Source organism: Engraulis encrasicolus, chromosome 16 (genome assembly GCF_034702125.1).
Source record: "Engraulis encrasicolus isolate BLACKSEA-1 chromosome 16, IST_EnEncr_1.0, whole genome shotgun sequence".
Lineage (NCBI taxonomy): Eukaryota > Metazoa > Chordata > Actinopteri > Clupeiformes > Engraulidae > Engraulis > Engraulis encrasicolus.
In genome coordinates, this window is record NC_085872.1 from 4,163,516 (window position 1) to 4,307,694 (window position 144,179).

A 144,179-nucleotide genomic window follows, 5' to 3' on the forward strand; every position below is an offset into this window, starting at 1 on the left:
CATTTTTATTTTGACAACCAGATTTGACAGAACTGTCGAAGCTTATTTACTGTAAAATGTGATGACAACAATAGTCCAAATCTGGCACACACAGAGATATCCCCAATTACTCTACAGTCATTGGAGCTAGTTTAATTTGCAGAACATTGAGCAGAGTGAGTCCACCCTCCTCACATGCTTGACTGATCAAAACCAAAGACAGCTCCATATTCACTAGACGATGTTGTAGTGAGTGAGGGTTCTCAGGACTGCTTCCCTGGCTAGCAGTTCTCAGTTGACCAGAAACTGCAGAGCCCGGTGCCCAGCACCTTGTAACCTTCTAAGCAGCAGGGCTCAATACTGTGAGGGGGACGAGGCACATCAGCAGGAGGAGGCAAACAATCTGGTTGAATCTGGGTAGGCCATTTAGCCTAAGCAACATTGAAAAGAAGACAACACTGTTGCGGGCAGGTTTACTCACCGTACACTCAGAGTGGTGCGTTGGACTTCACCGTGGCAGGTAGCTCCTGTCTACTGTCATCCCCTTGCTTTTTTAAATGCTATGTGATTAACTGCTAAACCTCTCATATAATTTATATATATACACAGTATATCAAATATCCCACGTGGCAGAGTTGAGGGGCAGGAGCGGCAGGAACAGGTGGCCTAGCCAGAGGGCGCTCTTGTTTCGGGGGTTGTGTCAACTCAACTGGCCTGTCCAGATCAAGGTAAGCTGGTTTGAGATGTCCTACATACACACAATCAAATGTGTCCCATAAGTGCTTGTATCACATCTCTTCAACATGGAAAGGGGCCTCGTCATCCCAGGAGCTGTCCTTCAGGCTTGCTCGCAGGGAGGTTCTCATTAATCTGTGAAAACGTTCACAGAGACCATTACTCTGGGAAAGTAGGCTTTGGTCCTGGTGGCAGTGGGTCGACGTTTGACGTGGTCGTGGTTGAAACGTCGTTTTGACACTTCAAAATGCTCTAGGGGAGCTTTGGTGTGACAGTGTACTTTGGCACGTTGGCACTCCACACAGGTGTTCACCCAGTCCCTCACATGCCACCAGCTATTGTGAGGCCTTGGTCCTTGGGTGTAAGTGACCATGGATGGCATAAAAAACTGGCCCTCTCCACTTTGCAGGCACAACAGGCCTAGGAGAGCTCATAGAGCTCGTAGAGTGGTGCCAGTGTCGCCAAATGTCAGTGGATGAAGGGGAAGCCGCCCCTTCCGAATCTATGGCCTGCTCTCATGCTGCTGTAGGCCAGACGAGGTGGACAGCCCCCCAACAGCACAGGAGAGGCAGTCTGTAACATGGTTGTTCTTTCCAGAGACGTGTGCAATCACGTCTGGAAATCAGTCAACTGCCTCTCTTAATGCCAGACCATGGCTGAGTGACTTTGGATATGGTAAAGTCAGTGGTGAACTGGCGTCCCTCCAGCTGTGAACTAAAGTGTTGGATGGCGAGGTACACACCCAGTAGCTCCCAGTCGAAGGTGCTATACTGACGTTCACTGGGTAACAACTGGCTGCTTAAAAAGGTAAGAAGCTGCCAAGAATTCTCCTACCACTGCTCGTAAACCGTATCCATCGCATAGTCTGAGCTCTGAGGTGTCTGTGGTAAGTGAGATTGGGGCAGAGGGTGGGCCTGCATGGTGATCTTAGCCAGGGCTGCCTTAGCATCTGCAAAGGGCTTGTGTTTCAGTCTGCAGCATGTTTAGGCTTGTCACCTCTCAGGGCCTCGAACAAGGTATGGTTTTGAACGCCCTGGGGAGAAAAAGTTAACCTTGCCAAGAAACTCAAGTAAGGCATTCACTGTGACTGGGCATGAAAAAGTGGTGGCGGCCTCCACCTTTGATGAAAGAGGGACGGCCCTGTCCTTTGTGACTCTGTGCCCCAGAAAGTATATAATGGACAGACCAAACTTGCACTTGGCTGGATTGATGATGAGCCTATGCTCGGTGAGTTGTTTGAAAAGGGTGTGAAGGTTTGACAGGTGTTCTGATGAACTAGCCATAAGGATGTCGTTCAGGTAAACAAAAATGAAAGCTAGATCCTGTCCATGAGCTGCTGGAAAGGGGAGCGTACCTATATTCCCCGGGTCCTATGTTCCCCTGTCTTTGTTAGGGACCGGGGAACTTAGGACCCTTTTTCTAAAAAAGGGTTCTATGTTCCCAGCCTTGTATGTTTTCGAATTGTGCTCTTCCCAAAACTATCCCTAAACCTAACCTGTCAGAGGTGCAACAGCAACCTACGCTTTGCCATGCGGCAGCAGTCTAGGCTTACTTGTAAGCAGCGGGGAACATAGAATACTTTTTTTTTTTTTTTTAAAAGGGGCCTAAGTTCCCCGCATTGTGAGTTTTCAAATTGTGCCCTTCCCAAAACCATCCCTAAACCTAACCTGTCAGTAATGCAATGTTTCTGAGTTTTAAATGTGTGCCCTTACCAAAACTATCCCTAAACCTAACCTCTCAGAGGTGCAACAACAACCTGTGCTTTGCCATGCGGCAGCAGTCTAGGCCTACTTGGAAGCAGTGGGGAACATAGAACCCTTTTTTGAAAAAAGGGTCCTATGTTCCCCGGTAGAGGGGAACTTAGGACCCGGGCAACATAGGACCCGCGGAACATAGGGATGACCCCGCTGGAAAGCAGTATACTTGAGGCTAAACACTGCGCGGGAAATCAAACATCCTACTAAATGGCATGATTACAGCCGTTTGACATCAACCTCATGGTACCTGATGGTATCCTCTAGGTCCACCTAATCAGAAAAAATGACCTTACCAGCCAGGTGTGCTGAATAATCTTCGATATTTGAAATCTTGTAGTGGTTAGGCGTTCCATGGCCTCGAACTCTGCCTTTGCTATGGCAAATTTGGTCTGCTCAGAGCGTTGAGTGTGGGCAATGGCAATGTGGTGCTCTGCACCGTGTTTGGCGGTGGCAGAGGAGAAGGTGGGATGCATGAGTGCTGGAAACTCGGCGAGCAGCTACTGGAAACTGTCCGTGACAGAGAGGTGAACTGCATCAGAGGCGCTGAGCATGCATGCATAAGAACAGAAAGTGACAGCGTTAATCAAGCTGTGATTTACCATCCACCAACAGTCCATATGCACACAAAAAAATCAGTGACTAAGTCCCAGCCAAAGCGTTGGCCCCCAAAACACAGTTCAACATGTCTCATGTCGTAGGTATGAATGGGGCTTCCATTGGTGGTTTCCATAGGGCAGTGCTTTTCAACACTGGGGTCGGGCTCACTGGCTCACGGCCACTAGTGATCCTGATGTTTGTTTACTGGACATATCCAGATCGCAATGACTGCCAAACACACTGTCCAACTTAATTTGTTTAACTTCACAGTGTGATGGGGCATACATGCTAATGTATCCCTTCACTAATAATCTTTCCCTAATCAGTTTTCTGTCAGAATTGGGCCATCAATTGTAAATCAATCACGAGTCAGACAGCCCATTCAAATGCATTGGCCGCGGAAGTGTGGCCCAACTACGAACAACGGGGCTTTATCGTGACGGCACGACCAACGTTATAGATTATAGATCGGCGATTCATGGCCACGTGACGATAGCATGCGATACAGTTGCTCTCAAGCTCCCTGAACTCTGGGAATCATCTGTGCCAGCCTGGTTTGCTCAGACCAAGGCAGTTTGCCTCCAGATCGGGGAGTTTGAGTTCTTAAATGCAAGCTGTCCAGACATAGGTCATTTTACTGCACAAAATCAGAATGGTTATACAGATATCTCTTACCTTACATTTCACATCTCCCTGTGTGTGTGCGTGTGTGTGTGTGTGTGTGTGTGTGTGTGTGTGTGTGTGTGTGTGTGTGTGTGTGTGTGTGTGTGTGTGTGTGTGTGTGTGTGTGTGTGTGTGTGTGTGTGTGTGTTGGGTCCAAATACCCCCACGTAGACAGGAAACCAGGAAAGGGGTAATGGTGGGTGGTCTTTTTATTGTTATTGATGAAACTAAACATTTCTAACAAGTTATAGTAAGGATGGTTTTGTTCTGGGCTAAGATGGCGTGTTATTATGACAGTCAGTGGTCCCTATGAAGTGTCTGTACCTGTAGATGAAAATGTAATTGTAGTCAAGACAAAATCAAGACACCCTGTCCCACTGTTTGAGAATCACTTGATTATATGTGGACAACATGTGCCTCACTTGACGTGAACCAAGTCAAGCAGCCAGAATCTACCTCTGCAAACGTGGCTTAAGTGGCTGCACGTCAAACATTTGACTTCTCTTATGTATTCAGTGAAAAAGTGGATCGCACTCGGGTTCTTCTTTTCTTCTTTTTATTTTATTATTTTTTACATAGCAGCAGAAGTGTAGACAAATGTTTCGGCTGTTGCCTTCGTTGATAAACTTTTTCACCTTCTAAGTTATTCAACTGGAGACGCACCACACAGAGGAACGCGGTGTATCTCAACTACTACTTCTCTTATGTAGTCCAAATAATTACTTACTGTATTTTGGAAGCACACAATTCAGAAATCACAAGTGAAGTTGATAATCACACCATTGGCTATCATTAATTCTGAGGTACAACATATGTGTGATCTGGGGAAAAAGGCAAAGTGGATCGGGAGATAGGTTTGATCTGTCCATTACATCCCAGCCAATTTGATTTTTTCTTTATAGTCCCAATTAACCTTCTGGGGAAAAAAATCTGCCTCCCCTTGGGGGCTGTCGATATGTGGGGGCCCTGCTGACCTGTTGAAGGATAACACAGCTCACATTCATTTCGGCGGTTTGTCGGTAGATTGCTTGCAAGGCAAGTTGTATTTTTGAGAAATCATTGTATTATTGAATGAAAAACATTGCTCTCAAGGAATCCAAAAGGGTAATAAATCTCAAATGTCAATAGTTAAGGAAATAAGATTGGAGTTTTGGCTATCTATTAGTATAGAATAGGACATCTTTGCTACATACCTACAACTCAACATGTACAAACTAATACTTCTGACATATAAAAGCAAATATAGCCACCCTTTTCAATAACTCTCAAAAAACGTTCATACGCTGAGTCTGTTAATTTCTTCATCTGTCGCCAACTAACTTGGTTGTGTGAGAAGGGCCTGCGCAACAAAATCATGGTCTTGAAGGTGCAGACTTTTCCCTCTACATCCGCTTGGAATATTTCCTCTATAGAAATTGGCAGGTTTGGGAGTTCAGTTGTAGCCCATCTTCAACCCGAAATGGTGTAACGACCTCTACAAATGTGCCTTTCCGGGAATGTGTTAAGTTTGTTTTCCTAACCTTACAACCTTACTGTCGCCAAAATTGTAATGGCTATGTTTTAATCTGTTACTTTAGGCTCTCAGTACTGCCATAGCAATGTTGTTATAATGTAGTAGACAGTCATGCTGTGGGGAGAATGAACAGCACAAATTTCTTGGAGTGCACATCAGCGACGACCTCTCCTGGACCACCAACACAACATCACTGGCGTAGAAGGCCCAACAGTGCCTCTACTTCTTGCGCAAACTGAAAAAGGCAAGTGCTACACCCTCCATCATGACAACATTCTACAGAGGAACCATCGGGAGCATCCTGACCAGCTGCATCACAGTGTGGGGAGCTGCACGGGGCAAAACACAGCGAAGTGAACACAGCGAAGAAGATCATTGGAGCGCCAGGTTCTACGACCTGCAGGCCATTTACACCATCCGGAAAGCCCTGATAACCATCAAGGACACAAGCCACCCTGCCACAAACTGTTCAGTGCCTCTGCTCCCGTACCACCAGACTAATAAACAGCTCCATACACCAAGTAATCAGGATGAACACTCTGTGACTGCACATTCTACCTGCACAAACTCAAAACACACACACACACACACAGACACACAGACACACAGACACACACACACACACACACACACACACACACACACACACACACACACACACACACACACACACACACACACACACACACACACACACACACACACACAGACACTGCTTCTGCTTATCATGCCTGTTATGCCTAAACCCAAAGGTAAATATACACACAAGCACACTTTTTTAAAGCGCTGATTCAAATGGTGTTTATCTCTATGCCCCAATACCACTTTTCGATTGTCTATAAGACAATGTAAATATTGCACATTCCAAGCTACTTCCTTATTATTTGTTAATATTTCACAATGCTACTATCTATCACTATGTCAGAAGCAGCATTGCACCGGTACAGTTCATATTTCCTTTCTCTTGCACTTTACTCTTTTGCAATGTGTAGCCTAATTGAAAGTGAAGGATAAGTTATCCCCATTTATCACTGGTCATACAACAGCTCACTGCACTACACAGTGCATACAATAATAAAAATGAAGCTGTCACATGTGTGAAGAGGGGTGACATCCACCACACCACACTGGTAGGATCTGAAATGCTTACCAAACAGAGAAATGGCCCACTCTCACATACTGTAGTCCACCATTTACGGACACCAACAGAGGTCAGTCTTGACTTGAACATGTGAGCACATTAGGACCCTAATGGAACATAAACCTATAATTGTCTTTAGAGGGGGTAGACTAAAAGCCTGTTTTTAATTTAGCACCTAATGACCCATTGCAAGTTGATAAATGGAAAAGTGTGACATATTCTGCCAAATACACTATACGGACACAGACAGCAACAACATCAAGATGAGTTTCATAGTATACAGTAGGCCTATACTGCCGTCTGAAATGCAATGCTTTATGGGGAGGCAAGAGACAGTGGTGCAATCTCCTCTGAATAGACGCCAAGTCATAGACAAATAGTTGCTGTTTGCTGACTACAATCTCTTTTGGGTCCAACTCTTAGCTAGTGAGTGATCAATCTAGCCCATGATGATTTGAGAAGGCGATGAATGGCAGGTTTCCATTTAATTAGAGTCTGCAGTACTTAACTCTGCCATAATGGGTATTTTTTGCTGAGAATAAAAATCCATCCTTCATGAATGACCATGGTGGCTGTTCTAGTTTCGCTTTCCTCCATCCAATGACAATACTTGGGAATAGCAACAAAACAACAAAACAAAACAAGCACGCGCGCGCACACACACACACACACGCACGCACGCACGCGTGCGCGCACACACACAACACACACACACACACACACACACACACACGCACGCGAAACAAAATGAACAAACAAACAAATAAAGAAATGAAATCTAAGGGTTATCTATGCGTATCATAGCATTATAAACCTTTTTGAGGCGGGGGTGTGCATTTGGATAATGAAACATTTAGAGATTGCACTGGACACACTGGAAAGCTCAACCAGTGGAAATGACCAGCAGCCAGATAGTCCGACTAGCCCACTAAATGCACACTGCAGTTGAACATACTTGCACTAAATCTAAACGGGCATTCTGCCCAGTGGGTGACTATCAAAAAAAGGGGGGAAAAACAAGGCCTGTGCGTTGTTGGTCCCTGCTCACAGCACTAATGTAGGGGAGCACGGGGCACAAACTAACGGGGGGCAAGATGTAACACGGACTTTTTTATCAAGACGGACCAATCATTTTCTGCCTACTTCTGTAAACACGATTGTTTCAGTCAACAGAAGCCTTCAGAAAAGTTTCAAATATTTTCGTTGAGATTTCATTGAGTTATTCCACAAAGTGTGTTTTAGCATTCTGAAAGTATTTTTTTTCACGACGCTTGTTTTTTGTTTAGTGAAGCAAGGGTACAAGCTACCAAAACTATTCTGATATTGCCGGATACTGTGTTTTCTTAGTTACAAAATGATACCATAATGAACGTTGTTGCTACTTCGTAGCCAGTGCTAGGTTGACAACAATCATGGGTGAGGCTAAGGGGGCAAATTGTAACATGGTAAATCTCAGTGAAATTCTCATTCTTGTCAATGGTAAAATAAAGGTGAAATAAAATTGGCACACAAATGCAAACCTATCACATTTTATTTGAAGTATGGCTCTATTTACTTAAATATTATTCATAATAAGTGTTTATAAAAGTTATTATTAAGCTATACTGTGAGATTGGATTTTGTGATTTTTAATGACTAATAAAATTAAAGCCTCTAAAGCTTATTTATTTATTTTTTTATTAGTGTCTTTGGTAAGAAAGTATCTTTAAGTATCGTAGATTTATAAACAAACACACTTGTGGTGAAATTATACTGAATTCATTGTTTTAAATACATATTTTCAGCATGTGTTACAACTAATCCTCCCCCTGTTACAACTTACACTACCTGTGGGGTAAAATGTAACATTTTACATCCTCGACAAACAGTAAAAATGTAAAGCAATGGTAGTTTTTTATAACAAACCACCAGTGCTAATATGTAACAGAGATGTGTACGTTTCATGTGTTAAAAAATAAATAATGTAACTGCCTTATATGTGAAGATATCAGCTCAAAAGCAAAAACCGTTACTTTGTGCCCCCCTCTCCCCTAGGCTACAACTAACTGAACCTCTCACAGCTAAGACCCATTTTCTCAGGTGTTATCCTATCATCACACGTTAATTTATAAGAGCTATAAAAAAGTTATCACGTAGGCCTACATTTGTTATTACTTGACCAGTAGGAGGCGCATGTAGACCTGAACAGTGAACCCGTCAGAAGAGAAGGCATCCGCTGCTTGAGCAGCAAGCACTGTGGCACAGTGCTACAGACGGCAGCATAGACGAAGCAGTCCTATAGCGTTATATGAAGTAGCCATACAGGCTATTCATGAGGAACTACCAAGTACCGAACTCTCTCCGGACCATTATGATACAACCTAGGAACTAACAGAGATGGCATCTTTGGGACTTCTCAGCAAACTGCAGGCTGGAGTTATCAGTCGCGCTTTGCCACTACGCTCTCTCTTCAAAGCGACAGCTAACCAAGTCTATTTAACAGAGAGGGTAAGCAAGTTTGCTTTACATAAAATTGTTTTTGTTTTCATCCCTGTTATTATTAGCCTAACTATAAACGGTATGAGCCAATGGGCTAACCTAAATAGTTTAGGCTACTGCATTTCTCATTACAGAGTTAGACTACTGAAAGACTACGACTCAGAGAAAACTTATAAAGTTGTTGATGTATCAATATCAATGACCGCTGAAACGATACATTGTATCATTAGTCTCTTCACTGGGGAAACTAATAGACAATGCAACATGAAGTTACATGCCTTTAAGTAACGAGTGATTTCCTCTGTTAAGCGTATTGCTCCACACCCTTCCTCCACCCACAGGCCCACAATGGAGGAATTTCGTGCTTTAATGTCGCTTAGTTTGTTTCAGTTGCCTTGTAGCCTATGCCTCGTTAGGCCTTGCCCACGGATAGACCGTGTGTAGACTATGGTTTTCATAACAACTGTTAACTGAGATGTCATAACCAACCAACAGTGATTTCATAAGTAAATGTCATTCTTGATATAGATTGGTTAATTTGGTTTTGATCAATCGCTGTGTTTCTCACATCTTAATCACTTGTTATGGGGGCATGCAGTGTTTGTAGCCCAACACTGGCTGCAAAGTTTTAGAGAAGGATGATGTTCTGTTTGGAACAAGCTGGGTTATATTAGTAGGCCTACTACAAACGAGTGTCATCATAGTGTAATGGAATTCTGAATGTAACTTCAGAAATAATTTTATGTCAGCAAGGACCCAAACACTCTCAATTGATTTTTATATGGACTTACAGGACGTTATGTGTACACTGCAGAACATTATGGAATGGTAGTCTTGGAATAGGCCTAGTGGAAGATGCTGAGTAGGCTTATAAATGTAGGCCTGAAGAGTATTGTGGCAGTGGCACCCAAAAACAAGTGCAAACTCTGAACAGAACTCAGAACAGAACTTCAAGTGTCACACCAGATTGAGTTGATTTGTTGCAAAGCTCAGACAACTAACTTGTAGGCTCATAAAATGTATCAACAGTAGGCCTGGGCGATATGGAAAAAAAAACAATTTCACGATATGGATTAGGCCTACTTTATATCACGATAACGATATATATCACGATATAGCACAATTACATACGTTTTCAGTTATTCTCCTTATTTGCGCTTTATTTTTTCATTTCGCAAAACAACCTTTCTTTCAAATGGATCTTTTCATTCTCATTTTTACAGTTACATGAACTTACACTGTGTATTGTGACAACGTGAAATGTAATTAAATGATATTCAATAGTATAAAATCGATAAAATTACTATCACGATATAAACGATATAGGAGAAAGGTCACGATATACACTTTTATATCACGATAACGATATATATCGTCATATTGGCCATCCCTAATCAACAGCAATATTTTGTACAGTGCATCTAGACGTATAGCAAGTCCCTCATCAGCATCCATGGGTGAGCCAAAAGCCACTTTGCTAAATTACCTACTGGGCATGTGCAGTCAGCCAGCAGATAGCCTTGTTTTCAGTGGACTTGACTGACTTGGGAATTGTGTGTGCTTATGGCGCTTGTCTGCCTGCTCTGTCTCTGTTTGGCAGGTGTATGAATTGATATGGTAAGGAATAAAACAACACCATGATAGGACCAAGAAAGTGTATGAATCAACAAGACTGTGTTGACATGTACACCTGACACTAGCTGACTTAGGCAGAGTTGTGGCTCATTAGAATTTATCTGAACTTGAGCCAGATCTGATGCGGTCAGCAGCTGTTTATTCCAGTGTACTCAACAGTTTTGCCCTGAGCATTTTAAACAAGAACTGCATGGATCGCAATGGGTAGTCAACATATTTCATGTCGAAAATGAATCGTTTGTATTGGAGCATGGTCCACTGGGTGTGCTACAGCATCACATAAATATCCCTACAGCAAGAGCAAATAGTCCTACCACCTACCTTCCCCCACTCTCTGGACAATAAAAGACCTGGGCATAATGGCATCATATATTTTACCTCTGCTGGACAGGATCATGAACGCAACGCACCCCTCGTAAATCACTGATGCCATTTCTTGGTTCACAGTACCTTGTCCAGTTGGATTGATAGACATTCATGCATGTGTGTAGCCTAGTTCTCATGCTTACTTTGGCTCATGAAATTTAGAAACATTGCTGTGCGAGGCTAGCCTAAACTAGCCCCACCCGCCAGCATCTAAAATTATTTTTGCCTGCGAGTGGCTCTAGTCTCGGGCAATGCCCCAATGCTCTGAAACTGGCAGAGCAATCACAACGCAGGAGATTTGTTTTGAATTTTTGGATGTAAAGGGATTTTGAGGGCGTGGCGACAAAGCGTTGGCCAATAGGCACAGACAGGGTTTGAAAAACAATGGGTTGTTCCCATCAACAGTCTTCCGATGTCTCATTGATAGGGCCAGACTAAATATTCACATTTAATATCACATTTAGTCTGGTTTGTCAGGCCAATGTGAGGCTTTATGCTGTTGTTACGAAGCAAATCACACCCACTGAGTTCTGTGTTTATTCCACATAGTGTTAGAAAATTGATACTGTAAATAAGATGCAACAGATACACAGCTATTGGTATTGTGCATCATGCATACACTAGCCTACAATATCGGAAATTCCAGTTTACAGCTGGCACCAAAAGGAACACAACAATTACCTTTTCCTTCCTTACAATTTTTTATTTTCCATTCTGAAAAAGGAAGGACCATAACGTATGCTCTATGTCAACATTTTATTTGTCATGGGCGCAGACCACACCACACCCTTCTGGGTCCCAGTTAGGGAATGGGCATTATTGTACAAGTACTGCATGCATAACAATGTGGCTAGCAGTGACTCATGATAGGGATCAGTGGAGAATCTGATATGCATTTCCATGCCGTGGTTGCAGTGTAGTGGATAAAAATAAGCACTGCTTCTCCACTTCTCCCATATTGTTTTGAATGCAGAGGGGGTGAGTCATAGCTGCCTGTCTGAGATGGTATCTGGAGGAGGCCCAATCCTGTGGCGGCCACATTAAGTTCTCATTAAGAGGATGTCACTGTGGTGATCCCTGTAACAGGTGCATCACTGCCTCCCCTGCCTTGTTAACGGGTCCATCAACAGTGATGACATACTTGTGTCTCCAAAAGTGCCACTTAAGTTCACTAGGTATTTGTACTGTAACTAAATTGTAATAAACATTGTCATTCTTTTTTGCCGTGTCTGGATGGTACAGCTGCAGAGCTGCAGATGGTTTAATATTTAATGACAAGGTAAACCAAACAGCAGTTTCTACCAGGAACTCCATGTGTAATTTTATCCAGATGCTTCCTTGGCATATTGCCAACTGTCACAGTGCGCTTTTATTATCCTCAAATAACAGTCATTTCGGTAACACTTTACTTAAAGCCAACATTATAAGCGCATTTATAACAAATTATAACGCACATTATAATTACTTACAACGTAATATGACTACACTCATAATGCTCCATGATGCTTTATATTAACAGTTATGAATAATTATGAATCTAGCCTATAATGCTTTATAAATCCAAGGGTGTCATGAGTGCTCATGACTGGCTATAAACTACAGGCTGCCTGATTGGGCTTATAGTACATTATGAGTACCTATACCCCTCTATGCACAGACCTGGATGATAAACTGTCATAAGGGCTCATACGATGCTATAATGTTTCATGTGAGATCATAAGTCGTCAATGTGTGCTCTAAGTAAAGTGAAGTTCATATGGATGCATCTATAATGCACTGTATAATGCACATCTATAATGCATCATAATGTACTGTAAGCCCCATCAGGCAGCCTGTAGTTTATATCCAGTCATGGGCACTCATAATACCCTTGGATTTGTAAAGTATTATAAACTAGATTCATGGTTATTCATTACTGTTAACATAAAGCATCATGAAACATCATCGGTGTAGTCGTAATGCGTTGTAAGTAATTATAATGTGCATTATAATTTGTTATAAATGTGCTCATAATGCGCTATAGATATGGGCTTCATAGAAAGTGTTACCGTTATGGTAATTTCTGAAGGTGCATGGTCATGACTACAGACTTAATGTGTACACTGAGGGGTGTTTAGTAAAGCTACATATTGACTGGTTGCACCAATCAACTTGATCAATATGGCACAGATGGCTCCAGCAAGACAAATAGATTAAATTCATACAGTATTCACTGTGTCGGCTTTAAACTCTTGCAGCACAGTCAGCATTAATGGCCGTTTTCCTCGTTCAGGGAGCTGCGCAACCTTCATTTGGGGTTAGTTTCTGATACATTTCTGTATAGAACAGAAGATACCACACAGAAAGTCTTGTTTCTAGGCTACAAATTTTAGTAAAGTGTAAAAGCAGAACACATCTTGCATCATCCCAAATGACACTGTGCAGTGCAGTGCAGGGAAAGAAAGCTAACTGGATACAACTCAGCATCTTCAGTCAGCACCACAGGAAGCAGATAAGTTGTCTGTTACAGGACTGTGTGTGTGTGTCTGTATGTGAGGAGGAGACACACAGTCAGAAGTAGTTTTAGAGGCCTCTAGTCTAGACTGGAGTCCAGGGTGTTTTCCCCTATGCACTATATTGTACTGTTGTTTGACAGACAGTTCTTCTGGCTATTACATTCAAACTCCTGGTTTAACAGCAAATTAGACAGGTTTTGCATGACTGCGGATGTCTGTTTTGACAAACCCTTTCCCGGGGTTATTTTCTTGGGCGAGACACTATTGTGGATATTGAGACCTGCTCTTCCACTGGCACACCCTTGTTCTGCGCATTACTTGGGCATGGTTCACCTTACCATGTTATGCAATTCTGACCGCACCCTCTTTGAAGGCCATTGGTTCAATCTAAAACAACAGCAGGATTGGAGAAGGGGACTGTGACAGATGCCCACATGCAAATTGCTTTCCGCAGGGGAGTACAGTCGAGGTGCAGTTACCGTGACGGCCTCTGTAATTTGGCCTCGACATGACATGGCCATATTTCATCCGGTGTGTGGAACCATGCGGTGGCAAGGGTGGCCGTGGGTAGACTTATCACACCGGCTGATTCCCTTCTTAACCCCCCGGGCCGAATCAGCAGGCTGAGGATATATCCTCTTGTCAGGCCTGCCTGCCTGCACCGTGGCGCTGACACTGTGGCATGGAGCCGTAATGAACAGCCAGCCTGCAGCAGGTTGGACTGGAGGCGCATGAGCGGGTCAGCCACGGCTGTATTTCAGTGATGACAGCACCCATAACGGCTCACAAGGCAGGAGGCCACTGGACTCAATAAATGAGTCTCTTTCTCTCTGTGTGTGTGTGTGTGTGTGTGTGTGTGTGTGTGTGTGTGTGTGTGTGTGTGTGTGTGTGTGTGTGTGTGTGTGTGAGAGAGAGAGAGAAAGAGCGAGAGAGAGAGAAAAGTGGAATGAAGGTGTGTGTGATGGCTATCATCGGCTCTATAGACTCTATCACTGTCAGTCTGGTGCGTGTGGCTGGAATACAAAAACAAATTCTGAGAACAAACTAGCATACAAAGTGTGTACTGGAACTAACGTGACACTGACGTTATGATGACAATTATTGCAAAGGGTCCTTTGTCAAAAGACTTGGACCTATTTGTCCATAGTTTTTAGAAGCACAAACTGATTTTATTGAGATTGACTAAAGAGTCTCCACATGATGTGAATGAAATCAGTTACTGTATGTGCGCTCATGTATTTTGCTTATCTTCTGATCATAACTATGCAAATAACACATTCACATGTTTTTTTCAGACCGTTACCTGAAAGGTTTTCCATTATCCCCTAGGAAAGCACACTTAAAGTAGAAATGAACTCAACTGTAGTTTGTTAGGCCTGAGGAGTCTGCTTTTTATTAAGGCCTTAGTGTCAACATCAGCAATATCATTGAACTCCACATGAGGTGTTTTATGGCATATGCCCTTCAGTGAGTTGTGAAATGATATGGCCTTTGGCAAGCAGTGGAATTGCCTGGCATTGCAGTCTCATGGCAACCTGGTCTCCTGCTTCACTCAGTTTGCACGTTCCCCATTACCATCCTGATGGTGTGTGACACGGCACACAAACATAAACAAATGAGCAAACAAATGCACAAACGAATGTGTGCACGCACACAGACACGCACATACAGTAAGGCACACAACCTAATGAGAAAACAACAAACATTATCTCTCTTCCATTCTCCAATTGCTGCACACAAATTGCTTCAGCAAATACTTTCTCAATTTAATCACTGTGTATAAATTCAACTAGCAATGTTAACTACTTCCGTAGAGGATGGCAGAATAGTAAACATCTACGTTTCTTGACGGAATGCATGCAAAGGACAGTACATGCCAGACAGAACAGAATCGCATCTTAAAACATTTAAAAGCATCAGGAATTACCTAATCAACATGCTTAAAGGATAACTCCAGCCAATTTCAACATGCAGTTGTAATGCTCACACTACCCTGGACATGTCAGTACCTGAGATTTTTTGTTTTTTTCTTCAGCCTTTTCCGAGATCCTGGTCATTGTAATGAGGGCAGGTGTTTGTTTACATTTCAAAAAAACATCTTTATTTATTTCCAAAAACTTCCAAAAGGTTATGCAACATCAGCAGACAACTAGCAAACAGTGATACGTTTTGGGGAAATATTTGGAGTTGGCCTATGTTAAGATTTTTTTTAAATGTAAACAAAATCTGCCCGAATTAGAATAGCTGATATGTCGGAAAGGGCTGAGCCATAAAATGCAGCATTACCTAGTACTGACAAGTCAAGGGTAGCGTGGGCAATACAACAACATATTGAAATTGGCAGGAGTGCTCCTTTAAGCATTACTTTCCTCAAGGTTGAGCCAATGAATAGCAGCTCATCCATTGGTCTGAACATAATTCTTGGTGTTTTAAACACCATGACCCTACACAACATCAATATAGTTAGCCTAATGTAAATTCAAGACAAAAAGTTATGTCAATTTCAGTTACACTGAATTTAAATATAAAGTTCAGTTGGAAAGAATTACAAAGAATTGTGGCATGCTATTTACGCTGTATTTAGGTAGAGTGTGGACTTGAATCATTTACCATAGGAAAGATCATCACTAGTACTGTTAAAATTAACTAAACATGAGCTCTCTTTCCACCTCCATGTTGTTGCTAGTAAATACATGTATAGTACACTGTAAACACATTTACCCAGTATCTGCTATGTATCTTGTGTCTAATATGTGGGAAATCCTCTAAGTTCTTGTCTAATGATCACAGACCATTTTGTTTTTGCAAGTAACTTTAGGTAACACAGAAAAGGGGTTAATGTGTCCAACTGGCTGAAATTTATAATCCAAAAGTACCTTAGGTCGTCCCTTTCTGCTCATGCTTAATTACAGTAGATAATTTATCCCTGCCATAAAGATAATGAGCTTCGACTGCAGGTTTCCTCTGGTTAAGGGGTTGTTCAAATCCCCTGCACTCTCAGAACATCAGTCTACATGATGGATAGGCGCTTTGGTCTTTACCACTGTATTGATCAAATGACCTCCTGGGCAAAGGATGAGGAAATAGGATTGGCTCTGTGTCATTGTGACACAGGGGGAGGAGAGCAATCACCTGTCAAATTCGGTTACTACAGTCATTGGATCCAACTTGTAATTTATGGTATGCAGAGACCAAACAAATTGTCCTGTTAGAAAAATTGATCAGTTCTACTATCAGTGACTGCTAAGCTTGAAAACAAATTATACCCAGGCCCAGAAGTCATTGAGCCTCTATTTTTAATCGAACTGCTTATGCATAAAGTAGCACATCACTTTATCAATAGGACTTAAACACATTATAGGAGAACCCTCAGAATCTTCAACACACCAACTTAACACATCTCTTGTTTGATTAGGCTCTATTTTGTTGTTACATTAGTTTGTTAAGATGTGCTAAACGTGTTATTCACTGCAATGAAAATTCAGGGACTGGCTTGTGAAATCAAATGGATACACAAAAGACATATGCCCTGTAATGTTTTTATTGTCATTTACCAATATATGCATCTAGTGAGATTTTCATTGTAGTATTTTTTACAACATCCATCGCCATCTAATTTTAATATTCACATCTTTGACAAATTCATAGTCTTCTCCATGGATAATCTAACAGTTCCGCGCAACATTTCAGATACCTAGCAAAATGTTATATGTCTCCCAAAACTGTTAATTTATGTTTTAAGTCATTAAGCCTTTCCCATATAAGTAGTCAGTACCTAGCAGTCGTAGAGAATATCACTCCAAAACAGTTAGCCCATGTGTCAAAAGTAAATTCCTGTCATATCAGTGCATTGTCACTTTGGCACTGGTGATTCTCAATTGGTGGGCCCTGAAGGTATTCCAAGTGGGCCTTGAAATCATTTTCTAAAAATCAAAATAACATTTCTGTGTATAGAGTAGAGAATCATTTATTAATCTCTAGGGAAATTAAGCTATGAGCCTATAATACAGAATACACAAGACATTACATTACATTACATTACATTGCATTTGGCAGACGCTGTATAACCAAAGCGACTTTCAAAAGAGGACATAATCAAGCCAACATCACAAGCAAATACAAAGTGCACAGGAGATATACAGAACAACAAGTGCAGTTGCAAAGAGGGGTTAGTTGTTTTTTTTTTTTAATATAAGGAGTAAATAACGAGTACACACACACACAAACACACTCACAACTAAACTAGACTAAACTAAACATCATGTCAGGAGTCTGCCCTGGGGCAAGGCCAGTTCAAGCATTAGTCTAGTAGATTCTCTCGAAAGAGGAATGTCTTTAGTTGTTTCTTGAAAGCTGCAAGAGATGTGCTCAGTCTTGCTGCCTCTGGGAGACTGTTCCACCACTTGGGTACCACAACTGAGAACAATCTTGACTGGGAGTACCTAGAGCGACTGGATGGCAGAGCCAGACGGCTTGTGCTGGATGAGCGCAGTTCTCTTCCAGTAACATAAGGCGTTAGTAGGTCCTTCAGATAAGCTGGGGCCGTTCCTGTGATGGTTTTGTAGGCAAGGGTCAATGCCTTGTGCTTGATCCGGGCGGCGATCGGTAACCAGTGCAACTCAATAAATAGAGGAGTAACATGGGTCCTTTTGGGTTGATTGAAAATCAACCGTGCCGCCGCATTCTGGATCATCTGCAGAGGCTTTAGCGCACAAGCAGGTAGACCTGTCATGAGTGAGTTGCAGTAGTCAACGCGGGACAGGACCGTGGCCTGGACCAGTCGTTGGTAGAATATTGTGTCAGCACAGGTCTGATATTCCGTACGTTGGACATCTGGATTCGACAGGTCCGGGTGACTGAGTTGATGTAGTTGGAGCATGACAGCTCATCATCAATCATGACGCCGAGGTTTTTGGCGACTTTGTTTGGGGTCACGATGGTGGAGCCTATCTTGAGGTTGATGTTGTGACTGAGCGACTCTTTAGCTGGGATCACCAGGAGCTCTGTCTTGGCCAGGTTCAGCTGTAGGTGGTGGTCCTTCATCCATGTTGACAAGTCGGACATTACAGACATTACACATATAGTTCACTCTTACATACATTCTGTTGCTTTATATTGCTGACTGTTAACTATTTATTTGAGCAGTATTGTTTAATTAGTCAGAAGAGGGCCCCAGACATTTGTGTGCATTTCCAGTGGGAGCCGAGTTGGAGAGGGCCTTTGGAGGGATATGAGCATGTATGCCTACAGATGATCCATGCAGTTGTGCTGAACTATCCAGGTTATTTTGGCAAAAGCACTAAATGAAAGAAAATGTCAAAGCAATTGAGGGATTTACTTTTGAAACATAAATGATCAGTTTTGGGAGACATATAACATTTTGCCATTTCTCTGAAATGATCAGAACTGTAAGAGTGTTTGGCCAAATGACCTTAAAGGTACACTGTGAGATTTTTTTTTTAATTCTAAGAATTCATTATGACAGGAAAAATTTCACTTTTCTTACATGAAAAGGGGGATCTTCTCCATGGTTCGCCATTTTGAATTCCCAGAAATAGCCATTTTTAGCTGCAAATGACTGTACTTGGGCCACACTAGAAAATATTAGCCTATTACGTAGTAAACTTTAATGAAAGTATGAAATTTGGCAATAGGCAGCCCAGTTTCAATGAGCAGCATAGTTGCAGTACCTTTTTTGACCATTTCCTACACAGTGTCCCTTTAAGCCTATAGTTGAATGAATGTCATGAGAAAGCCATTTCAGTCTCAAGAAATGAACCAAACCAATGGATGGCAAATGATTGTGGGCAGAGTAGGTATCGCAACTATGCTGCTCATTGCAACTATACTGCCCAATCCCAAATGTGATATTTTCATCTCTTACTTTAAAAGGAAGTCATGAGGACGTTCTCTTTTCTCACATGAAAACAATTCTGAGCTGTCAAATAGGGCTTAGCATGCATCCCTGTGAAGTAGAGCCACAGCTTTTCAAACATGGCGTAGGGTATCTTGTTGTGGAATGTACGGAAGAGGAACAGTCATTTTTTTTTCATCTGTTTTTGTTTAAGACCCAGCCCAACGTGCACCAGTGGAGATGGCATCCAGTCGCCTTCTGCAGCTCTCTAGCTCCCTCCAATGGTACAGCTGCCACACAACATCATACTCACACACACTGGGTGCATCCCAATATGTGTCCTTGCCTCCTCCACTTGTGCTTGTCTCCTCGTCCCTCCTCCTGGCCCCTCCTCCGTGGAGAAAACGATAAAGTTTCCCAGCTGTCAGCCTCGCCACAACAACTTTTGAGGGACTGTTTTTCATTCACCATCCCAATTGCAAATGAGAAAAAGACTTTACAATTGAGCTTTTGCAAGATATTGAAATATAATGCTGTTGTCAGTGATGTCATCATGACGAGAAGCAAGTGGAGGAGGCAAGTGGAGGAGGCAAGGTCACATATTGGGATGCACCCACTGCTTAGCTGCAGACCATTTCATTCTGCATGAGATTTTACAGTGCCCCCCAGTGGATTAGTGAAACATAAACTGCAGCCTGAATTTGTTAAATAACTGATCTGCTAAGCCAGTTGGGCTACCATAATGAATCTTTGTTATTCTTAACTGGTCTGTAGATGTGGCTGTGCACTACAAACATGGGCGGCCTTCGTTGGCCTTGCCACTGCCCTCTAGGAGAGAGGAGTGTCTCTTCTTCCTGAGGCCCATGCTCATGACTGTTGGGGACTTCATAGAGGACCTCCAGAGAGAGGACCCTGGCATCACAGCAGCATCTGTGCTTACAGAAGGTAGGCCTATGTGTACACGTGCTGTGCTTTACTAAAAGAAAGAAGGTGGGATGGAAAAAAAATAGCCTAACTGTAGTGCTGTGTACTACATCTGCTCAGTACAAGATTGCAGGGAATGAAGTCTCAACATGCAATCTCGTGTGTGGGGCTATATTGAAAGTAACTGAAATTGCCCTCAATACTCAACCCATGTTGTGTTTTATAGCCATGTAGCCTAAACATTTTACACAGAGTTCCCAGAGATATACAGTATAGGAACAGCTGCTGTAATGCAATGCTGGATGATTGCCTTCTTAACAGAGAACAAATAAGATGTTGGTCTAACAGGCTACAGCAGATGTCTTTTGTAGTAGGGCTTATGAGAGGGCACAAGTTTTGGCTGACATCGATGAAGTACACCTCTGTTGTTCTGCTTACAGAAGGGGAGAAGGTTGCATTCACCACCTCTGTTAGCACACTGCTTAACAACAATTTCAAACTGGTCATCAACGACACCGTCTACAACGTGAGTTCAGCACAAGAAGGTACAGTGGCCTTGTAATAATGCACAGTATGCACTAATGCAGTATTAACATTTCATAGTAAACACACATTTCTATTTTCATCATTTCAGAGCTTGTAGTTGTGGTCTAGTGAAATGTACAAATAGGCTACTAATAAATGCTTCGATATTTAATTTTGGGTGCACAGAATGATCTCTAAAACAAATAACCAGATTTAAGACATGGCTTATGAATATTGTGTAATAATGTCAATGATTTGAAGAGACGGCCAGTCAGGAGCATGCCATGGGCATGGAGGATGTGCAGCAGGTGGTGCACCTGCTGCACACAGCCCTCCACCTCCCTAGTCACCACATCCTGAAAGAACGGGAACTACTGGAGAAACTGGACGGCCTCAAGCAGGAACTTACTCCAATGGAAAAGGTGCTTTTTCAAACTACCTACAGGCATACGTTGTTTGGTGTGACAGTTTCTGTTATGATTAACAGTATTAGTTGGTATTGTGCTGCATTGTATTGCTTTAAAACAGACATACTGTATGTAATTGCAATATAATTCTTCAATATCTTCCTGAATTCCAGCTGAAGGCTCAACTAGTTAAGAGGGCAGAGAATAGCTCCTCCCGGGCGATATGGGGGGGCCTGGCTTTGCTCTCGGTGCAGGGTGGAGCTCTGGCCTGGCTCACCTGGTGGGTCTACTCCTGGGATGTCATGGAACCTGTTACCTACTTCATCACCTATTCTACCAGCATTGGAATTTTTGCCTATTACGTACTCACAAAACAGGTGCTGGGCCATTTATGGACAATACTCTTATAACAGACTTATATCAACTTTAATGATAAAAAAACATGCTCATGATGAATGAGTGAAATGATGGCAATTTAAGGAAGTGAAGTGACACTGTTTTGCTTGACAAGGCTTTTTTGTTTTCTTATGTACTGATTATGATACAAGCCATGAGTCGTTTGCCAACTGTCTTTGGTTTTAATCATATCAAGGCCTGTTTGGAAACCGTGATTTAACAGAACCCTTCTGCACTGATTTTCAGGACTATGTGTATCCAGATGCAAAAGATAGACAGTTCTTAAATTATTTCCACAAAAGTGCCAAGAAAGCCAACTTCAATGTGGAAAGATACAATCAGTTAAAAGATGAACTGGCTGAGGTAAAAAAAAAAAAAAGGCAGTTTGTCTTTGTTTCTATTTTTAATAATACATTATTTTATGGAATGCGTTTAAGGAAATGCTAATTTTCATTAACATGTACTTTCAAAGGTGGAGGAGGACTTGAAACGCCTGAGGAATCCAAATCAACCGCAGCTGCCCCCCTGAACAAATTCAGCCCCAAAACTGAATCAAAATGGATTGCCTCTTTAACCATCATACCGGTGCCTTTTTATATCATCTTAAGCATTTAAACACTCCAACAGAGCAACATTTCCAAGTGCATTTCAAGAATTTGAAATAAAGGTCATGAAGAAGTGTTTTCTAGTGTTACGGGTATCAGTTCACAGACTAGAATGCAAGCTGTATGTCTCAGAAAAAAAGTAATGCAACTTAGTGTTTTTCTCTTTTGTTTTATTGCACACCAAATTCATACAACTGGAGTCAATAATTACACCAACTAGTGCATTACCCAGCTTCTCCTGAACACAAGACAAATTCCCTTAAGGGCAAATGTTTCATTCATACTTAAAAAGGAAAAACAATACAAACCAGACTCCATAACTCATTGATAGTGCAAAGCCCATCACCATAAGCCCATATAGAAAGTACACAGTGGTTGTAAACATCATCTTCAACAGATAACCTTAAATGAAGGAATGATCATGTACCTCTGGGTAGCCCATTTACGGACTACACTACAACTCTTGATCAGAATAATCTTGACCAGCTTTTTATTTCATGACAAAGTCGCTATGGCCAGAGATTTCAGCTTAATGATTGTGTACTTTAACAACATCTGACCCGGTCTTCAACATGCTGGCTTTATTTACTGTTCAGAAATGTCATAGGAATTTGATTAAAAACAATTGACAAAGTATAGTCCTCACATAGTCCTGAGTGATTATTAACATGTGAAAAATGACACACTGTCAGTATGACGTTCATGTGAACGTGTAGTACTACATGTGCAGTCCTGCACATCTTGGAGGGGTTTACAGTACTGCAGGTTCCACTACATGCCTGACAACACCATGGGTTAAAGAAACAAAAATCACCACTGCTGACATTTTCCCCCCATTAAAGCCTCCTGTCCGTGCAGCAGCAATGTTTTTTGTTTCTTTTATCAGGCTTGTGCAGCACAAACATAATGTGAGTGTGTTGACACATTATCATTTGCTACAAAACTCAGTACAACAGCCTTGACAAAGTTGTTCTGGTGAACTCATTTGCAGCAGTCAATGAGACCATGTGTTCTCATAGAGGACACTGCAAAAGTGTGAGTACAGCTCAATCATGTGTTTAAAAACCACCCTCCCCCCAACCATAATGAAGGAATCTGAGATATGCATTTCCCACAGCTCAAGACACCTCTCCCCCTGAGGTACTTTCTGTATTTGAACAAGTGAGATTAGACATAGTAAGACATAAGACACATACGTGGAAATTAATATGGTCATTAATTAATATGGTCAACTCTGTAGCACAATACAAAACTGGAGTGACAATATCTAACAGTAATTCCCTTTTTTGGAAGCACACTGTGGAGGACTGTGTTGCAACAAATGAAAATGCAGGATTAGAAGGTAACAACGCTGGAACATGAACTGGTAATTCAGGTCTCTGTCGCTTCCTTGTGTTCAAGAAATCATGTGTTAACTCCCCTATTTCTTGAGAGATAATGTCACAGAAATGGTCTTCATAATTAAAAAAAACATACATCACCAAAGATTTTCTTCTACTTTTAAAATTGTAGCTCTCTCAATCTGAACAATAATGTGAATGATTCAGCAATGATTTATTTCTGCTTTATGATATCCAGTATGAGGTATGGTATAAATGGATCATGAGGTATTTAGTTTGTATTTAACCCGGTAATCTCCCTGTTAAAATATTTTGATCTGTTGCAATCTGTTGATCCGTTACTACAATTGTGGGACATTAAAAGAACAGTTATCATATAAATCTCATAAAATAGTGTTGTTCTTCAGGCATAAACATAAAAATTGAGTTTAGTTGCTGTTGGAACTTAACTGATTTTATCCATAGCCAAAACACTCAAGGATCATTAAGTTGGATTTTTGACTTGCTTGTCATGATCAGAAAGATGAACATTCACAGACACTTTGGAAGAATCCCCCAACGCATCCTTAGGATGTAGTGACCAACTGTAAACACTAGGTAGTCTTACGCCTAAAGTACAGCTTCTTGGTCAGCATCGAGGCAAAACAAGGCACCTGCTTTTTTCCAATGGCAGAAGGATCTTTGCACATGCCAACACTACGCCGGGACACTTTGCGGTTGACGACCGTCAAGAGCTCTGTGAACTCCAGAGCCTGGCCATGTTCTTTTAGGATCTCACACAGGTCCTGGATGTACCATGAGCCATTCACTGTCTCACGGTGAGAGTAATATCCTTTTCAGAGAGAAAAATGACACCACAAGAAATGAATATTACATGACAGTAGCTAAGCAAAATTATACTGAACATAAACAAGTGATTCCATTAGGTCTAGCTGATCTTTCATCAAGTGTACTCACCGTCTGCCACAGAATAGCACATAAGGAAATCAGCCCCTGATGGCAAAGTGTAGACAACTCCAGCATCAACCTCTACTTCATTGGTCTTTGTGTCCACCACATCCATAGGCGTGACAGGATCGTCATGTTTGTCTCCACGGCATGCCTGTACTTATCATAAACATGAATAGTACTTAATATACTACTACTAAGAGAGAAAAACAAAGTGGCAATATGACAATTGAGATTGACCAAATGTATGACAATGTGGTCACCTGTAAGATGAATATCTTGGGCTTCCCAGCTAGGCTTGGACACTTGTTTCCTTTGAAAAGCGCAGTAATGTCCTGAATGGCGATCTTACCATCATAAGCAAACACATGATCGTTCTCTCCATGACTCAGGAAAACGCAGACAAAGCAGTCAGAGTCCGTATGATCAGCCTCAGCAGCTGTAAAGTGCAATGTCCCCGGTCAAAATGAAAGTGATAGCAAAGTCTGTGCTTACCAAACAGCCCTAAAGGCAAACATGCACAAGTAATCTATTATTTGAAGTCCGTTGACAAGTGAGGTGGTGTGATGAATACTTGCTTTCACTTATTTTGGTCCAAACTTCCTCCAGCTTGAGGTTATCGTAAGCATTCACTTCAAATTGTAGTTCCTCAAATCTAATAGAAAAGAGTAGCAATTAGTTGCACATCCACATTACGGATAGAATTTTGCCAAAAGGTTGACCTACTGGAAGTTATGGGGAAAGTATACCTACAGCCCATCACACATCAATGTTGCATTTAGGGATAGGCCTTAGATATACATGTAAACAACATCAATGATAAAATGTGCCAAACTACATACAAAGGAAATTACTAACCGTTTAACCAAATTGTGACGATCCGCGTTGGTACCACTTCTTGGATGCATGCCCAGGCGCCAAAAGAACTGCTCCTGGTTAAAAATGAGGACACGGCCTCTCTTCTTGTGGTCCATCTTGTACTCCTCATCAGGGTCCAACTGGATAGAACTACCAAAACCATATACACATCTGATTACATCTTGTTAACAGCCTGGAATTCCTTTCACTGAATGTCATAGTATGTAGCCTTACCCTCTGTAAATGGCATCTGTTTCTGTGACATTCTGAGTGACACCTGAGATGAAAATGGTTTCAGTTTGGCAAAAATCATGGTGCAGTTGTTATATGACAGGGCTCCAGTCAGACGTGCTTTCTTTTCACAAACCCATTAAAATGCCAATCTATAGCCTGAAACCCCCAACTACACAACAAGTGTAACGTGAATGGAGGATCGAGCAGTTAGGCTCGGTGAGGTCAAGCCTCTATTGTTCATAACCACCTTTGCCGGAGGGCTTCCATACAACAGTGACAGAGAGCAAGACAGCAGAGATTTTTTAAAAGGCCTGAATTCAAATGTGAACGTGATCTGTCTATTCTCTTTTTACATCTCTATAATGGTTACTTGTGCACACAAGAGCAACCTTTCAGAAAACAAAAAACATTGAAATGAGCAGTCGGAGATTTGATGACACATTTACCTGAAATGGCAGGGCTGCGTCCACCGATTGCGCTGTCCATTTCGACACTTCCTAATAATGTGAAAAGTCATACAATTCCAAAATGTTACACTCTCACGACAAACATTGTACCAACCTATGATGCATCCCTACGAAGATATATCTTCGTATTCTCTACTTTAACACAGGGCAAAGTACCTTCAAGTGAACGAAGATGCAATAACCAACTTGAGCTACCTTGCCATGGGAAAGTTAATTAAACCATGGTGGAACGTCTCTGGCAGTCTCTTGTGCCTTCCAAATTAGATACTGATGATCTCAAGAAGGTTCTATCATTCAACCACTGAAAAAACCTTTGCGACAAATCCGTTGTAAATATTCTGCTGGTCAATACCTGATTCTTTCGAAGGACTTGCCATCTTGACTTCCTAGTTGGATTCACATCGACAACTGTAGTAATCACGCTACAGAAAAGTTGGATGCACCAGGAGAAATATTCCCCCCTCTTGTCATTGGACAAGTGTTAAAATAAGAAACACCCAACTGGCTAAAAGCGATGTCAATTATCTGCTCGTTTCAACTTCCGTGTTCCGCACTGACGCCATGCGAGAGGAAAATGATGCTGCCGACACTGCACCCTGCTGGATTAAAATGGTACAAACAAGTAGCCTCTGGTAGATTCAGGTAAATGGGACACTTAAAATAAAATGCTGTTTTCTATCTAAATTCATCAGAATGCTTCAAATGTCTTATTTACATTAAATGCGGTAGGCTGCTCTGAAATAAATTAGAGAGTAAATGAATGCAGTTAATTAATTAATAAAACCCCTTTTAACCCTTGAACACCGGTTACACCCCTTGAACAAAACCGAATCCTTCAGGTTGAGTGGGACACTTTGTTAGGTAAAGTGGGACATGTTTTGATTAAATCTGGCATATAGGGACAATGGAACGTTTTGCTTTAAACATTTATGAAAACATTTGTTAAAATGTAATGTCACCAAGTAATACAAAAATCACTCACTGGGAGACTCATGGATGGTTAAGTCCTATCCGGCACCGGCACCATACCCACTGTTGCCACATCAAGTCATGTCAGACCAATCGCACTGTTTATTGTCCACCAGACATTCAGCAATAATCCAGTAACAATATCTGTGATTGTCCCACTCAACCTGAATCTACCTTAACGGACGTCATTCACATCTTGTCTCAATAAATAACCTCCATACGCTATTCATGAATCAAAAACGTGTTTAATGGTTCAGGAGCTTTATGCAAAAGTGGCAGAACTGCTTTGACACATAGGAAGCAGACATTGCATTCTTAAGACCCACATGCATGAAACATAAAAAGAACCACATCTGCCTCTGGATCTGCCTCTTTCTCTAGCTCGCGCACACACACACACGCACACACGCACACACACACACACACACAAACACACACACACACACACACACATATAAATTACAACCTGGTTGAGTACAAATTCTAATCCATGTACAGTAGTTTACATGAAATTCCTGAGATCAACACCATAAGTGCCATGAAGATATCGTCAGAAAAGGTAATTTTTCATTCCAAATCGTGCTTTTGCACACGATATTCTGTGAAATCAACTAATAGTATTCTCCTACTTTCTATATTGAAACAGCAGGAGATCTGAGGGTACAGAGCTTCATTCTTGAGGGTAGGACATCACAGATCCATTTTCTCTTCATAGTGACATATGCATGATGCTCTCTGACTGTCCATATAGGGCTTGCAGCCCATATGCATGACAGCATCAAACAGCAGATTCACAGCAGACTCACAGGCTGGAAAGAAGCAGAAACACTGTAATGAGTCTTTGTAAACACTGTAAAGAGTCATAGATATCAAGTCATTGTATGCTTTTATTTGACCAAGCATACTGTAAATAGAAAGGTTGTAAAATAACATTTTGAGATAGGCCTGCGAATCAAATTACACCACAAACATTTTTACAGTAACAGAAGAACAAAATAAAAATACTTTCATGGTTTGACTTTTTTAAATTACATCTGACATTCCATCATCGGTAAAGGATCTTATCACAAATTTTGGCGAAAACACAAGCCTGGGCTTTTACATACTGTGACACACACACACAAAAAAATATTCTGTCCAAGTCAGTCTGTTGAACTAGTTCTAGCTTTTTAAGGGTTTCAAGATTTAAGGGAGCCAAGGAGACAGTCATTATTGATTGTCATGTGGTGACGCGAGTGAGCAGGTCCCAATCTGAGGGGTTTCAGTTTCAATCACTAAACGTTATAAGAAAGAGTGGTGTGGTTGGTTCAACATCCATCATCGGTACATTCCATAATCCAAACTCCCATCACCTAGCCTAGTAAACTAGCGCCACCCTCTGGCGGCAAAAATGTTTTGCCTGCGACTGGTCTAGCCTCGATCCATTGAAGTGGTCTGCCACATTGCCCTGAATCTGGCAAACCAATCACAGCGCAGATATTTGTTTTGAATCAAAGCGGGTGGGGTTTTGAGGGAGTGACGACGAAGCTTGAGACACTGGGGAAAGCACAACAACAAGAATGATTGAACAGCTCTCGTTTGATGTCAGTTTTGGAAGAATTAGACTCAAGGTTTTCATTGATGTGTGTTCAGGAAGATGTTCTACTCTCATTCATTTTTAGGAAGGACTTTTTCGCAGGGCTGTAGTAATCGAGTCCGGACTCGGTCCGCTTTTTTACGGACTTGGACTTGTCTTGGACTCGCTATCAATTGGACTCAGACTTGTCTTGGACTCGGACACTGGCCTTGCCAAATAAAGCTTTTGGACTCGACCGGGTCTGTCTTTATTTTATTTAGAACATTGCCTACCATAAATTCTAGAGTGGAGCTTGAAATCCAACAACATACAAGTTAGCCTTCACATCTACGGCATATGGGGTTACCTTCAAGCGGCCACTTTATTGATATTCATCCTTTTCATTGTTTAACACTGACCGACATGTGACTCGGACTCGACTTGGACTCGAATCTTTTTGGACTCGGTCTTGTCTCGGACTCGAACCTCTTTGAACTCGGACTTGTCTCGGACTTGAATATTTTGGTCTTGGACTTGTCTTGGACTCTACAAAGGTGGACTTGACTACAGCCCTGCTTTTTCGCCATTTTACCAACAGGCTATAAAACGTGGATCCACGTTCTTTGATGGTAGTAATTGTCAGTTGAGCTGATTGGTCAGAGCGTTGACCTGTAGGCACAGATACGGTTTGAAAGAGGGTTGTTCTCATCAACAATCTTGGGACGTATCGTTCATCGGGGCCAGTACATCCAATCTCGCATTTAGTCTGGTTTATCAGGCTACCCATCACCCCTTGTGTTTGTGGCTTGATGACCAAAGAGGACTACATTAACTATAAAAGTTAAAGTCAATATCTTGCACAAGCGCAACTCAATGTCATTTTCTCATTTGCAATTGGGATGTTGAATGGGGAAATGTCCCTTTAAAAAGTTGTTGTGCCTAGGCTGACAGTTGACCCAAAATAAAGTGGCTTTCTGTCTTCTGACAAACTGGTGTATTAATGGTTCAACATAGGACACTTTTGCACTCCTCGATTTCAACAGGTGCACTGGATGTAACCTATGGTTCAAACTTCAAAGTAGAATAAAAGAAAATGTTTATTGCTCATAATGTTTCAGTCGACCAGTAAAGATGCAAGAGTAAAGAACAGTGTGCTTGTCTACTAATACTGCCCTATTGAAAGATGATGGCCCTGGTGTACCTCAATTTTACATGTAATGCAGAAGAAAGGTCACCATGATATCTAGGCTTTCTATACGATAACACAACCAGATGCAGATGCACTTTTTCTTAGAACCTTTACAAGGGTTTACAGAAACGAATCAAACGATGGAAGCCAATTACCTAATTTATGTCTTGCATGTTACTGCACTCAATGGGAAAAAGAAGAACCCCGGTTTTCCTGAAAGAATCTTTAGTTCTGGAATTCTCAGAGAAAACTCCAGCGCAAACCACCACTTGGGGCTCGCACTTATGACCTTACAGTCAAGGCTCCAGTTTGGCATGTGAGGCTGTGCTCAGCACTTTGTGAGGGAGGTTTACTAATGTTAAAAGCTGAAGATTCTTTGAGTAACTTTTAATTTTTACAGAGCATATGTGACGGAGGTCATCTTGCACCTGTTCGTCCCCCTCGGGGATCGAACCTGCAACCTCGTCAACTACAACGGTCCGGCAATGGGAGGCACAGTACGATACCGCTGGACCAAGAGACCAGTCTCCCAGTCCAACGGCATCGACACTGTATCAGACTTTGGGAGGGAGGTTCACCAACGTTCCGCACCAACTCTGCTAGTTAGCCTCCGTTACACAAATCACTGCACTTCCGAAGTTTCTTTGGTTGAAAACATTATTTTGAAATTCCAAAATTGTACTACTATTTCTCTGCACAGACAGGCAAGTTTTCGCAGTGGATTCAACGTTCAGTTAGAAGGGCTTACCTTGTACACTTTGTTGCAGTCCTAAAGTCCTTTGCACATTCCTGCAGATAGACTCTAGGCATTCCTGAAACTGCTCATCACAGACATGTTTCTCCTTTCCACAGGTGTCATAACATCGGTCATGTTGATTACAACATTTTGTCATGGATGGAATCCCAATATCAAACTAGAGAGAAAGAGGATACAAAACATTACATTTTCATTTCATGTTTCATTTTCAAATTACAATTTCACTTTCATGCAGTGCTTTGGATAGTATAATAGTGGCCTAAGTGCATCATCAGTACCTGGAATCCAAACAGAGGTGAACCGCACCCATTCGGAGGAGGAGGCTTGTAGTCAGGACGCGGTGCTGGTATATAGCCTATGGGGAGCAAAGGTAAAGGTGACACATGTTCCCCCACTGTCACAATACGTGTCAACGCGTGCTATCAGATATCCCACTAATTAATCACTCATTTCAGGTATGAGCAAGAATTTCTCCCATCATGAACCTGGCAACTTTTAGAACAGACTGAATCCACCAAAACAAAAGATTACACATGTAGGTTAGTGTAGGACAGTGGTCTCCGATTATATTTCTCCAAGGGCCAAATTAAGTAGGGCAAATGAGGCTGTGGGCCAAACCAACACCCCAACCCCATGAGAAACAAGTTAAATGTCTGGAGAGAGAACAGATTTTTTGCTTTTCCGTTCCCTTCTTGTCACAAGATCTAACTCTCTGTGTGTGAATGCTTTGGTGAGATAAGTTTTCTTAAGTGATAAAAGTGACAAAAAAACACCATAAGGACTGCATATATATGATGTGAGTATATGTGTTCGCCTATATGTGAATGTCTGAAGACGTTTATGTGTCTGTGTGGAAATGGTGTCTATATGTTTAGCAAATGAGATGTGTAGGCTATAAGTTCTAACCTGATGGAACTGAACAGTTTGGTGTGAAACCAAATATCCCTATGGGACAATAAATCTAATCAAATCTACCGTAATCTAATCTAAGACGTACACTTTGTTAAGAGAGAAAGACTTTACATTTCTAAAAACAGGTCACCGTGCTAACTGAACATGGGCTTACCGTCACTGCACGTGTAATGACAGAGTCCATCATCCCCACCAAACAGGTCCAAGGCAGCATTCAAGTAGGTGTCTATTTTATGAATGCCGTTTCGTATGGACTTCAGTGTCATTCGCCAGTCTGGAGTTTCAGGTTCTCGATCATGCCGGGTTGACAACACAACAGTAACACATATTACCATGAATGAAAACGCGCCAACGAAATGCATAGTCGCATACAACTGCGCAAGTAAGAGTTCATTAGGAAAAATCAACTTTCCGTGTAGAAACGCAACTAGACAACTGAATCAAGACTACACTTGGTAGTGTTGTTTCGCACCACTGACGCCTTCTTCCGGTGGACTACTAACTAATCTGGTTTCCCTTCATATCCCATCATCTGTCAAGTCGAGTGGCTCCCTCTACCGGTACATGTTTTTTGTTTTTGTTTACAAACATGTGGTGAGGAGGGGCAAAACACTGGCAGCCAACCACGTGAGCTAATTTGTTGACAGACAGCGGTTTCCAACAATCAGAGAGAGAGAGAGAGCGAGAGAGAGAGAGAGAGAGAGAGAGAGAGAGAGTTGTGCCAGGGTCAGGGGAGAACAAAAAACAAGTCCAGTCACGTGGCGTAGGTTAGAATGACCCCAGTACCCTAATAATTTTAATTGCTACATGGTGCCTATTACAATATAAACAACAAAAAGTGATAAAACATGAGAATTAGGCTAATAGGCCAGATGTTGGGGCTTGTAGATAGAAAAACATGTTCTTCAAAAGGCAGAATAGAAGTTAAGGGATTTTTGATACAACAGGCATATAACAAAACAACTAATAGGCTACACATGTAGCAAAAGTAACAAGAATGGAGAAGAATGGAGTGGTTTATGGTTGCAGAACAGGTCTTCCCCAGCCCAACCTCTACCACCAAAAGCTTATAGGGGGGCAACATTGAGCGTTCCCTAAGAACTCTGCCCATTCTATGCTTGACAGACTGTAGCCAGAAGGGCAATACTAGCTTGTGAATATACAGTAGGCCTACTGTTGAACATTTCTATCAAGGTGAAAGGTGACCTTTTGTGGTGCATGAACATGGGACATCCTGTAGGCCTATTTCAGTTGCAAACATAGTAAGAAACCTGATGGCACCTGCCGTAAAGGTACACTGTGCAGGAAATGGTCAAAAAAGGTACTGCAACTATGCTGCTCATTGAAACTGGGCTGCCTATTGCCAAATTTGATCTTTACATGAAAGTTTACTAGGTAATAAACACACATTTTCTAGTATGGTCCAAGTAGTCATTTTTGCAGCTAAAAATGGCTATTTTTGGAAATTCAAAATGGCGGACCATGGAGAAGATCCCCCTTTTCATGTATTAAAAGTGCAATTTTTCCAGTCATAATGAATACTTAGAATTTGATGCTGGTGCTAAGTATTCATGAAAAAGGTAACATTAGTGAATGGGCAGCATGAATTCTGGAAATAAACAACTAAAAATCTCACAGTGTCCCTTCAAACAAGGTTTTTAAAAATATCTTAACATAAACAAATGCGTTTGTAGAAAATGTAATGCAGTCATCTCCCCAGGCCTACCTTCACCAGACATTCAGCCCCATAGGCTAATATCAATGGACACATGCTCGTTATCAAACTGCACCAGACAAAATTTCCAGCGCCAATTTGCCCAAAGCAGATTCACAATAAATCACTAAATATGACTTCCATCTAGCCATACACAGTCTGATTGCCTTTTCTTAGACCATTGCATTTTTTCAATCTAGGTGTACTGTATGTGTATTTCAGGTATTAATGAATATTTCTAAGCATATTTGCATAGGCGATTATGGAGATGGCAGTTTATACATTTTCAACAAATACTCAGTAGTACTCAATACTTTATATTGACATTTTGGCATATTCATTGACCAAATCAGGATCTTTCAGGGTCAGGAAATGATTGATTGAGATAGTACTCAAATTAAAGGTGTGATGGAGTTTAAGAAAAGTGGTCAATCACAAGGCTCCAACCTGTAAAGCTGATCTGGCACTGTAATCAAAGAAATTTGGAGCAAAAAAAGGTATAATTTTCACTCATTCTTGCTATGCCTCAGATGCTGCAGGTTGCTTTAAAAGCAAGAGGTGGTGCCCTCAGGGAAACGACTGCGTTTCATAAAATGCAGGACTGAGAGACTGCGCAAGAGTTTTTTTTCCCTCAAGCCATCCGCTTTTTAAATTACTAAGACAACTTTTTCTTTTACAATTATTATTCTTGACCTTTTCATATTTCTTTTTAAAATTATTATTAAGCTTATTATTCACCAATCATCCTACACAGCAGAGAGCAGTTGCAATCTTCATTTCACTGCCAATTGTGCCAGCTCAAGAAAGCATGCAACAAATAAAAATCTTGAATCTTGAACAACTTGTGTTTTGTTTGCTTTTCTTGATTCCATATTTTTTCCCTCGGAATTGAGATCACATTCTTTATATATTCCCAATACATGGTCTAAAAACAGTAACCATTACATACTGCTTGTCTCGATTCCTTTTAGTGTTTCTTGAAGCCAAACAATTGCCTTCTGAAAAAAATGACAGCGTCACATCTGTGAACCGCTTATTTTCTGAAAAATTGAAACGACTGAATGACTATCCTCCTAGGCAGGCGATTTCATACTTTTTTTGCCAGAGGTTGTAGTTTTATACGTACAGCATTTAGGTGTGGATGTGTATGGCTGTGATATGTGTGGGTGGGTGTGTGTGATTAATTCACCACTGTAATGAAACATAATGGTTTTAAGTTTACTCATTTGTTACATTTTCACATTAATCTCTGTAAGGGACTAAACTCTCATGTATTAATTGTTTTGTGAAGCAATAAATAATTAAGATAATGAATTAGAAGAGTATTTAAAACCTCAAACACGTTTCCTTGTAGGCCAACCATACACATTAAAATTCTAAAATTTCAACTACAGAAATGCTTCAATATGACCGAACTTGGTGTATACCTGCTGAGAAAGCAAACATACAGGTATAGCCTCACATTTGGTCAAGGAAAACCCGTTCATTAGTAGGTTGGTTTTCCTTTTGAGAGATTAATCTTGAGGAAAAAAAAAATTGTGAACAAATTTTCAGTAAAATGACAACAGCTTAGTGCGGTACTGTATAATAAACGTCATGAACTGCTAGCTGTTTTGTAGCACACCCAACTAGATTTTGTGTTGATTGACTGTAGAAATAATCAGCCAGCAAAATAACTCAGTATCATGATGGGTATAATACTAACAAAAATTTGTATCATGTATAAATCCAAATTATGGCTAATAATTTAGTCTTTATTCAAATGATTAGTCAAGCAATGAAGAAATACAGTGTTTGAAAATCTCAACAATTACTTCATAACTTTAGACATTCAGAAAAAAACAGTTAATGCCATGAATCATATGGTTCAGTAGTCTATTTAGCAAGATGCCAACACCAAGCAGTGACCTCAGGAACAAGTTGAGTTCCAAATCAGTTGCATTACAGTTCCGTCTTCTTCGCAATGAAAATTGTCTTGAACAGTAGGGAAGCATACTACTATGATGAATTATTGAGGATACTAGTTGTCTTCTATGGGTTTCAAAATGGAGTGTCTTTTGATGGTGTGAAATTCACAATTAAGAATAATCTATGTGTGCCTCCATTAGGTTGGCATCAAGGTCAAGGTCTTTAAACAGTTCGCTTCGCAGTCTGTCCATTAGTAATAAAATAAAAAAATCTTCTGACTAGCATCTTCTTCCATGAGCATGAGTAAAAGGATTCAAAGTTCTGTCACTGTGCACTTTCTGGAAGAGGGCACACTTTTCTGTTGGCTCATTGTGATGCACCAAGGTGGTTTCCGTGGGGTAAGTCAGAGTGTTGGTCACAACTGAAGACCATACAGGATGGTACGCATTGGTCTGATTTAGATTGATCTCGTTCCTATCTGCATGGTCTTTCAAAAACACATTTACATATATTATTTACATACATTTTCTCATATATACTCTACAAATTGTCCAGAGACTTGGGCCTCATCCTCCACGGAATAAGCCATTTAGTCTGTCAAGTTCTTGACAGTTATCCATAGTCATCTGTTCCGCTTTCCGCCGTAAACGCTCATCTCTGTAAACCTTGGCAGCATACAACAAGTCTGTTTCTAAGAATAAGGAAAAAAAAAAGATAATTGACAAAAGGCTTTCAATACATAACCTAGTTGCAGGTTGAAGACGGCCAATTCTCAGAGCTGCATCAACTATGAATGTAGGCTGTCCTCTAGTGGTGAAAGGTGAGTGGTACGTCGTATGGGATTAAAATAAATGAGCCATTTCAATGGTTCTACTTCCATTTCAGATATGATTTGTAACTATATCTGTTCATGGGACATGATTAAAGAAATTCATTTTTTTCACCAATAAGAGTCTTCTACAGGCATCATCATGTTTTAAACATTTCTTCAAACAAACTTTGCAGGTTTGAGCTCTAGTTCGGACCTCTACTCTGTCTCATCGATGCACTTTAATTCACCTGGCCCAGTGAGATGGCATGTGCATAAAACTTATTTATGCTAAATTAAATGCGAGAAATGTTGCAAGCCAGTAACTTACTTGTTTGTCTCTCCTTCCAGCAGTTGTTCCGTACGTTTGAAACATAGTCCTCTTCTACGCTCTTTTCAATTTTCTGCAATGCTGTACCCTTGTATTCTGATTTGAAGTCTCTGTTCACAAAGTAATCCACTTGAAGATTCTCTGTCTGCCTCCTGATGGTCTGGCCTGTTGACCTGCAACGAAACAAATTCTCAACCATCAGTTTTATCCCCACCACGTAATTCATAATGAAACCTGCAGCACACCAAAATATATTGTCATCAATACATTATATTGAGAAAGTGGTTAATTCTAAAAACACACCATTAAGGGCATTTCTACACAAGGTACTCACTGTTTAGAGTAGAGACTATATGGAGGAGTGGACACCATCATCTGGCTGAGTATAGACACCAGGAGTAGAACCACGATGGGCATCAGCTGGATGAACATGGAAAATCCACCCTGGAAACACACAGGTTTGAGGAAAAGCACACAAGGCTAGCAACATGAATGGACGAAGGTGGCTCTGGTGCACACAAAAACACAGCAACAATGGCAATAGAATGGGATGGAACTAAGCCAGTGCAGTAGAATTGTGTTAGAATGAGGTGTGTGACACACTACTCACATCACCCCTTTCTTCCGTTTGCTGGCGACGAGTGGGCTCCGGGTGACTGTACCGTGTTCTGCCATTGGTGAATGTGTGTGCGTTTGCTACAGACACAGAAAATCAACAGAGGACATACAATTATCAACTAGGATATTTTATTTTAAACCAGGGCTTTGAACCGTTATTTTTTTCCAAACGTTCCGTTCCGAACAGAAACGGAATTATAACGTTTCCGGTTCTGAGTTCCACCAATAAATTGACGTTCCCGAACCGGTTAGAACCAAAAAATATTGTTCCCGGAACGGTTAATTTCGTTCCTGTCAGCTGATTACTCCCCATAGGCCTAACTGACGTTAACCAAGAAAGACGGAAGTGCAAATGAGTCAGCCTACATTCAAAACTGTTTATTCAAGCGGATGAAAAGAATATCCTCCAGAATTTTGTCATTCAGGGACGACCTAAGCGGAGAAGCAGAGAATAAACCTCAATGATGAAAATGTGCGCTCCACGCTGACTTGGGTCACGGGGAGCACTATGATGGACATTGTGAGTTTGTGCATATTTGAAGCGGCCATGGATGCCCAATGACGCCGAACATTGTCGGTGCGCTTTACACACGCTTTCCTGCAATGTCTTACAATAATGCAATGCAAACTCTGTCCTTTTGTATGACAGTGGTTTCTCTTAATTAAGATGTGGAGTGAAGACTTTGTAATCTACAGCTCTCTCTCCATTCAGTCAGAGAATGTCTGATGTCACACAGGACGTGAACCTCAGCCGTCATGGTAACGTGCGCAGGAAAATAATGACTTTTTTTTTAGTTTGAGGAACGGTATTAACCGGTATTAACCGGTTACCATTATTTTTAAATAAGTGTTCCCGTTCCAGAACATAAAAAATAATAACGTTTCCGGTTTCGTTTCTGTTCCCTGTAAAATACAAAAAGTTCCTGGTTTTCGTTTTCGTTCCTTGAACCGGTTCGAAGCCCTGTTTTAAACATATGGTATATTCATTTAAACTAGGGTCCTTCAAACACCAGTAAACAGTCTATTTGCAGCGTTTGATCTTTCATTCAAATATCTGCAAAGACCATGTGAGAAATTCAAGTCACCCCCACACTTCCATGTGCACAACAAAAGCTACAGTGTATGCTTAGCACATTGTAATGTCTACAGTCAAATGACCAAAAAATTATGATTAAGAGAGAAAGAGGTGTGTGCTAATGACTTACTAATATAGAACAGGATGACATGTTAAATGAGACACTTGTATTCTTAGCCGGGAGGTAAGGAGCAGGGGCCTCGATTCTTAAAATAATTACCATGTCACATAATTCTGTGCATGAGGCAATGACAGCGATAGAGAAGGCCCTGCAGGACCAAGTTGCATAACCGAGTAAAATGGCCCATTAACTATTTTGGCAACACAAACGCCCAGCCCTCTAAAATGACTCACATCTTGTACAGTACATTGTAATACTGAAATTGTTCAAGATCCAAAAATCATCTTATTCTCTTACTGTATAACCCATTCGTTTAGTCATTAAGAATGACATTTTTCTCTAGTATTTTGCAGAGCCGTGGGAACTCGTCTGTGACAGGGGGTGCAGGGGTGCAGGGGGTGCAGGCATTTTTTGCACGGGGGCTTTTGGGGTCCTCCCCCAAGAAAATGTGTGTCTTCGATGCAATTTCCTGCATTTTAATGCATTTTAATGCATTTTAATCAGTGTCCGAATGACGGACGTCTGGCTACCCTATGGGGGCTGAAAATGGTCAGAAAAGTTATTGTGCTTGTAACCCATTGCACCGCTAGTTCCCACAGCAGGGGGTGCGGCCGCACCCCCTGCACCCCTACTTCCCACGGCTATGGTATTTTGAAATGATAGGGTGTTTTCAAGAGGAAGATGAAATCCAGAGTACACAGGCTAGACACCTCAGTTGTCAAGGCCAAGGAATGCAGGAGGTTTGTACTTGAGGTGTAGACTAAGTACCTGTCAAATTTCAGCTACTTTGCCTCTGCAGTATTCATCAGAGGGTGATGTTGGTGTGACGTCTGAGATCCTGCATCCAGGACCCCGTTTCTTGAAAGCATTGTTGCTAACCAGTTAGCAACTTACTAGGTTTCCAATGGGTAATTGCATTGCAACCAAGTATGTTGCAACGATGTTTTTGAGCAACGTACTCCTTCACAGTGAACTGGGGCAGATGAGAGCCTACCAGTTTTCCCTCACCTGGGGGGCAGTGCTTTGCTGAGCCACCCCCCAGCTGCCCAAAAGAGCATCACTCAGGAGAGGGTACACCATCCCAGCCCCAGGCCAGGCTGGGGCACATTGCCATCCCATCACATCAGGTGCGGTGGTAAAAACACACAAACTATCACAGACGATGTCAAACCAACATCACACATAACCTCTGTAAAGGCCAGAGGCAAAGTAGCTCAAATTCGTCAGGTAAAACCTTTACCTTTCTTGGCCTTGAAAACTAACAGTTTATAAAAAAGCTGTAGATCTAGACTACCACATCTTGACATGTGAGGGGGCTAGATTCATGATATAACTCCTTGCTTCAGAGATATCTCTGACATTGACCAAAAATGGATGAATCTCCTCAGTTGAAAAAGAAATTGTCTTCAAAGTGCAAAAAAGTCAGTTTCTTGAATCAAAACTAAAACTTGAATCAAAACTAGAGAACCACAAATTGATCCTGCCTCATTTTCCCCAAAGTGATTCAGAGAGAGACAGAGAGAGAGAGAGTGAGATGTTAACACACAACACTCGAACGAGCCCAACATGTTTGTCGGGATATGGCACCACACAATGCCATTTGCCGTGTGGAAAATACAGAAACTCTTTTGAGGACATGACCTGGAAAATGTGAATTATGAAAATACCATAGGGTTAAGATCAGAGTTGTAAAGTAGAAGTACTCTTACAGCGGAGGGTGCTGTGGCGCAGCGTGATAAGCCCCCCACACTTGGGCTTGCATGCCCATGGGGACCCCGGTTCGAGTCCGGACGGGGTCATTTCCCAACCCTTCCCCATATCTCTCCACGCTCACTTCCTGTCATACCTTCACTGTCCTATCCGAAATAAAGCCCCAAAAAGCCCATAAAAATATCTTTAAAAAAAAAAAAAAAAAAAAAAAAAAAAAAAGAAGTACTCTTACAGATGTACTGTACTTACAGCATTAATAGTATGATATTACGTGGTTTCAACTATGTCAGATCATACTACTAGTATTGAAATTACACCTATAATAGTACTTCTACTTTATACAACTATGGTCAAGAAGGGACTTTGAGAACATTTAGATTTAGTGACAATCACTTACATGTGAAACTTCCACCAAAGAACATATTGAAAAGGTCCTCTGGAGTGATATCTGCTTCAAAGCTGCCATGCTGGAAGTTGAAGTTGCCATGTCCATGCCCTGAGCTGCTAGGCTCCTCCCCTCCAGTGACATCATATTGCTTCCTTTTGTCTGGGTTGCTAAGGATGCCATAGGCATTGCCAATCTCTGGTTATAACAGCAAAGGGGAAATATCATTATAACAAATACACAACTCCAATCAAGGGAAGGACATTTATGTAGCATATTTTATAACAATAATCACACAATTATGGAGCAGTGTTATTACTTTTAAAGGCTTCTGTGGCTCCAGGGGCATGGTTTTTGTCTGGATGAAACTTCAGGGCAAGTTTTCTGTATGATTTCTTCAGGTCTTCATCACTTGCATCCTTGGTGACTCCCAGTACTTCATAGTAGTCTTTGCAAGTTTTTATCCTGAAATGACAGATAAATCAAGGAGGGGGTTAAAATCCCTTAGACCTGTATAAAACCCCCACTATTATCCAAATTTATGAAGGCCATATGCAACAGTTGACCATAACCTTCATATTGTACGAGACTAGAACTGACGAAAACAAAATAATGATACGAGGGTGGTGAATTCTTTGTAGGTAAGTAAAAACTAACACATGAAGTCAGTGCAACCATCAGGAGTGAGAATGTCTCTAAATACACGTAAAATGTACTCCATGACTCCTTTTCTGTCCTCTGGGTGCAATGCACCCACTAGAGAGCAATTTAGAGCTCACTCAAGCTAAGTTGCAACCATGTAGGATCGTTGCACAATACAACACACTCTCCCAAAGGAGTGAAGGCCATGTCTTCAAGGATGGTCTTAAATAGCTGCCTAGCAAGTGCAGTTTTAAGTAGTTACTTATCTTACTTACTTACTTACTTATCTCCCCTTTCTAACTCATCTACTTCTACCAAACAACATCGTCCTTCTGCAAACGCCGTAATGGGCACTTGTTCAAGTATAAACTTTCAATGGCAATGGTGGAAATGCGTAGCGCACAGCAAAGCTTGCAAAGTTTTGTCTGATTACAAAGCAGAACATCCATGTAAAGCAGTTGTACCAACCTAAAGCCAGGCAGTAAGCACAGCTAAAAGGCAGAACGAAACATGTTGTGACAGAGATAAACTCAGCTCTTAACTTGCACAAAGAGCAGCAGCAACCCATATTAAATACAACTTACTTACAGAGTTCACAATCCAAAACATGTTTCTTCATCTAATAAATCTATGAAGCCTACATTGTGAAAATAATGATATTTGACAGACTTCTGTCTGATGACCTTCCACAAGACCAAACCATGAATATTGTTTATGAAAATTAAAAAACACCATTAGTTCCTCATCTATGCATTTCAATCTTCACTGCTTGACTCAGCTTCTCAGAAGTGCTGCATAGGGTCATTTCATTTCAAAGTAGACACTTTCAGGCCTGACTGGCGCAGCTTCTAATGAAACTGGGTATGCCTTGATATGGTATGACTCCTAGAACTGAGAGAAGTGCAAGTCTGAGGAAGGTGGGAGGCACAACACATGCATTAATTTTCAGTCAATGTAGGTCAAATAGAAATGGATTCACTTTCACTCTACAAATTACACGCATAGCATGGAATACAATAATAAATATGGGCTACCCATGTAGGCTGAATAATTATTCTCTTATAGGACAACTGAGTCTTGTAATGTGTTCGCATATGACTCTGTAAAACACCTCTACCCGTGTGAAGAGAACAGTGCACCTCTGGATTCATTTTTAATGTCATGAGCTGAGGGTAGGGTTCCATTACTGATACTGATGTAATAGTGACACATTGAGCGGGTACATGCACTGCAGTAACCCAGATATGACCAGCTTTGGGTTTTAACATGTAAAAACCTATTTCCGACTTCAGTATACCAAATTAGTAGACTGGGAAATCCCATACTGCTTTGCACAATCGTTCCGATCTGAAAGACAACATGGCAGCTGCTCTAAGAGAGGGAGTCAGAGCAAGGGAGTCAATCAGAGAGTGGCGATGACGCATACTACTTGACGAATGTGGAAGCACGCAGTTTGTTAAAACTAACACAATTGGCTATGGGCTACATATACAGTATAGTGCATGGTCCAGACCCCAAAGAATTCGCATATCACCATCACCCGAGGTAGCAAAGTCGATCAATGATTTTGCACATAATAAAATCTGCCAGAAATCTCCTATTATGAGTTTTTTTTATAGATATGTGAAATCTTCCATGTTCTAAAAGTATATGTCAAAGAAATGTATTCAGGTGTGATTGAACAGAGAGATGGGTGAAATATGGGTGGTAGTCCTTCACCTTTGTACCCCTTCCAGCTGCTCCTTGGTGTATGACTTGGCACACTCTGCACCAGTTGCACCCTGACCAGCTCTTTCGTTATGGTTGGCGTTGTTATTTTCAGAGGACTTTCGGTGGTGAGCAGTGCCGTTGCCTGTCGAGCTGCCGTTCCTTGACAGAGCCTCCAGTATCACTGTGAAATAGATAACATGGAAACACATTAACAACCATGTCTGAACTCTGAACACAACATGTCTAAAGACATTTACGTAAGGTTCTAAGTCTATGAGAGAGACAATGGTAAAAGTAATATCTGTATGTAGGTGATTACAAATTGGCTTTAACTGCACTGGTGTTAAAAGAATATTGTGTCAGATAAATAGCAATTTACAACACACTCTTATAAGCAGGCTCTGTGTTGGTTGGGAGATGCATGTTGACAAAAGCATCATTACATAGAATATTTTGAGTTATATAGCACTTTGTAAAGATACATTTTGGTGATCCATGAAGTATAGTGCAGGCACTGGGTCAGTCTTAATGGAATCTCAATGGCTAGCACAGCCTACCTCACCACCTCAAAAAGACATGCTACGGATTGAGCCAACAGCCTGTTAAACTGACTTGGCAGCATGTACGCTTCCAATACAGCCCATGGGCCAAACCAGATATTCGTATCGTACCAAACACAGGGGCCAGAGTTTCTGTGAGATAGTCCAGAATCAAAGATCAAGGATAGTTTATTCCTGCACTTCTGTATGAAGTGTAGTGAAATGTAAAATAAAATGTGCATAAGTAGTAGTAGACGTAGTAGTAGAGGAGTGTGTATGTCTAATTTTATAATTAAAAGGAAAATCTTGAGGAGATGTGTAATGTTGGCCATGCAAGTTCCCCCCTGCGGGACAATTAAGCTTACCATGTGTGCTCAGTAATTTTCAAGATTTAAGCTCATATTTAAATGTGGGGGTTTCAATATGGGTCCACATTGAGCGGGACAATTTGCAACACTCATGCCACTTGAGCTACCTACCTAACAGCACAAACCATCAGCATCAGAAATGTGACATTCCCATAATACATAAATGCTGTTTGATTGCAGGTGCTGGCCAAAGCTCTCCTGCCTTTCAAAAACATGCAGTTGCTTTGAGTTAGCCATCCTCATGACTCATTGCCTGTTATGACTGAAGAACAAAGAGCCCACCGTAAACCTATGATCAAGACATGTTGACTCGCATAGGGGTGGATAAAGAGAGAGAAAGCGAAAGTCCAACTGGGAAACTCCAACTCCCATTGCCATTGTGACACAGCACTTTACAGCACACAGGTGTTCACTGACTGCACACGACAAAATTGCATTCATGCCTCATCCGTGCAAGAGGGCAGCCCCTAATGGCGCCCCAATGGAGCAGAGCGATGGGACAGTACCATGTTCAGGGCGCCTTGGTCATGGAGGAGGATGGGGGAGGGCACTGGTTAATTGCTCCCCCCACCAACCTGGCGGGTCGGGAGTCAAATAGGCAACCATTGGGCTACAAGTCTGATGCTGTAACCGCTTACCCATGACTGGTACAAAGGTATCTCTAAAGACCCTAATTTGCATTCAGCAACAGTAAAACAGATAAAGTAGCTAAAGATCAACAAAGGTTGGAAGATGCAACAGGACAGCAGCCCTATACACATAAAAGCAAAATCAACCTCAGAATGGCTTAAACAGAGAAAAAGTCTTTAGGAATAGCAGCCCAATCACGAATAATGACCTCTAACAGATTGAGCTGCTGCAGCATGATCGAGAGCGATTCACACTAGACAACCCAAAATTATGGTAAAAAGGAATGGCCTGATAAGGAGAACTATTAACTTTTGTGCAGGTCTGATCAGCAACTAGGAAACAATTGTTTGAGGCCACTGATGCCAAACTAGCTATTAAATACACAACTAAGCAGTAAGCACCATAACATGTAATGCAGCTCCCAAGTCAAATCATACTGTGAAATCAAATCAGCCTGTCCAGTTTGGAAGGAACACTGATTGCAAATTAATTTTATCCACTGTTCTCGGTCAACAGGTCACACACCCTAAAACTAGTTATTTTGCAGATGGTGTCCATAGACCATTTCTCCATTCTTATCATTTTGATTGATATTTTGGTCACTCAAAACTTGCATTTCGACAGTATCCAACCCCTGGAGTACCAAGAGGCTTTGTCTATGAACCCGCTGGTCGCCCAGGCAGGCAGTGCTACTTTTCAAAGGTGGCATATCACTGTGAGGTGTGGAGAGACGTTAAGGTCTGTGACTACCAACAGTGTCCAAAGTGTGATGCCAAGAGACACGCCAGTAGACCAGGGGATGTGGTGGAGGGGAGCATAGGAGGGTTTACAACCCAGCAGCGGAATCATTGCATCCTTCTTTATGCCAGGTGGTACAGGAGAAACCAGTGCTGTGCAAAATGAGCTTCAGCAGGCCCAAAATCCACACCATGGATTGCAGTTGGCATACTCGCCACTGGCTTCTTGGCGTTCACGGACGAGTGTGTGTGAAGGTTAACACACAGAGCAGCACACGTGAGAGAGCTTGGAGACACTATGGAGAATGTTATATTGCCTGCAAAATCATCTGTGAAGTACACAGAGCGAGAGTGGCAAGTATCAATCTTTCTGTTCCCTCAAGTGTTGTGATCACAGGCCCCATGTGACCTTCATACCTTCCTTATGGAGTTTGTTCCTGATCATTTGAGCAGGAGAATGCACATCAATGTACTGCAAAAGCACATCCTGCAGCAGTGTTTTTCTGTCTCGCGTACCCCCTAAGCCTCTTAGTTGCAGGGCTTGAAAACGAAATTATTTTTCAAACGTTCCGTTCCGAACGGTTCAGGCAAGTTTCAGTTTAACGTTTTCGTTCTTGCAATCGTTCCCCCACAAAAATATCGTTCCTGAACCGGTTCGGAACGAAAAATAACGTTCGTTCTTAACGTTCCTGCCGTGTTTAACGGCCATATTAAGTCTATTTTCGTGGACTTTATCTTAGAATAGACTTACTCATTATTTCCCCTTGATTTACACAGCTATTCTCAAAAATAATAACACACCCAAAAACACTCAGATGGGCTATCCATCCTGGCATATTTAACCTATGCCTATAATTCTTATCTACAGTAGCCTATGCCAGCCCAGTAGCGGTGGGTGGAAATGTTGATTAGGGAAGCACAATACAGAATAGCGCAGGTGACGTTAGCATAATAAGAGGTGATAGGCATGGATTTCAGTTCTTGCCTAGCTCTATTTAATAGGCCATGATGAGGTTTGCAGCAAGTGAAACGTGTAAGTAAAAGGGACACAAGCTTGCTCCACAAAAAAATCCCGAACTGTTTTGAGATGTGCACGATGCAAGTGGTCACTAGAGAAGGGACAGGTTGCATAGTCTAAAACCTCGGTATGCTCTCAGATATCGGCTACCAACCATTCCAGCGCAAGTCCATCACCACAAAACCGGAGACCTTTTGTAGCCTAACAGATAGGGATGCACGATGTCAAAAATTTCGGCCGATACCGATATCCGATTATGATATTGCGGTTTTGGCCGATGACCGATATTAACCGATACCGATGTTTTTCTTTCTTTTAAAAAAAAAAAGAGATGACAATGATGCAAAAAACAGAATTTTTGAATGTCCTCTTATTTCCAAAAACACTTTTTAACTCCCTGTGATAATTAGATAAAAAAATAGAGACAAAATAGAAGACAAACAGTGAAAGTCATCGTCAAGTCCATTCTTTTAGAACCGTAACATATTAAAAAAAACATCGGCGTTAACATCGGCCCAGTTTTACCCATCAGACCGATGTCCGATGTGTTGAATATCGGCTGATATCGGACGATACCGATACATCTGGCCGATACATCGTGCATCCCTACTAACAGACAAGCGTCACAAAATAGTAAGAGTTTCCACGTAGGCTACTCCAGATCCCCATCAGCCCAGCCCTCTGCACGACAGAAGAGAATAATAACTTAAACAACAACAAATGCGCTGTCTTTCTCTATCCCTGCTTGTTGTCACACGCGACCTACTGTATTCGTGATGACAGCCAGGAAATATTGCGCAATACTTAGTAAACCATCGAAACATTGAGTGGGCCAGCTAGCGTCCATCTGCCACGAATGACTTTATCCCGCACTGACCACAACAACAGATAAGACGTCCTTGATTACAGCACATAAAACACCAGCTCTCACCTCCCTTCTCTACAACCGACAGACACTGCGCACAACAAAAGCACCTCAGTAGCCTAACTTTACGACAACATAATTTGCCATAACCGCATTGAACATCGAGGCACTCGGCGGTGCCATTACAAGTAGTAAGCTAAACATGACTTACCCACCAGTTGCTTCTCGAGAGCACTCTGCGAATTAGGTTGATCAAGTCGCCTATCCAATTCCTTTGCAAATCATAGACTGTATGGTCCAAATACTCTGTCCCTGTAGGAATCCCAACACCGATCTCAAGACATGTTCTCTTTTGCTCTCCATTGTGTCAATATAAAACTCGGTACTGTCCGTGAATCTGAAGAACAGCGCGGGTAAAGTGTCATCTCTCTTACAAAAACTTATTTGATATTGGTGGTCAACAACTTTAGGGCGGGTTTATTAGAGCCAACTTCCAATCACTACAAGAAAGCCAGGAGAAGCACATCCGTAAAATTTAGCCAGGAAGTTTCTCCATACAATGCACAGCATTACAGCCACACTCTGATTGGCCAATACTCCTCAATGTTTTATCAATCGGCGGCAAGAGCTCAGGTGAAGCAAAATGCTGTTGCTGTAGGCTATGCATGTACACGTCAGTAGCCGAACTAAAAGACTGCTCGTCGCCATGGTTACTCCTCAAACAAAATCGTGCACTTGTATGAAATATAGAGAACGAAAAAAAAACCGTTATTAACCGGTTTGTGGATTTCAGAATAACGTTTTTGTTCCGGAACACTTGAAGACCATTTCGTTTCCGTTTCCGTTTCCGTTCCTTGTAAAATTCCATAAAATTTCGTTCGTTTTCGGTTTTCGTTTTCGTTCCTTGAACCGGTTCGGAGCCCTGCTTAGTTGTGCCATGAGTACCCCCTCATTCATGTTCTATATCGCTTTGTCTGTCCTGATGTGACTGCTCCATACATTTGTTATAATAACATTTTTCCAAGTACCCCCTGCAGTGTGCTCGCGTACCCCTAGTGGTACACGTACCCCTGGTTGGGAGACACAGCTCTAGCAGTTCTCTTCCTGTACCTGTATTTGCATAAAGAAGGTTCACACCACTCCTGATTGCAACCCTGCTACGGATCCTTGTGTCACCTGGCATCTCCCCCATGTCTAGACACTGTGCTGAGACACAGTGAATATTCTTGCTACAGCTTGCATTGCAGTTGTGATGTTGGATAAGTAGCACCTTCAGTGCTACACTAGCCCACAGTACTTCCAGGGATGGGGCACTAACCAAACATCAATCTGACCAAATCACAGTAATCAGAATGAAAAAAAGAGAGAAATATGTGTGAAAACCATCTGCTGATTAAATCTATGTTTAGAGGTTTCTTGGCTTTCAGGCCGTACCACCACTTATTGTCCATTTCCTGATGAATCCGCACAACAGTGGGTTAAAAACAATTCAATGTTGATTCCTAATTTGTCGGGCTAATTTCAGTCTGGGTTGCACTGTGTGGTTTCAATGACAACTTTATTTATTTATTTTTTCAGTGCATTTTCAAAGCCAGGCGCCAACAGCATCAACTGCTGCGCTGAACTGAGGTATTAAAACCAGTCCAAGTGGTTAGACCGCATTTTCACTGGTCGGAAGTTATCTTGATATTGCTTGGCTCTTGACTGACCCGAGTTCCGCGCAGCAGCATGAGCTCCAGACCAGAGGTCAAACACACAGAGGTCTGGTAGGAACCACGCTCTTGATAAAACCCAAACCCAAACCCAAACTTCAGAGGGCTAGCATGGCTGCTACGTCAGCGAAACCTCTCAAAGTGATTGAAACGTGCTTTGAAGTGTCAGTACAACACACACCTGCTACTGGTTAACGGATGGCTAGTGTCTTTTCACCTGCAACCATCATGTTACCGGCAATACGGTAGCATCTTCAAAAACTTGACAGCTTGTGACGGTATAAATTACTCTCACGGTAGGATTACAACACCACGAATATAATTGTTAGAATGTCTGCATTCGGAACACACTCATGGTTAACCAACCCATTTCTGATTGGTCATCTTTTCAAGATACCCCCATGAGCTAGCAATGCTTATGCGTGCCCACACCGAATGACCGATTATCAAATAGGAATGTCATTATGGTGAAGAGAGTAATAGACCGACACCACAACTGAAAACAGTAGGTAATTAATGCTAGAACGTAGAACTAGTCTAACAGCGAATGCTTCCGTTTTATGATGGTACCTGGTCACATCACAACATAGACGCAACATTGGGCAAGCTTTAGCAAAGAAGCTAACGCCAAGGTTTTCAACCAGACAACATTTAGCCAACAACATCCACACTGTACACTTAATATCGCAACAAAATGGACGTGGCGTTTTTCCTCACACTTACCGTATAGTGATACACACCGTTTCGACAAAAACACATCGCCAGCTTATATTGCATTAGCCTGCAGGGGGACTGATAGCCAAGCAGCTGTTAGCTTAGCAGGTCAGGCTAGTTCATGCATCACATTAGCACATAACTCCCTGGCTAACTAGCATGAGCTAAGTTGCATTGACAGGATGTAGCCAGAGTGGTGTCATTAAAAACATTTACTCTTACCCTTTGCCTTGTCGGTCGGGAAGAGCTTTTCAGCCTTACGCAAAAATTTAACCGCCTTTTCTTTATCTCCATCTTGAAGGGCTTCCGTGGCGATACTAATACATTTTTCAGCTTCGTCTCTGTTGCTTTCCATCTTCCTTCCTCTTCCACCCCCCTCTCAGCTGATAGACTCTCTACCAGCTGATGAACGGCACAGCACCGTGGGGCGGGGAGAAGGGTCTGCCTGCAGAGCCTGTCCCACGCATGCGCATTAACTACAGCTCTAGAGCAGCGCAAAACTTCTGAGGGCCACCCACTGGACGATTTCAATTAAACGTGTGTATGTTTTTTTTTTTTTTTTTAATATTGTTATTCATTTTTTAAATAGAAAACCATTAGTGTAAATGATTGTGTTTTTCATGCTATACTTTTTCAGTCTTTAAAGTTAACGAAGAAGACTCGTGCTAGTCTTGCATTCTCTTTTCATGTTTAGGCGGCCTCTTGCCATTTTTATGAAATACAAGTTGGATATCTGACTGCTGCCACTGTAGGCTCTTTCTGTTAAATATCAAATGTAGGCCTAATGACCTAATGTATGCATTTACCCCTCTTCTAAACTGATACCCAGACAGAATAGAATACACTGAACACAAATACTTTTTCTTGCACACATTATCCGTCCAACTATCATGTTAAACTGACTGCTTGGGCAGTCATGGGTAAGCAGTTAGAGCGTCTTGTAACCCCAAAGGTTGCCAGTTCGACTCCCGATCCGCCAATTAACCAGTGCTCTCCCCCATCCTCCTCCATGACTGAGGCACCCTGAGCATATAGACGGGGAGGAACGGTAGCCTACCATGCACCCCCCCCACAACAAAACGCCATATGATTTTTTTTGATCGTCAAGATGTCCTGAATAAGAATTTGAGTGGTAACAGTAATATAACTCACTCCCACTATACTTTTTCACATCATATTGTATATGACCCCAGAATGCTCAATGCATTCTAGTAGTACACTGCCAAGTCCTCTAGAGCCATGATTCAGTTGGTTATCATAGCTTATGATATACCATATGAAAGCTTGGAGTCTGCAGTATACATATATAAAACTGTATTTAGTGTAGCTTTTTGCATAGCAACGGTTGCTAGGCAAAGCATCTTCCTTAGCAACCAATATCAGTGACACAGTTCCTCTGTGATTACATTGCGCTATGATGTCTGGATCTAGACCACTTTTCCAAGGTTCAACATGACTTGTTTAAACCTCCAAGATGTCCTTAATAAGAATTTGAGTGGTAACAGTAATATAACTCATTCCTACTATACTCTTCTACATCATATTGTATATGACTCCAGTACGCTCTACACGTTTTAGTTCTATGTAGTAGTAAACTGCCAAGGCCTCTACAGTCATTTTGCAGTTGGTTATCATAGCTTGTTATGTACCATATGAAAGCTTGGAGTGTGTAGTTTATGAATATTACATATGTACTGTATAGTGTAGGCCTATCTATGACATTTGGGAAGATATACTTGGTTTATGATATGATGTCTGAGAGCTCTGATTTTTTTCGATTCTTTAAATGACTCCCTTCCACAATGTTAGCCAATTATGATATATATTCAAATATTGTAGTTTTTTAATTATTTAAAGGGTTTTGAGAATTAATTAGCGCATCATAATTAGGAATGGGATTTATCCGCCCTCCAAAACTGCTTTGAAATAACTGACTGTGATATTTTTAAACAAGTTGCCACCAACAACAGAGTATAAAGACACAGTCACATCCTACATCACCAAATGCATAGACGACGTCACAGACACAAAACAATAACCACTCGAGCCAACCAGAAGCCATGGCTGACAGGGGACGTCCACAGGCTGCTGAGGGCAAGAGACATAGCCTTCAGAGCTGGGGATAAAGCGGGCCTGAAAACAGCTACGGCCAACTTGTCACAAGGCATTAGAAAGGCAAAACAAGAATACACACAAGCAAAGATGCACGGAGCCTATGCAAGAACATCCAAGCTATCACTGACTACAAGCCATCACCTCGGAGCTGCAAAAACAACACATCCCTGCTGAACGACCTCAACAGCTTTTTCACACACTTCGAGGAACAAAACAAGACCCACCCACAGAATACCTGTGTCTACCTGTTGATAGCATGAAGAGGGCTCTCAGGATCAACCCACACAAAGCAACAGCCCCAGACAACATCCCTGGACGGATGCTGAAAGACTGTGCTGAGGAACTAAAGCATGTCTCCACTGACATCTTCAACACCTCACTACAACAAGCCATTGTCCCCTCCTGCTTCAAAGCCGCCACCATCATATCGGTACCAAAGAAGTCATCTCCATCCTGCTTCAACGATTGACTTCAGCTCAGCATTCAATACCATCATACCCCAACAGCTGATATGCGAACTGGACAATATGGGCCTCAGCACCTCCCTCTGCAACTGGCTGCTAAACGTCCTGTGCCAGAGACCACAAGCAGTGCATGTTGGCAACAACACTTCGGACACCATCACGCTGAGCACAGGAGCTCCACTAGGGTGTGTGCTAAGCCCTCTCACCCTGCTCACACACGACTGCAAAATATCCCACAGCACCAACCACCTGGTGAAGTTTGCAGATGACACAACCCTGACGGGTCTCATCACCAACGTCGACGAGAAACACTACAGGACAGAGGTGGACCACCTAGCCAAGTGGTGCAGTGACAACAACCTCCTACTGAATGTCAGCAAGACAAAGGAGATTGTTGTCAACTTCCAGAATGGTCACCACCAACTCCTGCCACTGACCATCGATGGTGCTGCTATGGAGAGGGTGAGCAGCACAAAATTCCTTGAAGTGCACATCAGCGAGGACCTCTCTTGAACCACCAACACTGCATCACTGGCCAAGAAAGCCCAGTAACACCTCTACTTCCTGCGTAAACTGAGGCATGCCAGTGCCCCACCAGCCATAATGACCACCTTCTACAGAGGAACCATTGAGAGCATCATCACCAGCTGTATCACTGTAAAGTGCTCTGTGATGGTAGCAGTGAGAGTGAAATTGAAAGTGATTGGTCAAGCACAGACAGTGACAGTAGCAGTAAATGAACTTTCCGCCTTGGACTATACCTTTCCCCAAATGTTCAATAAACTTTATTTATGATTCAACTGGTTTCCTTCTATTGGGGTCTTGTGGTCTTGTGCACCAACTTGCATGGACTGTGACAGTGACGCAGACCGTACAGATTGCAACATTGTCAATAGTTCAAGTAGTTAGTGCTTACATCACATTAGGGTTTGGACTTTTCCAAATTGTTAATGTATTTCCTTTTAAGGTCTTTACATATGTAGGAATTGGCCATTTAAAGAATCAAGGGAAAAAACCCAGAGCTCTCAGACATACCACTAAACCAAGTATATTTTCCCAAATGTTATAAGTACACCAAAAATATGTCAATTTTCATAAACTACACACTCCAATGTTTCATATTGTATATAACAAACTATGATAACCAACTGCAAAATGGCTGTAGAGGCCTTGGCAGTTTACTACTACATAGAACTAAAACGTATAGAGCGTACTGGGGTCAAATACAATATGATGTACAAGAGTATAGTAGGAATGAGTTATATTACTGTTATCACTCAAATTCTTATTAAGGACATCTTGGGTTTCATAAACTACACACTCCAATGTTTCATATTGTATATAACAAACTATGATAACCAACTGCAAAATGGCTGTAGAGGCCTTGGCAGTTTACTACTACATAGAACTAAAACGTATAGAGCGTACTGGGGTCATATACAATATGATGTACAAGAGTATAGTAGGAATGAGTTATATTACTGTTACCACTCAAATTCTTATTAAGGACATCTTGGAGGTTTAAACAAGTCATGTTGAACCTTGGAAAAGTGGTCTAGATCCAGACATCATAGCGCAATGTAATCACAGAGGAACGTGTCACTGATGTTGGTTGCTAAGGAAGATGCTTTGCCTAGCAACCGTTGCTATGCAAAAAGCTACACCAAATACAGTTTAATATATGTATACTGCAGACTCCAAGCTTTCATATGGTATATCATAAGCTATGATAACCAACTGAATCATGGCTCTAGAGGACTTGGCAGTGTACTACTAGAATGCATTGAGCATTCTGGGGTCATATACAATATGATGTGAAAAAGTATAGTGGGAGTGAGTTATATTACTGTTACCACTCAAATTCTTATTCAGGACATCTTGACGATAAAAAAAAATCATATGGCGTTTTGTTGTGGGGGGGGTGCATGGTAGGCTACCGTTCCTCCCCGACTAATAGGCTTATTTGAGTTTGTTGGCAACGGTTGATGTTGACAAACCACGTGAGCGAGAATAAGTTGTCACGATGTGGGTGGTATTAAATTCAGTGCATTTAAAGGCGGCCACAAATATGCAGGAGACGATGAGCTCGCACCAGTTTGATCTACTAACACACCATGTGTGAGGTGTGGGGAGACAGGTGGAGAGGAGAGGTTAAGTGGGGAGCAGTGCAAACTTGTGTAGGGGTGTGAGACAAGACGCATATAGACACGAGTGAGTTGTTGACCAACCAGTTCATGGGCGCGTGACCTTGGAGGCGGTCTGCAGACGAGCATCAACGGGGACAAGCAACTGCAGGGGTTGCAAGGCTGGACTAGCCTAGCGCAGCCAGACCCGTACAGCAAAAAGCTGTACCAGGGTCTAGGAGGGCTGGGCGGGAGTGTGGGTGGGATAAACGGTTGCTTCAGCCACAGACATCATACATGAAGACTAGATGCGCCATCAGCGTTCCCGTCATGCAAGTCGAACTTCCGCGCATGGCGGCCATGATAGAGCAGCCTGTTGGCTCAACCAGTTGCACTGAGTTTTGGGTGATCCATACTCTTCAGATGGACATAATTCCCTCAAATTTACGTGTATTTTCGAAAGGCTTGGTTTGTTATACAGTATAAAAAAATCCGAACGTAAGTGTTATGTTGATACTGCATAGTGATTAATATTCACGTTATATTATATTACATTACATTATAATGTAGGCCTACATGGGCCTACAATCATGTATAATATGGTTTAGTAGGCTTATTCAAGTAATTAAATAGATCCCATAAACAAATGCATTTATTATTCTTTTATATTTTGAGTAAAATAACAATTAAACGGTCCCATGTGCTACATTCTGCTTTGGGCTCGACAGCTCCACCCTGTGTTCAAAATGAGTCATGACGCTTAGAATGAAATTGTTGCGATGTAATCTTGTCTTCCAGTACCTCATCTGTCGCCTTTAATTTGATGCAAATGCGATTAATATATGCCTTCCATCAACGTAATGCACAACAACGGTTAAAATGTGTACTTGCTATTGGTCCATCTCTATTTTTTGACAAATAAATAAGTGGGAAGCATACTGCTCTCCTGTGCGTTTTACCTCAGTCTGCACTTAAGTTTTAGGGAGCCGTACTATTTATATACACGTGTCAATATTTCAGCGAAATAACAGCATACATATTTCAGCATCTCAACGTCTGAATTCCTCAGTTAACTTCAGGTGTAACGGAGGCTCTGTGGAGAGTTTAGGCTGCGCTAATATGGCCGACCTGTGCGGACGAGCTTGAAAAACGCGATGACGTATCTAGTCTTCATATATGATGTCTGTGGCTTCAGCACTCAACGTCACGCAATTGGATGGCAAACAACCAATCCCCACACACTTCTGTGTAACGTCACAGCTGTCTCCTACACGCGACACGCCCCTTTGTAGTTGAAGCGGCAATTTCGAGCCGTCGTAGCCACAGACCTGTACCTAGACTGGCAATACCCCTCGAAATTTTCGGATTTCTCAGAGCCGCAGAATCGTAGTCCGCCATCTTAGTGGAGACTCCCGTAATTACGTAATGACGTCATGCACCGATGGGTTTTTTTAAAAATATTTTTTTTTGCAACACTGGTTCACTAGTTAAGTTGGACCAGGCCATGTGTAACGTCTTTAGAACAATAGCTCTAGTATAAATTAATGTTCTAGAAAAGTCTCGCTCTCAAGTGGCTCGTTATTTTCACAGCTGCAATGTGCTGTGCCGTGTTGTTGCTAGGTTACCTTCAGCGTCCTTGGGGGGGGTATTAATAATAGCACAGTTACCGGTAGCTTCACTGAAAACGTACGGCTTATTTAAGAAATATACATACCAATATACACAGTTGTCATTACATCTGAGTTAAGTACATAAAATAAGCTTTACACACGTAAGCATGGCCGATTCAGTGTCACAAATATCCACAAACCTGCATAAGCGGCAACGAAAACAGTCGGCTTCGGGGTTGCCAGATAACACTGATTATGTTCGTCCATTTTTACCCACAGACCGCCTTCCTCAACGGCCCCGATTGGGCGGGAAACCGCCCTATCTGGCAAGACCGCTCAGCTTCAGGCTCTCTAATAAAACGTTTGGAGGTAGTGAGGGTTATTTCATTATTGGAGTGAGAATTTAGACGTTACGACTTGTCAAAATCTTACAAAAAATGATTGAAACCCACTTTGATAACGTTGTAATCACCGTTTGAAATCGTATGCATTCCTATGGCACACAGCTGCGATAGTCTCCACTAGGCGGGGCTACGTCTGTGGGAGGAGCCCACAGGGCGCGAAAAAGGCAAAGATGGCTGCGCCCGTACAATCCGAAAAGCTGCCACTGGCTAGAACCGCCCATTGCCAGTCTAGGTTAATACAGGTCTGTGGTCGTAGCAGTGAATTCGTGTGATGACCACAGCCACAAACAAGTTTCCTAATAAATCGTGTTTTCACTTATACAGTTCAAAAATGCATCGTTTTCAACCACATGGCCCTCCTTGATCAATCAGCGAAATGTCGAGCAATTTGGGGCTTGTTAAATGGTTATATTTATGATTGTTGTCAACATGGCATGTTCGGTGTTAGCTAGCTAGCTGTATACCCATAACTAATACATGGCTAGCCGCTAGGTCGGTAGACCAGGTGTCATTCCCATCTATTTAGTAAGCGACTTGCAGACTTTCAAAGCTCCCAAATGTCTCGTTTTTAATGACATGGATCTTATTAGAATTTGGGGCAGGCATATAATACAAGACTGGATACCTAGCTCTGTTATTGACGACAGGTTAGCTAGCCACTAGCGAGGGCCTCTTTGTAGGTGAAGTGGCAACTTCCAGCCGTCGTAGCAGTGAATTTGTGTGATGACCACAGCCACAAACAAGTTTCCTAATAAATCGTGTTTTCACTTATACAGTTCAAAAATGCCTCGTTTTCAACCACATGACCCTCCTTGATCAATCAGCAAAATGTCGAGCAATTTGGGGCTTGTTAAATGGTTATATTTATGATTGTTGTCAACATGGCATGTTCGGCGTTAGCTAGCCAGCTACCCATAACTTTCCCGGATTGTCGCTCCCAACGCAGGACGCTCCCCGGTCAGCTCGCTCCCACTAGCCAGACTATCGATCCCACCGCCATATAACGGAGCTAGTTATCTTTTTGATGTTAGTTTTTTGTTTCTAACCCTAGTTTTTTTTTCTAAGACTAACCCTAACCTAACCCTAACCTGGATACCTAGGTCTGTGTTGTTGACGACAGGTTAGCTAGCCACTAGCTTGGTAGACTCGGTGTCATTCCCATCTATTTAGTAAGCTACTCAAAGACTTCCAAAGCTCCCAAATGACTCGTTTTTAATGGCACGTGTCTTGTTAGAAATTGGGGCAGCAATTTCATTCTACACCTACAGGAGTGGTCTGATAATAACGTTAGAATAATGTATTATCATCCAGGGTTTTTAAATTAAGTAAACACTTTCGTGCTGTACGTAGCACGGACGGACACCATGCTTCTTCTTAGAAAGTTTCCTGTTTACTAGGTAGCCCGGCCCCCCTCGCGATTTGATTGGCCCTGTCATCGGATAACTTTCAGCCTCGCAAAACGACCGGGGTCCGCTAGACTGCCCCCGGGAGCAAATTCAATTTGCGGTCGCTAGGGGCGTCTAGATTTCTAGGCTAAGGCTGGACTGCAGTCGCATTCGTCCCGCGATAGTTTGACACCATGTGACATGTCACCTGGTTGGCGCAGCATGACTGAAATTTGGTAAGTTGGAGAAGAAATCTAACCATTATGCAACATTTTCAACCAAAATGCATTGCTGTCTAAATGTGCATGTAGCCGTTGTGGTATCTCGTACGAGCCTCATGGTACCATCCCACCGCACTGCTCCCTTTCAAGCGCCATTGGAGGCTGCCCTCTTGCACGGGTGAGGCATGAATGCAATTTCGTTGTGTTTGTACTAATACGTACTTTCTAAGTACTATTATATTAGCTGTGACTGGACTGAGGACACGAGACACTGGAGACTGTCAACCATTTAATTAATGACCTTGATCACATAGATCATAACGTATATACATACAGAACCACACCCACTTCCTGTGGGGTCCTTAACCTATGGTATCTGATGAGGAACACACAGAACCTATTCAACGCTCACGTTACATCTCCCCCCTTTAGTTACTTATCCTCAAATCATTTACATTGAATATCATTCCAACATTACATCTCCCCCCTTTAGTTAATTATCACACAAATCATTTACATTGAATTTCATTCCATGTTTTCTTTTTCTTTTCTCTCCTCATGAACTTTCATTTCATGTTTTCTTTTTCTTTTCTCTTCTCATGAACTTTCATTTCATTTTTTTTTTTTCATGAACTGTTCATTTAAATCAGTTTGTTTACCTAGGGGTCGGGGTAGACTGCCCGGTTCCCCAAGCTGTGCAGGGTTTATTTTGCCCTGTTTTCCAAACCACAGCTTTTGTTTTACAGGTTCAGTCTGTTTGGTGGTCGGATGGTCCGGCCCACTCTTGTCTCTGGTTGTGGAACGACCCTGATATGAGATCGGGTTCTCCTCAGGGTGCCTGAGGGCAGGTCAATGTTGTATGACCTGGGTGTCTGAGCTGGACCACTCACCGTACCTGTCTCTTTTGAGTTCTTCACCCAGACCTTTTGTCCTGGCCTGAGTGCTGGTCTTGCCTTTGTGTTGTGTCTTTTGTTGAACCAGGAGGCCTGTTGCTCTTTTACCTCCTGGTCTTTCCTTCTGAAGGCCTGCAGGTCAGGCCACGCAGGTTGAAGTTTCCCCTCGCTGACCGGCAAGGGCGTCCTGATGTTGCGGCCCATCAGCAGCTGTGCCGGGGACGAGCCGTGCGCCAACGGAGTGGCCCTGTAGGCCATGAGCGCCTTGTGGGGATCTTCTCCCTTCTTCAGAAGCGATTTCACCGTCCTCACCGCCCTCTCAGCCTCTCCGTTACTTTGAGGGTAGCGGGGACTGCTGGTTGTGTGTACGAAGTCGTAGTCTCTGGCGAAGGCTGCAAACTCCGCTGCAGAAAATTGGGGGCCGTTGTCACTGACAACGGTCTCTGGGACACCGTGACGGCCAAAGATCGCCTTCAGCTTGCCTGTCACGTGAGCTGTGGTGGTGGAGGTTAGATTTGCCACTTCTATGTAGCGTGAGTAGTAGTCTATGCACAGAAGATACATTGCATTTTCCCACTGAAAAAGATCCACTGCCACACGCTGCCATGGCCTCTCTGGCAGCTGGGTTGTCAGCAGTGGCTCTGGTGCATTGTGGGCGTCCTGTGCACACGTTACACAGTTTCCCACCCTCTCCTTGATCTGTTTGGACAGACCTGGCCACCACACTGACTGCTGCGCTCTGGCCACACACTTTGTCATACCTTGGTGACCCTCATGGATCTTGGCCAGCATTTCCTCCTGCAGTGTGGCTGGGATGACGAGTCTTTCGCCTTTCATCAGCAGTCCGTCTGCCACCAGCAGGTCCTGTTGGTACTGCCAGTACAGCTGCAGTTGTGGTGGAAGTGCCTTTTTGTTCCGGGGCCAACCTGTTTGCACCATACATTTCAGTCTTTTACACACATCATCTGCATCTTGTGCCGCTCTGATCTGCACTAACCTCTGCTCTGATGCTGGCAGGTGCTCCATGATAGTGTTGATGGAGACACACACATCCTCCTCCAGCTGCTTGTCCTCTGGCGTAGGCGGCGCTTGGATGGGTGCCCTGGAGAGAGCGTCCGCTGTGACCAGCTTCTTTCCAGGCACGTGCTCGATCGTGTATGTGAAGCGAAGCAGCCGCAGCCTGAATCTCAGGATGCGGGGTGGTAGGTCATCCAATGCCCTACTGCCCAGCAGGGAAATCAGAGGTTTGTGATCAGTCTGTATTAAAAAGTCCTTCCCTATCAGGTAAGACTGAAAACGCTCGCACGCCCAGGTCAGCGCCAGCGCTTCCTTCTCTATCTGGGCGTATCTACGCTCCGTGTCTGTCATGCTGCGAGATATGAAGGCTACTGGCCTCCACTCTCCAGACTGCTGCTTCTGTGATAACACTCCCCCTAGCCCAAAGGATGAAGCATCTGCTGCTACTATAGTCTCTCGGTTCAGACAGTACTGGGCCAGGACTGATGGTGAGCTGAGTTCTCTGCGCAGCTCGTCGAATGCTCTCTGCTGTGCACTGCCCCACACCCAGTCTGTGTCTGATTTGAGCAGGTCTCGAAGTGGCTGAGTGAGCTGTGCTATACGTGGGGAGAACTTGCCCACGTAGTTGACCATGCCCACAAACCTTTTTACGTCCGCAGCATCCTTGGGGGTGGGCATCTCTGTGATGGCTTTGATCTTTGCTGGATCTGCTTGTATGCCCCTCTCGCCGACGATGTGGCCCAGGAACGCCACCTCGCTGACGGCGAACTGGCACTTATCACTGTTCAGTGTCAGCCCCTGTCACAGCACGCAAAGGGGGATTTGTGACAATGAACTCGTCCCTAATCGTCCACGGACTTGCCTAACTTTCGTCTGATTTTGAGCGCTTGAGAGAATCAAAACTAACAATTTTGATGACACCTAAATCGCCCGGAAGCGAATCGCGAGCCGCTAACAGGTCTCACAGCAGGGTGTTAATGGCCCAACGATTACCACATGAAAGGCAATGACAGCCAGCCCGGAACGCGGACTAGCCTTGCTCTTATTGGACGAAAAAGACACGTGACTCAAAGTAAAAGAGCTGCGCTATTGGTTAGCAGCTACGACCTTCTATTGGTCACGTTGGATTAATTTATGCAGACCGTATACAGTAGGTCCGTATAATTATGCAAAAATTATTATTAATAATATACCTAGGTTGATTTTACTTTGTATATTCACATCATTATATTCACATCATTATAGGCTGCACTGTGATGGGGCTTTAGCATGCATGATGTGAATTTATTGATAAAATGAAAATCAATGAAATGAATTTTTTTTTAAAAACGCTTTTAATATCACACCAAACAATGTACACACACTTTGACAAGAACCATGCAACTACACACATATCCTGCAAACAATATACTATGCAGTGATGTACACAGCACTCAGGTCACAAATGTACAACTAGGAAACATTTCATTGCCGACAAGTAAAGTTTGGGCAGGCTGTCATCATGCTTTAGCGTACGTATCGCACGCTAGTGCATGGTGCGACGCATTTTGAATTCAAAGCGTGCTCCTCAACGCAACGGTAAAGGGCTTTCATGCACTTTTGACGAGGTTTGCGCAGTTTTCCCGCCGTGTCGGCGATTTTGTTTTGTCACAGCGCATTTCTGTTACTAAACGCAAATATGTTTTGCTGTGCCCTAACCAAAACCACCCCTAAACCTAACCTGTCAGTGAAGTAATGTTTCTGCGCACGACTTAACTTGAAAATGCGTATTGGACACACGCGATAGTGAGTTCAAATCAGCGTGTCATAGATACGCTTAGCCTATGCATGATGTTTGGGAAGGGCACAATTCATAAAACTCAGAAACATACAATGCTTTTTCAAAAAAGGGTTCTATGTTCCCCGCTGCATCCAAGTAGACTGCTGCCACATTGCTAAGAGCAGGTTGTTGTTACATCTCTGACAGGTTAGGTTTAAGGATAGTTTTAGTCAGGGCACATACAAAAATGGATTTTAGTAAAAGTTGTCAATTCATAGTAAATATGTGGTAATATGAAAGTAAGAGGAAAAATACTACAGGTACTGCCTTTTAATACAGACTATACAGGTATGTACAACATTATAAACATTGCTGTTGATTTCATGTTCTTCAGACGCCAATCATGCCAGCAGGGTCTACTGAAGGTCTCTGGTCACTGCGTCCTCGTCATACTGCAACAGGCACTCAGTCTCACTTCTGGGAGCTGTAGAAACAACAAATAAATTAATACTTCACCATGCACCTCATATTGACATAGCAAATATATCAATAAGCAAGTCATATTGAGCCCAACAGGGATAATCTCCTATTTCAGTCTTCTATGGTCTCATGCACTATGTCTCCCTGCCAGGATATGTAGGATGTAAGAAAATAAGGTAACACTTCCAAATAAGGGGCCATAATTAACAGTAAAGTACCTATAACCTAACACTTAAGTAAGGGTTAATAATCCGCCATATTAGACACATACTAATTGTTATTAATGCATATGTTGAGCATTAGTAAGCAGTTACTTAACTATTAGATAACAATAGCATTTTATTATTTAACTAATAGATAAGTAAGGGCACAGTTAATAGTTAAGTAGCTATCAGGTCATACTTAACTAAGGACCAAAATGAATACTTACTTAATACAAAAGTATGGCATAACTAATGGATAAATAATACATAAATATTGGGGTTTGGGACCCTTATATTAGAGTTGGCTGAGGATAACTAATGGTTAATTAATGGATAGATATTGGTGTTTGGGACCCTTATATTAGAGTTGGCTGCGGATAACTAATGGTTAATTAATCCATAGATATTGGTGTTTGGGACCCTTATAATAGAGTTGGCTGCGCATACCTAATAGTTAAGTAATTAATCTACTGTGGTGTCTAGTTTTCACTCGTTCAAATCACTGTAATAATGGCAACAGGAGCCATTATATAGCAAGGATTGGACGTACACTTCTCAATGATGGTGGGGTGATGAGATATACCACTTATTAGTTTTAATGGTAAAAACCCTACAATAAAAGCAGAACATTATGAAGAGTAATAGTTTTGAAGCGAAACTAAATCATTCCTTTGTGATAATTAAGTTAATGTCTGAGAATATTAGCTCCAAGAAGTGCAGTGCATGATGGGTACTCAATCTACAGACAATATTCCTGTATTATTTATTCATTAGTTATGCCTTACTTTTGTATTAAGTAAGTGTTAATTTTGGTCCTTAGTTAAGTATGACCTAATAGCTACTTAACTATTACTGTACCCTTACTTATCTATTAGTTAAATAATTGTTATGCTATGAACTTGTAACACAAGGTAATAGTTATATAATAGTTAAATAACTGCTTGCTAATGTTTGATTTATACATTAATAACAATTAATATGTGTCTAATGTGGTGTTAAGTAATGATTATTAACCCTTACTAAAATATTAGGTTATAGCTACTTTGCTGTTAATTATGGCCCCTTATTTGGAAGTGTTACCGAAAATAAATCAAAACATAGCAATGCACAGCATTGAGAACTTATCTATAAAGTAGTAGCACAAGTCATATTGCCAATGTAGGCCAGGGGTGGGGAACCTATGTCTTGAGGGCCGTTTGCGACCCTTGAGGCCGTTTTATCTGGTCCCCGATATAATTTTAATGTTATTCAGCTTCACATAAAATATGACATATTTTGTAAAGGAACCTTAGAAAATACATTTGCAATACAATTAAGTTATATTCAGGGAAGCTGAAGAAGGTGGTGTTTGTTGTGGCTGCCTTCAATATAGGTCTAAAGTGAAGGGGAAAATCCTGGTTTGTGTTCATAGTACGGCCCTTGGAGAACTTTTACGGCCCCTCGGGTGAATTTGAATTGGCCCTTCGAATGAGAAAGGTTCCCCACCACTGACGTAGGCTATAGGTTAAGCTTACCCTCTTTCACTCTTCTGTGGTGAGACTGTGCCCATTTTGGGTTGACCTCCACACGCGTCTGTAGCACAGCACACAGGATTGCAGGACACAGCATCCTGCAGGACACTACAAAAAAAACAAAAAAAAACAAGGGGAATGAATAAATTACCTGACCAGTTATTAAACAAATGAAAATTGATGTGCCAGAGCTGTGGTAAAAGTAACCTTGGGTCCAAATCATCTAGGCCTAGGGTGTGTGTGTGTGTGTGTGTGTGTGTGTGTGTGTGTGGTAAATCCAGTGTTCACATTATTCAGATATGAGAATTAATTCATTCATTCATTTTAACTGACATTAGTACATACCCATATCAGTGCCATTTCACCCTGCCAAGACACTGGACCTGGGTCTATTGGAGCTCTCTGCTCAGGGTGTCCTCGTTATACTGCAGCAGGCACTGTTGTTTCTATAGTTCCTAGAAGCGAGACAAATAAATAAATACTTTACCATGCACCTCATATTGACATAGCAAATATGTCAATAAGCAAGACCTATTGAGCCCAACAGGGATAATCTTACACTATATCAGTTTTCTGTGGTCTCTTGTAAGATTGGCCCATCACCATTCTGCAGGACACTACCGTCTCCCTGCCAGGATCTGTAGGATGTAAGAAAATAAATCAAAACATAGCAATGCACAGCATTGATTACTTATCTATAAAGTAGCACAAGTCATATTGACAATGTAGGCCAGGGGTGGGGAACCTATGTCTCTAGGGCCGTTTGCGACCCTTGAGGCAGTTTTATCTGCCCCCCCCCCGATATAATTTTAATGCTATTCAGCTTCACATGAAATATGACATATTTTGTAAAGGAATCTTAGAAAATACATTTGCAATACAATTAAGTTATATTCAGGGAACCTGAAGAAGGTGGCATTTGTTTAAATGTGGCTGCCTTCAATATAGGCCTAAAGTGAAAGGGAAAATCCTGGTTTGTGTTCATAGTACGGCCCTTGGAAGACTTTTACGGCCCCTCGGATGAATTTGAAGCGGCCCTTCGAATGAGAAACGTTCCCCGACCCTGACGTAGGCTATAGGTTAAGCTTACCCTCTTTCACTCTTCTGTGGTGAGACTGTGCCCATTTTGGGTTGACCTCCACACGCGTCTGTAGCACAGCACACAGGATTGCAGGACACAGCATCCTGCAGGACACTTCAAAAAACAAGGGGAACGAATAAATGACCTGTCCAGTTCTATAAAAAAGAATACCCTGAAAAAGAACACCCTGTTGTTTCTACAGCTCCTAAAAGCGAGACAAATAAATTAAATATTTTGCCATGCACCTCATATTGACATAGCAAATGTATCAATGAGCAAGTCATATTGGTCACAAAGAAGTTAATCTTACATTCTTTCAGTCTTCTATGGCGAGTTAGGCCTTCAGGTGACTCGTCTTCGCCATATGAGACAGCAGCCTGTGAAAACATGGTAAATAGAATAACCCATTAACCTTGGGTCCTAATATAATACATGGACATAAACTAGCCTACATTATTTAGACAAGGTCAGTAGACCTCCACGTGAAACAATAAGAAAAAGTGACCATACATAATTTCAATTTCTTGAAGAGGCCATCTACACTTATTTGTGCAACAAGTGCTGTTTTGAGGACCCATACTTTTAAAGGACAGGTTGCCTACTGTTGCAAATGGCAGGGTATTTCACATTGATTTCGGGGTGGCGTGCTCAACTTGACCACTCTGGTCGATATTGAGCTCGCGCTGATACATTGGGCTCGCGTTACTGAGAGCTGCCGCCAGAACTTCTCACGGTTAGCTTTCATAATATAGAACGCAACATGGAAGAATTGGTCGGTTTGGTGAAAGGGCAAGGTGTTTCAATGGATGTTAGCTACTCGATACGATTCCCAGATTCACGCTCCCATCTCATTACACTCCCATTTCATCTCGCTCCCACTAGCCAGACTAACGGTACCACCGCCATATTACGGAGCCAGTTATCTTGTTGATGTTAGTTTTTTGTTTCTAACCCTAACCTTAACCCTAACCCTAAACCTAACCCTAACCTTAACCCTAACCCTAAACCTAAACCTAACCCTAACCCTAAACCTAAACCTAACCCTAAATTGCTTGTATGTGGCAGTATATGATAATACGTGAAATATAATCGGGTGGGGACCGCAAGTCCGGGAGTGATAGAAACACCGGGGACCGCACGTCCGGGAGCGAACTCCGTTGGGAGTCTGTATGCCCTCGATACATAGTAGTGACGCTACGACCAAGCTACTAGAGAATGTAATTAAACTAGTCGCTTCGCTACTGCCCAGCACTGAAAACCAACATACCCAGACGGCACACCAGTCTTTCCAACGTCGCCTAGATGCATTTTTGCCGCTGTAAAATACATTGGCAAGGCGTCTAAGCGTTAGTTCATCAGCGAAATGCCGGGCAGACGTGAAAAATGAGCAGTGCCCAACATCTAGTTGATGAGCTAACGCAATAGCATGCCAACGGTAGCCTTTGTCTATCTTTAGGCAGGGGAAAGGCAACTGAGAACGAGCAATGTCAAACAATTTACCATCAACAAGTATAGTTAACATATTCACTGTTTCACCACAGCATTTTGTCATTACGATGCTCGCAAGTCATCAGAATTTCCTAGCGTACAGCAGCAACTAGTGTAGTCACATTGAGGGGACTTGAGCTACCAGCTATGTAAAGCGGCTGTGCCATAACTTAGCAACATTGGCGGATCTGTGTTCAGATGAGCTATTCAATCGCTCTTGAGTACTGAAACTTTAAACCACAGTTGAGTAAAATGTACTTACATGTATATGAAGCCCATTTTCCGTTGGTATGTGAGGAACTTTCCCCCCATATCGCCAAGAAACTTGTAAACCACACAGACAACGCGTGGTTCTGTTCAATCAGGAAGGTGCTGTTGACCGCGGCTGATGGCTTCTTTGTGGCTTGTGTGTGGAATTCGCATTGTGCCAATTCGTTTTACTGCCACCTAAAGGCTTGGTGTAGAACTAATTTAACCAGAGACGGTCTATTTTCAACTAACTTGAACAATCCTTGCTTTAGTTCAGAATAAATACCATTTAAAAACCAGAGTGGCCAAGCACATTGATGTTTTTCCTCAAAAGCAGCTGAGGAACCTTTTTAATTCGAAGGGTCACTTCAAAATGTATGTCCAAGAAAGATCATTCAGATGATTCTATTTTGATAGCCTAGGCCTATTCTCATTTAAATGTTTATAGCACAGATCGAATTGTTTGATTAACTTAATTTCTGAGCTTATAGTATCATAATAAAATGTACTGACAGCGAAGCTGTGGCTAGTAGAAATGTTTAATGCAGGGGTGGGGAACCTTTTTCATTCGAGGGGCCACTTCAAATTCCTACCATGGTCATAAAATCCTCCGGGGGCCGTACTATGAACACAAATCAGGATTTCCCCATAAAATTTAGGCCTATATAGACACCTTTAGGCCTATATAGACATATAGACATCTTTAAAGGTAGACACCTTTAAAACAGTCCCCACCTTTTCTATGTCCCCTGAATATAGGCTAACTTAATTGCATTGGAAATGTAATTTCTAAGATTCCTGTGAAGTTGCAAAACATTATAATGATATCAGGGGCCGGATAAAACGGCCTCAAGGGCCCTCGAGACATAGGTTCCGTATCCCTGGTTTAATGGTTAGTGATTCTGAAAAACACCACTGGGCAGCGTGAAAAAACATAGCCTACACATACACAGACACAGACACACACACATTTTAGTAAAAGGCCAAAAAATGCCCTAGGGCCCCAACAATCCCGTTGCCTAGGGACCCCAAAATCCTAGAAACAGGCCTGCCGACCCCCCACTCCCTCCCACCCACCTGACCTCACCCCACCCCACCCCACTTGAAATTGACTGGGGCAGCTCCCGACCTGATCACTGGCATTTACATATTAAAGGCTCTTCTAAGAAGGGGATGGGAGGGGGGCATGGGGGAGCCGCAAATGCTGTGGCTTGAGGTATGAGGCAATTTAAGGTGCAAAACTCATCCACAAATTCCTCTTTTCATGCAGTGTGTTCCTGGAGCCGCCTCAACACCCTGTGCAGCCTCTGGTCATGTTGCTCTCGAGTTGACCCGAAGACCAGGATGTCATCAGCATGGCATACAGTCCCTTCTAGCCCTGTCAACATCTGTGTCAGCCGTTTTTGGAAGTGCTCAGGTGCTGACGATATGCCGAATGGCAGTCTCTTGTAGCAGTATCGCCCGAATGGCGTGATGAATGTAGTGAGTGGGACTGATTGTGGATGTAGGGGTACCTGCCAGAATCCAGCTGTAGCATCCAGCTTCGAAAACACTGTGGCCCCAGCCAGCTTGGCCAGGGTTTCGTCGACAGCTGGCAGGATGTGTCTCTCTCTGCAGATGTACTCGTTCAGGCGAGTCATGTCGGAGCAGATCCTGATTTTCCCGTTGGGCTTCGGAGCCACGACCATGCCCGCACACCAATCTGTAGGCTCCTCTATGGGCACGATCACACCCATTTTCTCCATTCTCTGGAGCTCCTCCTTGACCTTGTCGTGCAGTGGCAGAGGTACACGACGTGGTAGCGACAGTGCAAAGGGCTTAACATTGTCCTTTAATTTGATTTTGTACTCTCCTGTGAGGCAGCCCAGTCCTGTGAAGACCTCGGAGTACTGTTTCTTCATGTCATTCTCAGACTCAACTACACTGTCCACTACATGAATCAATTTCAGGTCTGAAATGGCTGGCAGACCCAGCAGTGGTGTTGCTAGCTTTTGCACCACATAGACAGGGGGTGCATCCCAATATGTGACCTTGCCTCCTCCACTTGCTTCTCGTCATGATGACATCACTGACAACAGCATTATATTTCAATATCTTGCAAAAGCTCAATTGTAAAGTGTTTTTCTCATTTGCAATTGGGATGGTGAATGAAAAACAGTCCCTCAAAAGTTGTTGTGGCGAGGCTGACAGCTGGGAAACTTTATCGTTTTCTCCACGGAGGAGGGGCCAGGAGGAGGGACGAGGAGACAAGCACAAGTGGAGGAGGCAAGGACACATATTGGGATGCACCCAGGCTGTACTGTTGTCCTGTCTTTGTATGTCATTACTGCATTAAACTGACCTCTGACCTGAAGTGGTTCGTTGCTGGGTCCACACAGTGGTATGGATGCTTTGGTGAGTGGGCCATGCAGTCTCTCGGAGTAGGCAGCGCTTGGGATGACGGTTGCGTCCGCACCTGTATCCAGCTTGAAGGTAAGTGCCTGTCCATTCACTTTCAGTGTTTTCGTCCATGCAGGTTTCCTCCCTGTGGACACTGCACCCAGGAAAAGTGTCCCCTCTTCCTCTGCCTCCAGCACTGCACCTACTCTGCCCGACTTGCAAACGGCTGCAAAATGCCCCCTCTTCCTACATTTCCTGCACTCAGCATCTCGTGCAGCACAGTTGTTCAGGGAGTGTGGCGGCCCTTTTCCACACCGCCCACAGCTTTTCTGTCCTTTTTGAAAGTCCTTTTGTCCCTTTCCATAGGACATTTTCCCTGTCTGATTGTCTCTGAATGTCTTTTTCTTAAATTTCAACAAGTCCACATTCGCCTCTCTTTGTTCGGTAGCCATAGCCTCCCGCACTACTGGCTGCTGCTTTTTAATTTCTTCGTGTTGGCGAATTGCCGTGATTGCCTTTTCCAACGTTAATTCATTGTCCCTTTGTAACTTTTCGGAAAGTCCGTTGTGTTTTATGCCAACGACTAATCTGTCTCTGATCATTTCGTCTTGCAGAGGGCCGTATTGGCAGTGCTCGGACAGTTTGTAAACTGCCGCGATGAAGGCTTCAGCAGTTTCGCCTGCCTCCTGGCTACGCCTGTTAAAGCGCGCCCTTTCATAAATGACGTTGTACTTGCAAATGAAATATTTGTCAAAAGCTGCCCTCACTGACTGATACTTGTTGACGCTCTCGTTCTGCTCTGCATCAAAGACGAGGGTTGACAGAATATCGTCTGCCTTATCTCCCATGGCATAAACTAAGGCATTCACCTGGTACTGTTCATCTTTCTTGTCAAGTCCCGCCGCCACGCGGAATCTTTCGAAACGACGAATCCAGTTCGGCCATGTGGAAAAGTCAGAGAAATCAAAGTTGTCCGGTGGGGTTACCGGGAAAAGCGATTCCATTCTTCTTTTGCTGTGTTCCGACACGCACTTCTGACACCATGTACTAATACGTACTTTCTAAGTACTATTATATTAGCTTAGCTATGACCGGACTGAGGACACGAGACACTGGAGACAGTCAACCATTTAATTAATGACCTTGATCACATCGATCATAACGTATATACATACAGAACCACACCCACTTCCTGTGGGGTCCTTAACCTATGGTATCTGATGAGGAACACACAGAACCTATTCAACGCTCACGTTACAGTGTTCAGTGTGCACTTGTGGGCTGTGGAGTGCTGTGTCACAATGACAATGGGGGCTGGAGTTTCCCAGTTCCGCATTATTCACTTTAAACCCCCATTGTGAAATGGGACTCCATTGCAATGAAGGAGAAGTAAGGGTAGGGGGTAGTGTCATCAGGCAAAAGTGCCTACTTAGATTTTACCCCTAACAACCTTGAATTGGGACACACCACCAATAAGACACAGGACCACAGAATCAAAGTAAAAGGTTGAATTTTATTCAACTAAAATGGGCGTTGTGCTGGGGGTGAGGATCCAAGGGGAGAGGGGGCATCCAAGTGGCAGCCAGAGAGTGGGGGGCAGAAGGATCGGGTCGACTCCAGTCACTGTTCGAGTGGGGGTGGGGTCTCCTGGTCATCTACCTGCAGGGCCTGACGGGGTAATCACACACACTCCACGCGTGGCACACAATATAAACACAGCACTCCAGGGGACCATTCCATCAATGGCGTTAACCCCAAATCCGAGTTCAAGTCGGTAAACTGCGCTATTTTTAGACACAGATCCGTTCCATCAGTCTTGCTAACCTGAAACTCGTACCACGGTAATTTATGCACCAACTCTAACCTGGTAGCTCCGAGATTTAACACCATCCTAAATGAATCAATGTTGCAAAAAAAATGAACCTGTAGGAAACAGTGTCACAATGTGCACGTTCCGCTTGATTCCCGCCATCATTTTACGAGATTAAAGCGAACCAGTCGCTCTATTTTAATAGTCTATGATGTGATGCCAGTAAAACCACAATAGTTACCATTGTCTTTCATTGTGGGGGCTTTCTGATAATCAGCACATTTTAAAACACTTTTATAGTGTTGATTTACTAACATGATATTGAACAACTCCTTTCACAGAGACGAAGACGTGACTGGCCCAGTGGGCAGGTGCGCTGCGTAATATGTGGTCGCCCCGGGTTCAAGTCTTGCATAGCGACATGTTAGAAATGAAAACTTCATAACATGCTTTTGCCTATTCTCTCCTTTGATGTCACTTTGTGGCTGGCTTCATTTGCTATCAAGCAATAGGCCCGTTAAATGTAGGCCTAGACCTTTAGGCTACATTTTACAGCATAGGCAATTAAAAAAACGTCTTCACAACCGCCTTGCAGATGCCGACGCTTGGAGTTTGTATTGCAATGATTCAACAAATTATCTCTGCCCAACGTTTTACCTAGCATACAGTTAGGGCCATAAATATTTGGACATCTGCACAATTTTCATGTTTTTGGTGCTGTACACCATCCCAATGGATTTGAAATGAAACAAACAAGATGTACATTAACAGCAGACTTTCAGCTTTAATATGGGGGTGTTTGCATTCAAATCGAGTGAACTGTGAAGGAATTATGACATTTTCTATCAGTGCTACCCCATTTTTAAGGGACCAAAAGTAATTGGACAGTCTAGTATTTATACATCAAACTTTCAATTTTTAATTATTTGGTTGCAAATACTTTCCAGTCAGTTACAGCCTGTAATTTGCAATCCATAGACATCAATAGACACTGGGTTTTATCCCTGGTGATGCTATGGTGAGCTCTCTATTGCAACAGTCTTCAGTTCCTGCTTATTCTTAGGGTGTTTTCCCTTCAGTTTTGCCTCCAGCAAGTGAAATGCTTGCTCAACCGTAGTCAGGTGAGGTGATTGACTGGGCCATTGAATAATATTCCACTTGTTTGGGGTAGAAATGGCTAGTGGCTTTCAGATGAAGCTTTGGGTCATTGTCCATCTACACTGTGATGTATTGTCCAATGAGTCCAGAACCATTAGGTTTAATATGACATGATAATATAGCCTGAAAATCTTCAGAATTCATCCTATGGCTTTTGTCGGTAGTCCTCATCATCAATAAATACAAGGGGATAATCGTATTGACAGATATGCATGCCCACACCATGACACTACCACCACCATGATTCACTGATTGGGTGGTAGGCTTTGAATCATGAGCAGTTCCTTCCCTTCTCTATACTCATTTCTTCCCATTACCCTTGTACAAGATGATTTTTGTCTCCTCTGCCCATAGGATGTAACTCAAGACCTATACAGTCTTTTTAAGACGTTGTTTGGCAAAGCCAAATCTGGTATTGCTATTTCTGATGCAATCAATAATTTACATCTTTTAGTGAACCCTCTGTATTTCCTATGGTGAAGTGTTCCTCAATGTTCTTGATCTTTTTCTTGATTGTTGCCTTGGACATGTCTCCACCGTTCACCTGGACACTGTTCTACATCTGGCCAACTGTTGGGAGATGGGTTTTTGTTCACCAGATACAGAATATTGTCTGTCATCCACAGCATTTGTCTTCCTTGTCTGCCAGGTAATTTGGTGTTGCTCTGGTATTTCTTTTTTCCAACATTCTGAACTCTTGAATTAATCATATTCAATGTTTCCCCATCTCTCAAATGGGTTTGTATTGATTTTTTTTCACCTTATGATGGCTTACATCACTGATGGCGACAGATGGACTTTGGATCTCATGGATATTCCGTAAAAATATATGGAAATGCAAATAGAACACTTCAAATGAACTCTAAGACCTTGTATTGACATCTTGGTGATGGTGTAGTATGGGAATAACACACATCTGACTGGAAAATAGCTGAGAAGCCTACTGTCCAATTACTTTCGATCCCTTGAAAAGTGGGCAACACACATAAAAAACGTTGCCATTTCATTCCTGTTTTTGCGATATGGATTTTAACACCTTCACATTAACGCTGAGAGTCTACAGTTAATGCACAGCTTGTTTGTTTTATTGCAAGTCCATTGTGGTGGGGTATAGGGTGGAAAAGGATGATAACTGTGTTGCTGTCCAAATATTTCTGGCCCTAACTGTATGCTTTATTTTATCATAAAACAAATTCTTCTGAAAGGTAACATTAAAACGCAAATATTCTAAATTGAAATGAGGGCATTCGAGGTAAGGACGAGGCTCTCCCTTTCATGATTGCGATATGAACTGTCATTGCGCATGATAGGGATTGAACGCGGGCCTCTCAACCAGAGTACGGTTGCGTTACCGCTCACCCACAGATGATCACATCTCATCTCCGATAAAGACTTGATTTGGCAAGGCCAGCCTGAGTCTACAACATGATCGCATTTTCGACAATCGTTGATATGGACTTGTATCAACGTGCACGAGCGCAACGCCAGCTTTGATGAGCGCGGCTTCAGTGGTGGAACGGCGTCAGCCTCAAGTTTAAGCTGCCGTTAGTTGAAACTCTGCTTTTGCACGTAAGCACCGCTGAATTCAGCGCCAATGACGGAATGGTCCCCAGGTAAGTAAGGTGAATGCATAAACATGGCACACTTTAGGACAGGCAACACAGATGAGCTGGCTGAGGTCAAGGGAGGGAGCAGCACCGGTTCACTGGCCAGGGACAACCGTAACTCGGGCCATTCGAGAAATCTTTACGAGAAAAACAGAAAAAAAATCAACTTCAAGCCTCGTGGTGCCATTACGAATAGCCTCGTTTCTCGTGGTTAGGTGACGAAAGGGGGAACTGACAATTGAGGTAGTTTGGTTCTTGGGGGAAGAATAATGCAGACGGACGTCAACAATCGAGCCTGAGTGAAGGCTAACTGGAAACGACGGTAATCAAACATTTCAAACAAGTGATTTATGGTTAAGTTTAGGGTTAGGGTTAGGGTTAGGGACAATGTTGGAGGAAGGGAGACATGGTATGAAGCTGACACAACGACAGCGCTCCCCTCCCGGAATACACGCTGCTCGGGTGGTCTCTCTCTCTCACTCGCTCTCTCTCGCCCTCTCTCTCACCCACTCTCGACGACAGCGCGCGCTGCCCAACTACAAAATCTCGTAGCAGCAACACGAAGCGTACAGTTGATTTTCCCCGAGACTGTGCTCCCAGGGAGGATGGGTGTCCAACGAGATCCCCATCTTGAGAGGGGGGGGAGCAGCCAAACCCAACGTGATCTGAGAGGAGAAAGGTGGCACACTGGACACAGCACTGTAATCAGGTTAGGCACAATAACACTACAGACATGTGAAGGAGCCCAGTCTTGGAAAAAAGTCAACTGTAAGCTTTGTGGTGCAGTGTAGCCTTGTTTTTCGTGGTTGGGCAACGCTCGCTGTCGTCCGTAGGCTACGAGAGTGAGAGAGTGGGTGAGAGAGAGGGCGAGAGAGAGAGAGAGCGAGAGAGAGAGAGAGAGAGAGAGAGAGAGAGAGAGAGAGCGCGCGCGTACCCCAAGCAGCGTGCATTCCTGGAGGGGAGCCCTGTCGTTGTGTCCGCTTCATGTCATCCCTCCCTTCCTCCAACGCTGTCCCTAACCCTAATCTTAACCTTAACCCTAACCTTAACCCTAGATTGCTTGTTTGAAATGTTTGATTACCCTATGAAACTAGTGAGTCCCGTTTGCAGTTACCCTTCACTCAGGCTTGATTGTTAACGTCCGTCCCCATTATTCTCCCCCCTAGAACCAAACTACCCCAATTGTCAATTCCCCCTTTCGTCATCCAACCACGAGAAACGAGGCCATCTTGTGACGACACCACGAAGCATACAGTTGATTTGTTCTGTTTTTTTTCCGTAAATATTTCATGAATGGCGCGAGATACGGTTGAGTGAAGACAGACCAGCGTGGGGGAGATGTGGTGGCGTCCCGGCAGCAGAGTGCAGCAGGTAGCTCTGTTTCCTGTGGGTGGGGCTAGAAGCGGGAGATTGAGAGGTTAGCAAGGTAGTTACTCCAGAGAGGGGGGCAAGAGGGGTAAGCACAACACAGTTCTGCAGTCAAGGTGACTATGGGCCAGCAACCCAAACAAAGACAGGGGCCAGGATGATAGCAGCAGCAGCACGTGCAATAAAGGGGCAGCAAGGGAGGAGGGGGTCAGCACAGCACCATTCACAGTCGCTCGGGGAGCTATAGGGTTAGCAACCGTCATACAGGCAAGGGTTGGGAATAGCAACATTAGCAGTCAGGGCAAGCACAGCAGGGTTTTATCAGCTCAGGTGGCAAGCGGACGATCAGCCTTCATTCAAGCAAGGGTTGAGGAATAGCAACACAGACAGGAAGGGGTTAACACGACGAGCACAGCAGAATTGATAGCAATTCAGGAGGCCATGGGCCAGCGGTATTCATGCAGGAGGGTATCGGGAGTTACAACAGCAGCACATACAGCAGTAAGCTGGCAGGGGCAGGCAGAGTGCAATTTGCCGTAATTCGATGGCTATAGAATAGCAGCAACTGTACGGGCAGGGAGCAAGGGGTGTGTGGGGGGATAGCGGCAGCAACACATGCAATCGAATGCAATCAAGGCGAACATGCAGCCAGAATGACGGCAGGGCAGAGGCTAGCAGGTAACGAAGCGTGAAGTAGAGGTATGGCAGTGGCTTGAGCGGTATAGCAAGCACAAAGCGACACTTATCTCGCCCAAAGGGCAGAAGGGGGGCTCCGCCCACGATTTCCCGTCCGTGAGGGGGTCCTCCACAGCGGTTCCACAATTTCCCACTCTGCTAGTCGTTCAGCGTTTCCTCTCAGCTCCGTTACTGTCTGTCAGGCTGCTGCTGCAGTCCCGCGTAACTGGAAGCTCAAAAACACAAGCTTTTTAAAGTGCACTCCTGTCTACCGCAACCCAATCAGTGGTTACTAGAGTGGCCCACCAGTCTTAACTTTCGTTGATTATAAACTGAATTGGCACACCAGCTTTACTAATGATCTGTTGTTTTGGCGTCACAGAGGCTTCCATCTTAGGTGTAGCTCCCCAGTAACACACAGACACGGCGTTTTCTTTTACACTACAGGGTAGTCTTTATTCCGCATGGTCCCGTGAAAACTGACAATAACAAACAGCAATTAAACTGATGAGGTTCAAATTAAACAAGCACCGCATCAAAATTTCAACACACATGACATGTAATAAACTCCACAACATTAGCAGACATAAGCTTACCTCGCTGGCAGCTTGTTACCACAAGGAGCTAGCTTCATTATACACCGAAAGTCCATCATTCTTCAGAACGTCTCTTCAATAATAGTATGTCATAACTGGGTCCGATACAAACGTCCTTGTTACATCCTTCTCGTAATATCAAAAAAATGCATCTCAAAAACAAACATAAAGTGTCCTTCTTTGGTTCTGTTATACAAGAAGACTGAGTTACCGTTTCCCTCTTGATATTCCCTTATTTGCATTTCTTTATTATGCCCCCCGGAAAGTATGTTCAAAACATAGTTCCGCCCCAATGCAGTACAGAAATACGGTGCACCATAGAACCCATACCCACCATGACCAAACATAAGAAAAATATTAACTTATATATTGGAAGTATTATTCACACTATTTAAGTAACTGATGACAGTTATACTCCCACCAAAATCTTCTGTGATTTTAAAAAGATTTCTGAATGAGAAGCTCCATGAACTTTGTGATGAACTTATTTGTTATACCTTATTTATACATTATTTATTGATTAAAGATGAATTACATCTCAGACTAAGAATGACAAGATTAAGTGCAACACAGTCCTTCAATCTGCTTCCACTAGTGTGACAGTCTTCTGAATAGGCCGCTCAAGGTAAGTGGGTTTGGACGTACGTCTACCCTGGGAATCAAGTGTAGGATCACTAATCAAGAGTTTCAACTTCCTCACTCTTCCATCCATTCCTGGCAGCACTTCAGTGACTTTGGCCAACTTCCATTGACTGCGTGGGGCCATGTCATCCAGCAGAAGAACAATGTCATTAACTTGTGCATTTCTTCGTTCCTTGGTCCACTTCTGCCGCTGCTGAAGATTCAAGAGATATTCTTTCTTCCATCGCAACCAGAAACTGTTGGCTAGGAACTGAACACGACGCCATCTTTTGCGAAGATAAAGGTCTTCCTTGACGAATTGCCCAGGAGGTGGAGCAATTACTGTGGACTTCATAGTCAAGATGTGGTTAGGAGTCAGTGGCTCTGGGCAAGAAGCATCACAGAGGTAATCAGTGGTTAAAGGTCTGCTGTTAATAACAGCCATGACTTCATACAAAAATGTTCTGAGAGAAGAACAGTCAAGTTGTCTGGATGACTGCTCAAGAATGGATGTTAAGACACTTCTGATTGTACGTATTTGTCTTTCCCAGACTCCGCCCATATGACTCGAAGCTGGTGTATTCATAATAAACTCGCATCCTTCTCCTCTGAACTTCTCTTCTTTCATTTCAGCTAATGCCTCAGCAAACTCTCTTCTGGCACCAACAAAGTTGGTGCCTTGATCACACCTCAACTGACGAATTGGTCCGCGAATAGAAATGGTAGCACGAAGTGCGTTAATGAAGGAGTCGGTAGAAAGATCATCGAGCATTTCAATGTGCACTGCTCTCGAAGCCATGCAGGTAAGTAGTAGTCCGTAGCGCTTGAGCTCTTTCCTCCCTTCCTTGATGTAAAATGGCCCGAAACAATCCATCCCACAATAGGTGAAGGGAGGGGACTCTTCTGTGCGCTCTGTAGGAAGATCGGCCATCTTTTGTTGTTCTGGGCACCTTCTTAACTTCCTGCATCGGGTACACTTGTAGATGTGTGATGACACAGCCTTACTCGCTCATGATAATGCTTTATGAGGAGTGATGTCAAGTAGCTGTCTCGTGGAAGGATCGCGGGATGCTTCACATGTGGATGGAGGGCTGCATGTGTCAAGCGCCCACCTACTCTGAGGACACCTTCCTTGTCCACGAATGGACTTAATCTCTCCAGATTGCTCTCAAATTTGGTATGCTCATTGTTGCGATTTCTCAAGTGCTGCATTTCTTGAGAAAAGCTGTCCCTTTGGACCATCTTTATAAGCATCGATTCTGCTTCTCTCCTTTCGTCCAAAGTTGTAGTGCCATTTGATTTTTCCTGGAGGCCCTTGGCTTGCTTTACTCTGCGTGCCAGTCTAGCTACACCCCTGACAAGTCTCGACCAGTCTGAGAACTTGTGCATACGGTCCAAAAGTGAAACATCTTCTTGGACTTGGGTGTCATGAACATAAGCCTCTTTGACTTCTGGATCAGCACTTGAAATTTCTCCCACCATAACATCTTCAGATGGAAGGTCTTTCTGCCACAAAAATGCTGGGCCTGTGAACCAGTTGGAGACTTTAAGCTGCTGTGCTGCAAGGCCCCTAGACGCATAGTCCGCAGGGTTGTCCTCAGAAGCCACATATCGCCATTGAGCAGGTTCTGTACTTTGTTTGATACGCTGCACCCGGTTAGCCACAAAGACGTGAAACCTTCTGGCATCATTGTTGATATATCCGATGACCACCTTAGAGTCCGTCCAAAAAAATTCACGCAGGCATTCAATCTCAAGTTCTCTCCTCAGTAAGTCACTGATACGAACAGCTGTAACTGCTGCTGAAAGCTCCAATCTTGGTATAGTAGTGACCTTGGTAGGTGCAACTCTTGCCTTCGCCATGACCAAGGAGCAATGAACCTTCCCTGTTGCGCTTACTGCTCTGAGATATGAGCACACTCCATAGCCTGATGTACTGGCGTCCGAGAAATGGTGGAGCTCATAATGTTGGACAATGAAGTCTTTGGGAGTGTAGCACCTTGAGATCGAGATGTCAGAGAGGTGAGTTAAGTCTGTTAGCCAAGATTCCCACAATGGCTTAAGGTCTTCAGGCAAGGCATCATCCCAACCAAGCTTGTCTCGACACATTTGCTGCAGGATCTGCTTTCCTATCAAGATGTACGGTGCTACAAAGCCAAGTGGGTCATACAGTGATGCCACTGTGGACAAGATCCCTCTTCTGGTAAGTGGATTGTCTTTGGCAGCTACCTTGAACTGAAATTGATCAGACGCCACGCACCATTGAACCCCAAGGGCTCGTTCTACTTGGGGCCCTCCAAATGCCAGATTCAGGTCCTTTGTGCCTTCTGCACGTTCGTTTTCAGGAATTGTGTCCAGTACCTCCTTGCAGTTTGAGACAAACTTGTGAAGGTGGAGTTTTCCCATGTTGCAGAGGTCTCTCGCTTCCTTGACTAATTGTATGGCCTGGTCCTTTGTGTCTGTGCTCGTTAGACCGTCGTCTACATAAAAGTTCCTTTGTATGAACCGGACAGTGTCATCACTGACCAAACCACGTCCTGTGACAGCAATGTGCTTAAGTCCAAAGTTGGCGCAGCCTGGTGAGGACGCTGCGCCAAACAGATGAACTTTCATCCGGTAGATAGAAGGCTGTGTCTCCAGGTTACCACCATCCCACCAGAGGAATCTCAGATAATCTTGGTCTTCTTTCTTGACATGGAACTGGTGGAACATACGTTCGATGTCGCACATAAGAGCCACAGGTCCTTTGCGAAAACGGCACAGTACTCCTACTAAGGCATTTGTCAAATCAGGACCAGTCAAGAGATGATCATTCAGAGAAGTCTGTTGAAACTTCGCAGCACAGTCAAAAACGACACGTATCTTACCGGGCTTCTGAGGATGGTACACCCCATGGTGTGGAATGTACCAAACTGGGCCTTTGTGCAAGTCTTGCTCCAGGACTTTCTCTGCATCTCCACTCGCTATTGTCTCATTCATGAAGGTTGTATAATCTTTGTAATACTGTTGATTCCTTTTCAATTTTCTTTCCAGACACCTAAGACGATGCATGGCACAAGACTTATTGTTAGGTAAGTTGGGTCTTTCTTGCTTGAATGGTAGTGGCATTTCATAATGCCCGTCAGTCTTTAATCTGATGTCGTTCTTCATTTTGGCCAGAAATCGAAGATCCTCCTGAGACATGTGCTCATCGTCTGAGGTTCTTTCGATAAAGTCTGATTCAAGAATGTTCATTATCTCTGAAGGTGATACAACTTCTTTGATTTGTATTCTGTGGACGAAATGAACTTCATCTGCGAGATCTGACAAGGGGTGGCATGGCATCACCTTCTTCACAAGGACATGATGACTAACTCCAATGAAATCTCCACAGTCAACTTGAGGGTCACCGTAGCCAATCACACTCCAACCCAAGTCTGTCTTCATTGCAAAGGGTTGGTGTTGCCTTCCTGACACTACCTCCCTTGGTGCAAGAGCTTGCGGGCAGTTATACCCGATAAGGAGGCCAATATCACAACTTTGCAAGGGAGCAATTTCATCTGAAAGGTGTTCAAGGTGAGGCCATGCTTGCGCAGTGTTTGGCGTAGGGATATGATCTCTGTTACCTGAGATGAATTCTCTGGAGTACGTTGCTGGCAGAGGAATGGTTTCGTTCGAGTGGAATCCCCTCACTTGTAGACCAGTTAACTTTTGACAAGATATTCTAGTGTCCTTAGAGGCCATAGTTGACAGCTTCAGCTGCACTGACTCACTTTTAGCATTTAGGGCATCAGCAGTTTCTTTAAGAATGAATGTTGTATCACTTTGAGTGTCAAGAAGTGCGTACACAAGAACCTCATGGTCTGGTTCATGAGCCGTTGACACCCACACTGGTATCACTGTGGAGGTATGAGTGCCCCTGACGCCTTGCGCTCTGTTTGACGTTGCTTTGCTTGACGCACTGTCTGCTTTATCCTGGATGTTGTCCGTTCTCTCTTCCGTTACTGTGTCTGCTATCACAGACTGTTCACTTGGTGGGAGTCGTGTACCGCTGCTACGATTTTCATGAAGGCATGTGGGGTGTTTTTTGCCACATTTATCACAGGTCTTTCTCTGTTCACACTCTTTTGAGCGATGCCCTGGTTTCAAGCATCCAAAGCACAATTTATTTTCTAGTATGAACTTGTGTCGTTCAGACACCTCTCTTTCCATGAATCGGCGGCAGTTGTCTAGACTGTGGTTGGCCTTGCCACAGAGGATGCAGCTTGCTTGTGCAGATTTCTCATCTGAACTGATGGCTAATGCCTTTCTTGCGGGGCTTCTGATTCTCTGCGTCCTGTTCTTCTCACCTTCGCTTGGTTTTAGAGCATGCAAAGAAGTCACAGGGTTGCATGCAATCTTGGCTTCACGTGTTAGAAATGCCACAAACTGGCTGAAAGTTGGGAATGTTTGACTTAGCTCCTCCACTTCCATAACCTTTCTATTCCATCTTGAGGTCAACCAATCTGGAAGTTTGGTGAGTAGTTTTTGATTTTCATTACAGTCATTGAGCACATTGAGCCCTTTGATCTGAGACATGGCGGCCTCACAGCTTCTGAGAAAATCCACAAATTCCTGTAACTCAAGGCTGTTCTTGGGATTTAGTTTAGGCCATGCAGCTAGCCGGTCTCTGAAAGCCTTGGCAATGAGGAATGGATTTCCATATCTTTCTTCTAAGATGGTCCATGCAGAAAGGTAGGCTGCCTCTGTGCCCAGCATGAAGTAGCTCTCAACTGCCTTCTTAGCAGGTCCGCCAATGTACTTTCGCAAATAGTAGATTTTCTCTGCACCTGGTATGTTCTTCCTATCAATGAGAGTTTGAAAGGAGATTTTCCAGTCATTATATCGGAGAGGATCACCATTGAATACTGCTGGCTCTGGTACAGGAAGTCGATTTGCTACCACGGATTCTGCAAGAGCTCTTATAAGAGCTGTGGTGTCATCTTCTAGCTTAACTTCTGGCCTCTTGCTTGTGGAGTGGGTGACTACTTGTGGAATGGCAGATTGCTGTTTTGAGCTATTATGAGGTGTAGTCTCTTTCTTTACTTTCACAGAACCACCACCATGTAGTAGCTCACCAATCTCTTCATCTGAGCATATACTCTGTGCATACACCACCTCCCGTGCCTTGGCAGCCTTTATTTTCTTGACAGTCTCCAATCGTTCTATTTCTCTGCGCTTGGCTTCTAATGTCTGTCTTCTCCTTTCACTTTCTGCCTCTTGTTTGGCACGTAGCTGAGCAGCAGCAGCCTCTTGCTCTGCTTGAAGTCTCTTATCTTCAGCTTCAAGTCTCTGTAATTCTTTAAATTGTTGTTCCTGCTCATGCAGGACTTCTAGAGCAGCTTCATTGGCAGCAGCTTCAGCTGCTGCATCTTGTCTCTTAAGCGATGACCGGTTTGAGGACCTTGAGCTTATTACTGAGCTGGCATGAGAGCGAGGCGCGGATCTTGAGTGGCCAGAGTTTACACTCTGTGTAGCAGGCCTTAGCTTTAAAGACTTTGCACTTCTAAACTCGTCTTGGTCATTGCTCTCCAAACAGCTATTTGCAGCTTCAATTATTTCCTTGGTTATTTCTTCACAAGTGTCTATTCTACGACGTATGTCTTGGTGTGGTGTTTGAACGCGACGTATATCTTCATATATCTGTTCTAATTCAGTTGAGGCCTTTCTTAATTTAGCTGTGTGTTCCTGTAGCACAGTGCTTGAGCTAAATGCCTTAACTGCTTGTTTGGCATCTTTAACAAGTGCCTTCCACTTTTCATAGTTTGAATTGAATCTGCGTTCGAGTCTTCCTATTTGCTCTGCCTGCAGTTCTTGGCCCTTTTCCGTCAACTTGCGGACTCTTTGGCCTTGCAGTACATCTTGTGAGCAGTGGGGATCGAGTGCCGCATCTTCAGTCACACTTGGTTGCTCTGGCTCATCTAAGATAAGCTCTTCTTTCTCAGTGGCATCTTCCTTGCCGAGTGTATGAACGGTCTGCGTTACACTATCTTTGTCATTCTCAACTGAAGCACCTAACTCAGACATTTTAATGGACTTTCCTGTCTTTACAACTATACGCGTTCAAATTACTCTTCTAAGTTAGAGAGAAATAATTAAAAGGTGAGCAAGTGATAACTAGTAAATGGTAATTAACTAGTAAATGTCCTATTATATATTTCACTCTCAGCTTAGTACTAACCAAATGTAGTAGAACGGCAATAATTTTAAATGGTAACACTTTGTTAACTTAGGTAGTCCAAGGAAGTGAAATAAGTAGGCTAGGTTTATAACAAAACTAATGTTAACCTTAAGTCAGCTTACCTTATAGGCTTAGGTTATAATTGTAAATGTAAGCTTGTTCAACATTTATCATGTTTAAATGAGCACCTGTTATAACTGTTAGGTTAATCACACACATGTAAGTGGGCATGCATAACAGCCAGATTAAGTCATTGAAATGATTTGTAACCCTTGATAGACAACTTAACATCAAACTGAAAATTATTAACCAAGAAATGCATAGACGTCATAGACATGAAAACTGCCACATTCAAATGCAAATCCAAACCAAGAGTCTTGTTGTGTAGGCAGACACCTTTCAAAAGAGTACCTGTAAAGTTCAAACGAAGTCTTTGAAAAGTCTGTTCAAAAGGAGCAGGTTACGATAGCAAAACAATAGCACCTGCACCGTCCGGTGAACTGCGAAGTAACATTCGTGCGTCTTGTCTCAGAAGGGTCGTTGACGAACGCGAGGGCGATTTCTTAACGCTTGCTTCGTCTTGGGTCTTGACATCGAGTTTTCACTGTAGCTCCCCAGTAACACGCAGACACGGCGTTTTCTTTTACACTACAGGGTAGTCTTTATTCCGCATGGTCCCGTGAAAACTGACAATAACAAACAGCAATTAAACTGATGAGGTTCAAATTAAACAAGCACCGCGTCAATATTTCAACACACATGACATGTAATAAACTCCACAACATTAGCAGACATAAAACTTACCTCGCTGGCAGCTTGTTACCACAAGGAGCTAGCTTCATTATACACCGAAAGTCCATCATTCTTCAGAACGTCTCTTCAATAATAGTATGTCATAACTGGGTCCGATACAAACGTCCTTGTTACATCCTTCTCGTAATATCAAAAAAATGCATCTCAAAAACAAACATAAAGTGTCCTTCTTTGGTTCTGTTATACAAGAAGACTGAGTTACCGTTTCCCTCTTGATATTCCCTTATTTGCATTTCTTTATTATGCCCCCCGGAAAGTATGTTCAAAACATAGTTCCGCCCCAATGCAGTACAGAAATACGGTGCACCATAGAACCCATACCCACCATGACCAAACATAAGAAAAATATTAACTTATATATTGGAAGTATTATTCACACTATTTAAGTAACTGATGACAGTTATATTAGGTGTCGCTTTAACTTTTGTCCCCCTTGGAAACAGCGATGCCTGTGGATGCAGTTCCGCCTGGTGACACCCTCCCCCCGCTTGTCCGTACTCACCCCGAGGACAGGTTTGAGATGCCCAATCTCCATACTTTTGTGGTGGCATCCCTTGGTTCGCTCTCTGGGAGTGCCAGTTCTCTGGTCCAGCGTCTGGTGCCGCAACTGGTGGGGGCAAGATCACAGGGGCCCAAGCCCACCCTGCTGAAGGTCCTGGTGGGGGCCTGGACTCTGGCGCAGCCTCTCGAGTTGCCTCTGGGTACTGTGGGAAGGACCGTAGAAAATTGCTTTGCAGAACACGATCTGGCCCTGGCTTTCCTTCTGGCTGGACATGGTAGACAGGGATCTTAGGGTGTGGGCGGTCGATCACCACATAGGGCCTGGCCTCCCAGCGATCACACAGCTTTCCTCTCCCTTGACATCGGCAGTCTTCCACCAGGACTCGCTCGCCTGGTAGCAGGGGGGCGTCCTGGGCCGTCCGATCGTACTGCCACTTATTCCTCTCTGCTGCAGCACCTAAGTGTTTGGAGACTTTGTTATAAGCAAATTCAAGCTTGGCATGATGTGCACTCACCCACTCCGTTGTATCTTGGGCCCGTTCATAGCTCTTGGTGCCAAAGAGGAGGTCCATAGGCAAGTGTACGTGCCGGCCAAACATCAGGTAGGTGGGGGCATAGCCGGTGGTGCTGTGGACACTTTTGTTAAAGGCCTGCACCAAAGCGGAGAGATACTCCATCCACCGATGTGGTTGTTTTACTTACAGTGTTCTGAGCAGGCTTAGCAGGGTCTGATTGAATCTCTCGCACCCCATTTTCCCTTGCGGGTGGTAGGGTGTACCGTGCGTCTTCTTACATCCATAGAGCCGGCACAGCTCTCCAACTACCGCTGACTCAAAGTTTGGGCCCTGATCCGAGTGCAGCACTTGACTGTTGTCACAGCGATCTGGTCGGTGGTGGCCTCAGCTCAGGCATACTTGGTGAAGAGGTCCGTAAAGACCAAGATGTTCTGGTAATGGGCTGCTGGGCGGCACAGGGTCAGGAAGTCCATAACCAACATATGGAGAGGGGCTTCTGGAATGATGAGTACCAGGGGTGCTCTGCCATTCGGCCGGGCCTTCTGAAGAATGCAGCGGAGGCAGTCCCGGATGAAGTTGGCAACTGAGGTTTCCATCTGCGACCAGTAGAAGTGGAGCTGTAGCAAGGAGAGGGTCCACTCTAGCCCCTGGTGGCCGAGTTGGGCATGGTAGGCCTCCAACAGTGACTGGACCTGGGATTGGGGGACAACAATCTGCGACACTTGCTCGTTAGTGACAGGATCTTGCACAGAACGACACAATACCCCTTCCTTGAGCCCCAACCTGGTCCACTGACCCAGTAGATGTCACACCCCCTGTGTCTGGGCCTGGCACTCTGTTGCCATGGCTGGTGGTCCCTCCTTCAGAAACTTGATGATGGCCCCAAGGTCGACATCTTCCCCTTGCAGGCCTCGCCAGCGGTCCGGATCTTGTAGGCCTCGCCAGCGGTATGGATTCCAACCCCAGGATGCAGGCGCCCCATCCGAGGGAGTCCCTGGGGCTTCCACGACTCCGATCAGCACGTCCTCGTCCTCCGGAAGTAGTGGTGGTTCAGCTGCCCTGTTGCCGGAATCTGCTTCTGAGGCGGAAGGCCTTGACAGAACATCAGCATTAGTGTGGAGGTGGCCAGGTCGGTATTATATTGTGTAATCGATATTGGCCAGTTGCGCTACCCACCTCTGCTCCACTGCCCCCAGTTTTGCCTTTTGCAGGTGGACCAGGGGGGTTGTTATCAATCACTACGGTCACCTTATTGCCCCAGAGGTAATCCTTGAATTTCTCGTCCAGCACACATTTCATGGCCAGGAGCTCTAGCCTGAAGGAACTATAATTCAAGGCATTGCGCTCAGCTGGGTGTAAACTCCGGCTGGCATAAGCTATTACTCGCTATGCCCCACCCTGTTGTTGGGCTAGAACTGCCCCCAACCCGGAATTACTGACGTCTGTGTACACAATGAAAGCTGTGGTGAAGTCGACATACGCTAAAATGGGTGCCTGCAAGAGTTCTTGCTTTAAAGATGTCCTCTCAACGTCATTTCATTAATATTGCTGTGTTCCCCATTGTTATTGAATGCGTTACGCGTTGGTCCTGTTTCAAAAAAAGTTCTGGTTGCTTTGTTTCAAGCCGTTTTTGCAAGCTAGCAAGGTGGCTTGTGGAGAAACGAGAGGGTGTTCCGGGTTTCTCGTGGAAATGCGTCTCTGATTGGCTCACTCCTCCTGCTCTCATGGAAATGCGTCTCGGATAGGCTCAGTCCTCCTGTTCTCGGAGAGATTGTAATAGGGAACAGAGTCGCCACTTCCCCGAGTGGTACTGCCCCTATAGGGGCGCCAACGGAGGCGAGCAGGCTCCATTCAGGGCTGTGCTCTTTCGACAGCGACCCCTAGGCGAGCTGCAGGCACGGAGCAACCAGAGTGGGCATGCTGTATGTATGAGGCTTTGTGCTCTGTGTGCATCTGAGAGTAGCAACCAGCTGATAGCTAAGCTAAGCTAGGTTTCGGGCCACCAGACGTTGCTTGTTTTGAAAACAAGCAGAAAAAAAATAATGTTTTTAGAAAAATTCTTCTTTCGACGTGATGCAACACAGAAAGGCTTTCGTGATTCGCTCGTTTCTCTGCATTATTTATGTCAATTGGGAAACACCGGGAAACACAGCCAGGCGAGGTGACACACTGCTATGAGAGCCCTGCAAGTGAGTTTAACTTGGGGTGACCGTCCAATTTTCAAAAGGAGTGAGTAAAACTGTATTTTATAGGAAGTTAGCCTTTAAGACGTTGAATGCAGCTGTGCACTCTGGAGTCCAGGTGATTTCAGGAGACGTCCGGCTGCGGGTACGTGAAGTACAGACTAGTAAGGCATTGAAGGGCTTGGCGATCTTAGAGAAATTCTTAATAAAGCGCCTGTTATAGCCTACAAATCCGTACCTGCCTCACAGTAGTTGGTGGCTGCCAATCCTGTACGGCAGTCACCTTCTCTGGATTGGGAGTCACCCCTTTCCCGCTGACGGAGTGCCCAAGGAACTTGACCTCCTTTTGAGGCAGCTGGCACTTATACTGCCACCCATACTGCCCCAACACCTTGAACACCCTGTCCAGGTGGTCTAGGTGTGTGGTGAAATCTGGGGACAGAACAATCACATCATCTTCTCCCTATCACTATCTTCCACCTGAACCTGCCAGTATCCACTGACCAGGTCCAGAGTGGAGTACCAGTCTGCTTGAGTCAGGCTAGTGAGGGTGTCCTCGAGCGGGAAAGCATTTTTTCGGACTACAGCATTCAACTTTCTGTAATCTACACAGACTCTCCAGGAACCTTTTTTTCTGTCCAAGCAAGATCGTGGCTGCCCAGGGGCTGCTGCTCTCCCGTATAATCCCACCATCCAGCATACCTTTTAGCAGGGTACGGATTTCTTGGTTCAAGGTTGGGGCACGGGCCGATACCTCTCCCGGATCGGTGCAGCATCCCCTGTTGGGATCTGATGTTTGATGATGCTGGTGCAACCGTAGTTCTCTTGGTGTGATGAGAAGATGTGCTGCCACTTGGTGAGAAGCTGCTGCAGCTGCTGTTGTTGCCCAGGGTCTAGTCCAAATGTTGTATTTCTTATATGTAATTTCCTGCATTTTAACCTCCCATGTCCTGTTTCAACTCAATATGGAACCTGTACTTTAATTTTTAAATATAGGACGATTCCGTATTCCAAGGGATGGTTGGCAACCCTAGATAAGTAAGAGACATATACAGTTCCCAATAGAGCCACATGTGGCTCTAGAGCCATAGGTTCCTGACCCCTGCCCTATATAAGGACTCACACTTGAGATGGTTAGGCAAGACGGGTACATTTCCAGCATCACTCCCCATCCCCTGAGTCACCTCTACAGCCAGGCCTTGGTGCCGATGCACTGTTACAGGGTATGGTTTTGCATTTCGCACCCGCACGGGGACACAACCACGATGTACCTTGGTCAGAGCACGGGCAACTTCGAGTTGAGGAGAGCCTTGGTTTGGCTCAATGAGCATGCAGTATTCCAGTCCATAAGCCCGGACTGGCAGCCTTGCCCAGACCAGTGCTTCCAGGCGATTGTGTGGAGGGGGGTGTTGTACGGTCTCCATATAATTCCGTTAGCAGCTCAAAGATTTTGGCAGCTGTGTTACGATAGTCTTCCGGGGTAGCCAGCACCCCTCTCTTAGCCTCCCCCTCCAACCACCCGAGCACGAACTGTACTGGGTATCAGGAGTTAGGGCAGTCCTGGCTCAGTGGTTAGAGCACTGGGTTGGCAACCCAAGGGTTCCCGATTCAATGCCCGACCGGACCACGGCTGAAGTGCCCTTGAGCAAGGCACTTAACCCCCACACTGCTCCCCGGGCGCCGCTCAGCAGGCAGCCCACTGCTACGGACTAGTGTGTGTACTTCAATGTGATTCACTAGTCCAAATGGGATAAAGTGCAGAGAAAGAATTTCCCCTAGGGGACCAAAATTGGCTCCAATCCAAATTGGCTCCAATTGGCTTCGTTTTTTTTTTTTTTTTTAGTTACAATAGCAGCACATACAGCAGTAAGCTGGCAGGGGCAGACAGAGTGCAATTCGCTGTAATTCTGTGACTATTAAATAGCAGCAACAGTACGGGCAGAGAGCAAGGGGGGTGGGGGGTAGCGGAAGCATCACATGCAATCGAATGCAATCGTCAGGGCAAACATGCAGCCAGGTGGCACAGAATGACGGTAGGGCAGAGGCTAGCAGGTAACAAAGCGTGAAGCAGAGGTATGGCAGTGGCTTGAGCGGCTAGGGGGGTATAGCTAGCACAAAGTAACACTTGCCTCGCCCAAAGGGCAGAAGGGGGGCTCTGTCCACGGTTTCCCGTCCGTGAGGGGGTCCTCCACAGCGATTCCACGATTTACAACTCCGCCAGTCGTCCACCGTTTCCTCTCAGCTCTGTTCCTCTCTGTCAGGCTGCTGCTGCAGTCCCGCGTAACTGGAAGCTCAAAAACACAAGCTTTTTAAAGTGCACTCCTGTCTACCGCTACCCAATCAGTGGTTAATTACTAGAGTGGCCCACCAGTCTTTCCTTTCGTTGATTATAAACTTTTTGTGACTTTTTGTGTGTGTGGGGTTTTTCTTTTTGCAAACCTATAGCTATTAGGCTATATTCAACTGACATGATTTACAGCAGAGGAGTCAAACATAATACAAATAATAATTAAAAAAAACATCACCCAAACAATTAACATTTTTGCACTCCCTGGTTTGGAGTAAAGGGAAGGGGAGGGAATTTCAAGCATAGGCCTATTCTATTTAGACATTTGCACAGAATATTTCACTTTTATTTGTTTATAGTCAAACAAAATACGCACATATTGTATATACAGAACATGACTACAAACCATTCTAAGCATCAAACTCTGCACTCACTCTCAAGTCATTGCCTAGACAGTGGTCTAAGAAGAAGTTGTAGTCTTCTTTCCTTTCGAAAGAAAAGATGACAACATCTCTTGAGGACTCCAACTCCTCCAAGGCCTCGTGCCGCTGCTGTGGCGTCATTGCCATGACTGGGGGCATGCTCACAGCACCAAGGAGGAGCTCTTTGTGGCGGTCTAACCAGGACGCCGCCACCTGGATATCCCCGATGATCCTCTGAGGTAGACAGAGGGCGTTGAGAGAACAGTTGATTGCTGCAGTAGCCATATTTTCATCTGAATAACTAGTTACAGTGCAGTGTTACAACTTGTGAGGAGAAATTGGCTTCTCACTGCTTGTTCAACTTAAAATGTAAAAACTGCATTTGAAGGTGCCCTTGAGCAAGGCATCTAACCCCCATACTGCTCCAGGGACTGTAACCAATACCCCCCCTAGTGGCACCCATGCATCACACTAGCATTTCACATACATGCAGCCTCACAGTATGACCCACTCACTCACACCACATTAACCTAAATGCAGCATACCTTTTTCCAGTCACTGTCTTCATCCTCCGCAAGAATTTTCCTGGGAATAGAAAGACATACATCATATATTACCAAAAGTATTCGCTACCCTGCCTTGACTCACATATGAACTTGACTGCCATCCCATTCCCATCCTGCATCCCCATCCCCAATATGAAATTAGTTCGTCTTGTGCAGTTATTACAACCTCAACTCATCTGGAAATGCTACCCAAGAAGTTGAGGAGTGTGTTTATATATATTTTTTTCCATTTTTCCAAAAGCGCATTGGTCACACACTGATGATGGTGGAGAAGGCCTGGCTCTCTGCTCTAATTCATGCCAAAGGTGTTTTATTAGGCTCGGGTTAGGACTTTGTCAAGTTCCTCCATACTTCTGTCATCCATGTCTTTATGGACCTGGTTTTGTGCACTTGTGCACAGTCATGTAAGAAGAGGAAGGGGCCCGCTCCAAACTATTACCTCAAGGTTGGGAGCATGGAATCGCCCGAAATATTTTGGTATCCTGAAGCATTTAGTTCCTTTTATTGGAACTAATGAGCCAAGCTCAACTCCTGAAAAACAACCCCAGAACCATAATGCCTCCGGTCACCAAATTCCACACTTGGCACAATGCACAACAGAATGAACAGTTCTACCAACCTTCCAACCCAGATTTCCATTTCCAGATGGAAAGGTGCGATTCATTACTCCTTATTCGTTATTGAATAGTCTACGGAATACTTAATACAAGTAATGGAGTTTCATGACTCTTCTGATAGTTTGAGTCATCAAATGGCTTAGGCCATAAATATATTGTAGATATGCTTCAGCAATATCATCCTAATAGATGTCTTAGGTCTTCAAAATCTCCTCTACTGGTTGTGCCTAGGGTCAAATCTAGACAGGGTAAAATGGCCTCTTGTCATTATGCTGCAACATGTTGGAACCAGCTTCCTGTCCAAATTAGAACGGCCCCAACACTATCTTGTTTTAAAAAAAAAAAATTAAAAACAGCTTTGTTCTTATCTGCCTTGATTTTGTTAATTATCGACTATCTGTAACACAATATATATTTTCTTATCTTTTTCCTTTCTCTAATCTTAAGCACATTGAATGACAATTATGTATGAAAATGTTTGCTATTTAAGTAATTTTGATTGATCGATTGATTGACTGGATTTGTTGCACAGGTGGCATCCTATCACAATTCCACACTGGAGTTCACCAAGCTCCTGAGAGTGGCCCATTCATTGTAAAAACAGGTGCTTTATTTTATATACCATACTTTGATTTTGTTTTACGCCTTTTGATTATTTTGAGTGAGCAATAAATTAAAATATTGTTAGAATTTCATATTGTATGCTGGCTACTTTTCATTGTGTCAAAATGAAATTTCTTTAATGTTGTCCCCTGAAAAAATATGCTTACAAATCTTCAGAAATGTGAGGGATACTCACTTCTGTTACACACTGGATCTATGGTCCTATTACAAGACAGATTTTAGAAACAATTGCACATCAAGAGGGCAGAAGCACACATGACAGTCCAAGCCCTGTTTGGTCCCCACGTGTACGATTATTTTCAAAGCAGTATTCGACATTTAATTGTGCATGTGGAAAGACAACGCAAGCTCACAGACATGTGGAAAGGCAACGCAAGCTCACAGACAGAAGAAGCGTTGAACAGATTCATGCAGAGGTGCAAGAGCGAAAGCAGACCATGCTGGCTGAATTGGATTCAACGAAGTGGCTCAAGGCTGTGTCACTATGTAACAACAAAGAATTCACCGATCCCCCATCCAAGTTTGTATGCCGTTACATGCTCATGATTTGCCTTCATCCATGCAGTGTTTGATAACTACCTGTATAATCTCCCCTCTTCATTCAAGGAGGCCATGTGAGAGACCACCGAGATAACAAGCAACCAACTGATTATATCAAGTAGCAGACAGCTCACCTGTTAGTGGGGTCGTAGGCATGTGCATTTTTTGTCAGTCATTTCAAATTTGTGTTAAAGTTTGGTTTTCACTCCCAAGTTGAAGTTTAGGGTCTATAGAACAATTTGGGTTCGAGTGTCAAACACACAGATAACAAAATGGCCTGCGGGGGGCGCTCTAAAATATATAAACTGCTATAACTTTTTATTAGTTTAATCAAATTTAACATATGAGGTATGCATGGATTCAGCATTAAGAGGAGGAGCTGGTGAGCTAAGTATTTGGTTACCAGATTAAAGACACACTATGTCATAAACACACTTTTAGCCCATGGACAGCAAAATTCAGGGTTTTTTTAAGATAAAGGGTGGAAATGCCCTCCAAGTTGCAATGAAACATCATTTATTGTTACAAGTTATTGTAAATTAAGCCTGGTATATCATTCAACTTGATTTGTTCAGAATATCCCTGAAGCACAAAGATACTTAGGATACCTATACGCAAATATGGCTGCATAAAGCCTATGTGATATTTAGGACCCAACTTGCAACTTTGAGTTTATGAATTTAGGATCACGAGTATCAATTTTTTTTGATGAAGCCATATTCTATTCACACATAAAATCACAAAAAAACGTTATATCTGGAAGAAAATAAATCAATAATAACAATAACAATAATAATAATAATAATAATAATAATAATAATAATAATAAGACTGCATTTCCGGAGAGACAATGCTATTGGTATGCTTGCGGATTATGCACACACACAGAGCTGTTGTATACACACACAGAAACACGAGGGAAAGAGATAGAGGTGTGTGTGTGTGTGTGTGTGTGTGTGTGTGTGTGTGTGTGTGTGTGTGTGTGTCTCTGTGCGAGAGAGAGAGAGAGAGAGAGATGTGTGTGTGTGTGTGTGTGTGTGTGTGTGTGTGTGTGTGTGTGTGTGTGCGTGTGTGGAGATGCTTCAGGTGCCTTTCAGCAATGGGTGGGTAGGGAGAGGTAAGGGTGGGATTCAAACCTGCAACCCTCTGACAGACCAACACCCTACCCAGTAGGCCACTGCCACTTACTGACAGCAGAGGTCTAAAGTTCTACAAGGCTGCATGTGTGTGTGTGTGTATGACTGAAGATTCTAAAGGTGACAGTTTGGCAGTCAATAGCTGAGTAATATGTGCAGTCTTATTTTTACGCTGTCATATCTCCAAAAGTTTTGCAAGTTGTCAGATGATATTGACACACAAATGGCACAAACCTGCTCTTCATGTCAAAGCTGAGATCACTTTTCTTGGCCAAATGGTTCAGTCAAAAAATGGACATATTCAGGCCTATGCGCTGAGCTGTTTTTGTAAGTGAATGGGGTCACATCATAGGGATTTTAAAACTGCTCTCTTTGTAACATTTTTAAGAGTTGGCTTATGATATTCACACAGTTTGTATTCAGAGCCAATACCTCTCTGACAATGCCTTTACCTAGTTGATACAAAAACCCCAGGACAGGTCACCTCTCACTCTAACTGCCACAGTTTGTGACATTATCATCTTGACCATTCTACCATTCATTTCAATGAGGGGGAAAACAGAGAGAAAACTGAGGAAAAACAAGTCTGGTGAACGAATGAAAGGGGGTAGGCCAGCAAAAAATACTCCACCCTGAGACCTTTTCGAGCCGTTCGTTTTGGCACTCGAACCGTGTCTCTATCTCGAACGCTGCAACGATTCAAAGCCGCCGTACTAATGAATGGCGATTCCCATATGCCGAGGTGAATGGAAAAATGTAGAATAATAATAAACTGTTGATGAACAATTAATATGCTTTCCCACAAGCATACTAAATAAACTGTTGGAGAACAATTAGTATGCTTGCTGGGGGCAAGCAGAGGCCTTTGGCAAGCATACTAAATAATACTATAGGACTATTTCATACATGGTAGGCACAATCATCTGCTCTGGGAACTGTCCATTTGTTACCAGCGTAGTTGACAGGAATGAAAACCGTTCTTATTATCTGCATTTGCCAGAAATGCCTGCCAATCTGGTAACAAATGAACAGTTCCCAGATTTGGACTACACTACCAAAGATGCCGTTGCCAAAGATGTTTTCCAACTAGAGGTGAAGTGCAGCTGTACTACTTGTACAAATAGACCTGCCAGATCTCGGTGCAAGTGCATGAAGGCAGAGTTAAAGTGCACACGTCTGTGCAAGTGCACATACAATTTCTAAGACTGACCACTGACTGTTTTTGCATCTGTTCTCTGTCATAGTTATTGTAGAGTGGAGTATTGGAATATTAAATGTTAGCCCTATGGTCTTCTGTTTACTTTTTGAATGCAAGAAAAAATGATGTTCCCCATAGTATTTATCATCATCATCATCATCATCATTATTATTACTATTATTATTACTATTATTATTATTATTGATTTACTTTCTTCCAGATATAAAGTGTTTAAGTTGTGAATAAAATGATGGCTTGATTGAAAAAAAGCTGGTACTCATGATCCTAAATTCATAAACTCAAAGTTGCAAGTTGGGTCCTAAATATCACATAGGCTTTATGCAGCTATATTTGTGTATATGTATCCTAAGTATCTGTGTGCTTCAGGGATATTCTGAACAAATCAAGTTAAGTGATAACCCAGGCTTTATTTACAATAATTTGTAACAATAAATTATGTTTCATAGCAACTTGGAGGGCATTTCCACCCTTTATCTTAAAAAAGCCCGGATTTAGCTGTCCATTGGCTAAAAGTGTGTTTATTACATATTGTGTCTTTAATCTGGTAACCAACTATTTAGCCCACCAATTTCTCCTCTTCATGCTGAATCCATACATACCTCATATGTTAAATTTGGTTAAACTAATAAAAAGTTATAGCAGTTTATATATTTTAGAGCGCCCCCCGCAGGCCATTTTGTTATCTGTGTGTTTGACACTCGAACTCAAATTGTTCTATAGACCATAAACTTCAACTTGGAAGCGAAAACCAAACTTTAACATCAATTTGAAATGACTGAGCCTATTACGACCCCACTATGTGGGTTAAAGGGGCACTTTTGCCAATTTCAACATGCCGTTGTATTGCTCACGCTACCCTCGACTTGTCAGTACCCGGTGCTGCTGCATTTTTCGGCTCAACCCTTTCCGAGATCTGAGCTGTTTTAATGGGGGCAGATTTTGTTTACATGAAAAACCTTCATGACATAGGCCTACAAATATTTTCCCAAAAGGTATAGCTGTTTGCTAGTTGTCTGCTGATGTTATATAACCGTTTGGATGTTTTTGGGAATAATTCAATGTTTTTTTGAAATGTAAACAACCGCCCGCATTACAATGACCAGGATCTTAGAAAAGGCTGAGGAGAAAAAAAAATTCTCACACACTGACAAGTCCAGGGTAGTGTGAGCATTACTTGTACAACTGCATGTTTAAATTGGCAGAAGTTATCCTTTAAGTGTCTGCAATATGGGGTACCACTATCAAAGATGAACTGTCTCCATTGTGAGGAAATTTCTTAAACATTTTCAACTTCATGGATGTGCAGCATCTTCAGTTTCCAAGAAGGGTAATAAAAGAGGGGCAACAGAACTCTGTATCGAGTTCCCTGACACACACATTTACTTTTGAAATTTGATAGTACTATGCAAAGACACTTACATCATCACTTGTGTGTAACAAAATCAGATTTCCTCTTTGTAACTAGAGGTTAATACACTTTTCAAGGACAGGACTGAAACCTTACCAGGCTTCCATGTTCTTTACGGAGTAAACCAGACAGGCTGATCCGGTGGTAAAGCATTCAACAGGTGCTCTGCATTTGTTGGTCTTGGAAAAAGAGAGAAGAAAATACTCCCGATATGGAGAAACGCATTGGAAAAAATTGTTCGCCAGCTGTATGAGCCTGGAACTTCGCAGACCTCAGTTGGAGGCCCTTCACAAGATGCCAATTGGAAGCCCACAGCTGACCCCCACACAAGGAGCCTTGTATTTAACATTAAGCCACTGATCAGAACAGATGAAGAGGTTTGTAGAAATACCAACCAGGGGGATATGGTGATGATGAGGAGGATGGAGACTGCATGTTTACACAATACGTTAAAATACCTAAAATAATAACTATATCTAGAAAACATGGTTTAATACAAACATGAAGACAGTCTAAATGTATAGAAACTACAGCAAAAAAAGGGAAAAAAAAACTGGAGGAAAAAAGAATTTCCCCTCAAACTTCAGGAAACCTAGAAGACCGTTAAACTACTCTCCAAAAACTAACATTGAAATTCCATTGAAATACATTCGCTTCCCCACTAATTGTATAAATGGAAAATCATTTACCCATAGACACCCCATTAATAATCCATATTAGTTGAAAGAGAACAGAATGAGATATAGCCTAATTCAGCTTTTCCAGTAGAGCAATGGTTCTCAGTGTGGCTTTAAGGTCACATGCCTCATCATGCAACCCACGATAACAAACAAAATAAATAGATAAATGAATGCATGCATGACGTACATACGTATACATTTACATCTCTAAATAGTGACACTTTACAAGTTAAAAATGTTTGTATATAAAAACATTGAGTATTTTTAAAAACTAAAAAAATATTTTTTCAGATGGTGGGAAGTTTGTTACTGATAATGATCTATTATCCCAAATGTTTCTTTGAGGATAGAGAATCCTAGGCATGTTGTGTGTGCCATTTTTTTTGTTATTGACTAGAATTAATCATTAAAACTATTCATTATAATTTCTGCAATGTACACTGTAAAAGTGCAGTTTTCTGCCTCCACCCCTTAGGTGGGCCTTGGTTTAATGCTGGATTCCTAAATAGGCCCTCATCCATCAAAATGTTGAGAAACTACGGTACAGATAAGAAAACAGCTTACCACAATTCACTAGACGACACATATTCATTCAAGTGTGTTTTGCTGCTTTATTGAGAACAAAACGGTAACATTGTAAGACAGGCTTAAAAAAAAAACACTCTTATTTACAGTAAATGAAAACAGAGGTGTTACTTCACATGTTAAATTTGTCATAGTATTTACTAATCCACATGACATTCAACTTACTGGTCTTGTTAAGCCGCTGAATGCCATAGGAAACAAATTTGAAATGCAGTGACCATATAAATGAGGCATATACATACAAGGAATGTGTGGATTTTTCTCAAACACTTTACAGAAAGTCAACCACATCACCCCCAACTATGTCTGTGATGTTAGGCATATTCCCCCAATAAAACAAAAAAAAAGGCACAGAGAGGAGAAAAGGTATGCAAAACCTTTAAGAGCGATAAAACTTTCTCTTACACTTAAAGGCTTAAAGGTAACATACAGGATTTTGTGGTATTTTGAAGTATAATGCATACAAAAATAAACTGTATGTAGGTGGTTGACATATATTTGGCTGAAAAAAAAATGAAAGCCTCAAATTTTAGTAATAAAAATTACTAGGTTATATTCTAGCAACTCTCACATTTCCAAATGTATATTGTTCAGAGTTTTGTTTAAAAAGGGTAATTTATTAATCAGTTTATTGAATTATATATAATACTGTGACAGGAATGTTATTGTGTATTAAATTATAAAGGGCGATGATTATCATATAAATCAATTCGTCACGATTCTTTATTATTACTCAATTAAGGAGTCACATTTTTATGTAGCCTATAAATATCTTAAATCTTGCATTATTTTACTTTATCAGCTCCCATATACACAGGCTTACTAATTATTTTTCAATATGTTTTTTATTAATTTCATAATACCTATTGCGGGATAGGGCGAATTTTGACATTCCAGTTTCAAACTCCACAAAAAGAAGGCAGGAAGAAAAAATAGGGTGTAACAGTCAAATGTTCTATTAAACAGCTTCCCTGGCGGAGGTCTGCATTCTGAGTGCATTTCTAGTTAAATTCTCAATGTCACACCGGATAGCATGGTGGCACACAATATGCTGAAAATATGATCATTTACACATTTAGTTAAAATGATTCAGGTTATGAAATAGGTCAAGGTTACTTAGCTTTGACACATTAGACCAAAAAAAAAAAGTCATGTCATGTCAACCACCCACATACCAAAGGAGTGTGAAGAAATAATCGATTCTACCAACATGTGCTAACCAAAGTATAGTATAGCCATAGCATTACTGGCATCTCCTTCAGAATTAGTATGCTATCTTGCTAACACTCGCCCAACCAGTTATCCCCTACCATTCTGAGATGAACAAAATTGTGAAAAGCAGTGAAATGGTTAAATGTTTGTGTGGCTACTACTTTGAATGATGGGCAGCATGCATTTATCTGGCTCTTGTCAGACGCTCTTGAGCTTACACAAGGGTCTGGAGGATGTTTGGATTCGCCCTGCTCCCCAATCGCCATGCAGGCGGACCAATGAGGATCGCAGGATTTTCAGAGATGTGACGTAGACAAAGTGTAAACGTAGTCGAGAAGGGTAGAATAAATGAAACGCGAGAGCTATTTCACACAACAATGGTCGCTCGCATGGACTCACTCGATTCTGTTATGTCAACTGTTATTTTGATTCTGTGAGCAGTTACAGTAGCACATCGTAAAAATGTCAGACAAGTGGTTTCCCCAATCACATGATTTTTAAAAAATAAAACCACACTTTCGCAGACCTAGCAAGGCAACCAGCAAGGCGGAACAGATTAATCTAGTGACAGCCAGGTCAAGCACGCACCTCCTCCTCACAAATGAATCTTACATGGACACTTCAGAATGTTAAAAATCCCCTATGTTGCCTCTTTTTGAACTCCTCTGGGAATGTACAGTATGGGTGTATTCAGATCAAGAAAGTTTGATAGTTCACTTGCTTCACGTTGTTTTTTGTTTTTTTGGTGTGGTATGACTGTATTTATATTTAGGATAGTGATTGAGAGTTAGCACACGGGCACATTTGAATGAGCTGCAGTTTGCGAGTTCACCAGTTTGTTAATAACTCCGAAACAGCAAAGTAGGCTACATACAAAGTCGGCTTAGCGACATACTATACATAACACATTCTCAATGTCTCTGAGCCGGAAAGGCACGCGCATCACTTATGTGACAGACACGCAAAACATCTTCACACAAAATGGTCTGACACTCAATTGCCATCAGGGTTATTTTGGGAAGGGAGAGGACTTAATTAGATCAGAGCAGGAGAGGTGAGTAAGAAATGTATCGAAATGTATCTCCCATTAATTTATGTCCAATGTCTTAACCTCAGCAAACGTTTTGTTGACGTATCTCTGTCCCCTTACAGAAACGTGCAAAGCAAGAGAACTATTGGGTATTTCTGATATGAAGGCACGGTAAGGCATGTTCAAGCAGATTACTCTGCTACATGGCGCTAGGAGCATCTCTGAAGATCCTCTTCAACACACCAGAAGTAGTTTGTTTCAACTACTTTCCTGCTGGGGTACTGGAGCACTGAAATGATTTGATGATAAATAAAGTAAATGTGTCATTAAATGTTAGAAGTTTCATGAAAGCCATATTTAATGCCCACAAGCGAGGACAATCATTATCCTCTGGCAAAATCTTTTCTTGAGAACTCAGCCCCTCCCACTAGCCCCTTGGTTGAATGGGCGCAGCAGCTTTAAAATTGCAGTATGTAGGAGGGTGGCCAGTGCTCCCCATTGCCAAATTTGATCTTTTCATGAATATTTTTTAAGACATGAAGGAATATTTACTAGTATGACCAAAGTACAGTAGGTTTTGCAGGTAAAAAAATATATATTTCTGAAAATTCTATTAGGCGGGCATGGAGAAGATCCACCTTTTTCATGCATGATAAGTGCCATTTTCCCAGACATGATGAACACTTAGAATTTGATGGTGGTGGTTGGAATTCTTGAAAAATGTAACATTTGTGAATTGGCAGCATGAATTCTGGAAATATACTACTAAACATGTTACAAACTGCATACTTTATATGACCAATGTGTAGAAATGTCGGTAAGTTGTGGTATAGTAGTGTTAGAGAAGAGTACCCCACCCGACACAGGACGCCACATGACGCTCTGACCAAATTCACCCATTGCAGGTGCAGTGTCAGGTACTCTTCTCTTACATAACTACTACAACTCTCCGTCTGGCTCACTCGCTCACCCGCGCAGGCACGTAGGCACGCACAACGCTGGCCAGGTTGCCATCTCTGGTTGCTCTTGTTAATGTATCAGCACTTTCACTATATACTATTTCAAAATTGGTCTGCTGCTGTTGTTGCTCCACACACAATTTGTTGCCTTGTATGACAATGACAATAAACCTCCTGAAACTTATTACATGGATTAAGACAATTAAGTAAATACACTTTGGCCCTTTTCACTGAGGGATCCATTTATTTTTGCCAGGGGATATTTATGTCTGTATTTTGAAATAAGACTGTGTTTTGAGTTTAAGAGACCAATACTGTACATTTACACTGTTTCTTCGCCGTGTAGTTTCTTCACTCTTATCCCATGAAGATATAACCTCCGGAGAAATTTGAGGGGTGTACTCATTTTTTGTGACACTCTACGTATACCTGAATATGCTCTATATCTGAATATTACCTGATAACCACAAATACTTGTGAGAGGTTCAGAAACGTGAAATCAGTGAATACGAATGTTCAGAGGCTAATGTTGAGTAAGCAAGGTCAAGCTAAACCCTTACCCTTCCTCTGTGGTTTGGGCCTCTTCAGATGCTTTACTCTGCTCAGACTCGGGCTGCTTCACCTCTGGAACGGATTCATCACTCACATCCTGGCCCTCTGTTTACCCCCAAAAGACCAGCATCAGCATTATCAATACTCAGCACGAAACCTCCAACTAGGATTGAGAGAGTGCACATGTTCATTAAGCAGGACCTTCCTAGAAATGTAAAATATGATGCCATGATGTGTAGTTGAAACTATTAACCCATTGATGCCTGATGTTGCGTTTTGCAACATTGGCCCTGGCGCCTGGAGCTGCATTACGCAACATTCAGGCACATGAGATTTGAGACAACTTTATTAAAAATATCTGTTTGTTTGAGATGAATGAACACACGAACACATTCTTAGCGTTTAAATGCAACTTTGTGCATATTTTTATGTGCTTCAGAAGCTAAGATATTTAGGTTTTTACAGGCTGAGGGTTGCTTTTTTAAGAAGGTCTCAGGCATTCAGCACCCTTTTTTGTAGGTGCCTTAGGCGTCAATGGGTTAAGTGGCAAAAGGTGGTGTAGAGCTCCTAACTATATTTGGCAGACACAAGGGCTACTTACCCTTTCGATTGACTTTGGCTTGCTCAGCCTTCTTCAACACTTCTTTCTTGGCCTCTTCAAACTGCCTCTGCTCCGCCAGGGATTTGTTGAGCACCTGGCTCAACACAGAGTTCCCCTCCCCCTCAAGGAATATGGTCTTGAACTTATTATACAGCATGCTAGCTTTGTCCATGACGTCCTGGCTGGCCTTAAACCTGCGAATCTTAATGACAATGTAAAAATGACATGTGAATTAATAGGGCATACATGAGGCTCCTAAACCATGCCTGAGTTACAGGTGTGTTTCCAGCTCTTGTGCATCAGTACCATTTTAAGCGTGGCTATAAGCTCACAGTTCTTCACGAGGTGCTGGGGGTTGACATGTAATGAACTCAGCTCATCCAAAGCACCCAAGCATCTTTTCACATCCTGACAAAAAAAAATAAAGGCAATTAATCCTTTAGCAAATACCATGTACAGTTGAAGACAGGTTTTAGACAAAGACGGTCACACTTGTGGCTTTCACCCATAGGCAATCACGCACCAAAACTAGATAGACTCAATAGTCCAGTCAATCTAGAGTAACATTTCAAATGGGACAAATGACAATCATTAAACTTTTTTGGAATCCCTTGGTATATCTGAATGACATATTAAAAGTAAAAGATTCATGAGATCGCATCTACTTGAATATGTGGAAAAATATGCATCAGCGGGCTGAACATAAAACAAATGGCAAGTTAATGATTTACACACTGCTTGCAAAAGACTTAATTTATTAGGAGCAACGTTTCGATCATAAATCTTCTTCAGGCATCCTCTATGATCGAAACGTTGCTCCTAATAAATTAAGTCTTTTGCAAGCAGTGTGCAGATCCTTTCCCGCTCCTACATGTGACAGTTTTTTGATTTGGCACCTGCTGATGCTTTTTTGCTGGATGTGCGCACTTTCCACTACACTCTAAGTTAATGATTTATACCTTTTATTGATACTTAACCCCCCCCCACACACATCACATATGAAAAATCACCTTCATCCCTTTAGTGGAACATACTTTCTTCGAAGTCAGAAGTAGCACATTTTCAACGCATTTTGCCATTAAGAGGGAAAAATCTGCTAATTTTGACTTTGGAAAAAGTATGTTCTACTGAATTGACGAGGGTAGATTTTTTTATACAGTTAGGGACATAAATATTTGGAAATCTGCACAATTTTCACCTTTTTGGTGCTGTACACCATCCCAATGGATTTGAAATTAAACAAACAAGATGTACATTAACAGCAGACTTTCAGCTTTAATATGGGGGTGTTTGCGTCCAAATCGAATGAACTGTGAAGGAATTAAGACATTTTCTATCAGTGCCACCCCATTTTTAAGGGACCAAAAGTAATTGGACAGTCTAGTATTTATACATCAATCTTTCAATTTTTTGGTTGCAAATACTTTCCAGTCAGTTACAGCCTGTAATTTGCAATCCATAGACATCAATAGACACTTGGTTTTATCTCTGGTGATGCTATGGTGAGCTCTCTATTGCAACAGTCTTCAGTTCCTGCTTATTCTTAGGGTATTTTCCCTTCAGTTTTGCCTCCAGCAAGTGAAATGCTTGCTCAACCGTACTCAGGTGAGGTGATTGACTGGGCCATTGGATAATATTCCACTTTTTTGGGGTAGAAATGGCTTAGGTGCTTTCACATGGAGCTTTGGGTCATTGTACCTCTGCACTGTGAAGCATTGTCCAATGAGTTCAGAACCATTAGGTTTAATATGACATGATAATATAGCCTAAAAATCTTCAGAATTCATCCTTTGGCTTTTGTCGGTAGTCCTCATCATCAATAAATACAAGGGGAAAATGGTATTGACAGATATGCATGCCCACACCATAACACTACCACCACCATGATTCACTGATTGGGTGGTATGCTTTGAATCATGAGCAGTTCCTTCCCTTCTCTATACTCCTTTCTTCCCATTACCCTTGTACAAGATGATTTTTGTCTCCTCGGTCCATAGGATGTAGGTCAAGACCTATACAGTCTTTTAAAGATGTTGTTTGGCAAAGCCAAATCTGGTATTGCTATTTCTGATGCAATCAATAATTTACATCTTTTAGTAAACCCTCTGTATTTCCTATGGTGATGTGTTCCTCAATGTTCTTGATCTTTTTCTTGATTGTTGCCTTGGACATGTATCCACCGTTCACCCGGACACTGTTCTACATCTGGCCAACTGTTGGGAGATGGGTTTTTGTTAACCAGATACAGAATATTGTCTGTCATCCACAGCATTTGTCTTCCATGTCTGCCAGGTAATTTGGTGTTGCTCTGGTATTTATTTTTTTCCAACATTCTGAACTCTTGAATTAGTCATATTCAATGTTTCCCCATCTCTCAAATGGGTTTGTTTTGATTTTTTTCAACCTTATGATGGCTTGCATCACTGATGGTGACAGGTGGACTTTGGATCTCATGGATATTCCGTAAAAATATATGGAAATGCAAATGGAACACTTCAAATGAACTCTAAGACCTTGTATTGACATCTTTGTGATGGTGTAGTAAGGGAATAACACACATCTGACTGGAAAATAGCTGAGAAGCCTACTGTCCAATTACTTTTGATCCCTTGAAAAGTGGGCAACACACACAAAAAACGTTGCTATTTCATTCCTGTTTATGCGATATGGATTTTAACACCCTCACATTAACGCTGAGAGTCTAGAGTTGATGCACAGCTTGTTTGTTTTATTTCAAATCCATTGTGGTGGGGTATAGGGTGGAAAAGGATGATGATTGTGTTGCTGTCCAAATATTTCTGGCCCTAACTGTATGTGATGCAGAGTGGTTTAAAGATCAATATAATGTATGAACCAATACTATTGCAATTTGTTTTACGTTTGGTCTGTTACCACATACTTTGTAACACATGTCAGTAGATATGACCTCATTTGCATATTATGTACTCATCATATTTCAGAAAACGTGCAACACAAGAATATTTGCCTTAATGTGTGTTTCCAACTGTGAACGCTCATAGTTTAAACATTTTAGTGCATATCTCCTATATGTCTCCCTATGGACAAATGAATGGGAAAGCTCCCAATTTTGACCTTGAAAAAAAATGTGTTCCACTGAATAGGAGTTGGTAGATGTTATGCAAATTATAACTAAAAAGTAGGAACCGTTACTATTGCAATCTGTCCCATGTTTTGCCCTTTTTGGGCAAGATTGACTGGACTACAATGCATGGCAATAAACAGAGAATATTTCATTAATTCAAGAGCTGTTACAAGCACTGACTAAATCAAAAGATGCTGTCTAAATGGTGGAATACAAACAACCCACCTGATTGTCTATCTTTAAAGACATCTTGATTTCTCCAAGCAGTCTATGAAGACGATGTTCAGTAGATATTTCTGAAATGCATGAAGCTTGTTAGAGCAAATTACAAATATGAACACTATTTCTCTTCCGTTGAGTATGAGGTGAAAGGTGAAAGCTTTTGCTGTTCAAAATGTGAAAGAGGAAGGGCTGTCCTAACCAGATAATGTTTAATGTACCTTTTCTTTTGTCTCCTTTATGTTCATCCTTCTTGCCATCTTCTTTTCCTAATCTACAGGAAAAACAATGTCAGGAAACAAGAGTCTCACTATAGTATTGAAGAGGAATTCATGTCAGCGACAAAGCATAGTCTGTGTGAATGCTCACTAAATATGCTAATCATGGTGCTCTAATAACCTTTTCCTTTTCCCTCAGCAGCTTCAGGACTGACATATTTCTAGTGCCACAGAGTATGGGTGGAGGACTTGACACTTACTCTTTGGTGTCGTCTGCTTTGCGGCGGCGATCGTCTTTTTCAGAGTCTGTGGTATTCTGCTGAAGTTTCAGTGATTTGCGCTTTCTAATCGTTCCACTGTTTTTCTACAGGGATTTGAAGGTACAGTCAGATCCAAAGACATTAGGACATTGGCATTGACATTTCATCATATACTATTTCATTATACACCATCAAAATGGATTCAAAATGACAAACATGATGAGCGCTTTAACAGCAAACTTTTAGTGTTAGTTAAAGGGCATTTACAGCCAAATAATATTAATGGGACAGAAGCTGTGACAAATTGTAAGAGCCTCCTGCTTTAAAAGAGACCAAAAGTAATGGGACAATGGGCTACTCAGCTGGTCCATGATAAGGAGTGTGTGTGTTTTTCCCTTAAATTATCCCATCAACTAGAGGTTGACCGACATAGATGTTTCAGGGCCGATACCGATATTAAAGGAATTGGGAGAACGATAACCAATATGCGCAACCAATAAATGAGAACATTATAATTCACGTAATATTAAAAACAGTACATACTGACAAATCTTCATATCCATTAGGTCTGTGTTAAATTGTAAAATGTAAAAATGAAAAGTCTTGGGACCTGCCAGCAGCATTCGTACAAACATAACTTAGAATAAAATGAAAAACCTATTCCATGACTTTAAACAGACTTAAGGCCCACAATAAACAAAAATAGAAATGTTACCATCGGCTAACTAGCTCTGGGTTTCTGAATGCAGGGGACTTAAGCAGGTGAGGTACAGTATGTAAAAAAAATAGCGCGGAGCATCATGCTTTAACACCATTTAAGCCATTTCACATCAGATTTCCCCTTTAAAGCTGAAGGTCTGCAGTTACAGCACGTCTCATTTCATTTTAAGAGCATGGTGACAGTACAGAGCCATTAACATGAATATTGTATCAATGTGCCAATATACATGTCCTTCTCAAATAATTAGCATATTGTGTTAAAGTTCATTCTTTCCCCATAATGTAATGATAAAAAATAAAAACTTTCATATGTTTTAGATTCATTGCACACCAACTGAAATATTTCAGGTCTTGTATTGTTTTAATATTGATGATTTTGTCATACAGCTCATGAAAACCCAAAATTCCCATCTCAAAAAATTAGCATATCATGAAAAGGTTGTCTAAACAAGCTATTAACCTAATCATCTGAATCAACGAATTAACTCTAAACACTGGTAAAAGCGTCCTGAGGCTTTAAAAAGTCTCAGCCTGGTTCATTACTCAAAACCGCAGTCATGGGTTAGACTGCTGACCTGACTGTGTTTAACATTGAAGTCAATGGCAGTGGCATTGCATGAGGGTTAGGGAAGCCCAGATATCCTTGATGCTTAGCTGTCAGCTGTTTTTTGTTCTTTGATCTGGTGACCCACACTTCCCTTTTCATTATACCCCATAGATTTCTATACCACACTTGGGTATTTTGGTGGTTATGGACATTCTAATTTGCCAGAAATGAAACCCCATTGAAAGTCAATGGAATGTTCTGTCTGGTGATTTAGAATGTCCATAATCACCAAAATACCTAAGCGTGATGAGTTTTTTGGGTTTTCATGAGCTCAATGCCAAAATCATCAATATTAAAACAATACAAGACCTGAAATATTTCAGTTGGTGTGCAATGAATCTAAAACATATGAAAGTTTATTTTTTTATCATTACATTATGGGGAAAAATGAACTTTAACACAATATGCTAATTATTTGAGAAGGACCTGTATATGGAAAAGGAGCCCTCAGTAAACTACTCCTTTCATGTTTTGCTTTCATATTTGATTAAGATAGTATTTTCACTTACCTCATCCTCTGAGTCAGATGAGCTCTCCTCTTTGGCTTTTTTCTTCCGCTTTCCCTCTGGCTCCTTCTTTGACTCTTCTTTTCTCTTCCGGCTTTCCACCTTCACGTCATCCTCCTCTTGGCGTTTGCTTTTGTCATCAAATCCTCGCTTCCGTTTGGGATCTTCCGTTTCCCTGTTACGTAAGCCATACAAAACAAGTATGTGAAATTATACTAAGGTGGTTGATACGAAGATACGGTCAGAAAGACATTTTAGGTACTGTCAGACAAGCATTTCCTTCATCAAAAAATTTAACTCTCACACACTTAGCTACAAGTATAGCGGAACCGTCAGAAAGATTGTTACATGTCACTGTCTGATCCATTGGCCTCGTGTGATGCTTGCTGTTGCAGGAGGAGCAGTTTCTCAGCTTTGGACTTTCTGCCTCGCCGCTTTGGTGCATCTCCACCTGGAAGCAGAAAGTGCACACACATTAGGGTTGCGCAAAAAATCGTCACCACAATGCATCACAATACTTATTATCATGATATACTGCATCAATTCATGACAATGTATCGCAATACTTATTTTCACTGCATCGATTCATGACAATCTATTATTTAAATGAAATACTAAAATTGAATTTGCCACTGGCTATTTTGTTCAGTAGCGAGTAGGTAATATTTCTGTTGTGATGAAAGCGCTCTTCCAGATGCTAAAATGCTTAAGTAAAATAAATGGACTTAAGAATGCTATTATTCATAGAAGTGAATAGTAAATATCGTAAAGCATCGCAATAGTACATGAATCCCAATGCATCGAGATCGAATCTGATCAAGGCATGTGTATCGTGATGCGCATCGAATCGTGAACCCTTTGCCAATACCCATCCCTAAATCACCAGAAATGAAACCCCATTGAAAATGAATGGGGTTTAATTTATGTTGAGTTAGAATTAAACTGTTGAGTTAACACCAAAACGTGGCATGGAAATCTTCGGGTATATTGAAGAGGGAAGTGTGGGGCACCAGGTCAACAAACAAGAACAGCTGACAGCAAAGCATCAATGATATCTGAGCTTCCATAACTCCCATGCACTGTTTTTGCCATTGACTTCAATGTTAAACGCATCATGGCCGTTATGTAAGGAATAGCGGACGACGAGGTGTCCCGATATCAAGGGAAATAATGGACGAGGCGGAGCGTTCTAAACAGCCCGACGGCGCAGCCGAAGGGCTGTTCGCTTCGCCAAGTCCATTTTCCCTTGATATCGGGACACCTCGAAGGCCGCTATTCCGCTTATCACCCGGTTACCAGCATTTAAGTATTCATTTATTAACATGTTGATCTAAGGCTTCGTGAGAAGGTAGATTCACCACTGCGCTTGGTACGTTGCTATGGGCACCACTTCCTAATCTAGTGAGACGCGCCTCTATCGGAGGCATAAGGACGCGCGCAGAATGTTGGGGTGACTTGACAACCAAATGCGATAGAATTGACGACTGGGTTTTTGACTTGACAACCAGATGCGATAGAATTAGTAACGGGGTCTTGACTAGACAACCAGATGCGATAGAACTAACGACGCGGTCTTGACTAGACAACCAGATGCGATAGAACTAGTAACGGCACTTCGCCAGAAAGTTAGAAAAGAAGCAACTTGGACGCCCGCACGCCCGCATGACATCATAGGTGTCCTGCTACCGGGGAATAAAGGACACCTGCTCAGCCAATCAGAAGACGTTCCGTCTGCTCACTGGGTGATAAGAAGACAGAGAATGTCCTAACCAAGTATTGAACATTGCATGTTATGTAGAAAGTACCAAATTTCAACTGATTTAATGTGACCAGAATTTTGATGAAGAAAAATGTGATTTTATTACAATATTCTAATGCTGCGAATTCCCCAATTTATGTTTTTTTTTAGCTGGAAGGCCAACGTACAGTATATAAAAAGAAAAAAAATAATGATTGGAATAGTTAAAAAACTGGGCCATGAATCTACAATCCATGACAGTTTAACATTATTGATGGAATTATGGAAATAAATCAACTTTTTCATGCTATTCTAATAAAAAGGCCTGGAGCTGTACATACTGTAGTATTGGTTAGTAAGACAAGATAACTGTGAAAGTAACAGTGGCCATACCAGGTGGGCTTGATGAATGAATGTTGACACCCTTCTGTTCGGAGTCCTGATCTGCTTCCCCCTGTTAACAGGTAAGCAGAAACTTCCAGTTTGCCATACAAACAAGATGTGCCATTATCTTACAGGTTTGATTAACTGTACTACCTTTGTCATTCGTCTTCTTTTGGGCTTGGGTGGGGTGTCTGTAGAACCCTGTAGCAAAAAGGTAAAATCATTTTATAAAGGTTCAAATTTCATCGATTTCTTATTGATTTTAATTTCATGCGTCCGCTATAAGGAGCTATTGACAATAGATCATGCGTTTGAGTAATTGAAAATTTTTGTTCTGCTTAGGAAAGGCATCAAAAAAGCTCACGTGCAAAAAGGATGAACATTATTTATTGTCAATTATTTATCTATAATTGTATTATTTTACCATTATTATTATTATAATATACATATTAAGGAAAGAGCATTGGCACATCAAGTTAAGTTGGGATTGTCATAACGATGAAATAAGAACACAATCTGTACTGATCATGGCTCAGGTAGAAGAGTAGACCGCTGCTCAGGCAGTACAAGTCGTACTTCTCTGCACTGGAAAACGCAGGAGATATGCTATAACCAGCTCTCCATATGCAGAGAGGCAGAGGTGAATATGCAGTATAAAGTCTCAGAGGAAACTCTAAGAGAGTGCACCAACAAAAAAGCTACCTCTCCTCATCACCATGAATGCAACCTTGTCCTGGTGACTGCCAACACAGTACCATATGGGAAATAAGGCCGTTGTAGCAGCAGCTTTCATACACAGTACACAGCATGCAATCCCCAATCGGAATCATCCCCAGCAAAACCACAGCAACACCTGTCCATTGGCCACCGCTCCCAATCATGCAGGGGACAGTACGTACTTCCTCAAACAGGGGCCCCTGCCCTGACAACTCCATCTGCCCTTCCTCCTCCTCCTCCTCCTCCTCCTCCTGACCCGCTTCACTGCCAGACACCTAGGCCAAAAACATTAAACACAAGGGGCCGCACGATGCAGGCATTAAACACAGGGCCTAGCTTCCTAAAGGGACCCAGTAGCATCCAAATGCTTAAACATCATGAGGATCCGTGGGACAGAGGGTCTTCGGTACAGAGGCAAGCTTGTCAGAAGACTTGCACTGAGGGGCAGACCTAGCCTTCAAAGGAAAGTTTTCATGAGGTTGAACACATGACAATCACAGGCAATTTGGTTTGCAAAATTGACAAAGAACGCCCACCTTCCTTTCTTTATCACCACCATCACTTTCATCCTCTCTCTCGGTGCTGATGTTGGAGTCTTTGTCTTCCAGTGACTCAGCGGACATCATCTGCTGAAGTGAAAAAGTATTGAGGTATTAGTGGCAAATTAATATTAGAGGGAGGGCACTGGTGTACTTTACTTTACTTTATTTGTTCAGGACATTGCACATTAATGAACATATACATACATGTACATACATGTAAACATGCCAGATTGTAGCCCAATGGCTAATTTCCATCTGGTGTCCAATAGGCAGGCTAGATGTTTACAAGCAATATACTTTAAAATAAAACAGACTGTTAGTAACAAAAGAAATAAAACCCACTACAGAAGCAAAAGGCATGCATGTAAATAAAAGGAAAAGAGAAAATAAAAAGGTCCCAAAAAATAGGGCCATGTGTTATGCGAGTGTGTGTGTGCGTGTGTGCGTGTACACTGTGTAGAGGCTCAGACCATCAGTGTGAACATGTTTGTTGGGCTCGAAGCCACTTTTTATACTCCATCTTAAAGGTGGCTAAAGAGGGACATTCCCTTATATGCAGAGGAATGGAGTTCCATAATATGCCGCCTTTAGTGTAACAAATGTACATGCACAGTTTTGATGCCCTTCTCACAAATCTAAAATGTGCTGTGAACAGCCATGAAAATAAAGAGAATGCACTGAATGAGAAGGCGTGTTCAAACTTTAGGTCTGTAATATTACTCTTTTATAATTCTCTTTATTCTCGTGGCTATTTACAGTACAATGTAGACATCAAAACTATGCAGAACACATACAGAATTATGTGCTTAACAAAAAATATTAATTCTAGCGGTTGTCCAACAGCGATGTCAGCTGTCATTATTCACCATTGCAGAAATCCAGAGTTAGGCCGTGATCACACTGGACGCAGACTTCTGCTTACAATCCGCGATGCGCAGGCGCGTCGAGCTGATTGATCAGTAGTGATCATATCGAGCGTGGATGACTAGGCAGCGTAACAGCTGAGCGGTCACTTGCAACGTTATCTATGGTGTTGTGTTATTTGAGTGTTGTGAAAACATACACAAACATCTTTGCAAATTCATCTATGTAAAATGGATGGAAGACGAGCTCTCTTGCGCTCCTGAAGTTGGATCATAAATCTGACATGAATTTCGATAACGGTGTCATAATAGAACATCTGGATATCTGCAGGTGACTTGGAGCGGATTTTCCGCCTTGAGTTGAACTTTTTTCAACTCAATCTGCCCAGCGCGGAGAGGCAGAAAATCCACAATGCGCCTTGCGCTGATATTGGATGCGGAACACGCTCATTTGCATTAGTAAACAATAGAACACATCCACCTCCTACTGCATCCAGTGTGATTTCGCCCTTAGAGAGTGTGAAGACTGGAGTGTATAGCTTAGAGAAAATGTACGCTTAATGTGGATAACGCCAGGTTGTGGGTACACTTGCTTCCAGCTAAGATTGAACAGGTACCTTTGGTCCACCCAGCTCCACTGTTGGGTTGTTTTCAATTTCCCACAGCCCCTCATTGAAGCCTTTCCTCTTATTTGGCTTCCCATACTTGTCTTTGTTGGGCAAGTATGGATAGATGTCTCGAGGGCCGAGGAACGCTCTGTGGTAATATAAAGAATGTGGAAATCCATTAGATACACACAGTGAAAAGCTGTATCCTTGTGGTCTTCAAGAAACGGGATGCAAAATCTACATCATCCCATTTGCTTAGCAAGTTACGCACCACATAACGTCCATGCCGTAACCTAGACCAAGGGTGTACGACTGAAAATTACAGCGAGCCAAAATTGAAATATGCAATGGCATTGCAGGACAAACTCAACATTTCCCCAAAGATGAATTTGTGCATGCACTTACTGCTTAAAATAATAGGCACATTTCAAAACACTCACTCCCTTCATATGTGCCTGTACCGCACATAGAGTATGCAGCTATATTATTATTACAGTGGTATGAAAAACTTGGGCACCCCATGAGATATTGTAAATTGCTGTGGTGTCATAAGACATCACACAATAGCTGCCACATTTGCTTTTCTACAGATATGTAGGCATGTGACTGCATTCCCGACCAAAAGCCGAAAGAGTAGATTTATATAGTTCAAGTTTTATTGTATCACATTAAAATGTAAAAAAGAGAGTTTGGCTATAAATCAATAACCATTTTAAAAATAAAAGGGTGCCTTAACTATTGCATTCAGTTGCAGCAGATGCCCTTAGTTCTTCCTTGGAGAGTGGCAACATAGGGAGCTCTGAACAACTGCCCACTGCCCTCAAACGAATATAATGCATTAACATGGAACGGGAGAAAGGTTCAAGTTATCTGGAAGGTCTGGACAATGTTTCTCTATAGTCATAGGAATGTAAACATTGGAAAACTTAAAAATGGAAAGCATGGAAAGGCATAAGAATGGTCCTTGTGAAAGGAAAATATTTTTTTGCTGGGAAAAAAGTTTAAAAAGGCACAAGTGAACAATGGCAAGTTTGGCAACAGACAAGCCACATTACACATCCATTGAACTACAAGAACATCTAGCTGCTGACTGTCCAACCTTCTACATGGTTCCCTCAGCAAATACTTTTCACTGAAAAAAAAACCCTCATTAGATGATGAAATAGGTTTTCTGTAGTCACCAGATATTCATACTACAGTATGTTGAAAAACGTGACCAAAAACTCATCTGGACATGCTAAAAGCATTTTGGGAAATCATAATACGGTGAGATAAGACTGAGCTAGTTATTTGACCATAACAATCTGGGGTTTGCATGACGGCGGAAGGTGTAACCTGTTAAGTGTCTGCGTGGCTAGCATAGGCCTTGAACACCTCACTGTTTTGTTGTTCAAATATCAATATTGAAGTGCTGAAACGTTACCTGTATGTCACGATTTAACACATGTTAAAATTAAGTAATTGCCAAATATGAATAAATAATAAATAAACCAATGTAGTGATTTTACAAATAGGTGCCCAAACTTTTTCATACTACTGCAGCGTTTCATATTTGATCCCTTGCTGATTTTGTTGGTTTGCGTTCTAATAAAGACATGATCAGTCTGTAGGTGTATTATTTCAAACATGGAGAGACAGAATATAAAAAGATAACTTAAATAACATTTTAATATATTAATTGATTTAGAATATTTAATTGAGGGAAATACGTATTTGATGAACCATCAAGAGTGATGGTCCCACACACTCAAGGCTGCTGTAACACTTCATTCAGTCAGGGTTTTTTTTTCTTTTGAAACATGATTTTTTTTTTTTTAAAATTTAAATGAGTCTGTGACACCAAGCTCCCGTTTCTCTTATTTAATATGTGACTTTTCGGGCAGCATGCCCTTCATCAGACATCATCATCTATTTTGACACCTGGCTTCCTTTTGAACGGCATCTTCACACGATGGAGAAAGTTAACACTTGTACATGCATCTTGAAAGCTGACAAACTCCAGCCAGTTTTCCTGCTCATCTTCAAACATCACTCCCATCCACTGACCTCCATCTATGGGATCGGCAGGTATCTCAACTTCATCCTCATTGCCAATCAAATCTAAATTAATGTCCTCAATATCGCCTTACATCAGCCATGATCGTTACCGTGTTTTTTCCCCAGTCTCCGACAGAGAAGAACTGTGCTGTCAAAAAGGCTCGGATGATTTTTCTGTATGTATTTAAACCAATCAGGAAAGATTTTGTTAGTCAAATGACTCACACACTCTCTTTTACCTCCCAAATGTGTATACTAGGCAATCAGACAACATAAAACTTGCCAAACAAAATGTCTGCATTGTTGAAAACGCATGAACGTCACTACCGGCGTTAATGGTAAAAACGCACAGGTGCAACAGGCGGCGTGAAAGGTAAATAGCATATGTGCATTTCCCGGCTAAAATGGCTTAAATACACCTGTAAATGGTCACCTGCACAATCAATCAGACTCGCCAACACGGGAAAGACCGAAAAAGCTGTCAACAGAGGTCAAGGACAAGGTAGGATTAAAAGTTTAAATAATCACAGTCCCGAGTCAGCCGACGCTCATGCAAGTCCTTAGTAAGTGAACGATGGCGCTCATGATCACTTCCACTGTCCGCTGTAAGAAAACCCCACTACAACTTTGGGTAGTACGGTCCAAGGGAGTGTCGTGGGAAGCACTTATCATTTGTAAACATCACTTTACATACTGTATTCAGATTTGTATCAACTGCTGGCATTCCAGGATGAAAACCAGTCTCACAGCATGTATATTTAAACAGCATTTTTTCATTACGGTGTAGATTTTGAGACAGGCATGCCATGGGCACCGCGCAAATGACGTCATTCTACCTAGTGCCTCTTTAAACCTGAACAAGGCTGGAATGGGTTACAAAACCACAAGAGACTGGATGTTATGGAGCCAACGGTTTCCTCCAAAATTTAATAAATACAAAATGACCGTCAATCGGCATGTCTTGGGTTCACATAAGATTTGACCTTGCGAGGATTCAATAGAACAGTGAGAAAGCACCATCAAACTGCACTGGAGGAGATAGGCAATGATCTCAAGGCAACTGGGACCTCAATCACTAAGAAAACACTTGATAATGCCAGAGGATTAAAATTCTGCAGTGTGCGTGTAGTACCTTTGCTTAACCCATTTTAGCCTAAGCCCTTTTTGGGAAAAGGTGGCCTCTCCCTATTCAAATCTAAGTATCTCAGCCTCTGAAGCACATAAAAACATCAAATAAGTTGCATCTCAAAGCTAGAATATTCATTTTGCATTAGAATGTGTTCATTCAGCTCTAACCAGTGTTAATTTTGTCAGCTTTTTTTAATTTAGTCGTAGTCTTAGTCACAATGACGAAAATCAATTTTAGTCTTAGTCATATTTTAGTCATTGCCTTCCCAATTTAGTCTTAGTCTTAGTCTAAATGACGAAAATCAATTTTAGTCTTAGTCAATTTTAGTCATTTTCGTCATTTTAGTCAACACTGTACATTACAGAACTTCTCCACACACTTTTAACATATATCATTGACTGTAGAGAATAAACCTTCTCCGCACACTGCTTCTCTTTTTAACATATATCACACTGTACAGAATAAAACTTCTTCACACACTGGTTCTCTTTTTCTCTATTTTATTTAATACCAGTGTTAATTTCGTCAGCTTTTTAAAATTTAGTCTTAGTCTTAGTCACAATGACGAAAATCAATTTTAGTCTTAGTCATATTTTAGTCATTGCCTTCCCAATTTAGTCTTAGTCTTAGTCTAAATGACGAAAATCAAAAAAGGGCATTGACGAAATATTTTAGTCATAGTCATGGTTGACGAAATTAACACTGGCTCTAACATAGTCACATTTTTAAGAAAACAGCTCAAATCGCAATAACTTGAATGCAGCGTATATTTCGCTCCAGGACACAATGGGTTAAGGAGGAACCTGTGCAGGGCCACTTGAGACTTGCCCATGAATATCAGACTGATTTAGGATATGTTTGTGAGACGCTGTAGTCAGATGAAATCAAAATCAAGCTGTTTGGCATTAACACAACTCACTGTGTTTGGAGGAAGATAAATGCTGCCTATGATCCCGAGAACACATTCCTTACCATCATGCATGGAAGTGGAAGGGTATTTGCCTGGCCAAATCACAGCACAACTTCATAGCATCACCAATAAGATGGAGGGAGACATGTACTATAACAAAATGAGTGCCAACCTACTTCCATCCACAACTAGACTGAATGTGTCATGGATGGGTCACCCATCGTGACAACAATCCACAACATACAGCCAAAGTAACAAAGGAGTGGCTCAAGAAGAAGCACATTTAGGTCATGAAGTGGACAGTCTCCAGATATTAACCCTATACTAGTAGTAATCCTATGGTGGGAACGGATGCTCCCATTAATCAAGCTACAGCCACTTAATCTGGTTTAGAGACAATCTGCAAAGAAAAATGGACAAAAGTCCCTCCTGATATGTGCAAAAATATTGACCAATATCAATAAATGTCTGACCTCTGTCCTAGTTTGCAAACATTTGTCTTCTTTGGCTAGAGGAGTCAAACATATTGCCTCCAATGAAATACAAATAAATTGAAATATTTTCTTTTAAGTCATATTCCGGGTTTTCTTTTTGATATTATGTCTCTCTCGTGTTAGAATAGCCTAACTGTTAAGTTACAGACTGATCATCAAGTCTTTATTAGTTGGCAAACCACCGCCAAACAACAGGGCCGGAGTATGACGTCCCTGACCTACACCCTTAACAAGCACTTTGCATTGTTTTGAACAATGATGATAATGATGATGAATGAATGAAAGATGAATGGTTAAATACAGATGAACTTACGTTTCATGGGTACCAAAGAAGAAGATGGGAAACTTCACATTGGATGGTTTGACAGCACCATCCGGAACCTCATCAATCTTTCAAAGGAGCAGAGAACCAATGCCACATTGATAAGATTAGCACAATACTTTTATTTTCCAATTATGCCAATGCAACAGTGGTGATGATGAACAAGTTAGACGTCCAATGCTTACCCTTGCTGGCCAATGGGGATAACCCTTCATCTTTGCAAAGATGAGATCTCCAGGTCTGAATTCGTGTGCCATGTTTCCTAAAATATATTCATTATAACAAGACAAATGTGATTATTCGCAAATCTATTGATAAGCATGAGCAATGAGCATGCTTCACTGTTTTGGACACTTAACATACGTTACTTTGGAAAGGTACATCATTCACTGTATGAGACCAGATAAAAGTGAACAGGGACGTGGTAACAAAGTAGCGTGCTGCAACACTGTAACAGTTGACATGAACTTGGATGATGGTGGAAACATTCTGCGCACCACATTGCTTTGAGGGAATGTGGTCGATATTCATTGCCCCCACCCCATACGATGCAAACAAATACAACGTGGATTCTCGGACAGATGTTATGTGTTGGAGGTAGGGAAGCAGTATGGTTGCGTAGTTCTTCCCTTCCACGTTTGAAACCGTTTGCCCAATGCATTTCCATGCATGTTCTAAGTTTTGTTAGCTGCATACATTTCTTGCTAACAGACCTGCTGGTGAGCTTTAACTGTGTATGAGTGTTGTTCGAGTGCTGTGTCACGTCTCTTAACTACAATACCTAAGTCACGACCCTAGTTGTATGATGCAAGGATGTCTCGACCACTGTCACATACTTCGGTTTGCTCAATAATGAGTAGGACATGCTTACCAGCCTTCAGCAACACAGACAGGCCCAGAAAACCTCTCGTTTCAACTAGCACTATCGACTCCCGCGCGTACGGAGAGAGACTGTACCAAATGAAATCGGAAGTAGGGGGTATTTTCACAGCGAGGCTGTACCAATTCAACAACCTATTTGCATGAATTAATTGCATCAATGTCGCATACTACTTTCAAAAAAGCAATATAAGATGTCCTTACGGATACTTTTATTCCTGAGCAAGGCTGATCATTGTTCATACCACGTCTATAAGAATGTGTTCATCAATTCGTTGAGGACAGCTCCTAAAGAAGGTATGGCGATCTCTAGTGGGTCGCAGAGGTACTGCAGGGATGGGGGTGGTGGTGGTCGCGGAGAAAAGGAAACGCATAGAATCATAAAACTATAACTAGATGCACTCAGAGAGCGCAGACCTCCGCCAAGTAAGCTGTTTCATATAATATTTGACTATTTTAGGCCTACACCTTATTTTTTCAAGTCTTTCTGCCCTCTTTTTGTGGAGTTAGAAACCAAATGTAATCGCTTGTTCATTTTGTCATTTCCATCAGCTCCAAAGATTCAATTCATCCACATGGACGTTTGTCATTTGCAATACATGGGGGGTCGTAGAGGGAGTCCCAGCAGAAAAGTTTTGGACTTACTGCATCAAAACAACCAAGCAAGCCAAAAAACATCCAACCAAACAACCAATAAACACGTACGCACTCACACACACACTCACACACACACACACACACACACACACACACACACACACACACACACACACACACACACACACACACACACACACACACACACACACACACACACAAACACAATTATCAACAGCTGATATCGGCCAATTCCCCCAAATGAATTTCAGGATCACAAACATTTCGTTAAATCCATTTCAGGGGATGGCATATTTGCCTAAAATGTCGTCTTAAAGTTCATAGGTGGTGAACTGATCACAAAATAAACAAAGGAGAGAAGGCTTACAAGAAGTTGGTCAAAATGCTTGTCCAAGGTACTGCAAGGGTGCCATCTGGTGGGGAAAAATAGGGTTGTTCCATATTCTTTGGTGTTATTTCCAGAATCTGTGTTTTCCATGAGGACGGTCTTTGGACAAGATTTAGGCCTAGCTCCCTCCAGTGGTGATAAGCTGACCCAGGCTCTGTTTCTAAGTGGACACCTGCATAATTCTGCAGCTTCCATTCTATTGTGTTTTCAGCATTAACTGTTCATGGAAAGTATAGCCTACCACTGGGACCTAGTGAAGTCACTGATGACTTAAGTTTTACTCTTACTCTTACTCTTACTCTTACTCTTACTCTTACTCTTATTCTTATTCTTATTCTTGCTATCTCTCTCTCTCTCTCTCTCTCTCTCTCTCTCTCTCTCTCTCTCTCTCTCTCTCTCTCTCTCTCTGTGTGTGTGTGTGTGTGTGTGTGTGTGTGTGTGTGTGTGTGTGTGTGTGTGTGTGTGTGTGTGTGTGTGTGTGTGTGTGTGTGTGTGTGTGTGTGTGTGTGTGTGTGTGAAAAGCATCTGCAAGGAAGCATGTGTGCTAGTAGGATAAGAGACAATAGGGGCATGGGATAGTGTGAAGGACAGGCCATGTCAGTGGTGAGGATCCCTGGCGGGGGTATTTGTGGAGTGAGGAGCGGCCTGGCCCAAGAATAGCTCTGGACCAGGGAGGACTCCCAGCCCAGCCTGTGGGGTGTGACCCTGATGTTGGACAAGGGCCAACACGGTGGGGGTCTCACTCAGGTGGATGACTGGGGGTTGTAATCAGGCATACCCTTCACCTCAGCAGATGAGAAGTTGGCACAGTACCTTATTCAGTCACTCTCTCTGGAGTCTGGGTGTCCTGTGGAACAAATGTCCTCTTCTTTTTGTTCTAATCCTCTTCTGTTCGCCCCTTTTTTCTCATGCCTCAACCATTATATTATTATTATTATTATTATTATTATTATTATTATTATTATTATTATTATTATTATTATTATTATTATTATTATTATTATTATTATTACTGTTATTGTTATATTATTAATAATACTATTATTATTGTTGTTATTATATTATTGTTTGTTAGTAGTGTTAGTATTAGTAGTATTAATATTTGTATGGTAGCTGGATTTTGTCTTTTCAGTGGCTCACTCTCTGCCATGTATCATTGCAGTTCAGATTTGAAAACAGATGGAGGCGCTGTTTGATTTATGTGCACATTGAGTCTGACACTACACCTCAGTGTCATCGATGGAGACGGGGAAAATGTCTACCGTAATGTTGGAAAAAAGGTATTTATTTACACTGGAATTTTCAGTACACTGCGCACACATGCACGCGCGCACACGCACACACACACACACACACACACACACACACACACACACACACACACACACACACACACACACACACACACACACACACACACACACACACACACACCGCATAATATGTAGAAAGAGCAGTAGTGTAGTAGTTGTGCTGAACATACAGTGCCCTCCATTATTATTGGCACCCCTGGTTGAGATGTGTTTTTTAGCTTCCAATTATTATTATTTTTCTCTAAATAATATGGGACCTTAATGGAAAAAAAGAGAAAAATCCAACCTTCAATACAAGTGCATTTATTCAGTGGGGAAAAAATCCCACATAAAGAAATAATTATTTGACATCAAATAATGTGTGTCACAATTATTAGCACCCCTGTTGTTAATATTTTGTACAACCCCCTTTTGCCAACAAAACAGCACCTAATCTTCTCCTATAATGTTTCACAAGATGGGAAAAGACAGAAAGAGGGATCTTCAGCCATTCCTCTTTGCAGAATCTCTCTAAATCATCCAGAGACCTGGGTCCTCTCCTCTGTACTCTCCTCTTCAGCTCACCCCACAGGTTCTCAATGGGGTTGAGGTCTGGGGACTGAGATGGCCATGGGAGGAGCTTGATTTTGTGTCTGGTTAACCATTTCTGTGTAGATTTGGCCATATGTTTAAGGGTCATTGTCTTGCTGAAAGACCCAGTGACGACCCATCTTCAGCTTTTTGGCAGAGGGCAACAGATTTTGATTTAAAATGTCCTGGTATTTCAAAGCATTCATGATGCCATGCACCCTAACAAGCTTCCCAGGGCCTTTGGAAGCGAAACAGCCCCACAGCATCACTGACCCACCCCCATACTTCACAGTGGGTATGAGGTGCTTTTCAGCATGCGCATCTTTCGTGGCACGCCAGACCCACTTAGCGTGTTTGTTGCCAAAAAGCTCAATCTTGGTCTCATCTGACCAAAGCACACGGTCCCAGTTGAAGCCCCAATACCGCTGGGCGAACTCCAGACGTTTGCGTTTATGATTGTGGGTGAGGAAAGGTTTTCTCCGTGCATGCCTCCCAAACAGCTTGTTGGCGTGTAGACAGCGCCTGATGGTTGATTTGGAGACTTTGTGACCCCAGGATGCTACCATTTGTTGTAATTCTGTAACAGTGAGCTTTGGAGATATTTTGATTTCTCTTACCATCCTCCTCACTGTGCGTGGTGGCAAAATAAACTTGGGTCCTCGTCCAGGCTTGTTTACCACTGTTCCAGTTGTTTTGAACTTCTTAATTATTCCTCTCACAGTAGATATGGGCAGCTGCAGTTGAGTGGCAATCTTCTTGTAGCCTCTGCCTGACCTGTGAAGGTCGACGCACATCTGCCTCACTTGTATGCTGTGTTCCTTTGTCTTTCCCATGTTTAAGAGTGGATAAGAGAAATGGCCTCGGTGTCACGTCATAGTTATACCCCAGGGAAACAGGAAGTGATGAATTTCTAATTAAATGTTCCTACATACTCTGGTAAACTTTGTAAACTACTGTAGAAATGACAGAAATGCTTCAATTATATTTATTTCCTGGGAATTGTTAAGGGTGCCAATAATTGTGGAACAGGTGATTTAATGAAAAATAATTATTTTTTAGTCAGGGATTTTTTTTATTTTCCTACAATTCATTTGAGTTGAAGGCTACATTTTCCTACAATTTTCAGTGTGACAGTATTCTTCTGCAATAAACACTGAATTTATTTTAAGGCTTTTAACACATCTCAACCAGGGGTGCCAATAATTATGGAGGGCACTGTAAATACAAAACCTCTTTCCCAATGGTTATTTTTTCCCTCTTATCTTAATGAACCTTTATTATCACTGAATGTTGTTTGTGGTGGAAGATTAATAGCCTGCTTATACACAAAATATGGACACACACACACCCGCTGACCCACTGACTCCCATCATAATGATACAAGCACGAAAAAAGCGAGAGAAAAAAAAACGTAACGGTGCCCAGACCAAACTCGTCCTGAATCTATGGTTGCACTTTTTTTTAACAACAAAATAACTAAGAGAAACACAAAAGTCATTGGGGACCACAATCTGTTCCCCACAAATCACCTGTGTCCTGATCTGCGCTGTATAAGTGCACAGATTACAGGAACGATCACACACACACACACACACACACACACACACACACACACACACACACACACACACACACACACACACACACACACACACACACACACACACACACACACACACACACACACACACACACACACACACACACAATCTTACACCCAGTGTCCAGGAGGTCTGACAGAGTTGTGTTGCACTGAGACCCCCATGTTGTCCTCTTCAAGGGCACCTTCCCCAACTTGAGTGAGCGATGATGTCCTTGGGCCGTCGGAGTGTTTGTGTCGATTGGCATCCTTCCCCTCCGTTGCTGGCAACCCTACAGCACATTGGGGGGCGCGGGTGCCATTGGAAAATGATAAAGTGGTCGCCAAGCAGGTCAGTGCCTCCATTAGAAGCCCTAACATGTTTACCTGCCTTTCTGCTGTCAGGCAATAGTGTCGTGTTGCAATGTTGCTGCTTATGTATAACACACGCACACGCACACGCACACGCACGCACACACACAGACACACACACACGCGCACACATACGCAACCACACACACACACACACACACACACACACACACACACACACACACACACACACACACACACACACACACACACACACACACACACACACAGTAACAGGATCACAGTAATTGGATATTTATGTATATGGGAAACTTTACAGTAATAAATTATTTGTAATTTTTTTCTTCAATCATTTACTCTTCAGACGCATTACATCTGAGATCATCAATGAGTGCAAGATGGCCAGACATGCCAAATATGCCTAATACTGCATCAGAGTATGTATGTGACATTTTTATGCATTTATCAGACAATATTTTCTGTAGTTGTATTGAAAGTTTGCAGATTTCAATAGATACTATATTTTACGTGACAGAAGATGCATTGTGTTGATCAAATATATACAACTATGCATGGTTGTTGAAAATGTATTAAGAGTTTTGAAAACATAGACATGGTACTGCAAAGTGTGTGAAAATGGTAAAAACTGTCATGTTAATGTACAAGGAAAGCAAGGAAAATGTTCAAATATCCTCTCAATTCAAATGTTTTTTTTTACTGACAGTGAAACTATTTGATTGACTGAAATTCACGCCTGGTTGGTGAGCTTGTGAAAGGAGGAGATACAAGAGGTTTTCTCAGGGAGGCGCAGGAGAGCTTCAGATTCGGGGCTGTTGTGAGGGAGGAGGGAGTGGTGGCAGGCAGAGGAGATGAGAGAGATAGACACACTTGGAGCGAGAGAGCCAGATAGTGAGGCAGTCAGGCTCTCGGACAGCAGGTGAGTATATGAAGGCTGAGGGTAGATGACAGATGCTTCTGTCAGCTCTCCAACAGTCACCACTTTGTGGGAGCACCACAGATGCCTTCCTTCTCCTCCTCCTCCTTCTCCTCCTCCTCCTCCTCTTCCTTTGCCTATCTCCCCATTGGCTCTCTGCTCTCAGCACTCGACAGGCGGCATTGAGGATGACAAGACAGGAGCAGTCCTCTCAGCGTGTGGAGTGACCAGGCTGGGGGTGGAGGAGTGGGCCTGGTGATGGAGCAGCGCGCTGGGGCCCACAGCACCGCCTCATCCTGCCTCTGCCACTGGGCTGGTTATAAATGCTGGGGTCAGCGTGTGAGGACAGGGGAAGGGCTCTCGCGCTGGGCTGTGGCCCCAGCTGAGCCGCAGGGTCCGTGCGTCCCGCCCCGCAAGGGGAGCAGATGTTTTCGCTTGGGGCGAGCCAAATTTCCGTAGCAACCTTCAGCTGCTTGGAGGTCAGGTCTTCAATAAGGTGGGCGGCGTGGGGGGACATTTCGAGAGGCGAAGGCATCAACTTTGATACAACAACATATTAATTATGAAGCCAGACCTGGGGCTGGAGGGTTGTAGTGAAACATACCACCCCACTGCTTCAAGCTTTGGTTGGTTGACATTAGCCAAGGTGGTTGGCAGATTCTGCAATCTGCTCTATGATGCATTTTTTCACTGTAAAATTGGGGAGGACGGAGATTTTCTACAGACTTTATATTCTTATGGCTGAAGTGTGGAAATTTTGTGACATTGATTTTGAGACACTGAAGTTTCCCGCCAGAATAGAGGTACTAACGATGTTTGGTATTTTTATACAAAGACCTGTATGACATAACTGTAGGAAAAACCCATTCCCACTGGTGAAAATTGAGAGATATGGGAAGATTGTCATCCTACTTTTAGTAACTTCCTAAACAAATGAGCGCGATGCTGTTCACCCGTTAACAACCTCTGAATTGATTCCTTTTGAAAGTGGAGGAGCAGAGGATTACCCAGAGAGCTGGTGGAGAAGACCCAGCTTATTGGCCCTTTTTATATTTGGCAACGGGTTTGACAAAGACGGGGAGAAACAAAATCTCAGGGCTTATGGCTGTTACGTGGTCCCAAGGAAAACTTGAAAGACTTTTCTGGTGCTGGGAAGAGAGGAGGAAGAGTTGACTCCTGAGCTGCTCAGGGGTGGTGGGGGCCACAGGAAATGAACGAGGAACGCCACAGCACAAACATAGCCGGGAATTGAGACGTTTAAAACCTTAACAGGGGACTCTGTGATCAAAGGGGCCTCATGATTCTCATTCGGGTGTGAATGCGCCCATCGGCAGGAACAGAGGGGATTTATCGTGTGAGGGATCATGCCGCGCAAAAGTGTCAAATAAGCACATTAGCTTTAGAAGGCCTTCGGAATAGAAGACATCATCAGATCATTATCCTCCCAGGGCGCGGAGCTGATGCCAGGGAGAGCCTCATCAGAAGAGAGCAGAGTGCTGCTCTGGGTACGGCTGCTCAAACTGTCTCCTATGGAAGAGAAGGCATGGGAATGGCCGTGTGCCTCTCAGCTGAATTCCTGTCAGCACTAGGCAACTTATGGCCAGCTTACAGACACAATGCAGTTGTGAATTACAAATAGCTGGGGCCGTAAAAATAATATACCATTCCGAAAATATAAAATAAGATTTCAAAATGAGTGAATCGGTCAATGAAACCATGTTGCTGTTGGCGCTAGAGTCTAGTTAGCCATGCACTATGATAGTGTGTCTGGTACGTACCTCTCTCCACCACCCATAAAGATCCCCTAGTATGGCAATCACGTTCCTTTTCTGTCGTGACTTTCCCTCAACCTCTCTGCTTTATACTTCACGTGCACCTTTAAAGCACCTCAAAAGCCCTCACAAATTGCCCTCTCTCACTCTACAGACCAGTCGCAGCTCTAATTCTGAGGAATGTTTTTTTTTTCATCCCTCAGTACCAGGAGCCATACTGAATTATAAATCAAAGCGGGTTTTCACATGTAGCCACTGCTAATTGCACCTTCTTTCCCTTTCGGTGTCACTTTAAAGCTGTCTATGAGCCATGTGTGCGGTAAGTTGGAAAAAGGGAAGAGATATCCTGAAAAATGGCTTTTAAAATAGCCACTTTCTGTCTGAATGGCTGAAATTTAGCACTGACCACTCTCTCACACTTTTGTGCCCTGTCCTTGAAGTAGGTGACTGGACTCTGGCTGATAACCCAGAATCTTGCTTCTTTTTCGATAAAAGGAGGGCAGGCCAGCAGCTGTGAGGCAACTAACACCTTCAGCACCTCTCTATCTGTCAGGTATTTTTATCTGGTAATTCAGCTCACTTTATTTGTGACTTTTCCTCCCACTGTGTCCTCTGCATGTCACGCTCCTGTGCTCGACGAGGCTGGGCCATTCATCACACGGACGGCCAGCACTCTGCCCACACTAGCTGCTGTGCTAATGAAAGGGGCTGCGTCCTGTCCACTCCAGAGGGAAGCAAGGGAGCCAGAGGAGGCCAAGCAGAGCTTGCAAGCCCACAATGTAATTACCCCTCTGGAAAGAAAGAGGTGAGAGGGACCCTTTGCACTGGCCTGCATGGAGAGCCCTGGATCCACCTCTATTTTTTTGTTTGCTTGCTATTTTTTTCCACTCCATGGCAATAGAAAGACCACGTGTCTGGCACATCTAGCAGCCAAACATCCCACGATGCGTGGTGGTGGGTGGGCAGAAAAAGAAGTTGGTGGACTCTGCAGGGTCCTGGCGCGGGGGCTTGGGGAAGGACTTGTGCCAAATATTGTGGAGGAGCCGTTTGGAAGATGTTGACAGGAAGAGGAATGGACTGTCAGGTGGAGATGAATAACGAGACAGAGGGCTGGCCGCCAATGACCCACTGCAGGGATGCTTGGTAAGGACAGCAACTGGCTGACCCCAGGTCTGTGTCATGCCGGTCATTCCGCATGAGAGCCCTGAAGAGAATAGTGAGCCACTGACCCAGAGCCCACATCTCGCTGGTTACTCGTGTAGAGAACCCTGAGAGCCGTGGTATTTGACTGACCTCAGAACTGTTGGCCTAACTTGCCGTGTGCTGTGGTCGGTCACTAGCCCTACACAGCAACTGACCCTGCAAACTGTGTCCTCTGTCATGGGCATTTAGTGTGCCAAATGGACATTTGCTCAGGTGACACTGTGGTCACAAGCACAGTCACATACAGTGGCCCTTGACATCAAGCTAAATATGACATTAAACATCACCTGTTTTTTAAGACACTTAAGATGAATTTCAATGAGTCTCACCTCAAGAATATGATATAAAATGTAATTAAAGCTTGTTAAATGCTCTTACACTTACAGTACCAATTGTGTAATTGATGAGCACTGCCATTCAGGACCTTTATTCACACTGCTTCAAGAGGACATCGCCATCATCAAAGACACAACCACCCAGCACACAAACTGGTCTCTCCCTACAGCCAACAGGAGCATGCTGTCAAAGTATGCTGTTCCGCACAACAGAATGGAACAGCTTTTTTCAAACGTCAACATATTTAAGTTTCTCTCTTTCTCTCTCTTTCTCTCTCTTTCTCTCTCTCTCTCTCTCTCTCTCTCTCTCTCTCTCTCTCTCTCTCTCTCTCTCTCTTTCTCTGTGTCTGTGTGTGCGTGTGTGTGTGGAGACAGAGAAAGAGAGAGAGAGAGAGATAGAGAGAGAGAGAGAGAGAGAGAGAGAGAGAGAGAGAGAGAGAGAGAGAGAGAGAGAGAGAATTTATTGTTGACGTTTGTATCTGTTCAGTTTTGCGTTGGGCATTGGAATCTGGTCAAATGAAATTTCAATCTAACCCCTTTTCATAGATTTTTGACAGTAAAGTACACGTAGAGTTTCAACACACACCGTATGTGCCATATTTATACTAGGGGATTTTAGGTGGCAATGTCTATTGACTCACTATAACTTACATTTGTAGCAATAAGTCTGATACTTTCAGACACTGGTCTATTTTTTTAAATGTTGTAATCTATATATATGTTTAAAAAATGGAAAAGAAAGAATAACAGTGCTATTTCTAAGAACAAAAATCTAACTGTTTTCAAAAACAGCACATGGCTATCACTGCAATGATTGAACACAAAGTATTTAATTGGTTAAATTGAGTGATTGTAGAATGATGAATGCCTTGAATAGCCCACGATATTTTTTAAATAGGTAATTTAGTAAGGCAGACTTTCGCCCATAGGTAAGGTCAACTATCGTAGATGGCCACTATGCAAGGCATTCGGCATGAGGACGAATCAGGCCAATCAATTTTGCTGTTTGATCTCTCTAGTCTCTGAATAAATGTATATTTAATCGTTCCTTTGAGCAAACATTGACTTTCCCGCTGCTGCTGGTTTTCTTGATTTTTTGGGACGCTGTGGATTTTCCCTCGTTGTTTTTCCATCTTTCGTTTGCCCTGGCTTCCTCTATTTTCCCAACCCCCCATTCTGTGTTTCTGAATCGCACTGCATGCTGAACTCCACACTACTGGGTCGAAGGTGCTGACAACGGCATGGCTCATCAGAGGTGATGAAGGTTGCAGCCGAGACTGGGGGGACGACACAAGGTTTGTCCGACCCGCGTTCCAGGGGCCACCCTGCAGCCTCACAGCTCTCTGCTCTTTCCTAACCTCTCCCCTCAAGCATAAAAACACACCCACTTTACATGGGCACACACACACAATGTGCATGAATTCATTTTTGTTTAAACATGTACATCATCTCTCCCTCTCCCTTTCTCTGCTTCTATTGCATTTCTCTCCAAACTCATACAGAAGTGCACACACCCACATTAGATAAATGGCACAGGAATTTCTGATTTATACAAGGCCAAAGAGATGACAAAATAAACATGTTAAATGTCAAAACCTGCATAAACCTGGACATTACTGTCAGCAATTGCCCTGTGATCAAACTATATGGTTGTTGGTGAAATGTTGTCCTCTTTATGCATGTTGGGAATACGGTGTGTCCCCCTGTGCCCACAGAGTTCTGTGTAGCACCCATACCAGTGCTGCCTGTGGCCTACTTTCTACATCATACAGTGATGACTCCACTCCGCTCCACCCGTCCTCCCTAATAACCTCCAAACGGCACTTCTCCCTCCTGCCTCTGATGTCCTTGATCTCCTTACAATAACGAGCATGGCCAAGGTAATTATGATTTCTTGTAAAACATAGCTGGCTTAAAGTGATTAATGACCAAGGTTGAAGAGATTAGAAATAAGAATAAATTGATTAAACTGAAATAATTACAGTATCTGGATATGTGTGTAAATAATTAATTGTCTGTGTGACGTTGGCAATACCCATTAGCAATTTAAATGTCTTCAGGGTAGTTTATGGCGTCATACAAGTGTGTCTTCATGTGTGTGTGTGTGTGTGTGTGTGTGTGTGTGTGTGTGTGTGTGTGTGTGTGTGTGTGTGTGTGTGTGTGTGTGTGTGTGTGTGTGTGTGTGTGTGTGTGTGTGTGTGTGTGTGTGTGAACATCTACCTCTGTTAAAAATGTCTCCCTGTCAACTGATTGAGTGTAATGTGCTCTAAAAAGGGTTATTTAGTTTCAGGGGTTGTCCTGTGAATAAATAATGTATATTGCATCACGGTCCGAATACAACAACACTGAGTATATGTGCTCTAATAGTAGGCTACTATTGCCAGAATGTATGGGAATTCTCCTTTATGTGACACTCCTATAATCAAGAGAGAGTGGTCTACATGTAGTAGCTGTCACAGAAATAATGATCTGTGATTTGTTTTTCACATTGGCATTGATCATATAGTATTTTTATTGACTGCAATTTGTTCATTCCAATACTCAAACATTGCAAGTAAAGATGTTCAGCATCAGTGACTGATATCTGTCTTGCTGATTTCCATTTCGCTGACATCTACTCTGCTAATGATATGTTTATTTAGGACATGGAGTGAGTTTATACACAACAACAGTCTATGTGAAAACTAGACCGTACAGTAGGCCTACCCTGACACATAACCTGAGGTGAACTTCAGAGTCACATGTCCTGCGTGCGCTCCTGTAAGTCCAAGTTGTCTATTACACTATTCATAAATATGCAGTGATTGTGTATTTATGTTGTTTGTTTGACTGGACATGCTGAGAGGCTGCTTGAGCTCTTGTGTGTGTGTGCTCTGCGTGCGTGCGTGCGTGCATGCGTGTGTGTGTGTGTGTGTGTGTGTGTGTGTGTGCACCCCTTTGTTTTTTATATGTAGTCTATGTGTATGTGTATGTGTATGTGTGTGTGTGTGTGGGGGGGGGGAGTTCTCCGAGGAGAAGCAGACCTCTCCTCACGACCTGAACTGGCTCCTGGCAGCCAGCAGTGTGCTAATAACACAACCCCCGGGCCTGCTGGGATAGCCCTGCCGCTGTGCCTCTCCCGCCGCTCTGCTCCGGGTTCTGTGACCCCCGACCTCAGCCAGGGCTAATGAGCAGGTTGGGCTGGAGTGGAGGGGCTGAGCAGCTGGGCTGTGCAGGTTCCAGGCAATGACATTCGTCCTCATCAGCAGGGCTTTCCACTGTGTGCACACACAAAAAATAGATACAAAGAAAAGAGGAAGAAGAAGTACTTTTTCACCACCTAACTCTCTCTCTCTGGCGCTCTTTCTCTTTCTTCATGTTGTGCTCCCCCCCCTCTCTCTCTCTTTGCCACACACACACACACACACACACACACACACACACACACACACACACACACACACACACACACACACACACACACACACACACACACACACACACACACACACACACACACACACTTCCTTCCTTTCTCTCTCTCTCTGACCCACTAGCTCACATGCTCGTCCACTTTCCATGTATTCTCGGGAGTGCGCGCCGACCCGCATTAATAATTCAGCGCTAGTAATTATGACTTGTCTATCGCTCAGTTTGATGCCATTGCTGAGGGCATGTACCAGCGACTGATGTGTGTGAGGAGCCAGCAGCCACTCTCCATGCCATCAGGTTCAGCCCTGGCGAGGCTGCCCATCACTAGCCCCCACCCCCCTGGCCACCATGGGACCTAATTAACACAACATAAATTACAGCACTGCTGATGAAGCAGTCAGAGGAGCCATCGCATCGCAAGGCAAAGTGCCGCCACTACCGCCACGCCGTGTGTGGCTCCTTTGGCCACACAATATACCAGTTAATGTACTCCCCCCCTCTCTCTCTCACACACACACACACACGCATGCGCACGCACGCACGCACGCACGCACGCACACACACACACACACAGGCAATTTAATTTAATTCAGGTTCGCAAAGCCAATAAAACAAACAACTACATGTTGTTACCCCTGTGCACAATCCAAGGACTTGCTGCCATTAAACTTGTGTGTTGATTTCTGTCTGTAGTTTTTTCTCCTCCCTCTGCCATCCTCCTCTCTTCCATATTTTTCAGTCAACAACACAACTTGACTACAAACTGAAATATGACCATACAGAAAGAGTGCTGCTAACTTTAAGGTAAATAATTCATACAAGCTCATGGATGATTGACATTTATATGAAATGTGTACAGTTGAGTGATGACAACTTATCACCAGCCTCTTTCCCAATTCTGCATAGAGTTGGCAAAAAGACAGCCCATGTCATCTCAGAGTGACAACTGCGGAGGGTAAACATGCTCCAATATTAATTTTGCTTGTGCTCTCTGGCGTCTTGAGGATCAGATGAGTTTCATGGGAAATATGTGGCAATATTGGGGGTGGCTTTGAGAAAGCTCACTGATCCCTGGGCAAAGAGTGCAGTAGTGCCAGAGCCAGCGTGTCCTCACTTATCCCGACAACCGCAGGCGAGTGCGGGGCCTTATTACTCGTAGAAAAAGTGTTAGGAAGGAGGAGAGTTTTTTCCTATTCAGTGTGTCCTCTTTAAATGATACAGCAGGACTCATATCTTTACATGTTCTACTTGGTTCACCTCCACACTGGTGTTACAGTCCAGAGACATAGTATTCACAGTGTTGGTACTCGAGTGTTGGTACTCTGAGATGACAAACATTGAAACCGTGAGGGAGGGAAAACAATATAACGGTGTAGATTTTCAGACAGGCATGCCGGTGAGCGCCACGCAAACTCAGGCAAACTTCTGAGTGTGACTGAAGTTCACAACACACTGCATCATTCTTTCCAGAGACCTGTAATGTCAGTTATGTTCAAGATGAAATATCAGACCAAATTACTCCTGCACATTTAGCTAAACTTGCTATGCTACTTGACAGGACAGATCATATGGAATACATAATTTAATAGTGCAACAGTGCAATGCAACACTCATGCCACTGCAGGAGGGGGCATAGGCTGCATCTCCATTGGTGCTGCTGTGTTTGAAGCCTGAGGGGCACAGTCTGAAGCTCTCCCTCACTCCCATGCTCCCACACTTGATTGTGTAAGGCAAACACTCCTCTTCACCGGCATTAAGATGAAAAAAAAACATGTCCATAGAGCTTTCATCAAAACGCAGACAGTTATTGTACAAACACAAGCCAAAAAGGACTTTGAAACACTGTGTACAGTAAACTATGAGTAGGGCCTATGTTGTTTGAACGGGGTCAGCCCAATGCTGCCACAGCTCCATGTTCCCACAGACAGTTCTCTCAAGATTCTTCTAGTTTCAAAATGTTCTTTCTAAATAATAATAATAATAAAAAAAACCCGAACATGTTTCTGACAGGTTCTTTCGTTAAGTTTTGTTACCAACAGAATTTGGAATCAACTTAGTGGAAAAAGATTTTGCCAGCACACATTTGTCACTTTTCTAACTATAGACTTAATATAGTGCTGTGGGAACATACACCTGAACAGTAAACTGAATGGTAGTATCAAAGAATGTTTGAATGGGGGCAGGTTGTTACTTAATATTATTAATAATAATAATAATTATTATTATTATAATAAGAATAATCAACCCGGTCTCACATAATTGGGTGATATGAACAAGGTGTGTTGGGACACAAAATCTGTGGCAGATTTCAAATATCTGTGATGGGGTCACTTCCAGAAGTGCTTTTTGCTGGTTGCTCAAAAGCAAATTCTTTTAATAAACGAAATATGTTGTAACAATTTAAACTGTTCTTAACATTGAAAGATTAATTGACGTAATGATGAAATATTGGGGTCGTAAGCTGTCCGAGTGGTATGACAGAAGAAGGGGCACGCCCTTTGATGACTTTGTTATAAATATCTGTACACTGATTTAATGTCATTGCATTTGAACCACAGGATTACGGGATATTGACATGTCAAGTCAATGATTTGCAAGATTTTGCCTTGGATATGGTCAACCTGTAAAGCATAGTGTCCTTCTAGCTTGAGAGCTGATGTTATAACTTCCCAGTTTCTCATCAGATAAGTAAAATGTGCTACGAAGCTTTCAAGAACCGCATCAGATGTTCTCCACAACTAGATTTACTGCTATTGTCTGGTACTGTAACTGCTCATGTCTGAAATACATAATTATGTTGGACTTTGAGTTATGCAAATTAACCTTTTCATCTTTACTAACCTTGTCATGACAATGACAGTAACTGGTTCACTACTTTGCTTTCAACAAACAAACCCCCGATTATAGAGGCAGTAAAATGACTTTATCACCCAGTGAGCAGACGCAACGTCTTCTGATTGGCTGAGCAGGTGTCCTTTATTCCCCGGTAGCAGGACACCTATGATGTCATGCGGGCGTGCGGGCGTCCAAGTTGCTTCTTCTCTAACTTTCTGGCGAAGTGCCGTTACTAGTTCTATCGCATCTGGTTGTCTAGTCAAGACCGCGTCGTTAGTTCTATCGCATCTGGTTGTCTAGTCAAGACCCCGTTACTAATTCTATCGCATCTGGTTGTCAAGTCAAAAACCCAGTCGTCAATTCTATCGCATTTGGTTGTCAAGTCACCAACATTCTGCGCGCGTCCTTGCATGCCTCCGATAGAGGCGCGTCTCACTAGATTAGGAAGTGGTGCTCATGGCAACTACCAAGCGCAGTGGTGAATCTACTTTCTCACGAAGCCTTAGATCAACATATGAATAAATTAATACTTAAATGCTGGTGGTGACTGGGTGACAAATGTTTTTCATATCTGGTGATTTTGTTGGAATGGGATAGCATTTTGTCAAATATATATATGTTTATAAATATACAAATAACCTACTACAGTATAAACATGGCTGGCATATAGCTCATTCTTGTGCTTTACACTGTACTTTCTGCACCAGTGTCTATTGTTCATACTGGAGCAAAAAATACACTGGCAGGAAGTTGTGGAAGTAAGGTAAGGTTGAGTAAAGGTACCCCTTTAGGGTGAGGAGGGCACCTCAGGGCTTGGCATACCTTTCCCCTCACATTTCTCAAGCTGGCCAGGTTTGGTTGGCTCTGTTTTAGGTTCAGGACAGCACCACAGTGAACTGCCGGATGGTATGACTGGAACCATGCATGCCGCAGGGCCAAGCTCCCTGGCAACCCAGTCTGGCATAAGGGGTCAAACCCAGACCAAAGGACACTGATGGGCACAGTGAACATGCACCTCTGGCATGGCGTCTGGCATGGGTAAGCACTCATCCGGAAACTATGGGCTTCGTTCCCAGAGTCCTTTGAGTTAAGGCCAAAGGTCTGGTGACCTAGACCAGCCCACTCTGTCAGCGCACATCAGATTCCTGTGCAGACGATGATAGGAGCCAGGCTGTCAAAGTACAGTAAATGACATTCTTCAAAAATATGAATAAAAATCCAGTTACTCAGTAAAAAGGTCCTTCTCTTGGTTAACCAAAGACGACCAGCCATACCATACACAACTAGAAATAGGTAGCACAAGAGATGAGCTGAACAGAGATGAGCCGACTAGACCGGAGGTTAATGATGCTTTGTGAAATGTCTACCTGAGCGGTCCAACTTGTGTGAGATGAGAGTGTGTGAGTTTTTGGTGCAGGTGTGAGTGGGCTTTCTGTAACATACACAGAAGGAAACAACGGGGGAGAAAGGGGGGGGGGGGGTGGCGAGTCAGACGAGAGGGGGCGCTGCCGATGCATTGTGGGTATAGCGGTTTTTGATTTGAGGGCGGCCTCAGCAGTACGCCTGTCGGTAGGCCTCTGACATGTGCACCGCCCCATGAATAATTGAGGCTGCTCGCGCAACCAGGGCCCAGCAAGAAACACATCCTCTTTCCCCTCCTCCCTGCACCCATTCTCTCCTCACCTTTCTCCCTCACTTTCTGTCTTTTTCCCTCTCACAAGACCAGCCAGTCCTTGACAATGTGCATTTTAGAGAACTTCTTTGTGCTGCCCTCTTTGGTGAAATTATTACAGTAGAGAGATCTTTGTCTCTCTTTTGACTCTTAACTCACACCAACAAGCGCTCACACACGCACACACGCACGCACGCAGGCACACGCACATGCACGCATGCGTGCGCGCACACACACACACACACACAAACACACACACACACACACACACACACAAGCTGCCAAACCCTTTCTGCCAGATGCATTCTTTGCTCTCCTATCTTCCCCCCTGTCTGGGGACTGAATAGGAACTTAATTCACGTGTGTTTGTATTGATTAACGAGTTCAGCTACCTCATTAAAAATGAATATGGCTTCAAAGCCAAAGGTTGAAACCTGGAGTAGAGCAGGTCTCACCATGGACGCAGTGAAAGATTTGGCTTAGCGCTGAGGCTAATTGAAAAAAGCACAAACACACAATGTTTGCTGAAGGTGAGTGATGTCACAGTCCACTTGACTTGGCTGGACGGAGTAGTGAGGCTCTAGTGGTCAGCATGGGTTGGCTGAGAAGCCACTGATGGACTTCTCACCAGGTGCCATCTTCTGCTGCCAATGGCCCCAGCTACAGAGCCACAGTGTTGATAAGCTCTGATTAAATCAATGGATTTATCTCTCTCTCTCTCTCTCTCTCTCTCTCTCTCTCTCTCTCTCTCTCTCTCTCTCTCTCTCTCTCTCTCTCTCTCTCTCTCTCTCTCTCTCTCTCTCTCTCTCTCTCTCTCTCTCTCTCTCTCTCTCTCTCTCTCTCTCTTTCTCTCTCTGTTAGTGAATGAGTGGGTGAACAAGTGAAAGAATTATGAACCTCCCCCCATCCCCACCAGTTATCATTTTGGTGTGTAAACAAGCTGACTTTCCCCTCAAAACTCCAATATGAGAAAGTCAATCTTGAGTTGAGCGAGGCCAAGTGGGACTAGAAGTGGAAGAGAGGTAAATGAAAGCTTCTCTGCCCAGGGGGTGAAAACTGAGGCCCCTTTGGTGGGGAGACCTCTTTGCTCATACACTCTCAGTGCATTGCTCTGCCTTGCCTACCCTCTCTCAGTCATACACACTGCCAAGGAGCAGGTTTGACCATTTTAGATGGTTTCCAAATGTGTTCTTCACCTACCTGTACAGTGTATCATAGTTCAATATAAGAGCAAGACCACAGTGAAGGACGTTATATGGATATTAAGATGAATAAAATCCTTATATTATTTACACATCTGAAATAGGCTTTTTAGTTATTTCCCCTAGTTTTTGGTCAGTGCTGTTACCTTAACACATTGCCACTCTGATTTTTTTGGGGATTTTCCCTAGCCACATATTCAAGAGTAAGTTACATCCCTCCTGTCCTTCTGAGGGACATGAGAAGATCAAACATATTCTCTGATGATCAGGTCAATATTTTTGACAAAACAATCACTGAAGCCAAGAGTGACCACTCTTCACTGTATAACACTGCAGCTAGTTAAACGTGAAAAAGCAAGTTGCCCTGCTGCATTTAGTTTACAAGTTAACTCAACTCTTAACTTAACTCAACGGCAGCAGGGCAACTTACTTTTTAATGTTTAACTGGCTGCAATGATTTACAGTGGTGGTACTCAGTCCTATTACCTAAATTGTGTCCCTGATTTTCTTGTTGATTTAAAAAAGACATTGATATTGGTATATCACAACAATGCGCAAATTGACCTTGCATTGATACATAACCTCCACATTGCTACATTTCATGTTTTTGACAAATAATTGCTAAAAACTCATTCCTGTTACTTGAAATTTCTATTACTCAACTCTCACTCCTCTTACCAAGTTCCCGTTATCAACAGTTCATTCTGGTTACTATCATTTACTCAGGTATGTTCATTTTGGAGAAATGAAAGTCATTTAAACAGTCATTTTCTTTGAAATGATGGACATTACAGGAGGAAAGCAGAGGTGATGGTTCATCTTCCTTTCAAAATTCTTCTTTAAATATCCCCATGTATTTTGGTAACAGGACTGAGGATGAAACGTTTAAAAGATATTTACGTGTAAGGGGCTTTGAGATGGGCCCCATACCTTTTTGAAATAGGTAAATGTGTGTGATATTACATCCAGTGTTTTATAAGGCAACAAATAGCACTTGAATTTGACATTAAAAAGGCACATATAGGCTATTGGGATTATAAGATCCTTCAGAGTGGCAGACCCCTCTGTCAGGGCTGGACTGGGGGAGAAATAGGGCCCGGGCACTTTTGTATTAAAGGGGCCCCTCATAATATGCAGCGCAGAACTGACTCACCGGTGGGCCCCGCACCCTCGTGGGCCCCGATTTTCAGAAATGTTTTTTTTTAAAAAGCCTGGTATGCCAGATGGCCAGTCCAGCCCTGTTCTGTTTCATGTCGGGCTGGTAATACTGTGTGGGTGCATTCTATGACAATAACTTGTAGAGCCCAATATGCAATATGCACCATTTACACACTAAAGGTACTATTATTTTTTCCCACATCTTCATAGCCTAATGATGATAATTTGGAGGAAATTGTGGACTGACAGATAGAGCAGCAGTAGTAGAAAATCAGGGGATGGGTTGAAAAAGAGGGTGAGGTGGAGTTGATGGTGTGGCACAGGGTGAGGGTATAGTGGGACAGCCAGAGGCTCAGCTTGGCTTTGATGAGGAGAGTAAAGGGCCAGGGGCCTTGGCCTCACTGATGCGCTTTCAGCCATCATCAGTCTTCTGGGCATGGCCCGAGGCTGCTGGAACTGTGGCTCTTTCAGGAGACTCCCACAGCACACCTCTCCTGCACCACTGGTACCTTGATGTGAGGACGCGGATCAATAACCATCCTCACAGGGTCAGTGACAGCAGTGTCTCCTCTGCGGGTCTGAAACCACAACACTGCAGTTTGTTTTTTTCGTCTTCATATTAAGGCATATTTCTTTGTGCTCACAATTTAACAGTAAGGTAGGTCTATAGTGCAAGAGAAATATGCATTTTTGTTTTTGGCTTGAAATGATATTGTCAACTTTCTGTTTTGGCAAAACTTTATGTACCCCATTTTTATTTGTCTATGGTCCATGTTTAATGTTGCTGGTGTTCTTGCGGGGGCTCTTCAAATGGCTCTATGTTTTGGTGTGAGTGAGAGTGTCTGTAAATCAGCAGGATGCGCCATGGGTCCCTCAGTAGCAGCTAAATGCTTTAGTATTTACTACCTCTGCTGCAGCCTGCTCCCTTATGCTCTCCCCCACAGATGTATTACACAGTTGAACCATCTATGGCACACACGCACACGCACACACGCGCGCGCACACACACACACACACACACACACACACACACACACACACACACACACACGCACACACACACACACACACATACACACACGCACACACGTGCGCACGCACGCCCACACACACACACACACACACACACACACACACACACACACACACACACACACACACACACACACACACACACACACACACACAATGTTAACTTATGAAATCATAAATTTGATCTTAAGTGCTAATTAGCAGGAGGAGCACAGAGAATTTTTTTATTTATCAACTTGAGTCACAATTAATACCGGCGGCCTTGAGGAAAACCTGGTGCTTTGCAGGACACGTTTGCCACATCAAGGCCATAAACCCTTTGCCTATACAGGAGAACTGTGGCAGGCCCCAGCGGGGACATCAGTAATTATGCCCCAGAAATTTTAATTGCCTTGAAATGCATTCTAAATGATGACAGTGCCTTGTTTATAGACATAACACCGGACCATCTAAACGCTGTGGAATGTTGAATTCCTGTGTCTGTGTAATTGTGTATGTGTAATTGTATGTGCATGTAGCCTACTTGATATCTGCTAGCAAACTACTTGTACATACATATACAAAACAGCAGAATGAATACAGCACTATCAATGCATGTACACAATCTATTATTCTATTCTAATCAATTCAATTATTCTCGTCCCCTCTCTCTCTAGATAGAGAATATATATACTGTACCATAATATGTTATGTTGTGTTATGTTACGCCATGTTGTCACATTTGACTGCCAAAAATGCATACAATACAATAAAACAAGGGGTTACAGAAAACTACATAGATGTGAACATATTATGTCCACAGGCGATTTGTAAAATCACACACATCAATGTATGTGAAAAGTGTGTGTGTCTGTGTGTGCGTCCTGGCGGGGTGTGCGTGGGGATCTGTAAGGGGGGGGGGCTGTAAGGGGGTGTAGAGAGTGTGTGAATGTATGTATGATGATAGTGAGTGGGGGGTGGGGGTAATGACACAGGGACCCAGAGTAGTCTCGGCACTAATTAGACTTCATTGTGCTGCTGCGGCACTTTCGTTGAGCTGGCTGTCGCTGGTGTGGGCATCTCTCCAGCTTGCCCTCTTCCCCTGGGCCCCCGTGGCTAATAACAAGTGCAGGAGTCGCTTTGGAGGTCAGCGGGACCCATCACGGTTCACTATTTCCTCCTACTGCTACTGCCTCTTGGTGCCACTATGTCAGCCTTAATGAACTGCCTTAACGGCTCTGTCACCATGATATCAAAGTCATTATTTGACAACATGCTTTATGATTATTAACAATAATTACATCAGACCGATTCCCTCTGCATGCTAGATGGCTTATAGCGTTGAATGAACACACACAAAGCACTCTCAAATGGCCACTGATGACATGAATGTCAGTTTTGTCTCCAAGTAGTACACCAAACATTTTTAGCATATTGCGTGACATCAATTGAGTGGAATTACTGTGTAATCAGAAAAAAAGTCCTACACTGTTTTTATAGTGCACACACAGTGGAATACAGAATGATGTTTGGGTGATTTTTATTTCTGTAAGATCCCACTAGCCATCTGTTAACCCACAGAGTTGCAGGGACTTGCATCATTTTTTTAAATATTTGCAAGGAATCCTGTGAAAATTGAAACATACCAAATGAATCGACTACATTCAGGAGCTGTGTGTGTGTTTGTGTGTGCCTGAGAGAGAGAGAGGGAGAGAGAGAGAGAGAGAGAGAGAGAGAGAGAGAGAGAGAGAGAGAGAGAGAGAGAGAGAGAGAGAGAGAGTGTGTGTGTGTGTGTGTGTGTGTGTGTGTGTGTGTGTGTGTGTGTGTGTGTGTGTGTGTGTGTGTGTGTGTGTGTGTGTGTGTGTGTGTGTGTGTGTGTGTGTGTGTGTGTGTGTGTGTGTGTTACATACAGCAATAAACAAACATCATCTTACATTTCATGACTGTTTAAAAAAAAAGCCAGAGGATTTTGCTCTTTGATATCAACTTAAGTAAACTTCAACATAGCATATTAGGTGATTTGATGTGGGTTATCTGGATTTTCTCATTTATTTAATGTGGTGCACCGTGCAAGGTTTAATGGCATCTCATTTCCTCTGTTCTACTGTAGCAATCAACCATGAAATGCATTCCACTCACATGTTCACCCCATACATAAACCAAGTTACATGGAACCACAGGCCGGCATCGGACTAAGACTATGGGAGATGAATATCTATGCTGTCCAGTCAAGCTATCCATAGACTGTGGCTAATGAGTTGTAGCCAGACCAGAGAGTAAACCACCCTCGTCCATTCCTGAAACCCTCTACAGATGCAGTACAATTTAGTCCTGTTGACCTGTCCCTTCGGGGCTAAAAGAAACCCTGCCATATCAGTTGAGCCCTATGATGCTAGATTATACATTTTCTGTAACATCAAAAAAGTGTCCGGACTGGTGTCTGAGTCCGTGCTTTAATGAGCCTCTGGCCAATAAATTATTTAAAGCTTTCACTAATACATCTTCTCATTCCAGCAGTTCATCAGATGGAGTTTGTAGATGACCGTGGTTCAGATCCGTCTTTCACTCCCTTACGTATGTATCTTGACCTGCTCCATCAATTTGCAGTTGCGTGGCTCCCCTGATTTGCTGTGTTCATCAAAATGTATGGAACTGCTTAGACTTTTCTGCCTTGACTCTTGAAACTGTCCATTACTTTGAAATTGCTCAGTAGAATTTAAAGCCTCACACAAGAACTTTGAGCACTACAGAGTTGTGCCATTAAACATGTGGGACACACATATCGAAAGTTCATTGTGAGAAAACCTGAAAAATTATACAATCATCACAGTTTAGGTTGCATACAGCTCTGCTGAAATAAACCTGGAAATGTGTGCGTGCGTGCGTGTGACTTGTAATAACTACTGACAAGTACTGAAGAAACATCAATTGCATACCCCTTATCAGTTTTTTTTTAAGAACTGGCACCTCACTTGGGTTGAGAGAGGACACATTATTACATCATTAATTTTCATCTTACCGGCAAATTCAATTTGAAGCGAGGGGACTGCAAGCATACTTGACTCTTCTCAGAGTCGAGAACCAAAGACCCCCACAGTGAGCTGTCAAATCATCCAGATTACTTGCTTTTTTGAACATTCTGCCACATGCGGTTCTGCTTTACTCATGAGATAAAATACAGCTTTACCGATGCACGGTGGGGCATTCTCTTTGATTCCCCGGCAACACGGCTTACTGTGACAACGCCTTGCAGGGGGTCTCTGTGAAGCTAATCTCTAATCAGGGATGAAACGCATTTGGAGGACCATTAAAGCACCAGGTTGATCTTGTCTTAAAAAAAGACCCCTGAAGTAAAGAGAGAGAAGTGTTGTAGGTGTCAGATGAAGTGACTTGGAAGAAAAAAAATTGTGCATACATTCTGTGACTCCTGGTGGTCCAAAGCTGTCCTATTACTGTAGTTTAATGTCAAATCACAGTTTGCTTTCTAAGATTGGAGAGTGTGCCAGATATAAATGTACTTTTCGTTGTTTCCACTATATTTACTTCACCTCACAACCTCCTGTAAAATCTTAATTCATTGCTAGTGTATGGCAAATCATAAATGTCATGACTTCTTCAAAACATGTTTATTGGATGCTAGAAGCACATAGCAAAGCTGAACAACACACCTAGAGTAGCAATGTCACTTTAATTGTTATGTGATTTGAGTCAACTCTACTTTAGGACCTCTACGCTGAAGGCAGCACTTGAGAGATTCTTCGCCGTCACACAAAAGACAAAGACAGAGCAACCCTGTTCATCCCCCACCTTTGAATTTCACACTAACAAGGAACAAATAGACAATAAACACAGTCGATGATCCTGCTGTCAAGACCTAAAATTTCATAAGAGCCCGATCAAATTATGAGAGACCTTGGAGTGCAGCGCGGGGGGCTCTGCGCAGGATTAAGGGCAACTATCTCAAGGCTGCGCTTCTCCGATAACTGCACCTACAGCGACCTTTTCTCAGGCACACAATTACCTAGCCACAGGCCTCCCCCTTCCTGCCTGCCCCACGTTTGAATTTCATCAGGGGTTTAATTAGTATACAAATAAAACTCCCCTTATCTCCCACTCGCCCTAATTGGCCTGTCTTTACTTCTGGCTGAAGTGTGGGAGAGTGGGGCCCCGTAATTAGGGTGACCGTGTTCACCTTTCCCTCTCAGGCGCAGCAGCGTGATGGGACCCCTTGGGACCTCCTGAGTGGGGTGGTGGTGGTGGTGGTATAGGGGTGAGGGGGCTCTCACAGTAAGACGGTCTCTGGATTATTGCCTCCGCAATCACTGGGTTTGTCCCTCTGGTGTGCTCTCATGCTGATGGGGCTTTGGGTGCTTGCTGTTCCCACTCTTCCTGCCAGTGTGAAGCGCTGTGCCTGCCGACCTCTCCACTGCTGTCTCTCTGTCTTCCGCTCCCTCCTTACTCGCCACCGTAAGTAAGTGTTTATTGATTAGCCTACTCCTACATTCCGACAACTTAATATCAGGTGACAGTGCAGAAAGCTCTCTGCGTAATTAGAGTAGTACGAAGAGTGAGAGGGAGAGGCACGGAGATGTCCGATGAGAGAGTCCATCCAGTTTCAATGTTTTGCCTTAATGGCAAGATTTCTGAATCAGTGTACAATGAGTTAACATCATTTTTGAGTTAATTTTGTCATGCAATAGGGAAACATTTACAAATGTATAGCCTACATAATATATGTAAAATAACAAAAGAATGCTGTAATATGTGATCTGAACACCAATTTCCAAAACGTCAAAACTCTTCACTACTGCCATTGTCATGGCATTACTTAAGTCACTGACTGCAAATGGATGAACATGAATGTGAAAATACCCTGGTCCCTAGACCGCTGTGTATGTGTGTAGAAGGGCCCTTATCTCTGTTGGTAAATTGTGCTAACATGACTTTCTTCTTTTCCCAGGATGCGGCTGCTGAGCCTTGGCACCAGTCTGTTAAGTACATCCCCTCACACAGCAGCCTGTCAGCAAATCCAGTGCAGATACCTGTCACCCATCATAGGACTTCATTCCACACAGCTAATGCGATTAGAAGGAGATGCATGCCACCAATTGCAAGGATTACAAAATGGGGTCTATTAATTCATTGCCATAACACGATGCCTACTGTGCCCAGTGCTACACCACTGTCTCCTTGTCTCAGGCTTCCTCATTTTCTGTATTTGCTTTCAGTCTCTTCTTCACCCCCTCTTACAAAAATAAACAACTCTCTAAAGCAACTCTATTTCTTTGTGCTTCTGAATGTACAGCTTCTTGGTTGTATGATGTACTGGAAGATGTCCAGATAGGCCTATAACATTTCTGAGCACAAGAATCTTCTGGAGTTGAGAAAATGTAGTGACAGATAGACCCGAAGGCACAGAAAAAAAGTCAGCTCTCTGCTTTGAGGCAGGAAACACACCATGTCAAAATTGGCTGGTTCTTGTGAAATGCCATTAATCATATGCAAAAATATGGACACAGTTTTAAATCAAAGACAGGGAAAATCACGCCCAAAGTAACAGAACACGGAGAGAGTGAAAGTGGACAGGACAGGAGGCTGCACCACCCCTCAGTCAAACCTCCAGCACTATTTATGTTTCTCCTCTTTCACCCTTTTCCTGCTGGGTTGATTTCAGTTCTGTCATAAAAAATGAGGTTGACTGCAGAAAACCAATAGAAAATGCTTGATCTAGACAACTGCTCCGCTGAATGAGAGCATTGCATGCTTGGTTTTACAGAACTTCATCGGACTGTTTATACTTGTGGAAGTCTGAAACTACATAATTTCTTAAAATACAATATGGTCTTAAAACATATGTACTGTAGGTGTATGCAAACTTCAGTATTTTCAATGAGGTCATGATCGCATCTCTCATCTGTCAGTCTTTATTGTTCTGCTTGTTAGAGGATGGGGAAAAAAACTCGTTAACACTGATTAGGAGCTCGGAAAATGGGGGAAGAGTGAACACGTGAAATTTCATCATGGACAGAGTCATGGAAGACCTTCTGCATGTGAAAGTGCAACATACAGTACAGTAACGCATCTGACCCTGGTGGAGTGTGCTCACCTAACAATGCTTTAAATCAAATGACGTGCGATGTGTGGATTTGTGATTCATGGATTTTTCACATTGTTTATTCTGGTGTATGTTTGCAGTTCATCCCAATATGAATTAAAGATGAGAAACTAACAACATTGTGAAAGATGCATGTAATATCTTAATGCTACAATTCATCCTGAGTCTATCTGTCTTTTTAAAAGCATTTTTAGATGGAGGTTTGGGCACATTTAGATGAATATGATGTCTGAATTATCAATAGGAAAGCAGGAATAAACATATGCAGCTGTGCATACTGTGTGTAGATGAAACTGAGAGAGAGAGAGAGAGAGAGAGAGAGAGAGAGAGAGAGAGAGAGAGAGAGAGAGAGAGAGAGAGAGAGAGAGAGAGAGAGAGAGAGAGAGAGAGTAGGGAATGAAAAGGAAAAAATTAAAAATTAAAAATTAAGAAAACAACTGCAGTCCAATTTATATATTTATAATGGGGGAAGAAAGGTCTAGTGGTGAGGCTAGATAGATTGATATAGAGAAGGGGAGAGATGGAAAACAGCAGCTGGAATAGTGAACTGAGAAAAAGCCGCCCAGCCCTAAGGGACTCACCTCCAGCAGACACAAGATCGATTCCACCCATATCTCTCCAAAGCCTGATAACAAGCCTGAGTTCAGCATGGCTAGGAGCTGTCTCTCCTTTGAAATGTTCAAGCTGGCTCAGGAACATATTTA

At 42.7% G+C, this 144,179-nt stretch overlaps 5 protein-coding genes and 1 long non-coding RNA gene across 12 annotated transcripts; 1 reads left to right on the top strand and 5 right to left on the bottom strand.

Annotated features, from left to right (window-relative positions):
- Positions 1-8,578: 8,578 nt before the first annotated feature.
- Positions 8,579-22,148, top strand: LOC134464975 (calcium uniporter protein, mitochondrial-like). The gene is made up of 8 exons (XM_063218326.1): positions 8,579-8,872; positions 19,428-19,497; positions 19,988-20,158; positions 20,578-20,682; positions 20,924-21,084; positions 21,243-21,446; positions 21,712-21,828; positions 21,938-22,148. Exons 1-8 carry the CDS (start codon positions 8,762-8,764, stop codon positions 21,992-21,994), a joined length of 996 nt encoding a protein of 331 aa, XP_063074396.1. The 5' UTR covers positions 8,579-8,761; the 3' UTR covers positions 21,995-22,148.
- Positions 22,149-22,223: 75 nt separating this feature from the next.
- Positions 22,224-26,496, bottom strand: LOC134464976 (caspase-6-like). Its single transcript, XM_063218329.1, has 8 exons — positions 26,270-26,496; positions 25,897-25,947; positions 25,451-25,493; positions 25,217-25,366; positions 24,937-25,013; positions 24,622-24,797; positions 24,368-24,512; positions 22,224-24,242 (listed from the first exon to the last, which is right to left on the bottom strand). Exons 1-8 carry the CDS (start codon positions 26,292-26,294, stop codon positions 24,004-24,006), a joined length of 906 nt encoding a protein of 301 aa, XP_063074399.1. The 5' UTR covers positions 26,295-26,496; the 3' UTR covers positions 22,224-24,003.
- A 619-nt stretch (positions 26,497-27,115) lies between these two features.
- On the bottom strand, positions 27,116-31,801 carry pla2g12a (phospholipase A2, group XIIA). Its single transcript, XM_063218330.1, has 4 exons — positions 31,454-31,801; positions 30,666-30,742; positions 30,379-30,544; positions 27,116-27,695 (listed from the first exon to the last, which is right to left on the bottom strand). Exons 1-4 carry the CDS (start codon positions 31,659-31,661, stop codon positions 27,577-27,579), a joined length of 570 nt encoding a protein of 189 aa, XP_063074400.1. The 5' UTR covers positions 31,662-31,801; the 3' UTR covers positions 27,116-27,576.
- Positions 31,802-34,746: 2,945 nt separating this feature from the next.
- On the bottom strand, positions 34,747-49,348 carry dnajb14 (DnaJ heat shock protein family (Hsp40) member B14). Its single transcript, XM_063218331.1, has 8 exons — positions 49,127-49,348; positions 42,331-42,502; positions 40,289-40,434; positions 39,982-40,167; positions 36,671-36,756; positions 36,395-36,504; positions 36,061-36,233; positions 34,747-35,612 (listed from the first exon to the last, which is right to left on the bottom strand). The coding sequence occupies exons 1-8, from the start codon at positions 49,257-49,259 to the stop codon at positions 35,488-35,490; spliced, it is 1,131 nt and encodes a 376-aa protein (XP_063074401.1). The 5' UTR covers positions 49,260-49,348; the 3' UTR covers positions 34,747-35,487.
- Positions 49,349-61,210: 11,862 nt separating this feature from the next.
- On the bottom strand, positions 61,211-66,168 carry LOC134466231 (uncharacterized). Its single transcript, XR_010038246.1, has 7 exons — positions 65,921-66,168; positions 64,481-64,547; positions 64,180-64,284; positions 63,649-63,727; positions 63,435-63,544; positions 63,093-63,197; positions 61,211-61,379 (listed from the first exon to the last, which is right to left on the bottom strand). It is a non-coding gene; the product is annotated as an uncharacterized LOC134466231 (long non-coding RNA).
- Positions 66,169-88,930: 22,762 nt separating this feature from the next.
- On the bottom strand, positions 88,931-117,103 carry psip1a (PC4 and SFRS1 interacting protein 1a). Of its 7 annotated transcripts, none has more exons than XM_063218349.1 (18): positions 117,019-117,103; positions 116,333-116,409; positions 116,139-116,215; positions 111,265-111,403; positions 109,779-109,868; positions 109,425-109,517; positions 108,679-108,726; positions 108,535-108,595; positions 106,752-106,854; positions 106,407-106,578; positions 104,571-104,674; positions 104,314-104,366; positions 104,099-104,169; positions 101,077-101,178; positions 100,771-100,972; positions 100,178-100,274; positions 89,587-89,626; positions 88,931-89,275 (listed from the first exon to the last, which is right to left on the bottom strand). In XM_063218349.1, the coding sequence occupies exons 2-18, from the start codon at positions 116,402-116,404 to the stop codon at positions 89,030-89,032; spliced, it is 1,770 nt and encodes a 589-aa protein (XP_063074419.1). In that variant the 5' UTR covers positions 116,405-116,409; positions 117,019-117,103; the 3' UTR covers positions 88,931-89,029. The 7 variants fall into 7 exon arrangements, 5 of the variants coding, with proteins under 5 accessions (XP_063074419.1, XP_063074417.1, XP_063074418.1 ...); XM_063218347.1 differs by having other exon boundaries at positions 109,779-109,871; XM_063218348.1 differs by lacking the exon at positions 117,019-117,103 and adding an exon at positions 116,929-116,984 and having other exon boundaries at positions 109,779-109,871.
- Between the last annotated feature and the right edge of the window lie 27,076 nt (positions 117,104-144,179).

Coding starts and splice junctions, on each gene's coding strand:
- LOC134464975 (XM_063218326.1), top strand. CDS start 8,762: ATGGCATCTTTGGGACTTCTCAGCAAACTGCAGGCTGGAGTTATCAGT. Junction 20,159..20,577: donor AGCATCTGTGCTTACAGAAG/GTAGGCCTATGT, acceptor TTCTGCTTACAG/AAGGGGAGAAGGTTGCATTC. Junction 21,447..21,711: donor ATTACGTACTCACAAAACAG/GTGCTGGGCCAT, acceptor ACTGATTTTCAG/GACTATGTGTATCCAGATGC.
- LOC134464976 (XM_063218329.1), bottom strand. CDS start 26,294: ATGGCAAGTCCTTCGAAAGAATCAG. Junction 25,014..25,216: donor CGTCACAATTTGGTTAAACG/GTTAGTAATTTC, acceptor CTTTTCTATTAG/ATTTGAGGAACTACAATTTG. Junction 24,243..24,367: donor GTGCTATTCTGTGGCAGACG/GTGAGTACACTT, acceptor CTCTCTGAAAAG/GATATTACTCTCACCGTGAG.
- pla2g12a (XM_063218330.1), bottom strand. CDS start 31,661: ATGCATTTCGTTGGCGCGTTTTCATTCATGGTAATATGTGTTACTGTT. Junction 30,743..31,453: donor TCATTACACGTGCAGTGACG/GTAAGCCCATGT, acceptor TGCTCCCCATAG/GCTATATACCAGCACCGCGT. Junction 30,545..30,665: donor CACCTCTGTTTGGATTCCAG/GTACTGATGATG, acceptor CTTTCTCTCTAG/TTTGATATTGGGATTCCATC.
- dnajb14 (XM_063218331.1), bottom strand. CDS start 49,259: ATGGAAAGCAACAGAGACGAAGCTGAAAAATGTATTAGTATCGCCACG. Junction 42,503..49,126: donor CCCGACCGACAAGGCAAAGG/GTAAGAGTAAAT, acceptor TCTATTTCACAG/TGATACTGGAGGCTCTGTCA. Junction 36,234..36,394: donor TATAGTCTCTACTCTAAACA/GTGAGTACCTTG, acceptor GTTTCGTTGCAG/GTCAACAGGCCAGACCATCA.
- psip1a (XM_063218347.1), bottom strand. CDS start 116,404: ATGGCACACGAATTCAGACCTGGAGATCTCATCTTTGCAAAGATGAAG. Junction 109,518..109,778: donor GTGGTGATAAAGAAAGGAAG/GTGGGCGTTCTT, acceptor TTTTTGGCCTAG/GTGTCTGGCAGTGAAGCGGG. Junction 100,973..101,076: donor TTATAGCCACGCTTAAAATG/GTACTGATGCAC, acceptor ATTGTCATTAAG/ATTCGCAGGTTTAAGGCCAG.